General features: G+C 39.4%; 1 protein-coding gene across 2 annotated transcripts; it reads left to right on the forward strand.

Annotated features, from left to right (window-relative positions):
• Positions 1-22,863: 22,863 nt before the first annotated feature.
• Positions 22,864-99,794, forward strand: PRKG2 (protein kinase cGMP-dependent 2). 2 transcript variants are annotated; one of them, XM_008143629.3, is made up of 18 exons: positions 22,864-23,324; positions 39,269-39,435; positions 43,613-43,726; positions 45,108-45,213; positions 48,664-48,727; positions 57,939-58,016; positions 59,552-59,646; positions 62,490-62,558; positions 64,171-64,269; positions 65,614-65,767; positions 67,626-67,762; positions 70,146-70,235; positions 72,707-72,848; positions 85,397-85,560; positions 88,788-88,910; positions 92,182-92,244; positions 97,812-97,878; positions 99,699-99,794. In XM_008143629.3, exons 1-18 carry the CDS (start codon positions 22,864-22,866, stop codon positions 99,792-99,794), a joined length of 2,289 nt encoding a protein of 762 aa, XP_008141851.1. The 2 variants fall into 2 exon arrangements, with proteins under 2 accessions (XP_008141851.1, XP_054579360.1); XM_054723385.1 differs by having other exon boundaries at positions 65,614-65,680.
• Positions 99,795-102,002: the final 2,208 nt, after the last annotated feature.

The following is a 102,002-nucleotide window of genomic DNA, read 5'->3' on the forward strand; positions in this document are numbered from 1 at the left end:
GGAGCAAGTGATAAAAGATCATATAAAAAGTCAAAAGTTTTTTAAATCTCTGTTAATCACAGATTAAATTCAGCTCATATAGATTTATAATGGGGATTACAAGTTTATTTCAAGATCAAGAAAAAACATGAAAATTGGGCAACAGTTTATTCTTTCTTCATTTATTTATTCATTCATTTACTCACTTATACTTGGGAATTGAGAAAGCACCCCAGAGCTGAGTAATTTACAGCCTTTTTTTGTTTTTTTCAATGGATGGAAGCCTGAGTTTGGAGAAGCCAATTGGACCATTGAGCTGAATCCCCAAAACAGCCACTGCGGTAGATGCCTTTGGGACCATAGTATGGGACTCATACATTAGAACAATGGTTCTCGAAGTGGGTTTAGGAACCCATGGAAGTCCCCAAAGTCTTCTCAGGGAGTCACAGATCAGAACAATTCTTATATACTGAGACCTTATTTGTATTTTTAACTCTCAGTCAGTGGAGTGTCCTAGGCATTCTGTGATATGTGATATAATAACAGGTTAAAGGCAGAAGTCATGCAAATCCAGCTACTAAGGCAAACATTAAAAAATTTGTAAAAACATAAAACAAATCTTTCTCTTCACTATTTTTTTTGGAAATAGTTATTTTTAAATAAAATTATGTCATGTTCATATGTAATAGTTTTATAGTAGTTATTTTAAAATAAATAAATACTTATAAATGTTTCTGTTTTAATTTTGAATATGACAAATATTGATAGATAAAACCCACATGAAGAAAAGTATGTTGGGGCCCTCATTAATTTTAAGATTGTAAAAGTCTTCTGAGACCAAAAATGTGAGAACCACTGAGACAACAAACATGAACTCACAAGTAGCTCCCAAAGCCTCTGCCCCTTGAGGAAGTATTGCCTAGAGAGTGCTTCCTTCTAGCTGGTGTGTAGGTTGGGTATAGAAGCAGCAGGTGAATCACTACACAGTTTAGGACACCCCCTCCCCTTTTCTAGCATAGTCCTCTGAACATAGCCCCTCCACAAGGGTGACATTAATTCTGCTTCCCCGAAAATCTATAGCGTGAACTGGATATTAATTTCTGGCCTGAGGCCAAACTCTGGCCTCCATTCCTTCTACTGCAAATCCCTTACAGCCTTCTGCCGGCACCATGAAGCCTCAGCTCCTACATAAAATCTGTTCAAGGGCGAGTCATTACAATCAGCTACTGAAGAGCGTGCTCGTTATGTAGTTTCTGAAATGTCTTCTCAATAAAGGAGCCATTCAGTAATGGGGAAAGGTAAAATGACTCTTAATCACAGTTGCAGGAATTTCTAATAAAACTCTATAATTAAAAATATTGATCTGCAAATATTTTCCCATTTATTTAATTGCCAAAAACCAAAGTGCTGTTCACCTCTGGTCTGACAGGCAAGTAGCCTAACAACATTTATACATCCATTCAATAAATATTTATTGACTGCCCACTCAGTGTTAGGTGTACTCTGTGAATGTTTGTAAAATACCCAGCCTAGAAATTGTTGTGTATCCTGTAGCCAGTTCCTGATAAATAGTCACTGAACCTTGGCCTTTATAAAATTAAATAATGAGAGACCAGAACAAACTATGCATAACATTTTTATTGTGCTTCATTAATGAAATAACCTGTTTTAACTGGATCACACTAACAATTAAATTGATAGCTTACTCCAATTAAGGTCCCCAAAGGGAAGCTAAATGTGTACATTGCAAAGTCAGTAACAAACTGGTCAGAGAAATGGAGAGTGTCCAGTAGTGTAGGTTAACCCATGGTTATGCCCATTGGCAAGATCAGGAAATGGAAATAAACAGTGACATCTGACAAAGTGCTAAGATGGAAGACTATGTACTTGTATTTTACTGGCTTCTTCATGCAACATGCTGGCTATACACAAGCCTGGAGATGATTTATTATTTGCTGTCTTTGAGCAGATGGGTCTGCCTGGCATTGTGGCCTCAAATGAGCTCACTTAGTGGTACACTGTTTATATAAACTGAGCAAAATCTGAAAAACAATTTGACCTATTGAAGTACTGAAACTGAACAGGATTCTCAATTACCCTTATTTAAGGGAAATATTATAGCTGACTGATTAAATAAAATCTCTGATGTCTGGAGGAATTACTGTGAGGAAGAATCCATTATAGACAGTCTGGGTTTGGGAAATAAGAAATTTTAGTCTCCAGTGAGGTTCTAATGGTTTTAGTTTCTCTTGAACGGGTACATTAAATGTTAAATGTGATATAGTTCAGGGCAGGTTTCTATTGATTAAATGCCAGGATGGACACACAATAGCCCATATGTACTTGGTATAATATTCTAAAAGAGCCAAGTTTAAAAAACTGGCATTACTTTGCAGGTAAAGTTGTCACTACTTCTAATTACATATTAGTATTGTAACAGTCACATAAACAACGAGCAAAACAAACCAACAAGCAAAACCCAGCCAGTATTAACAATCAGCTTACATTATCCTAGCTATTGCTAGGTAGGCATGGTTGCTCTTTTAAAATTTATAGCTAAGGCTGCACTTATAGAGCTGTTGCCATGTGCTGTTTCCGTTGTTGGGTACATGGCCTCTAAGTGCCAAAACAGCGAACCCATCTCTAGTTACTGTACACAAGCTTGTCCTGTGAAATGGAATTATTTCCCAGTATTCCAGAACAATGTTCCCCTTTGGCTGGAAGTTATACTTAAGTAGGTATTTAATGTCATTCTTTTATTAATTGAATTATTAACACAAGCTCATCTTGGCCACATAGGCATTTAGAGATTAATTCTCAACAGGCACATGAACATACAATTATAAAACAGCTTCATAGAAGCTGTAATACAGGCAAAATTCTCAGCCAGATTCTAACATCAGGGACACAGGCCTGGGGGAAGCCCAAGGTCGGGTGAGTGGCTGTCCAGAGTGCAAGGTCATAGAAAGGGAAGTGTACCTGTTTGCTCTTCCTTCTCTCCTGCCCTGTGCACTCAGCTCCAGCACTGCATATAGGAGATCATCACGGTCTCTCACCTTCTAATCCTCAAAACCATATTCTTCTCCATGAAGATTTCCCATTAGGCTACAAGCATCCCCTAGCCCTGGAACCCCCAAGCCAATTTAGACCCTGTGGAGCTCTGAGCGTTACTGGAGTGGCCAGCAGGAGAGGCATGGCTGCTCTCTGAGGTCTTGCCGCTCTAAGTGTGATTTGTGGGCCAGCGGCAGCTGTATCACCTGGGAGCTTGTGAAAAATGCAGTGCAGCATCTCAGCTTCTTCCCAGGCCCATTTAATCAGAACCTGTGGCACATTCTCCCATGCTCTCATGTTCCAGCCGTAATGGTCTTCTTCTGCCCCCGAAACTCACCAAGCACTTCTGGTCGCCTGGCCATTTGTGGTTCCCTCTGCCTCTGCAGGGCATGTTTCTCCCCTAAGTCATCCAATGGTGGGTTTTGCTTCGTCATTTAGGCTTCACTCAAATGCTCCCTCTTCAGAGAGGTCTTATCTGACCCCTTCTCAGAAGTAGTCCTCCACACAACCGACTAAGTTTTATAGTCTCTATAATGCTTGTCAATAATGGAAAATGTCTCTCTTAGTTATTTACTTATTTCTTTTCTGTTTCTCCTTCCCCAGAGTTTTTCCTTTATTCAAAAAATCCACTCCCATTCTCCTTCTCCCACAGAGGTAAACATTCCAATGTGCTAATTTTGTGTCTTTTTATTTGTGTTTTTACAGAATGTATATTCTTGTAATTTATACATATTTTACTTTATGCAAAAGCTATTGTGTTATATATACTAGTACATATCACATGACATTTCTTCCATTTTCTACTAGATACTATATTTTTAAGGTATATAATTTTGCTTTGTGACTATCAAATCTGTTGTTTCTAAGTTTTGTGTAATTTTCTATGGCATATATCCATCCTTTTAGAGATGGACAACCAAATACCTTCTAGCCCCTAATTATAACAACACAAAAGAAGCTTCAAAAAATATCTTTGAATATTCACACCTGTATAGATTTGTGTGAGAATTTATCTGGGACATATAGTATACTCAGAAATTGGGCTGTACATATCTTTCATTAGAGTAAATCACACATGATGGCTCTCTAGAATGGCTTCACAGTCTAATCTCTACCATTGACCCAGAATTTAAGTTCCATGAGAATAGGGCCTGTATTTATTTTGCTCCATTAGAACTCACTGTTCAAATATAAGAAAGAAAAGGTGAGCCCTGGCCAGTGTGGCTCAGTTATTTGAGGGTCGTCTTGTGCACCAAAAGGTTGCTGATTTGATTCCTGATCAGGGCACATACCCACGTTGTGGATTTGATCATCAGTCGGGGTGTGTTAGTGGGCTTCTACCATGATGGGAACTGTATCTAACCATTGCATGATACTATGTTGGGTAGCAAGAGTGTAAAATAACGCACTTCATACTTTCTTTTTATTATACATAGATATAGATGCAGATATATACTGGATAAAAAATGTAATTCGATTGAATTTTTAATTTTTTGTTTTATATCTCCCATCTCCCATCTCTGGCAACCACTAATAATCTATTCTCTGTATCTATAAGCTACCCCCCTTCCTAGCCCCAGATTCCATATATAAAGACATAGTATGATATGATTTGTCTTTCTCTGTCTGACTTATTTTACTTAACATAACATAATGCCCTCAAGTTCCATTCATTTTGTGGCAAATGGCGAGATTTCACTTTTTATGACTGAATAATATTCAAATATTACACACACACACACACACACACACACACACACACACACGCACGCACGCACACACTAGAGGCCCGGTGCACAAAATTCATGCACAGGCAGGGTCCCTAGGCCTGGCCGGCAATCAGGGCTGATCAGGTTCCCCGCCTCTTGGCCTCCCTGTCTCCTCCTTCCCTCGCTCCCTCAGTGCCCCACCATGTTCCGCACCATCCCCTGGTGGTCAGCGCACATCATAGTGAGCGACCGAACTCCTGGTCTCCTGGTCAAACTCCTGAGGGGACAATTTGCATATTAGCCTTTTATTATATAGGATACTACTGGGTCATATGGTAATTCTGTTTTTAATTTTTTTAGGAACCTTCATATTGTTTTCCATATTGGCTGCACCAATTTACAATACCATCAGCAATGCACAGAGTTCCCTTCTCTCCACATTCTCACCAATGCTAGTTAATTCTGTTGTTTGTTTTTTAGTTTAAAAAATTATTTTATTTTATTGTGTTTTTATTAATTTGAGAGAAAGAGAGAGAGAGAGCACTGACCTGTTGTTCTACCTATCCACTTATTCATTGGTAGACTCCTGTGTGGTTCCTGACCAGGGAGCAAACCTGCAGCCTTGGTATATCAGGACAATGTTCCAACCAACTGAGCTACCCGGTCAGGGCTTTGCCTTTTTTATAATAGCCCTTCTCACAGTGAGGTGATATCTCATCGTGGTTTTGACTTTCATTTCCCTGATGATAATAATGTTGAGCATCTTTCATACACCTGTTGGCCATCTGTCTTCTATGGAAAAATGTCTACGCAGATCCACCCATTTGGATAGTTTGTTTTTTTGCTATTGAGTTTTATGAGTTCTTTATATATTTTGAATAATAGCCCCTTATCAGATATATAATTTGCAAATATGTTCTCCCATTCAGTAGGTTGCCTTTCATTTTGTTGATGGTTTCTTTGGCTGTACAGAAGCATTTTAATGTGCTGTAGTCCCACTTACTTATTTTTTAAAAACTATGTTTTTATTGATTTCAGAGAGGAAGGGAGAGATAGAAACATCAATGATAAAAGAAAATCATTGATTGGCTCCCTCCTGCTTGTCCCACACCAGGAACGGAGCCTGCAACCCAGACATGTACCCTGACCGGGAATCAAACTGTGACCTGCTGGTTCATAGGTTGATACTCAACCACTGTGACACACCAGTCAGGCTCTGCTTATTTATTTTCCTTTTAGTTTCTTTTGGTTTTTGTGTTAGATGACTTTCCCCTGGATTTTCCCTGGGCAAGGCCTTTTATATTGTTTTATTTAAAAGAGGGCAGGTTCGTCTGGCCAGCGTGGCTGAACCAGGAGGTCACAGTACGATTCCTGGTCAAGGCACATGCCCAGGTTGTGGGCTCAGTCCCTAGTGTGGGGTGTGCAGCAGGCAGCCAATCGATGATTCTCTCTCATCATTGATGCTTCTCTCTCTCTTCTTCTTCTTCCTTCCTATCTGAAATCAATAAAAATATGTTAAAAAAATAAAGAAGGCAGGTTTTGCACTTTTATACTGGTGTCACCAATGTTTGTATTTCTTGGGATCTCAGGAAGATTCATTTTCTTTACAGCTGATAGAGAACAGGCTGGAGCTGCTGCTAAGCCAGCCTCAGATTTCTCCAGTTAATTTCATGCATCAATTTGTGTAACAATTTCATTCATGTTGGTCTCTCATTCCCCCGATCACCATTTCTGCAAGAATATTGTGAACCTTGTCTACACGAAAAATTAAATCCAGTTCACAGAGATTTTCAAAACACTTGACTAATGTTTCCACATATACTTGAATTAGATCTAAAATGCCAAGTTTACTCTGAAGAATCCACACAGAAGACAAAATATAATATTGCATAATGTCTACAAATCAGTTTGTTGTCAGATCCTCCGATTAATAATCCTCCTTCTTAATTAGGTGATGTTATCCTAAGGAAGCAGGAGTGAGGGGGGAAAGGGAAGTGAGGGAGAGAAGGAGAAAAAGCAGATTCAAGGTGGTGCATTACCAATGTGTCCACAGCTTCTCTAGAAAACAAAGATGGTTGCTGAGTCATGCTAAAGCAGCTGAAGTACAGAACCGCTCCATCTTTGAATAGCTCTTAGGTGAGTAGGAAAGCTGAGCAATTATCTGCTGATTCCTGGCTCCCATTTCTCAATGGGCAGTCGGCTCCAAGAACATTAATTCCACGGTATTTCTGGGGGGTATTTGGGGCCCCTCCAAACAGCAGCTGGGGAAGCCAGAGCTTCTGTGAGTCCAGTCAAGTCAGACCTGGGAGCTTGAACTACTGAGGCTCCCTCTGTGGTGGGTGTTATGCTGGTGTGATCTTCACTCCAGGGAAGGCTGAGGGTGGTGACAGCATTTGTCTGGGTTTCACAACCATGAGGCACTGCTGTGACCATAGTGCCTGAGAAGCATGCAGGGCTCAGCTGATCTGGGTGCATACACACTGTCCAAATGAGTGATTTTAGAAGAGATGGCAGTTGTGACTGTGGGAGTTGATGGCTGAAACTGAGTGGAGATGAAGGCAATTGGATATGAGGTCTAAGGAGTTCAGAGGTCTAAGTATTACATGGATGGTCCACGGTGACTTTGAAATAGTACAGAATGGTGGGATGCCAGACACTGTCTAATGCATGGTTAGCGTGCACCACTGGCTATATTATTTAATGAGCACACATAACCAGAAAAAAAAAATGACTGTTTAGAAAAGTTAATGCAGATAAAAGTAGAAAATTGTATTTATATATTGGTCCTTTATAGTAAAATTTACTATTACTTGATTAATTAGACAGATTCTTAATTTCTGAATTGTGTCATTATTCCAAATAATTGTCTTTATTCCAGAAGGAAAAGCAAGAATATATTTTAATTTTCTCCTATATAATTTCAGAAACATAAATACAGTCCTTCTAGGAAATAAGGCATGGCTCTCTCTATCCCTAGGATTTGGATTGCAGTAGATGCTGTGAGAAATAACAGCAAAGATAAATCAGTGAACCATGCCCTCCAGATGTTTACAGTCAAGCAAGGATGATAAGAAATCTGGATAGATAACAATAATACAAAGTAGAAAGTGGTAAATACCATAAGAGGATTGAGATAAAGTCTAGTTTTATGGGAGTTCTGAAGAAAAGGTGTACACCTAGAAGTAATGATAGAAACTAGAGGGGAAAGAAAGAGGGAAGGAAGGAGGAAAGGAAGGAAGGAAAGAAAGAAAGAAAAAAAGGGAAAGGAAGGAAGGGAGGGAGAAAATCCTAGGAAAATTTAGAATGAGTAAGAGTGGGGGTAGAGGAAGGAGGACACTCAAGGAGAGCATGGGCAAGAGACTGGTGAATTCAAAATGGGGACACATGCAGGCTCTGGGTACTACCTGGAGGGGCTATGAAAATCCCCCACATGTGTTGTGAGTCAATGCCCATGGCTCATCCTCCATCCCACCAGGGATCAACATGTAGAGATTTGGCAAATGAGAGGCCATTATCCCCTTAGAGAGACAGGAAAATAGAAAATGATGCTCCCAGAGCTAGGCCTGAAGAATTGTGTGATGTTAGTAATGAACTCCCTTAAGAGGAAGTAGAGACATTGAGTATAGGGTTCTCTATCAAGTTTCTAGTATTTCGGTAAATAGGATTTTTGTTTTGTTTTATTTTAAAGAAAATAGAGACAGTAGATTGAAGAGCAGAATTTTTTTGGTTATTTGTTTTTTGAAGAGTTGAGCTATGTATGTTCTGAAGATATAAGAATTAGTACAAAGTCCCTGCTCTGAAGTGCAATAAGGGAGATAGAGAATTTAATAAGCATTTGTGACGTGGAGTGGCACACTGCTGTGGGATCACAGAGGAGAACCACTGTCCTGCAGAATCAGCGAGACTTCATGAAAGAAATAAGTGGTTTTGAGGTGAATAAAAGGATTGTTGGCTTCAATGAGGTTAGATAGCAGAATAACTGTGGTGGAATCAATTGGCCCAGTTTCATAGCCATAACGAGTGATGCCAGCAGCTGGAGGGCAGGAACACCAAAGGCAAATGCTGGTATTTATCCTGGGTTAGGGTTATGGCAAAATAATGTATATGAAAGAAGGGCAGAGTGACCTAAGGTTCTAGCCCTAGCAATTGAAATGGCTGCCCACGGGGTCAGTGTGGTACGATAAGCAAGTCAGAAGACAAATGAAAGAAGAAAGGAGGGAAGGAAGCAAAAACAGAGTTTGGTGAGAAATTGGAGTGAGAACCACCAGTGGGTGGTTTTGTCCCTTTCATGGCCTCAGAAATCTTCTGGTGACACATGGGGGAGAGCTCATCTTATCCCTTAGAAAACTCTGATCTGGGGTTCAAGTGTGAGCACAAAGCCAGGTGTGAGGAGGTGGCTGAACAGAAGTCTGTGTGTGAGGGCAGTCCTCTGTGAGAGAATTCATCCCAAGCAAACAGAATTCATGCTGGATGAACTTGAACTAGAACTTAGTCATCCAGGGGCTTGAGAGTCTGAATTCAGCATGGAAGCATAACTGTAACCTGCTCAATCCCTTGGATGTGGGTCCATGCAAGAAAGAGAAAGTAGGAAAAGCTGAGTGATATCTATAGAACACTGAGGTTGCCTGGGGAGTTGTCTGTGCAGCATGAAGATGGGCATTTTACTCTCCCCTTTTCCACAAGCTATGTCTGAGCTTGGATATCCTAAGAACCCTAGTGCTCTAATGACAGTGCTTGGCAGAGACCCTGGCACCCGGTGGAGCTGAGGCGCATCCAGAGGGCGTTCGTTCATGTACACAGGTTCAAACTTACCCGTGGGCCAAGAGAAACCTTGTAAAGTGGGCCTGGAGGAAGGCTGGTTCCTCAGTCAATGGCCAGGAAAGACCAGTGGATTCTGGGCTCCTCACTGTCTCTGTAGAGGCAGGTCAAAATTTTCAGCTCTAGAATGATGTAGATTGGATTTGTCATGTATTAGCTCTGTGAACTTGATCAGGTTGTTTAACTCTTTGAGCTTGCTTCCAGTGGTAACTTTACCACCTCAGGTCCACAGAGTAGATGAGAAATTGAATGTATGTCTTTAGCATATGGCAGAGTCAGACCACACACACACACACACACACACACACCATTCCATTTCTGCCTGAAGGTGCTTCCTTGTCACTCCTTGCTGAATCTTACTCATCTTAAATCTAAATGTCATATTTCAGGAGAAGCCATCCTTTAGCCTCCATAACAAACTCTGGATTGCCTACCCAACATCCATTCCCACCGTCTCCTTTTGTTTGGGTATCAGCTCCTCAAGAAACTCTTGAAGACTTCAGGGATAAATGCTGAAGAACTTAAGGCAATTATAGTAATCCTCCGTCCATTCCTAGCATTTAGGCCTGGGCATGGGACTTGGTTTGGACTAATGGCAGGTGAGAAGACATCTACTGGGAGCATATGAGATAGATTTCCTCACTCTTGAAAAGAGACACACTCTGCTACCATTGGGCATTGGCAGGACTGGCTGTCATAAGGGGGGGCTGTTCCAGCCATCCTGGGAACCTGGGAGATGGGAGGGGGGAAACGGAAACAGCCTGGGCCTTCCCTGACATCACTGAGTTGCTGAGTTCACCAGCTAAAGCCTCTCGACCTTGGAACTTCTAGTTATATGAAACTATAAATGTCCTTATCATTCAAGAAACTTTAAATCGGGTTAATTATTAATTGCAGCCTCCCACCTCTAAATTATGACCACATATTTCTAACTCTCATATTTTCCTTCATAGCATTTATCACATACACAGTTTCTTTTGTATTTATTTGCTTGATGTCTCTTCCCCCCACTGGACTGTAGGTTCTAAACTGCAGAGACCACAGGTTGATTTTGTCCACCATTACATCCCCACATTTAGCACCAGACCTGAGGCCTACGAGCTGCTCAGGCACATCTTTCTCCTCCTCCTCCCCTGAGACCTCCTCCTTGTTCTCCACAATTCAGTGCGGTGGTGCTGACCCAGCACAGGATTGGTGGGAAAGAAGCTATGTTCCCTCTCAAACGCTAACTAGTTGGGTGGCCCTGGGCAGCAGCGTGCCCTACATCAATGGCTTTCAAGTTTTTACCTTAAGGAACAGTAAGAAAAATACATATTACATGGCTGACCCAGTACATACATATTTAACTGAAATGAAAGATTTATAGAGCATGCTCTTACTATGTGAAATGTACTCTGGTATTTTTATTTTATTTTATTTCATTAAAAAAAGGATAGAAGCTTTGACCCAATACATCAAATTTTGGGACCCATTAATTAGCAACCCACAGTTCTTTCTAACTCCTCCTCTCCAAAGAAACTGGACTAAATGAAATGGATGGGCTTTGAAAATCTCTTGATTTTATCTTCTTTGCTGTTAAATTGTACATAAACATCTAGTTCGCTGACTTAAAAAGTCCATTGTTACAGTGACTTAACAATGACTTAACTACTTTCCCGTTTCCTGTGGAATTCTTCCCCATGCCCATCTGTTCTGGTTGGGCTATTTTGAAGGCCTATATAAAATGGCACATGTTTATGAAAAGTACCTTGTATTTTTTTTGTATTTTTTTTCCAGTTAGCACAAAAACAAACAGGACTACATTCTTCCTCCTCTGAAATTTAATGGCCCCATTCGACATGTTTACGTGGGCCTCCTTTCTATATGTTTTTGTATATACCAGTGCCAACTGGTGTTACATTAGCCCCACTGCTACCACGTGGCTTAAAACCCAAGAGAGTTGGGTTCTAACATTCTGGAGAATAGACCCTCACTGTACTTCCCATTCCTCAACACTAAACTGCCCTTGTCCTCCTGGATTTGCCCGTGAAATTCCTCGGGGGGCAAGAGGAAAGGGAGAAAGCCACACGAAGGTCTCACAGCTCCAGAGCACAGCAAATAATGCGGTGGAGTATACATATATTTAGAAAACCGTAGTGCAAGCCTCAGGAAAAAAACATGTAATCAAAAGGCGACGGGGAGAGCTTGGGTGATCAAGAAAACTCCCTGCCAAAAAAACCCTTCAGATTCAGAAGGAAGGTATAATTTCATCACGTGAATTGGCGAACTGGATCAAGTTATGGCTTCAGAGTCAGGGAAGAGCGCGTCGCCAAGCTGCTCCGGGGTCACATTATCTCCCAGAAGGGCACTGGTGTGACAGCGGAGGGCACACCCGGGATGGGATGTGTGCGCCTGTTTGCGCTCTGGGAGGGAAGGCGAGGTGGGAGAGCGCCTGCAGGGAAAACAGACTGGAAGGGTGGGGTGAAAGGGAGGGGGCGGAAAGAGGTACACCTCCCAGAACTTTCCTCTCCCCTGGTCCCACACACTTGAAATAGAAATAACAACAACATGGGGAAAAATGCTTACAACCACGATGTTATCTCTGTACTTAAGTTGCCTCGCTCTGGAAGGTATAGGGTATAAAGTGCAGATTGCGGCTATCGCAGCCGGCTGGGCTCCGGAGTAAAGGTTCAAGCTGGTGTGGGTACGCGTGCGAGTGACCCCACTATTAGGGAGGCGGGCTCCCCGCTCTTCCACGCCAAAGCCCGGGCTGACCCCTGCCCCCTCCTTTTTCTCCACTCCTCCCTCTTTCCCTCCCCTCCCTCCTGGAGCGCGACTCCTCTGCACCGGCCCCCGCGGAGGCGCCTGGCGGCAGCACCGACGCCGCCGCAGCTCCTGCCCGCAGCGCGCTCGCCCGCCCGCGCTGCCCCGGCTCCGAGTAGCCCTAGCGGCGGTGCCCGCAGCCCCGGGCCCGCGCGGCGCGTCCTGCGCACGGCCCGGGCGGGCTGAGCCGACCTGCCCTCGGATCGGGCGCTGGAGGCTGCTGGGGAGGGCGGCGTGGGAGAGGACGCCGAGACGCAGGGGCGGCCGCTCGGGGTGACCAGCTGCGCACCTGGAAAGTTACCCGGCTGCCCGGTGAGGTTCGCGGGCCGGGGGTTCGGGCGCCGGGGAGCGCCGGGAGGGACGGGGTCGGGGACGCGCGCGTGTGCCTGCTGTGCGCGCCTTGCACGCCCTGCGCCTCCGTTCCACACCCAGCCGGTCTCGTGCCTGTGCTGTGTGCGTGTGGACGCGTGCCGGCGTTGCGTTCGCTTGGTGTGGCAGCCTTTGGTGAGCTTCGGGAGGCAGGGAAGGCACTTCATGTCGGCTAGGGGCGGGAGGGGGGAGCTCAGCCCCCGTGGGGCTTTCTCAGGTTTCTAGCCGTTAGCCCGGAGCAGCCCTGGCGTCTGGCTGTGGGCTGGGGGCTTGCGCTGCTGTCAAGGCGTGCGCTCCGGGCTCCGCTTCTTGGGGGCTCTGCTGCTTGGGGCTCTGGGTAGCTGCTAGAAGGCAGCACTGGGGCAAGGACTTCAGGAGTCCTTGTAAACTTGTGTGGGTGTCCTGGGGCACTCCCAGCACCGTGAGGCGCTTTCACATTTCTTGCTCTGTATTTCCAGGTGATGAAGAAACAAGAGCAAACACATAAAGACAATAAATCAGCCACTTGGGAATGAGAGAGAAAACAGCAAGGGGTTCGATTTTGAGAAAACAAACAAACAAACCCAAAAAACTAGGGTACATTTGAGAATAGAAACAACGCAGGCAGAATTAACAGGTAGAAAGGTCTGACAAATTCCTTGGTTTCCTTATTTTCATCTTGTCCCTGAAGTTCCCGGAGATTTTTTTTTTTTTTTAAGAGAGCAACATACGCGCCTGCCCCTCCCCCACAGTCCCTTAGAAATTATTGTCTCTTTTTTGCAAGTTTCTTCTTTGCAAGGTGATCATCCCACATACATACAGCATCTGTTGCCTAATTTTCTACAGGAGGAGCTAACATAACTGGAGAGTTCTCTTTGGGGAACTGGAGGCCATCATCTCCATTGGAACATTGTGCACCTAAGAGAAAAAGACATAAAAAAGATAGTGCAAAGAGATCTTTCTCTTTTATGGGCAATACTCCACTTCAGAGTTCTGAAGTCCTTACAAGTGAAGCTAATTCACCTCAGAGTGAAGGCATTTGCTGCCTGATTATTGCCCAACTCTTTTGATCCTTATTGTCTTGCTTCCTTAGGCCAGTTATTTTCAACCCCTGTGCCGCGAGGATATTTAAAAACATGCAATATTTTTTTTAAACGGTGTGTTTAGTCAGGGGCACTTACCTCTTTCCCCTTAGATTGTAAAATTCAAAAAAAAAATGACAACAGCCAACACAACAATAGCCATTCTGTGTGAATGAATCACAATTATACTTATTTTTTTTGTCAGATCACTAAAATATATAATATGATTTTGGGTGTGCTGAAGAATTTTAGTGATTAGTTTATGTATTCCTTGAGATGAAAAAGGTTGAGAATTGCTGATCTAGACCATTTTCCTATTAATTATCCCCTTTCCCCCTATGTTTTCATTTTCTCTATCTTCACTGGTTCATTATTGTGGCCTTACAAAGAACTCTCGTTTCCACTATCCGAAAAATCCCTACCCATGGTCCTTTGTCCTAACTCTTTCATGAAGGCTAAATTCAGTGTTTTCCCTCTCTTATCTCAATTTTTTTTTTTAATATGTCTATGGGGTATGAATTGCAGCCTGCTCACCTCTTGAAAATGTTATCTTCATTGCCTCCATGATACTTCTTCCTAGATCTCTTAATTGTACAACTATACATTCTCCATCTTTGTTGTTTCTCCTCATTGTCCTATTTATCTATAGATAACTGTCTAAGTATATGTACATAACGATAGAAGTGTTCCTTCTCTCCCTGAGTCATCTCATTTTTGAATGGGACTTCAGTTCTTACCTCTGTGAAGAGATCTCTTGCCTTGACCTTTCTTCTTGGTTACTATCTGCTAGACATTTTCACCTTCATGACTCAGAGACACTCAAACTCAACATAGGAAGATTCATTACTTTTCATAAATCATGCTCATTCCCTGGACTTTGGTCCATGTCACAGTACCTAGCTCATACATTGTACTCTATTCATGTTTTTTAATGAATGAATGAGTTCGTAGTACTACCTTCCTCCGAGCCTTGTTAGATCAAAACATTGGAATCATTTTTCACTCCCCATTGAATTACCACATTTAGAGATTCTGCCCCTGCAGTATTCCCCCCACCATTTTCATTCTTTCCTATTAATCCCTCCAGGTCCTCTCTCACTTTTACCAAAATAATAGCTTCTTTTTGCCCCATCTGTAGTTTCTCTTTCAGACTTCATATAGACCTAGACGCACTTCCTCTCCTCATTGCCAATCTCCTGGGCACTTTCATCTACTTCTTCAGTCTCTACTTCTGTCTCAATGGTTGCTGCATATTTTCACTTCCCCTCTTCTCATTTTCTAGTCCTTAATTTCTTACTGCCTACTGAACTCCTCAATCCTAAAGTTTCCACAGGTCCTTCAAACTGAGGGTGTCCAAAATTAAACGTATCCTTTAAAGTCTGCCCCTCATTTGAGTTAATGACAACACCTCTTACCCATTTGCCACGATGGAAACTTCCAAGTCTTTATGGTTTCTTCTTATCACTACTCAGATTCTATAAGCTACAATCTCCTGACCTACATCTATGAAATTACACTTCTCCGTGTTTGCCTGTTTATCTGATACTGTATCACCGAAAAGTAGGTGAATAGAATGCCACCAAATTTGGCAGTGTGAGAATATAGGATATGTGGCCGTTCTAAAATCCACTGTGAACATTCTGCTGGGGAAAGGGGCACTTCAAAAAGATAGTCAACCTCTGGAGTAGCTGGAACTGGTTCCATGAGAAGCTTGTATGACTGCCTAACAAGAGAAAATTACTCTCCAAATTAGATGCTGTGGACAGAGAAAACACGCAGTAGATTCTAACCTGAGTCCCAGGTCAGTGGTCACACGATCAGATAGACAGGTGTTTTCATTGTGGCAGTGATAATGGAATTGCATTATTTCACATAAGGAAAACTGTGGTTTGCTTCAGGGAGGAGAATTAGGAGTTTATATATTCAATGATAGTTAATTATTTTCTAAAAGAACTCTGGTGAAACCAAGTTAAGGATAACACCAAATGTATGTTTCATATATTCTTAGGACACTGTCTATAAAAGCCTGTATAATCACTCCTCTCCTTCCAGGCTACAATGCCCATATCATGAAAAAGAATCTATTCTACTTTTCATGATTTAGTGAAGGGAAGGAAATTTCAAAGTTATCTATAGCCGTAGCATTTTACCAATTTCTTATGATAATGTTTTTCTCTTCTGGCTACCATGGATGATTCATTTTTTCTTTAGTTCAAAAAGTTCCAGGCATTAGAATAAGATTGGAACTCTGGCCATAATCCGGTCCCATCACATCCTACTTAGATTGATGCAATAGCCTTTTACATTTTCTTCCTCTAAACTCTTTTCACTTGATTCCATATTTGTTGCCAAGAAAGTTATTTTTCTAAAGGCCATATCTGACCATATCACTTGAAATAAACTTGACCTACACAAAAATTCTCATACCATAACAAGGGATATGATGAAGTTTTTCAGTATCTTTTTCAGCTTCATTTCTCTTCTCTCTCTACGCCTCATGTATTTCCGCCTTTTCCTGACTATGCTATTAACTTCCTTGCATTCACTCCTTAGTATATGTTTGTGTGTGTGTGTGTTTAATAATAGCCTTTAATTTTTATAGCAGTTTTAAATTTATAGAAAAATTAGGTAAAAAGTACAGAGTTCTCATATACTCCCTGTGTGCCACCCTTTCCCCTATTCTTAACATCTTGTGTTACTGTGGTACATTTGTTATAATCGATGAACCAATATTGATATATTATTATTAACTAAAGTACATATTTTACGGTAGGATTCATTCTTTGTGCTGTATGTTCTATGGGTTTGGACAAATGTACGAAGACATATATCCACCATTACCATATCCAACAGAATAGCGGCACTGCCCTGCAATTGCCCTGTGCTCACCTACTCATTCCTTCCTCCTTCTCCCCAAGTTCTTGGCAACCGCTGCTCTTTTTACTGTCTCCAAGAATTTTCATTTCCAGCATGTCATATAGTTGTAATCAAATAGTATGTAGGTTTCTCAGGTTGACTTCTTTCACTTAGTAATAATCATGTAAAGTTCCTCCATGTTTTTTTATGGCTTGATAGTTATTGCTTTGCATACTGAATAGTATTTACTTGTCTGGATCTACCAGTTTGCTTATCCATCTATCCATTTGAAGGACATCTTGGTTGCTTCTAAGTTGTGGCAATGATGAAAAAGCTGCTATAAACATCCATGTACAGATTTTGGTGTGTTTTCATATCAGTTGCATAAATACCAAAGAACATGATTGCTGGATTGTATGATTATTTAACTTGGTGAGGAACTGCCAACTGTTTTCCCAAGTGGCTGTGTCATTTCACATTCCCACTAGCAATGAATGAGAATTCCTGCTGCTCCACATCCTCTCAATTGTTAGGTGCTGCAGTGTTCCTAATAGGTGTGTAGTGGTATCTCACTGTTGTTTTAATTTGAGATTACCTAACTACATATGATGTTGAGTATCTTTTCATATCCTTATTTACCACATGTGTATCTTCTATGGTGAGGTGTCTGTTTCTATTTTTGCCCATTATTCAGCAGTTATTTGTTTCCTATGGGATTGGACAAATGTATAAAGAAAGACATGTATTCACCATGTTGAGTGTTAAGAGTTCTGTGTATATTGTGGATACCAGTCCTTTATTTGATATATCTTTTGCAAATACTTTCTTCAGTCTATGACTGTTGTTCCATTCTCTGAATAGTCTTTTGCAGAGGAGACATTTTTAATTTTAATTAAGTCCAACCTATCCATTTTTCATGGTCTGTGCCTTTGGTGTTTTATCTAAAAACATCATTAGCTCTAGCTGGTTTGGTTCAGTAGGTAAAGCGTAGGCCTGTGGACTGTAGGGTCTGGGGTTCGATTCCCGTCAAGGGCATATGCCTGGTTGCAGGCTCGATCCCCAGTAGGGGGCGTGCAGGAGGCAGCCAATCACTGATTCTCTCTCATAATTGATGTTTCTATCTCTCTCTCATTCTCCCTTCCTCTCTGAATCAATAAAAATATTTTTTAAATAAATAAATAAATAAATAAAAATAAAAACATCATTAAACCCAAGATCACTTAGATTTTCTTCTGCATTTTATAGTCTTGTATTTTATATTTAGGTCTTTGATCCATTTTGAGCTAATTTTTGTGAGAGATTTAAGGTCTGTGTCTAGACTCATCTTTTTTTTTTTTTTTTTCCATGTAGGATGTCTAGTTGTTCCAAAACAACTTGTTAAAGGAACCATCTTTTCTCCATTGAATTGCCTTTGTTCCTTTGTCAAAGGTCAGTTGACTGCATTTGTTTGGGACCATTTTCAGGGTTCTCTATTTTGTTCCATTGTTCTATTTGTCTATTATTTCACCAATACCACTGTCTTGATTATTGCAGCTTTATAATAAGTCATGAAATCTGGTAGTACCAGCACTCTGACTTTGTTCTTTTATAATATTGCCTTGGCTTAGTACATATTTTTGAGCAATATGATTTTCTACTAAGATGAATTATTTTGTTGGATAAATAATGTTACAATAATAATAGTTATATTTAATATTTATTAAACACATACTATATGTCAGGCACTGTGCTAAATTCTTATCATGGCTTATCTAATTTAACTCTCTAACAGCTCTAAATAATACACTGAGTGGACAGATTATTATGATCTCTGAACGCATAATAATCTGGCCACTCAGTGTGTGTGTGTGTGTGTGTGTGTGTGTGTGTGTGTGTATTTGAGGCCCGGTGCATGAATCCGTGCATGGGTGGGTTCTGGCCAGCCTGGCTAGGGGGAGGGGACATGGGCGGTTGGCTAGCCTGCCTGCTGGTCGAACTCCTGGTCGAGGGGACAATTTGCATATTAGCCTTTTATTATATAGGATATACACTGAGTGGCCAGATTATTATGCATTCAGAGATCATAATAATCTGGCCACTCAGTGTATGCAATAATATTTTATCTGTCTGCCTATTGATCAATCTATGTGTTTATCTCTCTCTTCTATTATTGACACTCAACCCCAAAATCATGCCCAAGGTCATATAAATATTAAGTGCAAGTGCTTGGATTGGGACTCTGGCTCTGTAACCTTAGCAAGCACTATACCATGTCTCATATTTACAGATATGCAAAAATGTGTGTGTGTGTGTGTGTGTGTGTGTGTGTGTGTGTGTGTGTGTATTTTTATATCAGACTCCAGATGGGTAGAGCGAGAAATAGATATTTTCTAGATCAAAGCCAAGATGTTGGTTTCTAGCTACTTTAGGACGGGAGGAAAAACAGACAACAAATCCTGATTCCTCCCACATTGGCTGCCAGGTGTCAATCTGCCTGCAGGAACCGCACAAGAAAGTGTTGCTTTTCCTGAGTCTTTTCTAGTTACCTTTTATGCATGACATTTCCTAAATAGTAAAGTAATGTAATAATAATGGATAATTTTGTATAGTTTTCCTCTCTTCTTGCTTAATGCCACTTCTCATTCTGTTCCTCTCTCCTGTCCCAGACTGCAGAATGCTGCTTTCACAGTGAACCATGTCTTTTTATGTTGCCTTCAAAGATAATTAGGTGGTTCCTTTTGGAATAAGGAGTATGTGTAAATAGATAGAGGCCCCGTGAGGGCATTGCAAAGGAGGAGTCTCCGCGGTCCTGCAACCTGAGCTAGGCCGTTCCTGAAGCTTTCTGGTCTCCATCTTTTGGTGGGCTTCCCTTAACAGAGAAGGTTTCTCAGGCTGTTTGTTTCAGAATGACTTATTTTTCCTTTTTTAGAGAATTTTATTTGGAGTGAAAATGTAGAGCCCATCCCAATGATCTCTTTTCTTAATGGAAGTTATAATTCAGGCAGAGTAAGATCCTCTCAAGAGAATAATTTGCATTTTTAAAGACCCCCTGTCTGGAAGACCTCTAGTTTACTAAGCTATTGTCCCACCCAGTAATGATCCCCTCTGGGCATTTCCTCAAAGGAGACACTGGGTGCCTTGTCTCTTCACTTAGCGGAAGAGCTGCCTGGTGCTTATTACATGTCAGATATTACTCCTGATGCCTTACTAACATACTCTTCATAGTAACCCATACGAGATGGATATAACTATATTTATTTTCTAGATTAGAAAACCAATAATTCTATCTAAGTAATTCATAGAAGGTTGCATAGCTGGGGAAGGCAAATTGTTTTTCTACCCTGGATAGCCACTCTTCATTGCTCATCTTAAATCCTGGTCTTTATCTCCAAGCTCATTTCTTATTACTTTATGTGCTGCCTTCTGATTAGAAGAATGATTCTAATAACCTATAGTTGCTAGATTGATGGAGCAACATCCTGTGGTTCATTTCTCTTGGTGGCTAGCAATACATATTTGAGAAGTAGCTTATCTGTCTTAGTGACTGATACAGGAAACAGAGTGAATCCAATTAGGCTTTATGAAGCCAGACACCCGAAGCTTTGGCTTGAGGGACAAAAAAATTGAAATGGGTGAACTCACTAAGAAATCAGACATAGTATGGAGCCATTTGGTAACTTACATATCCTAAATTTGTGACTTGAAAGATGAGTTGCTCTCATTTCACCCCTCTTTGTAATTCTAAATAACTTGAAAGATTTATACAGCTTTCAAACTTATTCCATTAAGACCAGATAATAGTTGATGTTTTGGGAGAATTTAACATCTTCTACTTAATCCTACTTCAGGTTTGTAAAATTATTGTTGGATTGGACAGAATGCTTTGAATGCCATTAGCAAAAATGATTCTAAGTCTTTTCATATTTAGAATTCTAGAACTGTTTTCTGTGTCAGATTTGAAGGCAAATTCATGGAACTATGCCCCTGATATAGTACATGACAGGTCTTAGTTAACAAAAGATTAGTTGTTAGTTTACTGTTAGATTTAAAAGTTTTTGTGTTCACTTTTGTTTTCTTTTTATAGGGCAATTCCTTTCCCCCCAACTCCCTTCCTCCCATCCTGCCTTGGTTTAGTAATGCTTGTCCATGTACCAAAAATGTGCACATCGAAGATGGCTCATAGCTGCATGCTGAAAACGTGCACACATTAATTTTGGATGCCTTTGGGAGCACCCTTCTCATGCCTGTCATTCAGGATCTCATTCAAGGTTATTCTTAGGTCCCAGTCTGATGTCTTTTGAATTGCTTCTTCAGGAGACAAGGGTATCCAGGGCTACTTCTTTGAATTCTAGTAGTATCCTCTTTGAATTCTAGCCTCCTCAACCTTTTTATGTATTCTGAATTACTAAGAACAGAAAATGCTGCCAAGTCAACAGATATTTAAAGGTTGCAACATATATAGGCAATTCTCTGGAGACTAATATTCATTAATGACTGCTTGGAACTTGACTTCTATGAAGGATATCTAAGTACTGCAAGATTACTTTTATAAGTACTTTTATTTTCTGTCTGTACCATCCATCGTAGGCAACCTACATTGGCCATTTGGCTGCATCTGTTTAAAACTTAGAGGCTGTTTTACATCTTTGTGTGTCTCTGACTTTATATTGTTGTGGAGGTCATGATTATTCTAGTAAAGCCAGGGAAATCAGTGTAAGAATATTTCATTTCTCTCTGAATTTGAAATTTGGAGGGAGAGAGGGGCAAGAATGTGTGGGTTATATAACTTCAAAATTTCATCTATTCTGATTAGATAATGAGAGGAAATCAAACTTAGTTTACAAGTGTTATAATGCTGCTTTGGTTATGGCTATCAAAAACTGCACCAGCAAAAGTGTGAAGTTTAAATAGGAGCCTAAAATGACTTAAACGTATCCTAATTAATCAAAGCAGTATTTTCCCAGTTTCACCCTTTAGAGTTCTTTTTGAGTTTGCTCACTTGTGCTTATTATCTGCAGATGATTTATTTTCTGTTTTCACTGAATTGACTCAATAAGCCTGTTACCCAGTTTAGCCTCCACTGAAGCAATAATATCAATGAGATCCCAACTTTGTGGTGCCCATCATCTGTATTTCTAATCATGTTAAAGTAAATGCATAGCTATTGAACTACAAAATACTTCTGAACCAACTAAAATCATTCCTCATACTTCTGATCTGCTTTTCACTCACTGGATATGGGGCCACTTTGGGGCCTACACTGAGGATATTCTTAACAGGAAAAAAAAGGAGCCTTGTACCATAGGTCGTCATTTATGGACAACCTTGGCTTCAGGATAAAAAGTAAAGGATGTAGAAGAATCTTCGTACCTCTCTTTTACCTTCTAGTAATCACAATCCAGAAGATTTTGTTTCTCCTCCTCCTCCTCCTCCTCCTCCTCTTACTCCTCCTCCTTCTCCTCTTCTTCCTCCTCCTTCTCCTCCTCCTCTTCCTCCTCCTCTTCCTCTTTCTCCTCCTCCTCCTCCTCCTTCTCCTCTTCCTCCTCCTCCTCCTCCTCCTTCTCCTCTTCCTCTTTCTCCTCTTCCTCCTCTTCCTCCTCCTCCTCCTTCTCTTCTTCCTCCTCCTCCTCTTCCTCCTCCTGCTCTTCCTCCCCCACTCCTATTTTTCTTCTTCTTCATGCAAAACTTAACAGGTACCCAGGGCAGGAGAAAAGTGCTAATAAAGCCACACCAGCTCTGCCTCTTCCTGCCCTGGAATTCAGATGTGCTATCTTCTAAATGCAGGGAGGGTTCCTTAGTGTAGCCTCGCAGGGAGCTGTGAGACTTGTGACATTCCCCAGCCTCCGCTGCTGTAGCTGCTCCTGAGTGTTTTATCTCTGCTGTGCTTACATCCAAATCGCAGCTCTGTTGCGATGCTTTTGACAGCTGTCCGGAGAGAATGACCAAAGAGAACACAGGCCTTTTGTGCAAAAGGCTCAGGTGTGATACTTGTGCCAGCAAACGGACAGGGTACAATGAAACCAAATGTCCACTCCTCCTCCTGGAGGGATAAAAGGAATGGATCAATGACTTTCCTTCTGGAAGCATGAGGGAATTTAGTATTTATCAAACAATGATGACATCTATGCTTCTATTTATGAAACAGATGGGAATAAGAGGAGTGGTGAGGGGGCTGTTAGGACGTGAAACTCCACTGGGTAATTCCCAATTCTGTGCCCTCTCTCAGGTCCTTGAGCAAAATGGGAAATGGTTCGGTGAAACCCAAACATCCCAAGCATCCAGATAGCCACTCCGGGAACCTCACCTACAATGCCCTGCGGAGCAAGGTGACAGAGCTGGAGAGAGAGCTGAGGAGGAAGGATGCCGAGATCCAGGAGCGGGAGTACCATTTGAAGGAACTGCGGGAGCAGCTGTCGAAGCAGACCGTGGCCATTGCGGAGCTCACGGAGGAGCTGCAGAACAAGTGCATCCAGCTGAACAAGCTGCAGGATGTGGTGCACATCCAGGGGGGCAGCCTGCTTCAGGCCTCTCCAGACAGGGTGCCTCTGGAGGTGCACCGGAAGACCTCGGGGCTGGTCTCTCTCCACAGCAGGAGGGGAGCAAAGGCTGGGGTGTCTGCCGAGCCAACAACCCGAACCTATGACCTCCACAAACCCCCTGAATTTTCCTTTGAGAAAGCAAGAGTCAGAAAGGACTCCAGGTAAGAAGTTCCCACGCTCCTGTGACTCGGATAGCCTTAATATCATGAAACACTAGAGTGATATTCGTTAAGCCTTGTCAGTGGTAAAGAGCATTATTACCCTTTCAGATTTGGGGATAAAGAGACTTCTAAAATGGTCTTGCTTTGCAATAGGGTCTCTCTTTAAGGAGAACTTTTCTTAAAGAATGAATTGTGCTTGGACGTCGATTCGTGATATGTACAACTGAAAAACTGAGTTTACGAAACTCATTTCCATTATCTTGACAACCCTATGGGAGTGAGAAGGTAGTTTTAGGACATCTACCCTTCTCTCTTTCTATAGGAGTGGACTTAAAAGTGTACACAAATTACAGTGAATTATGAATATGTATAGCAAAACCACTAACTAGCACTTAGTATGCAAATGTTATGAAAATGGAATAAGCTGGAGCTTCAGAACTGGATGAAGTCATTCATTCACCCGTAGTTCAGATTGAGCACTATGCTACTTTCATCCAGCCACTGTTAGATGCTAAATAGACATCAGTGAACAAATAGACATAGAGCCTTTCTCAGCAAGAGATAGTATACATGGAAACAAGTAAACATTGTCTAATGATTAATTGGGATAAATGATATGATGGGTATAGTTGGTGGTATCTGGGGTTAGGGGAAGAGAAGGGTAAAGGGGCAACAGAATTGGGATTTCCCTGTTGGCCTGGCTGAGGAGGTGACCTTTAACTGAGACCCAAAGGAGAAAAAGAAACATAATCAAGGTGGAAAGGACGTTTCAGGCAGAGGGAACAATTAAAAGCTAGAATTAATTTTAAAGATAAGGATTTTTTAAAGGAACATGTAACTATGTACCACATCATTATTATATGTGTATTTTGTATGTGTATAGGTGTGTGTGTGTGTGTGTGTGTGTGTGTGTGTGTATACATTTCTTTTCTGGTTCAAGTTTGAGTTTCCTAACCAGGAAAGATTGACTAGAAACATCATGAGTTAGGGTCTTCTTTCTGAATTATTTTTAAGTGAGTATTTATTAGTTGAAATTAGATCTTTTGCCTTGATAATGTCTTGGCTGAGCCTGGATCTCTCTTGAAAAATGCAAGATTTGTGATATTAAAACAAATTTTAATTTATTCACTGACACAAGTAATATAAATCAAGATAAAACATCTGACTTAAATGAATAAATGATTAATTTTGACAACAGATATAAAGGCAGGTTAAATTCATCAATTTGTTGACTCTACTTGACACATAGTGAATGATTGTTACATATTTGCTAATGAAACAAATCATGCTGGATTATTAGTTATATTTTTCTAAGGCTGAAAGAAATCTGATAGTTCAGCAGTGTTTTTAAGCCAAGATTTTTAATTATAGTTAGTTTAGAAAGGTCTTATTTATTCCCTTTAATAATTACTTAATTTTAATGGTGCAAATTCAGAAATTATAAATTTTACAAACTTATGCTTGTTTTGCAAAAATCGAATATCATCCAGTATTCTCTTCTGATATGTCAGAGATATATGCACATTTGGCAATATTAAATATTATGTATTATTACTATTACTATATATATATACTAGTACATAAGCACAATATATTATTTACCCACACACAAAGAAATCTTTCAGATAGCAATGAGCTTGTATATCTGGGAGAAGTGTGGGAGAATTTGAAGTAATTCGTCTTCTTTCACCCTCTCCCTACATATTCCACCAGATTTCTTCTCTTGAACAAAGATTATGTTCAATTATTTTGTTCCAAAGACTTATGTCCTTCTTGAAGCAAAACACCATTCTCCTGGTGTTAGGCAACTGAACAATTCGGGATAAATATATTTCTTTGTAATTCTTTGTTATAACCAGGCAAAGAAAATCAGCAGTTATGCACAGTCTATTTCTGGGCCGAACCACCTGTCTATATAGTGAGTGGGACACAGAAGAGCGAAGACATTATACCTCTTTAATAAGGTTTAGCCATGATTCTCCTCATCATCAAAGCAAGCCAGATGGGTATAAATCTGTGTTGAGGTCATGATGAAGAAACAGGCTCATTGATTATTTAATGATTAAGTCCTCAGGAAACCAAACTAGATCATTCATGCATTAATATTCCCCATGTGCTTTTATAGAGCCTTGTGGTTCTAAATTGGAAGTTAATTAGAATATGGGAGCCACTCTTTTTTTGTTGACTGATTTGTATCTCATGTGTGAAGTTTGTGCCTCAGTTTTTCTTACAAAATATCTCTCTATCTCTGGAATAACTGACTAAACACAGGTGACATAATCAAATTTTCCATTTTTTTTAAAGTGCTTAATATTGAAATTCATTTTCCATTTTCAAACAGTTTCAGTTTTAGAGTAAACTTTGGATATTTTTATATATCTTTTATACAGCCTATGAACAATTGTGTAAGAAACAATTTTCTAGAAGTTAGATCATTTAAAAAGATGGGCGCATCATTCACTGATAAAGGGATGATGTCAGTATCCATTGGTTTGGCTACGTGTCCCAGCAGTGCTGTTAGATAATAGAGTATTTAAGATATCCATCAAAATTGTTCCTTCAGTTATTGTTAGGTTCACATGCTTTATTTGTTCAACTTTTATAAACTTTCCTGGCTGAATTTATGACAAAATTCATTTTTACTAATATGTGTCCACTACATTTTAAAACTATATATATTTTTATTGATTTCAGAGAGGAAGGGAGAGGGAGAGAGAGATAGAAACATCAGTGATGAGAGAGAATCATTGATCGGCTGCCTCCTGCACGCCCCACACTGGAGATCCAGCCCGCATGCGCCCTGACTTATGTCCTTCTTGAAGGGACAACCATGTCTTCCTAGTTCATAATTCGATGCTCAATCTCTGAGCCACGGCTCCCTGAACTCCACTACGTTTTGGATAAAGTCTCTCCTCCCCTCTGCATCTGAAAGCTAGAGAGGCTTTCTAGTCTTTTTCTCTAAAAGGATGTCTCTGATGAATACTTAACAGTGAGCAAGAAAGAGAGGGGAGACTCAGCTCTCCTGCAACCCACAAGAGTAGGGAGATAGGAAGTACTGACAGAAACCAGAGAATAACCTTTGGGGAAATGGTAGACTTGCAATTTGAGGATTCAGATTCAGTAATTCACCAGAAATCCTACAACCCATGCCACGGCTGAGCCCCTGCTCAAATGTATTATAAATGGCCAGTCAATCTCACCAACTGCCAGGCAGCCTGCTCACGCCAGCTGTGTTGTCCTCTACCCATCCAGTGTACTTGTAGGTCCCGAAGGGGTCGCTCAAACTGTATACATAGTTACTTCTCCTTGCTTTCGTTATATGGAGGAATTTGTGTCCTCTACTGCCATTAGGCAACCCTTGAAATCTGTCTCTTGCAAAATTCAACGGTCAACTTTTTAAGAGCAGGTTCTAGAATTACTCAGTGTTGTCCAGTAGAACTTTGGAAGTGCTGGAAATGTTCTGTAACCTATATTGTCCAGTATGGAAGCCAATGGCAAAATGTGGCTGTTGAGCACTGGAAGTATGTGGCCAGGGTCACTGAGGAATCCAATTTTTAATTTTAATTAATTTAAAGATTACCAGTAAATAGCCACATGTGTCTAATGGCTACTGTATTGGATATTGCACTTTTATATTATGTGTGTTTTTTGTTGTTGTTGGTGGTTTTTGTTTATTTTTTATTTTTTACCATAACCACTATTCCCTGAGATGAAAACAATGACCTAGTGAAGTTTGGGAAAACTCTATAGACAAAATAAGACCTGTGTTTGGTTTTAGGACAAAGCCACAGAAAATGAGTGCGTGCCTGTCAGACCGAGGTGGGCACAAGGTGGAATCACTCTTAAGCTGCATTAAACCTTCAGTGTGATAGGAGTTTGTAGTGCTTTGGCTTTGTTCCCACTGACCATGGCAGATCTTCAAAAGGGTGCAACTATGTGGGCATGAGGCCCATTTCTATGACAGGCACTCCGCCTTCCCGAAGTATCATAACCCATGATGAGTCAGAGCACTACAATTTACCAGTGTGATCTCTGACTGAAATTTATTGTGGTGAACATAGGGGACTTTAGAGCTAGAACCTTAGAGATTGTTTCAGGCTACCCCACTTACTGGAGAAGTGAGGAAGCAGGTGCAGGGGAATTGCAGAGCTAAGATTAGAATCCAAGATTCTTGACTTTGAAACCAGGTCTTCCCCTTTACAATCCCAATGTTCCTAGACTTCCCACAAAGCTCTAAGGCCTCAAGTCAGGCCACTCTGGGCACCAGTCTGCTTTATTTTGACATGCTCTATGGATTGGTAGGAAGGATGATCATGCTTCCTGGCTTCTTCCAAGCAGAGCTGAACAGAGCTTACCCTAACCCTAACCCTAACAGTGCATCAATGTTCACCGAGTGTTGGGTCCTCAAAGCTCAGAATGTTGTGAAAAGAACACAGAGAATGGGTTTGATCCATCGGATAGCACACACTGTGATACATATGGAGGGTCTGAGAACTGACCATCCATGGCAGAGGAAGGGGAGAAAGTTCAGATAGCATTTTTGTTCATGTCTGAGTCTGCCTTGAGGCCAAGACAACCATGTATCCAGAGGTCAGCCGTTTTACTGAAATGACATTTTCTGTTTATGTAGACATCGTTTAGCAAGCTTCACCACCAGCAGAGCAAAATTAGGAGCTTATGTTGACTGTCTGCTGGAACACAGGCAAATTAATCAGAGACATCTGGCAAGTTGCTGGTCTGCCTTTTCCCTGAGAACACTTGAATTATCATTTGAAACTATTGTTCTTTGGGAAAGGAAAGAAAATGAAGACTTGCCATCTGACTTCAGATGCTGACTCTGTTTCAGAAGGGCAATGCTTTTCCTTTGTCGCTCCCACCCCAGGAACAGAATAGGTAAGAGCAGAAAATGCCAGTGAGTCATCTTTTAAAATAAGTCACAGAAGCAGAGTGTGGAAGAGTGTGTTTGTTATTATTCGTGCTTCCTTTCTAAAGTGGTGCTGAGCATTTGAATGTGCATTATAGAAAGGTAGCTCCTTTATTGAACAGGAGTGTTATGGAAAATAGTAGTAGTTATAATAATAATATTTATTTATCACTAGTTCTGTGCCAGGCACCACTCTGAGCACTTCATAAATATTGGATCGTATCATCCTTACAACAAACCTATAAGGTAGATATTATTACCACCCCCATTTTATATGTGAGAAACTGAGGCATGCAGAATTGATTAACTTGCCTAAGGTGAGACTTTTATATTTTGATATTTTTAATGTTGGAACCAGAATTAAAACCTACTATCTAAAGTCTCTTCTAACAACTCCTGTATACCACTTTTCCAAGTTGAAAAGTAGAGAACTCTTCACATTTTAGCTGGAAAGACTTGGAAAAATTAAATATATAATTGGAAATAGATATATTTGTAATTTTTTTGATGTGATTACAAACATCTTCCTGCTGTTGTTATTTCTCCCTGAAAATTATGCTTCCAGAAAGTGTTGCCCTGGTATAAGTTTGCAATAGGGAAAACTTTTGCTGGGGGCAAGAGAGAAATAAACTTTTTTTTTCCTTCCATGCAATAGTGACTTAGATGTGGCTATCTGAGAGGTTCTAGATGTAGGTTTTACATAGATAGGTTAGTGAAAACTTTAAAAGTGCATAGACAAACACTTAATTATCAGTTGGACAGTTAAAAAATTCATACGTATGCTTATTGATACTATTGCCTTAACCTGAGTCTTCAGCAAAGCAAAGAAATAAAGATACATAAGGAAGGAAGAAGAGAAAAGTCCAATTGTGTGGTGATTCGATAGCCAGAAGCTGTGGGTGAAGGTAGCTGAGTGTCTGAGGGAAGTGGTCCGGGTGTTTGAAAATGGAAAGTTATGTTTCATAGCAATAATGTGCATGTAGACATCAAGGTCAGAACTAGCTAGCTACTGCGGCATGGGGTGAGAAAATCAAGTTCGGGGTTAACTGCTAGATGTCTGTTGTTTTCATTACATCATCTCATGGAGGCTGGGAACTGGCTCATTGTCTAATGAGGAGGGTGTTGCTTTTCTGTTGTACCAAAGGTGAAATGAGAGCTTAGAGTCAAACAGCTTGCTCACCGTCATGCTGTGGTAGTTTTTCTTTTTTAAAAATATATTTCTTTATTGATTTCAGAGAGGAAGGGAGAAGGAGAGAAAGATAGAAACATCAATGATGAGAGAGAATCATTGTTCGGCTGCCTCCTGCACACCCCCCACTGCAGATCGAGCCCGCAACCCAGGCATATGCCCTTGGCCAAAATCGAACCTGGGACCCTTCAGTCCGCAGGCTGACGCTCTATCCACTGAGCCAAGCCGGCTAGGGCTGTGGTAGTTTCTTGAACCACGTTTCCAATCTGAGTAGGCTGATGTCAAAGTGTGTTCTGTACCTCAGTGCACACAACTCATATGGGTGGTGCTGCCAACAGTGTGACTAGCTCCCCCTTGGAGTTGGGGGAGAGGTAGGGAGCAAGGAGAAGTTGAAGAACCTGCCTGAAATTTGGTGGCAGCTGCCTTGACATCTTGAAGTGAAATAGGCTTTGTGTAGACTTTCTGAGTCCTGGCACCCAGCCCCTCTCACTTCCTGCCCTGTCTTTTCTTCTTTCTCACTAGGACCCAAAGGCCCCTGGGCTCCCCTCATTCTGCGCCCTCACCCTAGCCCCCTCTCAACCTCTCAAATTACCTTCTGCTTGGTTTATAGCCACCCTTTGCTCCTCACTTTATCCTCAAATCTTCCAGCTCGCCAGTTGTCAGGTGTTAGGAAAATGTTTAATTATTAAGCCTCAGAAAACACTGGGGATGCGAAGACCTGTTGTTTTGAGTAGTCAACAGTCTACATGCTCACAAGCATTTCATGTCAGTTCCCTGCTAGATTCCAGGAAAGAGTGCCGTCGAAACAGTGTAGTTGGGAAGACAGTGGCCTTTTCCTCTTTGCTTGTCCAATCAGAAGGAAGCATTGTCACTGGCCTTTGCCTCCTAGTAAGTGGTGCAGTGTTTCCAGGGTTCTGGAAGCCTAGGCAGCTCAGCTCATGTCACCTGACTCTTCTAGGGTTTAACCTGCAATAAAATTCTCAAGAAGGGGGGAAAGATCTGAAGCCAGGAATAATGCTTTTCAGTTTTTAGACTCTGAAAGTACCTCCTATGTGAAAGATACATTTCTTGAAATTTTTATCCTTTGACCAAAGCTATTTCCTTTCTTTAAAGTCTCATCTATATAATAAAAGCCTAAGTGACTGTTATGGCAGAATGACCAGAATGACCGGTCACTATGATGCACACTGACCACCAGGGAGCAGACGCTCAACTCAGGAGCTGCCCCCTGGTGGTCAGTGTGCTCCCACAGGGACAGCGCTGCTCAGCCAGAAGCCTGGCTCACAGCTGGCGAGCACAGCGGCTGTGGTAGGAGCCTCTCCCACCTCTACGGCAGCGCTAAGGAGCAGCGAGCTGAGCAGTAAGGAGTAGGGAGCAGGTGGGCAGCAAGGAGTGAGGTATGTCTGACTGCTAGCTTAGGCCCGATTCTAATGGGGAGCGGGCCTAAGCCAGCAGGTGGACATCTCTCGAGGGGTCCCGGACTACGAGAAGGTGCAGGCCGAGCTGAGGGACCCCCCCCCACCACCCCAGTGCATGAATTTTGTGCACCAGGCCTGTAGTTTTAAAATAATTTGTTTCCTTTCCTTTATGCTGACTCCCCCTTAGAAGTATTTGTTGTAGAACTTTCAGCATAGTCTTACTTATCAGTTTTTTTGAGATCTACAGCTGGGAATTATACATCTTATATATAATTCATTCTAAAGTGCGAGTGATAAGGAACTCCCAAATTCCTTTTAATCCTTCTAGGAATATTTATTTGTCATGCCAAACTAATTTTAATTGGTAAATTTCAAGGATCAGTTTTGATGGTTTTTTGGGGGTTTATAGATCAAGCTCAGGGAAATAAGAAAAAAAGATCTGCATAGTTTCCAGTTATTTTTCTCCAGATGAGACGCAGGTTAAGGCAATAGTATTTACAGTTCTTTCTTAGGAATAGAAATTCAGAAAAACCCAAGCATATTAGTTTTCTATTGCTTCATAATAAGTTACTACAAATTTAGCAGCTTACAATGATACATATTTGTTATCTCAGCATTTCCATGGGTCCAGAGTCTAGGCATGTCTATTTAGGTCATCTGCTCAGGATTTCACAAGACTGCAGTGAAGGTGTTAATTAACTGTGTTCCTTTCTAGAGCTTTCTAGAAGAGATTGTTCTCTAAGCTCACATGATTGTTGGCAATATTCAGTTCCTTGTGGTTGTAGGACTAAGGTCACCAGTTTCTTGCTGATTGTCAGCTGGGGCTACCCTTGGCTCCTAGAGGCTGCTCAGTTTCCTACTCTGGTCCCTCTTGCAGGCCCTCTCACAATATGGTGCTTAATTTTTTACGGCCAGCTAGAGAATCGATTTACAGTTGGCTAAGATGAAGTCTTATGTAATACACTGAGTGAGCCTCCCAATATCATTTCTGTATTCTATTGATGAGAAGCAAGTCACAGATTCCATCCCCACTCAAGGGGAGGGAATGATAGAAGGGCATGACTACAGAGGGGCTTTCTGAGAATTCTGTACACCATGCCCTTTGGCTTCTCTGATGTGAGATTGCTGGCTAAGATTCTTTGTCATGCCATACATAAAAAGTCCAGAGTCTTAAACACACATGTTTATAGCAGCATCATTTACAATAACCAAAAGGTGAAAGAATGGATAAACAAAATACAGTATATACATACAGTGAGATATGATTTAGCCTTAAAAAGGAAGGAAATTCCTTCCTGTTTCATGCTACAACATTAATGAACTTTGAAGACATTATGCTAAGTGAAACAAGCCAGACTCAAAAAGACAAATATTGTATTTTTCCACTTAGATGAGGTACCCGGAACAGTCAAATTTATAGACGTGTGAAGTAGAATGGAGGTTTCCAGGGGCTGGGAGGCAGAGGGGAGCAGGGAGTTATCATTTAATGGGTATGGACATTTAGTTTGGGAAGATGAAGAAGTTCTGGAGATGGATGAGGGCAATAGTTGCAAAATGAGAATATACTCAATGCCACTGAACTGTGCACTTAAAAATGATTAAAATGATATAGTTTCTGGTATGTATATTTTACCACAATTAAAATAAAAGCCCAGAGTCCTGGGGCTGACTGGATAGCACACCCCCAAGTGCTAGGCTATTCATACAGGATGCTGGTAGGAGAGAGAGGACAGTAATATTTTTCTCTTTTCTGTATTTATTAGTAATCTTCAAAGAAGAGTGAGGTATGACAAAGTCTTGTGACAAACATTGATTATTGTTAATTAATCAGTTATTGCTAATTACTTAATAGTAGTTGATTTCTTGATGAGTCTTCAGTAGAGGTATGTTCCTTCCCAGTGCTGTAGAAATACGGAGGGAAAGGACAGCTTCAAACTCCCTCGTATTTTATTGTTTACAGCTGTAATTCTTTTAAAAATATATTTTATTGACTTTTTACAGAGAGGAAGGGAGAGAGATAGGGAGTTAGAAACATCAATCAGCTGTCTTCTACACACCCCCTACTGGGGGTGTGCCCGAAACCAAGGTATATGCCCTTGACTGGAATCGAACCTGGGACCCTTCAGTCCACAGGCCGATGCTCTATCCACTGAGCCAAACCAGTCAGGGCAACAGCTGTAATTCTTAACCTCAAGTGGACACTATGGGCACCTGACCAGTATTAAAAAAAATTCTGATTTTTGGGTCCAGCCCCCAGGGAGTCTGATTAATTTGGGTTGCGGTCAGGGCCCTGGACATCAGGATTTATAGAAGCCCTCATGATGAGTCTAATATGCAGCGACCATTGAGAAGCATTTTGTTAGAGGAACAGGTTTCCCTGCAGTTGAATCCAGAAATATCCAGTTTGAGGGTTGGAGAGCAATACTCCTTACAGGCATTTAAGGAAACTATTTGCCATTTCTGCCTAATTACCATACAGCACAATGATGGTTATGCATATCATTGTGTGTGTCAGATTAACTTCCTTGTATGTTTTGGTGGTTTTCAGCATTTTATTATTAAACTCTGCTCGTCGGTGCTCATGGGAATAGTATCATCTGCATACATTTATGAAAGGGGAAGAGAAATGTTTGTTGTAAGCACGAAGGAACAGTAAACATGATTAAATTACAACCACACTTAATTAATGGGCAATAGGGCAAGAGAGTTGACAGGAGAATGTCATGCTCATTTTCTGATTACCCAGGGAATGACCTCATCTTTCTCTGCTAGTTTCTCAAATTATAAACTTGTGCATTCATTAGGTGTGTGTTTTTCTTGTTTGTTTATCACTCAACACGTTTTTTGGGAAAAGGAAATAGATGCTTATCCTGCTTATTATCTGTGCCTTGTTTCCTAGGTGACCGACAGTCCCACCTCCACTCTTGTCTCTGTACCCATGATTTTTAAACTAGGAGAAAAAATTTGCAGGTCCTTTAGCATTAATTTTGTTGAGTTCCTACTACATGCCAGACAATTCTAGATTTTTGGTATTAAGAGGATGAAGAAAGCATGGTCACGCTCTTAAAGATCACAGTTTTTTTTGGGGGGAAATTAAAATTTATTGCAGTCTTGTGTGATGAATCTTCTAAGGTGTACAAAGGAAGGAGGGAGCATCCTTGGTTTAGTGGGATCAGAGAAACCTCCATCAAAGAGATGACCTTGAGCTGGGTTTTGAAGGAGGAATGGATGGCAGGGAGTCAAAGTAGCCTGGCACAGTTGTGGGCCTGGGGTACCTTGGGCATGGAGGGACGCTGGCCGGGCAGTGGGCTGGACTGGCAGGAGTTTTACCAACACTGTGAAGGAGTCTCCGTAAATAAAGGCAGGTGTCAAGAATAGGGTTTTTTTGTTTGTTTGTTTTTTGTTAATCCTCATCTAAGAATATTTTTCCACTGATTTTTAGCGAGAGTGGAAGAGAGAGGGTAAGTCAGAGAGAATCATCAATGCGAGAGAAACACACAGTTGCCTCCTGCACGAGCCCAGACCAGGGCCTGGCCCAGGGAGGAGCCTGCAACCAAGGTATGTGCCCCTGACTGGAATCGAACTCAGGACCCTTTGGTCCGCAGGCCAGCACTCTATCCACTGACCCAAACCGGCTAGGGCAAGAATAGAGTTTTTAGAGCTGTTCTAACTGGAAGTTTTTTTAAATTGCTGGTAACTTGCTGACCTAAACCAGAATAGCTGTCCTTTATGTAACATATTTTACATGCCAGGCGCCATTCTTAGTGCTTCATATTGTTAACTAATCTAATTCTCATAGAAATCCAGTGACTCATGGACTGTTATTATCATTTTACAGCTGAGAAAACTCAAGATTAAGTGACTTGCACGGGGTTCCACCATTAGTAATGGCAGAATTAGGAATCAGACCCTAGTAGTTCAGTTCCAGATGTTGTGCCCTTGACAGGTATGATTTACAATATGATTTCTGGGGCATATGTAATAAAGCTATGAAATGTCACCCAAGTCAAGTTACCTTGGCCTCTGTGCTCACAAGGAATCCCAGATAGATAAGAGGTGCTGGACCCTGCTTTGCACTAAGCCTTATGCAAAGAAGTCTGCAAGCTGCATGCCATGACCCAACAAAAACAAATAACGAGAACACAGGCCTCTAATACTCAGGGCCTGAGAAGGAAGATTGAGGGCCCAGCATAACGAGAACTGTCAGTGGACTTTGATAAATTAAACTTCCTGAAGCAATTTAGAGGACAAGCATTTATGGCTTCAAAGAATGTCGATTACGTACATCGGGGGTATAAAAGGATTGTAAAAGGATTACCTTTGCTGCCAGTAATGGGCACGCATTGGAGATCCAGTCCTATTGGAGGAACTTTGAACTGAGCAGAGGGGCTTGACAGTGCCTCTTTGTTTCTCCATGGTTTCAGAACTTTTCCCGTCCCACAGGAAATTATTACTACTTCCACCATCAACTATTATTATCGCTGCCATTTATTAATTACTTACTGGTACCTGACCTTAGTTAATGTGCATAATATTTCTATAATTATGATCACCATGCTCTATTCACGTAGGAGAAATCTGAGATTCAGAAAAGTTAAGTGAGCCCTAGCCGGTTTGGCTCAGTGGATAGAGCCAAAATGTTTAGCAATTTTAAATTAAGCTGAAGGGTCTCGGGTTTGATTTTATTCCAGTCAAGGGCACGTACCTCGGTGGCAGGCATGATCCCGGCCCCGGTCGGGATGCCAGTTCGCCAATCAATGTGTCTTTCTCACCTTGATGTTTCTCTCTCTCTGTCTCTTCCCCCTCCCATCCACTCTCTAAAAATCAAAGGAAAAATATCCTTTGGTAAGAATTAACAACAACAAAGAAAGGTTAAGTGACCTGACCAATATTATAGCTGGGAAGTGTGGGGCAGCCAGCTGGGTTTTAACCTGGGACTTTCTGACTCCAAAGTCATACACATATTTTATTTCTTAGTGAAATTTTTATTGAAGAACATAAATCATGGAGTGAATACACCCATGTAACCACCGACAGGTCAGGAAATAGAACATTGCCAGCTGTCAAAAGCCCCTTTTGCTCCCTCCCAACCCCTACCCATTATCTCCACAAGGCGAGTCACTATCTGTGCCAGTGTTACCAGAGATTAGCTTTTGCCTATTTTAGAATTCTATTTTAATGGAACTAGAAAGTATGTACTCTACAGAGTTTGGCTTCCGTTGTTTACGAGATTCACTTACATTTTGTCATAGCAGTGGTTCATTAATTATCTTCGTTATGTAGTGTGTGTTTCTTGACTATACCACAATTTATTAATTTGCTATTGATGGGCATTTGGTTGTTTGTCACGTTTAGCAATTTTGAATAAAGCTGCCATGACCATTTTTGCACAAGTCTTTTGGTACATTATTATGATTTGTGATGGATATATACCTAGGGTGGAAATGGTGGCTGGTACACTTTATCTGAGTTCACATTTAATATAAATTGGCAAATCGTTTTCCAAAATGGTCAAACAAATATATACTATCACCAGCAATGTATGAGTATTAAGTTACTCTACATTCTTGCTGGCATTTGGCATTGTCAGTCTTTCTCATTTTAGCCATTCTGGTGGGTATATTGTGGTATCTTATTTTGGCTTTGCTTTGCTTTTCCTTAATAATTAACAAGGGTGAGCACTTTTTAAAGTATGTATTTTACACTGATGTGCGCTTTTCCCCATATATATGTATATTTGTTTGAGTTTCTGAACTTTCTGTTCAGTTCCAAAAGTATTTTTATCCATCCTTATGCTAAGAGTATATCTCTTATTTTGATTAATAATTTTTGATATCTACTACTTTATATCTTCCAATTTTGTTATTGTTTTTAAAATCGTTATGCCTGTTCTTGGGCATCCTTATAACTGTAAGAATTCTAGAATCAGCTTGTCAATTTTTATAAATTAAAAAAATATTGATTAGGATATCATTGAGCCTGATTAATTGGAATAGATTTACATCATAAAAAATTTAGTCTTCTCATTCATAACTGGAGCAGATGTCTCCATTTAGTTAGGTTTTATTAATATGTTCTACTTTCCAGTATAGAGATCTTACATGTTTTGGTAGATATAATCTGATATAATTGATGTCTTTAATATTTTATAAAATGATAGCCATTTCTAAAATTTCATTTTGAATTGTTTGATGCTGGGATATAGAAGCACGATTGAATTTGCTTATTGACCTTGTATTTAGTGAGATGGTTAAAAATCACTTGAACGACACAGGGGTTAGGGGCACCGACTCCCCTGCATAGTAAAAAACCAGGATATAATGTGTGACTCCCCGAAAACTTAACTACTAGGAGGCTGCTGTTGATCGGAAGCCTTCCTGATAACAAAACATATTTGGCATATGCATTACATACTGTTTTATTGCTATAAAGTAAGCTAGAGAAAAGAAAATGTTATTAAGAAAAACTATAAGGAAGAGAAAATACTTACATTTATAATGTTTATGGGGGGAAATCTGCATGTAAGTGGACCCATACAGTTCAAACCCATGTTGTTCACAGGCCAACTATACTTCCATGGTATGTTAATGGAAGTTAAGCACCCCCTCCAAAAAAGAAAAGAAAGAAACATAAATAAAAAAGACACTGAGCTTTGGGAAACATTAAACAGACTTGTTTACTGCAAGATTTATTTGAACCTTTAAAGTCATGCATTATGAAATCCAAAAATTGTTTAAACTCAGCATACATTTGCTTATAAAGGACCAGTACTTCTTGGAACATATTTTGGAAAGTGGGATATGTTAGCATTGAGGAAACATTTGCTGGAATGGTACTCTGGCATGAAAGGCCCATGAAAGCTGGGGCTTTGGGGGTATTTTCTCAATGTTTATTAATTGAATGAGTTGTTGGTTTTAGTGGATGAAGGAAGAATTAGATCAGGGTGAAGTCAGTTTTTTGGCAGGATTAATCTGATATCATGGTATAAGATGGACTGTAGGGGAATGAGGCTAGGAATGAAATACCCAAACAGAAGCTGTTAAAGATTTTTTTTTTTTGTACTGTGGTGACATCCTTGAAAATAGAAGCAAAAATTGATAAAAGGGGTGTTTTAGAGAGAATTGACAAGATTTGCTGATAGATTCGATGAAGGAAGAAAGAAGTTCTCAAGGTACTCAAAGAGTTTGGATGGTTGAGGATGATGGAGTCACTGAGGGGAAGAAGCCATTTCTCTTGTGTTTCCTTCAGGCAGCCTGCTGAGCTGATGGATGTAGTCATGAAGGGAGTGTCTAATTCCATGACAGTTTACCTCATGTTTGAGAACTTTCTGTGTAGAAAATGATTGCAAGTTTTTAAACAGTAAAACTAGTGATGGGAGAGAGTTTGAATGAAAAATACTGGAAAAAAAAAAAACCCTCCCCTATTTACAAAAATCACACTGAGGTTGAGTGAGAACAAATGTTTTGTACAAAGATTCTGACTTAGTCCACAAGCCAACGTGTTTTTTTTTCTAGTTCATAAATTCTATGATATCTACATATACATATAACGTATGCTAATTAAAACATTTTAAATTTTGGTAATGACGGTTGGATAATTTATTTGTAGCTACTCTTTTCTAAAAGAAAGAGCATTCTAGGATTATCAACTAGTGGGCCTTGGATTTTGGATATGAAAAGGCTGTGAGATTTAAAACGTAGGTTGTCTAGTCTAGACATGCTAAGAGGCAAAACTTAGGCAAACCCAGACTACTACCACCACCTCTTTATGTCTGCTCAAACCTAACAAGTCCCAAGGGATCTGACTTCTCCAGCTCAGAAGAGGCAGTGGATGGAATGAAATCAGCACAGACTTCAGACCCACAGACTTAGATTTAAATCCTAGAGGGAATAAGTTGCTTCTTACCTCTTAGTCTACTTATTCATAAAATAGGAATAGTAATTATCTCACAGGATAGTGGTGAGGATTAAATAAGATGGAAAAGAACTAGTACCAGAGGCAGTATGCATACCTATGCACAGTTCATCAATGAATGAACTATGTTGTTGTATTTTAAATATACCACCTATCTACCAACCAGATTTGCTTTCCATCCCAAAAGTCATGTGTCCATTAGCAATGCATCTAGCGATCTTGAGAGGTGCTACATTTGTGATGAAGATAATTAGGAGTGATAATAAATTTGGTGTAATCATGATTACCAGAAAAATATTCAAAAAAATTTTAAAGATTTTACATGTAAAGAATAGCAGTTATAAGGGTCAAGTGTTGGTTGGGCTAGAAAACAAATTTGTCCTGCTGGAAAATTTGTAAGTACTTAGAGAGTTATATCCACATTCAAAATGAAATGAATCTAAACAGCAAAACATGGTTTTCCTTCATTGTAACTAACATCTCTTTTTATTTACACCAGTGAGAAGAAGCTCATTACAGATGCTCTCAATAAAAATCAGTTTTTGAAGAGACTGGATCCTCAGCAGATCAAAGACATGGTGGAATGCATGTATGGAAGAAACTACCAGCAGGGGAGTTACATTATTAAGCAAGGAGAACCAGGAAACCACATCTTTGTGTTGGCAGGTGGGTTTCACAGATTTTTCCAGTTATTGTATCACAAATATTTTGCCTATTGTCTTTTGATTTTTGCAAACATTTATAAAAATGCAAAAACAGTTTGCTGTGTTTGCAGAAAATGTAACAGATTGAGATCATGAAATAGTAACATTGTTGATCTATTGTGATGATGATAAGAGTATTTACTGAATGCTTTCTGTATGTCAATCATCCTGTTGAGCACTGAACAGAGAAATCTCATTCATCTTCTCATCAGTTCTGTTACTGGTTACTGATGTTGCCCGTATCTCCAGGTTACTAATGTTGACTCTGTCACAGAGAGGTTAAGTAACTTATCCAAGGCCACACAGCTCCTAAGTGGTGGAGGTAGGATGCAAACTTAGGTGATCTGATTCAAGTCCATATTTTAATCACAGTGTCACTCATTCAATTACTACAAAAAGCTGTTTCCATTAAAAATACTATTGTTGACATTTTTTTAGGTGTACCAGGAAAACACACAATTATTTTGTCAACGAATCAAATGGAATGCCTTGAAATTACAACTGGTAGTTTTAGAGCCATTTAATGGTTTCCTTCATATATGATTACTTGAACATTAAAGGATTCATTTCTCAAATGCATATTAAATGCGTGTCTTATAGTGGCATACACAAACTTTTTTTTAGATATAGAAGCAAGAAATTATTTGAGTAGGGTTTATGGATATTGAACACTCTGTCAAATTCTGAATTGCCCCAACTTTTTCAGTTTTAGGGAGGGAAGCTAAATTGGTTTATCCAGACAGAATGGTAACCTGGGATGTGCCGTGGCCTTCTATTTTTCATTACAGTTCATGGCAATCCAAGCAATGCTTTAAAATTTTTCTTATTTTTAAATTACTTTTATTATAAACTCACTTAAACTTATATGAACATAATATAAGGTTATACAAACACAATATAAGCACATTTAGACACATCTCAACAAAAATACCAGAATAAAGGTATAGGCTGGATATTAGCTAAAATTACAGATCAATAAAATTGGAGTTAATAGTAATGTGATGGATGATGTTTAGTTGACTAAGTCACTTTTCATAGTCTCTAAGTTTGGCATGTTCTAATGAACAAGTGATAACTCAGTGATCTTGCCACTTCTTCAGCTATGCTTTTATAATTCTTGTTTACTTGGGGTCTTAAGTGTGGGGCAGATGTTGCCTATACAAACAAATTAATAAACATGTATTATTCTATTTATAGTATGTGAAAGATTGGTTTCAAATACTTTGATTCTTTAAACAACCCAGTCTCATGACTATTGATTTATTATTTGCCATCTACAATTTTGTAGGTACCCTTAAAATTCTGCAGTCACTCTAAGTAATTATTTTACCTAAGAAGTAAATTATAGTCTTAATTTATTCAGCCTTCATGTTTTGGGGGACAGGTGATCCAGAGCAGTTTTTCCCTCTTTCCATTTTTTTTCTTGGCCATTTTGCTTCTACTTTAGCAACACTAAAATATTCTGGAGAGAAAAATTAGGTCATTAAGTCAGTAAGTATTTACGGAACCTGCTAGAAAAGGATGAGAAACTCATGTCTGCCCATCTTGTTCCTTGCCAGTAACTCTGATGAAAGGCTCAGGGAGAGAGGAGTTTGAACAGAACACAGCATCCATATAGCCATTCAAATCAGGGCTATAGCACACATGGAAATGAAAATGAAACAGTTTCTTATTTGAATTAATTACGTGTTATCTAAGGACTCAATTGTCTGATTCAATTGATTGAGCAAATTAATTTGTTAATTAAAAATCTGCCCTTTATAAGATACAGCATGAATAGCAAATAATAAATGATGTTTAGCTTTAACTTTTGATAGTCCATATATTGTCAGTATTGCTCAAGTCCAATGAGACATAACCTTAGTATAAAAATGAAATGTGTTAAAATCTATGGTACCAATTTGGCAGTACCATTAAGTGGTTTCAGTGGAATGGAATTTAGTTGTAATGAGAACTTATTAAATTTTTTATATCCAATTTGTAGGCTTTGGAGCCTAAGCAGAGTTTATTTGTTACTAGAATATAAGTTCTATCAGAATCAGTATCTTTTCTGTTTTGTCCACTCTGTTTCTGGCACCTGGACCAGTTCCTGGTAGTACATAAGTGCCAACATAGGATTTGTAGAATGAGTAGATGAACAGAGACCACCAGATCTCCTTAGTGATGAATTAGGAGAAGGGAATTCTTCAAGTAGAATAACCCCACTAAGAATATAGGTTCTTTTGCAAATTATTTTAGTTATGTTAGGTTTTATTTGCATTTCTTCAAAGGGAAAGGAGCGTAGAATTTCCAGGGTTAAAAAAAAATGGTGAGGAGGTACCTGAAGTACTGCCTCTCCCTTCCTCCAACCTTTGTCTAAATAAAGATCAGTTTCAAACACTTTTCTTCTACACTTTTTCTTTATAAGACATCATTTTTAGAGTCATTTTTGTTTTATAACAAAATTGAGAGGAGATATTTCCCATTTGTCCTCTGCCCCCACACATCCATAGCCTCCCCTATTATCCATATTACTAACCAGAGTGGTACATACTTTTAAAAATTATTTTTACTCTTTTCCCAAGAAGGGACCTATATTGACATATCTTAATCACCCAATTTCATAGTTTACCTTAAGATTCACTCTTTTTGTTGTTCATTCTATAGGTTTAGACAAATGTATAATGACATGTATTGTTCATTATAATATTTTAGAGAACATTTTCATTGCCCTAACGATCCTCTGTTCTCTGCTCATTCATTTCCCCTCACTTAGCCCTGACAACCACTGATCTTCTCATTTTCTCCATAGTTTTCCCTTTTCCAGAATGTGATACAGTTGGAATTGGTGGCTTTCACTTGGTAATATGCATTTAAGATTCCTCCATGTTTTTTCATGGCTTAATAGTTCATTTTGTTTTAGCACTGAATAACATGCTATTATCTGGATGCACCACAGTTCAGTTATTCATTCACCCATGGAAGGGTATCTGGGTTGCTTCCAAGTTTTGGCAATTAAGAATAAAGCTGCCATAAAAATCTGTGTGCAGGTTTTTGTGTGGTCATAAATTTTCAGTTCTTTTGGATAAAAATACCAAGGAGCATGATTGTTGGATTGCATGGTAAAAGTATATCTAGTTTTGTTAAGAAACCACCCAACTGTCTTCCGAAGGGGCTTAACCCTTTTGCATTCTCACCAACAATGAATGAGAGTTCCTGTTGCTCCACATCCTTGTCAGCATTTGATGTTGTCATTTTTTTTCTGGAATTTGGCCATTCTAATATGTATGTAGTGATACCTCATTGTCATTTTAATTTACATTTCCCTGATAACATTTGATGTGGATCAGCTGTTCATATGCTTGTGTGCAATCTATATATCTTCTTTGGTGAGTGTCAAGGTCTTTGGCCCATTTTACTTGTTTTCTTAATGCTGAATTTTAAGTTCTTTCATATTTTTTACAATAGTCCTTTATAAGATGTGTCTTTTGCAAAAATATTCTTTTTCCAGCTTGTGGTCTTTTTCAAGCACTCTTCTTAGTGACTTCCATTTATTAATTCATTTCACTGAGTGAGGGGCTAGACAACTACTGAGACATAGTAAAGTGACTTACTCAAGGACACAGCCAATGACTAGTCAGAGCCAGGTAGTCTGACTCTGAGGCCAGTGTACTTCTCAGTTATGATAGTGTGGACAGCTGTGGTGTGTTTCCAAGACATACAGTAATTTGTGTTTCTTGTACAAGAGAAATTGCTTCATAGATTAGAATGAATTTAAAGAAAACACTTGCCATCCACTGCTTCAGAGAAAGAACATTGTAACAATGATAATATTCACAATAGCTAACACTCATATGGCATTTACTATATGCTAGCCTACCTACATTAAGTTGTTTATATCTCAACAAGTGCATGAAGTAAATATTATTTTTCCCATTATGGACAAGGATCCTCAAAGAAAGAGGGTAACTCTCTCAAGGTGAACAGTTAATGGTATGTGGCAGAGCTGGTTTCAGTCTACATTCTTAACCACTTTATTAAAATGAGAATCATAGATATAATAACTGTGTGATTTATGTACTTTATTTTTTTAAATTTTGGAATCCAGGCAGATTTTTATTATTTGTGGTTTTTGTTTTTGTTTTAATTCTACTTGATAGAGGGCCGAGTAGAGGTGTTTCAAGGGGAGAAATTGATATCATGCATCCCCATGTGGACCACGTTCGGGGAACTAGCCATTCTATACAACTGTACAAGGACCGCCTCCGTGAAAGGTAATAGTAGTTGAAATGCTGTGGTTTTGAATTGTTATACAATGTTAAAGGTAATCTGGTTGAGTCACTATTGCATCTGGTTTAGTCTTTTGCCTTCCATTGTGACCCATATGCTCTTATTAATAGAAATGCTACGCTCTTAAGAACATTTATTTTGAAGCACTTGTCCAAATAACTCAAATTTAAAAGTACTTTCCCAGTAGATACCTGTATGTAAAATATGAACAAGGCTTTCAGCTGAATGATACAATATTTGCTTTATTTGCCACTTTACTTTTTTTGGCCATGAAGACATCTGCCTTTGGCTCCTCTAGAATGTTTACTTTCCATTCTCTATGAGATTCTGACCATATTTTAAACCATAAAATTTAATTAAACTAATGAAAATGTGTGTGTGTGTGTATCAAAAAGGATGTGAATTAATTAGACTTTTCATGAATGATTTGAGATTAGTTTAATTGCTTCTCTTTGAAATTCTTGTTTTGAATGTATTCAATTTTGAGTTTTCTTCTGAATTACTTGGATGTGGTGTTTCTCAGTGCTTGGGACTGGGTTACATGTCTCAGCATTGCTGCAGTATTTGATAAAAATACAGATTCAGGGCTTTGTTCCAAACTTGAATCAGAATCTCTGGCAATTCAGGTTTAGAATGTCAAGATGATTCTAAAGTTTAGTAAATCAGAGCTTTGGGTTTTGATCTATTTTGTAGACTCTCATTACTCCTTTAAAAAAAATCTCACAACCATAATTTCATATAGAATTTTTAGAGCTGGTACTTCTGTTCCTCTTCCTTTTTAGATTTTATTCTTGCTTTTAATGAATTTCCTGTAAAAAAAAGTCTCAAAAATTATCTTCCATAATCTCTTTGAAAATTATTTGTATACATTTTATGTAATAGTAACCATAGCGATCCTTAAAATATATTGGCTCTCTTAACCAACAATGTCTGAACACCATAAAAAGACAAAAACACACTCCTACACCCAGAGATTTTAAACTTTCAATTAACTCATTGGAGTAGCTACAGACTAGCTGGCTTCTCTTCTATCACAGCACAAATCTGAAATACATCCTGATGATGCAGTGCTTAATTGGGAATTGCAAACTAATTTTAATATCATCCTAAGCAAAACATAATTAGAAAGGAAATCTTTTGCTACTCACTTCCAAACCTGGTTCACAGGAAAGCCAAAAATGATTTTATAAAATTGCCCACTATTTATATCCCTGCCGCCTTCCATTTGCATGTTGAAATAATGCATTTTCCAAGAAATACCATTTTATGAGAATATATAAAATATTTATGGATTAACATTTTGTAATGTTTCCTTAATATGGGGCTAAATAACTTTTTTATTACTTTCTTGATTTTTTTCTAAAGCTATTACCAATGTTAAAACTTGGGCACTAGATCGAGAGGTATTCCAGAATATAATGAGAAGGACAGCTCAAGCTAGAGATGAACAGTACAGAAACTTCCTCAGAAGGTAAGGCTAACAGGTGGAAAGAGCCAAAGATGGTGTAGCCATTTTGCGGGTCTGTTGGTTTTACCACAATAATTATTTCACTGTAGCTTCTCTTACTACTGTTTTCCACATGATGCAACCAGAAGTATTCCTGTGCAGTAAATGCCACTCTGTATATTTAATTCCCATTAGCCTCATGTGCTGACTTTTGATTTATTTCTCCTACTACTTTGCCCTTGTATATATAGAGCCATTGAATATTGTATAGAAAACTGTGCAGAAAAATCCTAAAATACTCACCTGGGTTGCTCAGTTGACTTTGAAAGGTATTCTATAATTTAGAAGAAGATAACAAAAGATAATCTTTCTAATAATGGCTTTGCTTAGAATAATCTTGAAATTAATGTATTTTACTATTCTTACTTGATTTACTAGAGACATTTAAAAATAAATTTTTTTAATTTATTTCAGAGAGGAAGGGAGAGGGAGAGAGAGATAGAAACATCAATGATGAGAGAGAATCACTGATCAGTTGCCTCCTACACGCCCCTACTGGGGATCAAGCCGGCAACCCTGGCCTGTGCCCTGACCAAGAATCGAACCGTGACCTCCTGGTTCATAGGTCGACACTCAACCACTGAGCCATGCTGGCTAGGCTACTAGAGACATTTTTTATCATTTGCATAGCCACACCATCTTCCAGATTACTATATTTGTAGCAAATTAGCATGCCAAAATGTTACAATGCTTGCCATGATGGCATGGATCCTTGAAACATACTCATTTTGTGAGCTGTTCTACATGCCAAACCATTTGGGTAGGTAAACTTATAGAGAAAGAACTACTTCTGAGTCAGAAAAAGTCAGTAATACATTAAAAAATGTTTTTGAAAGTGTAAGTTCCTCATTTAAACTATTTTTGTGTCTTTTGTGGGAGTTTTGACAGCCTCTGAATCTGCAATGCATACTGTAATGAATTGTTACCTGTGATAATTGGTCATTATAATAAAATGTCTAGTAGTTTCCAATAAAAGAAATACTGAGTTCTTTTTAAGTATGGTGCTTTTGTCTTACATAACTGGCCTGCAGAATCAATGATTTTAGGGCTCTCCAGTGCCTCAAGTATAGTGAGGACTCAGTAAATATTGAATGAATGCATTGCTGATCAGTAGAACATTGCAGGCATTAAGGTTTCTTGTATAGAATCTTGCTGATTTTACTCTCCCAGAGTCAATAATGACCCCTGGAAGAGAGCTGCAATAATGACAAGTAGGTGCTTTATGCCAACCAATGCCTTAGTGTAGGTGACCTCAAAATTCAACAACTGACCAACACAGGTTAGCACTTGAAGGTAATGAACCACACTTATGCAAGGGCAAAAAAGGGGGGAATAAATAGATAAACCAGTGCTTGTGGGTTGCACTTGAATATCTAAGATAAAACCTGAACCACTAGGCATAGCAATTCATTCCCTTGGAGTCTAGCATGTTCTGGCCTAGTGAAAGGAGCTCATAGAATTTACTAGTACATATTCCTTCCTTTTCTATTTTTTCTTTCTTTCCTTCCTTCCTTTTGTTGTCTTATTCATGCATTCATTCAACAAATACTTATTGCTGAGCCCTAAACATGGTGGATTCAGTGGTGATCAAGGTAACCTGATCTTTGCCTTACAGATTTCCTCACCTCTCCCCAAAGGTATTGGTTTGCAGGAGAGAATTTTCACTAACGTTGTAGATCCCAGTGTGGAGCAGAAGTAGAACTTTCACGATGGGCATGTGTTAATTGATGACATGTTTTCGTTACCCTTTTACCTTTTCATCAATAAGGAGACATTAGAGAAATACATTTATTTCATAATACACAGCAAGCTCTTTCTTTTTTCATTTATATATTTTAATTATGAAGTATGGAATGTATATAAAAGATACATAATATATATGTAATTTATAAAAAATAACAAAATGAACACTCTCAAGCCACTGTCTGACCCAAGAAGTACAAAGTTAGTCATGTTGTTATTCTCATGTGTGCCACCATGTCATTTCCTAGCTTCCCACACCCCTCCTCTCCTTGGTGTAGTATGTGTTCTGAAGTTTAGTACTTATCATTCCCTTGGCAGTCTTTATTAGTTTTCCTATAGCTTGATTTAGCCTATTTTTGAACTTCATAAAAATTAAGTTATTTTTGCAACTCAATTTTTTACTCAATACTTTTTTAAGATATAATTTTATTAATTTCAGAGAGGAAGAGAAAGGGAGAGAGAGACAGAAACATCAATGATGAGAGAGAAACACTGATTATCTGCCTCCTGCATGCCCCCACTGGGTATTGAGCCCACAACCTGGGCATGTGACCTGACCGGGAATCCAACTGTGAATTTCTGGTTCATAGGTCAACGCTCAATCACTGAGCCATGCAGGCCAGGCTACTCAATACTTTTTTCTAAGATTCATCCATTTGATTAGTGCAATAATTTCTCCTATGGTAGAGTTCTGATATCTGACTCCACTGCAGTACACTGATCTCCTCTCCTATTGGGGGGTGTTCCAATGTTTGGCAATTACAAATGATTCTGATGCAAACATTCTTATATATGTCTCCTGGCCATGTGCCTCTCCCTGCACATGTGCAGGGTCAGTCTAGAGCTCTTTTTGAAAAAATCAGATCTAATCGTGTACTTTTGAGTAGCATCATTTTTTTCTTAGGCGTGTCAAATTTTATATGGGTAAGAAAGATATATTTATCTTGTAGAAATTTTATCAACAGTCCTGAGTAAAAATGGGTAAAGTAGAGGAGAAATTTCTCTAATAGAGCAATTTAATCATCTTGATTGGTTAATCACACTAGTGGAATTTCTTTTTTTTTTTCCAAATAAGTTTCTGTATTCTATTTCACTTTCTGTGTATTATTATTATTTGTAAAAATGTTTCTATTACATGCCTCTGGCTATCATGAATTTTAAGACAATATAATATAACTAATCAGAGATCATTTTCATGCTAATTCCTACGCCCCCCCTCCCTGCCCCCATATTTAGTCTTTACCTAATTGCAAGGATTTGGATGAAAATCTGATCCTCCTCTGGAAGCAGAGCTTCTCATGCATGCTAATAAAAGAGACTGAGATATGAAGAAAAACACATTTTTCAGAAGTGATTCACTTTGAAAACCAACAACACATGTAAAATGTTGGTTCCCCCCCCCCGCCACCCAACCAGACAAAATTTGATTTTTCCCTTGATGATATCTTATTTTTATTTGCCTGTGATAAATTTCTGTGATTATATGTATTTATGTCATTTTAAAATATTTGAAATTTAGTTGTTTATCTGTGACATATTTGGAGGTTTACTTTGGAAAAATTAAGGTGCATTTTTAGATGCATGTAAAGATTTTTGAATCTACATATAGGTGTAAATTTATAGTTTAATTTAGGAAGATGAAGAAATTAATGTCTCTTTTTAATTTTGAAGTGTATCCTTGCTGAAGAACTTACCTGAAGACAAGTTAACCAAGATCATTGACTGCTTGGAAGTGGTAAGAAACTTTAAAGCAAAAAATACATTTTATTAAGAGATTGTATAATGTAGTCCTTATTAGCACTATAAATGAATAAAAAGGAAAAGATGGTGGATTGGCAGTCTACAGTGACCAGTGGCCATTTTCTATTGTGAAAAACCATGAGGCCCATTCTCACTGAATTCTGGGGCTGGGATAGCTTTAGGTGACTCTTCTGAAATGTATAAAACATTGGACTTGCACGTGTAAAGTATATTTTCATCTTTTTAGTATATTTTATAAAACTAATCTGCATTACTCAACCAGTTAACTGCCACGTGTTCAAAATGGTGGCAAACCCAGAGATGTCACTAACAAGTCTGATTTTAAAATTGGGCCACCAGAGTTGATACGGGAGGTTTGTGGCTATAGACACGCGTGGCTTGTGGGAAGGTCCGCCGCTTGCAACTGTAGACGCTTATGGCGTACAAAGGGCCGAGAGGCATTTGATTTTCTGTAGTTCACTTCACAGCCCGTACAGAGTTTTCATGGTATAAAGGAATTGGTGTTGCAAATTAGGAAATAGTGCAGAGAAAGAGGGTACTGGGGTGTTTGGTGATTGCTCCTGAATCAGGCCACGAAACACTCCATGCTTGCACACTCTAGGCCAGAAAAATACTTTAGGAAAAAAACTGCACTTAAGAAGCACTTTATCTATTTTAACATCTAGGGGGGAAAACATGGCATGTTGGAATGGGTTCAAACACTCATATTAAGCCTCACCCATATGGTTGGTTCTCTAGACCAAGACTAGCCAAGTCTTCTTGTGACTAATGCTTTTGTGACACGTACCTTGGAATCTAATTATATGCATTATATGAAAACTTCAAAGCAAATAATCTCTCCTTAATGGGGGGGTGGGGGAAGTGGGGGTCAATTTCATTGAAACCAAAATGGTTTACCAGGAATTTAAAAGAAGGTAAGGAATAATTAAGGAGTTACACGCAGACTCTAAGCCAGTGGTTCTCAACCTTTCTAATGCCGCGACCCTTTAATACAGTTCCTCATGTTGTGGTGACCCCCAACCATAAAACTATTTTCGTTGCTACTTCATAACTGTAATTTTGCTACTGTTAATGAATCGTAATGTAAATACCTGTATTTACATTACGAATGAATCGTAATATAAATATCTGTATTTACATTACGATTAGCAGGGTCGCCTAAGACCATTGGAAAACACAGATATTAGAAAGGTTGAGAACCACTGCTCTAAGCGATTATAAAGCTGTTTTCAGTTGGAGACACAAACAAAACACAGCCCGCAAGCCTGATTGTTGACAGATTCATGCCTCTGTCAATCGCAATACACAATGTAAACTAATATCTGCCGAGAAGGGAGCGCTGATCATTGCATCCTTAAATGTAAGTGACACCAGTAATGTTTCCATTTACAATTCATGGACCCCATCCAGCAGTTTATCGAGGACAGGCCATGATGACACAGTGCCCGGCCTTGTGTCCTCAGGGTGTTCAGTTATGAAGTCATTTTCGAGAGGACGGCTTGCCCTGTATCTTTTGGGATTTTCCCAGTGTAACATAACCCAATCACAGATGTTACAAATTAATAATTCATCCTAATTTCTGAGAGTGTTGTTGTGGGGTTTTTTAAGCTAGGGAGGCCCTATATTTTTTTGTTAACCCAGGAAAATCTGGTTTTAATATAACACTAATAGAGTCGATTCACCAGAGGGGAATTCCATGCTGACAGCAAATATTAAAATTTAGTATCATTAAAAATAAATGGCAAATTAGACATATTTATAGCAGCCACAGGCAAGAGTACAGAAAATATAGATGAGGGGCTCAAATCCAGTCTTAATTAACACACAGTTCGAGTTTGAACGTCTCATCTTTTGAAACACCCTAGAAACGCTTTATTATATGTCAGCATTTGCAGACAGCAGCATAGTTTGTAAAGAGCTCTTTATTCATACCTGGCAAGCAAATGGGACCCTGTAGCGTGGGAAAATTCTCAAATGCGAAAAGTGATTAACAAGGGAGCAGTGGGATCTACGTAGCTCTAAGAAAAGTACAAGATTTACCAGCATAGCCAACAGAGACGACAGCCGATCACTAAGGCATCTTCATTATGACAGAGCGCCCGCCCACTGACCTCCAGGACCAGCTGTCCCACAAACTGTCCATAACCTTTGAGAAAGACTGGCTGAATTTGGCGTGCTGTTTAGGGGTTGATTTGGGAGTTTTTAAATTGTTGTGCAGGGACCAGGAAGGAGAATCAGGACTTCCCATCACCGAGCAGTTGATCTGATGTGTTTGTTCAGACTTGGTTGAACTCCTAAACCAAATGGCCCCTGTTGTGTAGTTCCAATAGAATCTCTTGCTTCAGCTTAAATCACCCAGAACATTCAGCCCCAGAGGTAGACATCACCTTTAAGCTTCCTGTCATGTTCTGATGGGAAAAGGAGAGTGGGAATAGTACCAATATACTCACTGGTGTGCTCTAAGCGTTAATTAACGAACATCATAAAACACGATACAGATTCAGTAAGCAGTGTAACTGTTAATGATAATAAAAATGATAATGTGACTTCTGTATCTGGCGGTTGTGCAGCACGGAAGACAAGAGTGGAAGGAGTTTCTGCTCCCACACATGGTGATCAATCCAGGGAGCATGGGACTTGACTGTGGTTGATGGAAAAGTCAGCTATCTCTTTGTTACAGACCTTTGGTATTTGACCCAGTGACCCTCTGCACTGTGACTCTGACATGCCATCTTTCAGGAAACTGGAGGTGTGGTGAGGGGTGGGGTGGGTTGGGGTATGAGGAATGTCCTAGTCCTTACTCAGATCACCCACGGCACTGCTTAAAAGACAGACTCCCAGGTACCACCTCACACTTAATGAATCAAAAATTCTGGCGGAGTAAGGGCCCAGAAATCCACATTTTAACTATGCAAGTCTTATGCTTGTTTACTAGTATTAAAGTTTGAGAAGCACTAGCTTAGAATTATGAATAGAATACACGTATTTAGACTTTGCCACAATGTGCCTCTTCATTCAGGATTTTCCTTTTTATTTTCTAATCATTTTTAAAAAAGTCTCATCTTCCTTATAGTTCCCGTTAACACATGTATAAGCCAGAAGTTTTTCTCACTTTAATGATTACACCCAGAGCCATAAAAAAAGTTGAGAAACTGGATTTTGCCACAGTTTATGATCCAGTTGGTTAGGGGTGGGGCAGCTAGGTGTTGTAGAAAGCTTACTAGTCCAAGGTCCTGAGATTAGGGTTTGTCACTAGCAGCTGTCAGTTCATCGTGGGGGGCATTAGGGTCTTCTCATCTACAAAAGTAAGGTGGTGGGGGGCCACAAATCTACAGGCTCTGTCAATCTTTTAATTATAGAATTCTATTTAGTTGGCTTACCCAAGTCAGAGGGATTTCTGTTGGTTTTCATTTTTTAGGCTCTGTTCCCCTGGAATTAAGCAATCAGCTACTAAATTAGGATTGGTAGGGTCCACTGATCCTGGTGGATTTGCTTTAAAATATCTCAGGTGTTTTAACTAGTGTCCTTGTGCAAACAAGAAATTGCTGCTAACAACCCAAATAACTGTATACAGTTTCTTAAGCAACCGACTTGGGTGCATAGTCACATGGTGCATGGAGGGTATGTGTGTGTGTGTCCTACATTTGATTGTATATCAATTCTACATCCTAGTTTCTAGCCACACCCTAAAGATTCTAAGGAAATCATAGGCTTGCTTTTTTTGTCGTTGTCCTTTATCACCTTGGATTTTTCTTCTGGATTTATTTATTTACTAGTAGCCCATTTGCAGGAAGAATCCTGCAAGTGGCCGCTGCCGACCGCCCTTGCGGCCACTGTGCCTGCACCCACATGCCGCTGCCCCGCCCCGCCCCGCCCCGCCCCACCAGGGCTTTCCCTCTGGCAGCCATCATGCTTTCCGCTTTTCCTCCCTCTTCCTTCTAAGTTGTCTTCAGTCTTCACTCCTCCCTCTCTCAGCGTATGCAAATTAATCACCATCTTTGTTGGGTAATTTGCATACTCACCCTGATTGGCTGATGGGCGTGGCTTTGGCTGGTGGGCGTGGTTTGGGCATAGTGAAGGTGCGGTCAATTTGCATATTAATATTTTATTAGGTAGGATTTATTTATTTATTTATTTATTTATTTTTACAGGAGCTTATGCATTTTGCTAGACTATCATGAATGAGCATTTTTTTACAGTGAAAATATATTTTTATCTTTTGCTGTTGCTGTTTGTATAGTTTTCTTCTGACTTTGACCTCTCAGTCTGCCCTTGAATTATTTCATATTTTTTCTCTTGTCATACACTCAATAGATACTCTCTGGATTTCTAGCACCTTCTTTAAAAACATCTTTTTTCAGACTATGGGACACAGTAGGTCATAAACCAATTTAGAGGATCATGTTTTATATCAGAGTAATGAGTATAAATGCTGTTTTGAATAATATGTTTCAACTTCATACAAATGTGTGTGTGTGTGTGTGTGTGTGTGTGTGTGTGTGTGTGTATTTGGGTGTGTGCATATAATGTATTTCTTACTGTAGGTCAGAGTGAAAAATGTTTGAAAACCATTGGTGCATCGGACAAGATCTATGGCTTCTTGGTCCTCTATGGACCCCTTTCCAACATAACCACAGGACAGTAACCACACTGTTTGCATTTCTCTTTTGGGTCTTGGTGACCACCCTGGCTAGACTGGCTGCTCTCCCCACTTGACAAACACTGGCCAGTCTGGCATCATAGCCAGTACTTACTACTATACTAGTATATTTTTGGTCTGACCTACATCCACAACCTTTTCTGATCTATGAAGTTACTGTCAACACACTGGGAGGTATTATTTATCTTCCTCCCATGGTTTTGGGTGACAAAGAACCAACCCTGGGGAAAATACCACGAGGAAGGTTGCCCCTTAAGGAACAACAACGCTGTTTCTCAGTGATTCCTTTCAAGCTGCTCCCTTTTAACTAATGAGGCTGAGAGGAATTAAGTTGTGGATCCTCACACACCCAAAAGTCTTATAATAATTGAAGAACAGCCCAACAGCACTTCAGAGATTCTCCAAGGTCCTCTGCTCCGTGTGGGTAATGGCGAGGCTGAAAAGCCCGGCACATCGACCATGACCCCAGTAGGTTTAGGAAAGATCACTGAGCATCAGCTGTGTAATGAAGGTGCCGAGCAGCAGTGCTGGGTCCCTCCCTTAACCGCCAAGGGTCATAATCCTCTCAACTGTGAAATCTAGCTCGAACGTAGCAAAGGCTTGTTTTGAAGCTATAATGAGAAAGATTAAAGAATTGGAGTAAGCAAACTGTGATGCCAAAAACTCAAAATATTATTTTCCAACTAAACTAGAAGTTTGTTACTTGCGTACATAGCAGCCCAAGGATGATGATCTCTGTTGGATCCAAAGAGGTATTCAGGAACCCAAGCTGGTCTCTGCCAAGCTCTCGCTGGGCTATGCCATTACGATTGAGGGAAAGGATGAAGACACATGCCTGGAATGGTTTGCGGGCTTTAGAGAGGAGGCACAGTCACTTCTGTGAGGATGCTTTTAGCCAGGGGTTAATCACATGGCCACACCTGGGGAGTACAGTTTACTGTGAAAGATTTTGAGGACCAGCTCACGGCCTCTTTCACAGGAATTAATAGTCATCAGGTGCCTGGCATGTACCCAATGTGCCACCAGGTGCTTTAGATACAACATCTCACCTAGTTCTCAGACAGCATTAAATGTGGTAAGTAATGAAATCTTAATTTTACAGAAAAGGAAGCAGATCCAGAAGAATTAAGTTACAGCTCAGCAAACCATTATCTTCCTCCTAAATATGGCAAACATTGCGTTTTCACTACTCAATTTCACTACTGAAGTTTCAGATGCTTTTAACACTTCAAAATAAAAACATTGTCTTTAATTGGCTTATTGTAGTAGACAGGATGTGCCCCAAACATGTCCAGACCTAGATCCTTGGAACCTGGGAACATGTTATGTTTCATGGTGAAAGGGACTTTGCTGATATAATTAAGGTTCTGGACCTTTAAATAGGAAGATTACCCTGGATTATCTAGATGGGCCAGATATCATTCCATGAGCCCTTAAAAGCCGAGAACTTTCTCTGGCCAGAGTCAGAGAGGTGCAGCAGAAGTGGAAGTCAGGTTGCAGGTGGAAGAATCCCACGTGCTGTTGCTGGCTCTGAATTGTAGGGGTTTTGTGCAAGGACTGGATAGAGAGAGGCCTCTGGGATGGCAGCCAGCATGGATGTGGGGACCTTATCCTGCAACCACAAGAAACTGAATTCTGCCAACAACCTGATTAAGCTTGAAAGCAGACTTTCCCCCGGAGCCTCTAGAATGGAATACAGCCCTCCTGACACCATGGTTCAGTCCTTTAAAAAAAAATGTATTTTTATTGTTGAAAGTATTACCTGTGGTTCGTGGGCCATGGATGGAGGAGGTACGCATCACTTCTGCGCAGATGCTTTTAGCCAGGGATTAATCACATGACCACAACCAGGAGGCTGAGAAGCACAGCTTACTGTGGAAGACTTAACCCCCCTCCTCCCCACTCCCAACCCCTCCCCAGGCCTTCACCCCACTATTATCTGTGTCCATTGGTTATGCGTATATGCATGTAAGTTCTTTGATTGATCTCTTCCTGCCACCCTTTACCCTCTGAGGATCCTCAGTCTATTACATGCTTCCATGTCACTGGATCTATTTTGTTTGTCAGTTTATTTTTGTTCATTAGATTTCACATATAAGTGAGATCATGTGAAAAGCTTCTGCACAGCAAAAGAAATTAACAACAAAATGAAAAGGGAACCCACTGTATGGGAGAACACATTTGCCAATGATGTATCTGATAAGGGGTTAATATCCAAAATACATACAGTACTCATACAACTCAAAAAAAGGAAGATAACCCAATAAAAAAAATGGGCAGAATACCTAAAAAGACACTTCTCCAAAGAGGGCATACAAATGGCCAAGAGACATATAGAAAAATGTTCAACTTCACTAATCATCAAAGAAATGCAAATTAAAACAACAATGAGGTACCACCTCATATCTGCCAGGATGGCTACCATCAACAAATCAACAAAGGACAATTGCTGGTGAGGATGTGGAGAAAAAGGAACCCTCATGCACTGCTGGTAGGAATGCAGACTGATGCAGCCACTGTGGAAAACAGTGTGGAGTTTCCTCAAAAAATTAAAAATGGAACTGCCTTTTGACCCACTTCTAGGAATATATCCTTAGAAGCCTGAAACACCAATCAGAAAGAGTATATGCACCCTATGTTCATAGCAGCGTTTATTTACAATAGCTAAACAGCCCAAGAGCCCTTCAGTAGATGAGTGGATAAAAAAGCTGTGGTACATTTATACCATGGAATAATATGCAGCAGTAAAAAGAAGAATCTTTTGTCCTTTGAGACAGCATGGAGGGACCTGGAGAGTATCATGCTAAGTGGAATAAGTCAGTTGAGTTCAGTCTTGAGAGACACAATGCAGAGAAACCCGATTGAGCCACACTGTACCTGAATCCTCTGACACGGAGATACAATAAATGAGTGTTTTTTGGTTATTTCAGCAGCGATAGAAAACTAAGGTGTTTCTCTTTTCTAAATATTTGAAGGTAAATGTTCTTATTTGAACTTTATGGATTGATGGAAGTGAAATGCACAGCAGAACTGGGATTTGAATCTAGCTGTTAGACTTCAAATACTGTCCCCCCTAAGATGTTATTCTTCCTTCTATGAGAGGTTGAACTATATTGTAAAATGTACATCTACACTAATAAAAGAGAAAGATGCAAATTGACCATACCTTCATGATGTCCACCAACCAATCAGGAGTGAGTATGCAAATTAACCCAACAAAGATGGTGGGTTAATTTGCATATGCAGGCACCAAGTGGCTGGGGGGTAGGGCAGGACGCTTGCATAGTCGCCATGGCGATGACGTAGGTGTTCCACACCGCCCCAGCAGCCCTGGGCCTCTGGGCAGCATGGGAAGGTGGAAAGGTGGCTCCGGGCCGGAGCGAAGGCAGAAAGATGGCTCCTGCCAGAGTGAAGGCGGTGCCAGCAGCCAGGGGAAGGAAGGCCCATTCTTGCATGAATCTTCATGCATCGGGCCTCTAGTAGTAAATAAAAAGGAATGTTTATGGGTATTAGGAGTGATATTGATTCTGTAACTGTAAATAGGTTTTAATAGTAAATGACCAAAAAAGATATTGAAATACAGTAGATACAATAGTTTTGTTTGAATTTTAAATGAGATACAGCTCTTATGTGGTTAATTATGCCTTTTTAAAAAATTAAACAAACCCATTTATGCATGTATAAATGATTAAGTGATCCATTTTAGTTCTCTGACTTTGAAACAAATCATATTAAAGCAAATAATGGGTGGACAGTTTAATCCATCTTTAATCTTCTCTAAGAGACCAAATTGCTCTTTTTGTCTGGCAGGTGAATGAATTACTTTTCCCTGCCCAAGAACTCTTTGATTTTATGCACATATAGGAGGGAAACAAAGACATAAGTGACAGTTTGAGATTTCATGAGGATAACTTTCTTTGGAGAACAGAATTTACATGTAAAAGATTCTAATGTTGGTCTTTTATAATGATAAATCTGTGGAAAGAATTCATATGAAAGAGCTACTTAATGTGCATATAGAGTTTTACCAGCCTTTCCTCTTCAAGGAATTAGAAATGGAGACTGATAGTCCTAATATCCATTGGGGATAATATTTTCAATTTATTAGATAATCATTTGTTCTTTTTCTAAACGCTAGACCTAGTTTCAGACTATTGCAGATCACTAAACAGTTTATATTTAGATGACTTGGGTGAAAGCCACCTGTGTATCAGTGATTATTGTTCTGCTCTCATTTATCTCCTAGTCTGCAGGCTCCATGCCTGAAATACAGTCCTCCCGGTGATTGTTTTCTGTGAAAGATAAACATACTTGCAGATAATAAAGCAAAAATCTCCTTACTTCTCCACAGTTTATGACTGCAATCTTTTAAAAAACATTTAGTTACAATAGCAAAAAAAAAAAAAAAGAAAAGAACCAGGTGTGGAATGCTCATTCTAAAGACACTAGGAATTCTATTTCATTTATGTCTTCATTGATACATCTCCCCTGGATCTAACCTGTTCTTTTCGTCTCGTCCCAACAGGAATACTATGACAAAGGAGATCACATTATTCGAGAAGGCGAGGAAGGAAGTACCTTTTTCATTTTAGCCAAAGGAACGGTAAATATTAATTATAGCTTACTTAAAGTAAATGAAAAAAGTCTCTTTAAATCAGTTTGCCACAAATGCAGCTCTGCCCTGCATTGCAATATAAGAAGCCCTCTGCTTTGAATGGGTAAAGGTGTTTTTCTGCTTAGAGTCCTGGGGGGCTCCACCCGAGCACTGGGTTGGGGGCACAGGAATTTGTGATGTGTTCCAGCTGAGACAGTAACTATCTGGTGACCTTGGCACGTCACTTGATATTTTTGGACCTCATTTCGTTGTGTATAAAATGACTGGAATATTTCTAATGTTCCTTCCAGCTATGGATGTGTGATTGTCCATCAGCTGGAGGGGCCAAGATCAGGGCTGGAACAGTTTCCCTGATAATCAGCAGGTAGTGAACTTGGCAATTAAGGACAGTTATGGTCAGACCTCAACCTATAGAACAGTTTGGCTCAGGACTTCAATTCATACACAATAGTTTCAGTTCAATTTAGATGCTGATGAAAATTAGATAGTAATATATACATATATAAGAGATCTTTTTCTTTACCTAGATATTGAGTGGCTAACATATTGTCAGTTGCTCTTATGTTGACTCTTTACAATGGTCCTCACAGATAAAAATCGTTTGTCAGATACGGAAGGAAAGAGGAAAATCTTGACCTGTTTCTATAAACTGTTGGATTTTTACAAATGCTCTTTCTTTCATGGGAAAGGTTCATCATTAGATTCAGGCACTGCCCTTTGTAAATTGGTTTGTGATTGAACTTTGAACTGGGCCCCCGTGGAAAAAAAAATTAACAAAATAGTTTTAAACCTCAGAAACTCTTCAACACTTAGAACCACTTTTGTCATTTCTCCCCAACCTGGACCCCATGCTTGGAAAGAATTCTGGCTAATAAACAAATTTAATTTTTTAAAACAAAAGTTTTTTAATTCGTGGTGATTTAGATAAATGCTCATTTGAATTTCTAATCAACCCTAATTACCATCTTGAATTGGAATAATTCTAACCACAACCAAAGCATATTGTTTTGTTAGGCTCTGCCATGGGGGTTCTTAAACTTGCCCGGGGCTGTAGAACACAATGACCCATCAAGTTTGTGGACTCTTCTCCACATCACATTTGTTGTCCAGTTTTGGAGGGTTCACAGGATTCAGCCAGTCTATTATAAATACCTGGTTAAGAACTCCTGATTCTCAGCTTTATTCTTGAGTAAATTGTCAACTGTATTTGGCATTTTGAAACAAAGTTCCCATGGGACCATTATTATTTGCTTTGATATCTCTAGGAAGGAGTCACTAGATTCACATAAAAGTCTTTTCACTTTGGGAGGTGGCGTTTGAATGGAGACTCTTGCTCTAACAGGGGGTGGAGGAGTGTGATCATGTTAAATCATGGGATTTCTCAGTCCATGGGATTGTCATAACTGCTGCAAGATTATTCCTTGTTCAGTCAAGTTTATACAGAGCTGGATGGTCTGGTTGAGTAGATATGTGTTCAGATTCTCCTTTCTTCTCTCTCTTTTTCATTGTTTGACATAATTTAGGTAAAAGTCACCCAGAGTACAGAGGGCCACGATCAGCCACAAGTGATAAAAACACTGCAGAAAGGAGAATACTTTGGAGAAAAAGCTCTTATCAGGTGAATGCATGAATTTGTATACCATACTATAATATTTCTTTGATTGTTTTGTATGTGCAACTACATGTCAAATTGACCTACCAAAATAATGGCAGCCAAAGTCCAGGAATAAAAATTATAAAATACTTTTTTGCCCAGGAAATAGGTTAGAAAGTTATGTTTGCTAGTGAAAACAAGGCTTTCCATTAGAATTTTTAATTTAAAAAGGAGTCAGAGAAAGAGATTAAAGAAGACAATATTATAATTTTCTCTTAAGAACAAGTTTTTATATTTCCTGGGTTTGAAATATTGCTGTTTCCCCCTTTTTTTAAAAAAAATTAGAAAATGACTTTACATATTTTGTGTACTTTTTTTTCTTTATTGATTAAGGTATTACATATATGTCCTTATCCCCACTTTGACCCTCTTCCCTGTTTTGTGTGCTTTTTAATCATCATGACAAAAGTTCTATATTTGTAAGAATTTTTATCGGCTCATTTTGCAAGTTTTAGAAACAACATCAAATAGTGTATTTGGAATTGCTACCTAAACCTCAGGCCTTTGAAGTATGAATTCATTGGGTTGATCTAATTTATGGAAGAACTATTTGTAAAGGTTAATCAAGTAGCTCAGGGGATACTTTGTACCTCCTGGAACCCAGAAAACAACCTCAAGTCTGAAGAATTGCATTTGTGTAAATGTAAATCCCATATAATAAAAGCCCAGAGACTGAATTGCGGAACAACCAGAATGACCAGTCAACCAGTCGCTATGACGAGCACTGACCACCAGGAGGCAGACACTCAATGCAGGAGCTTCCCCCCTGGTGGTCAGTGCACTCTCACAGTGGGAGCGCTGCTTGGCTGACTGGGATGAGTAGCTGCTCCTGCAAAGCAGCAGCTCAGAGGGTGGGTCCACAACCGCTCGGCTGACCAGGATGAGCAGTGCTCCCACAGCGGGCGATCCCCACGGGCCATGCCCCCCACCAGTGCATGAATCCCATGCACCAGGCCTCTAGTGTTTCAATAATAGGGAAATAGTTCATTTTGCATTCGTTTATTTGTGACAGAATAGGCTGTACTCATGTAATATAATTATGTAATGTCATAATCCAAGACTTCAATCTATTTGTTCTTAAGATTCTTATTCTTCTCATACCTCAAACCAGAACAACTATAGTTTGAAAATGCAGAGAACTTCATAAATGTACTAGAGTCAAAACAGCTTTTGAAAGGAAAAAGCTGTCTTGTTTTGCTGGACCTGAAATAATTTATGCTGTATGTTGCTGCTAGCCAATTACAGTGTTTTTCCATGAGAAACATGTGACTTTATATTTAATATAAACACCCAACTCCCCAACGCATTTGAAACCGTAAAGCTAAAATCAGCGAGGAGAGTTGGATACAAATTTTTTTTGCATTTTTGTGCATTTTTATGCTGTCGCTTCTTAGGGCCACTGACTGTGACACAACATTCCTTACATTCTGTGTATTTCCGTGACTTGACACTAAATACCCCTAGGAGGTCTTTCAGAATTTTATGTGCAAAAGTTAATCCACAGCACTTACACAGTTACTGTGAGAGAATCGTGTATTTACAGACATCTGATACTTGTAAAGAGTTTGCAGGGAGTTTCTAGTCAAAACGATGACACTGACAAGTGAAAAGGATGCCATACCTCTTCTCTTCTTTGAACTCACAAATCAAGTAGTTGGCCCACATCCAAGATCTACATATCTACAGATATGTAAATGCAAGTTGAGTACAAACTCCCCAGCTCCCAATTCAAAAGCTAACTGAGCCGCTTTCACTGATGTCTTCTAGCAAGGACCCTGTAAACTTGGAAGGGACTGTGGGTCATGTCAGAAAATCTCTTGATGGCAGCTATCCAGGTAGTGGACTTCTTTGGAATGTATGGTAGAAATGGGATGCCAAGCTTCTGTCCCACCATTAAAGGAAGATGAAAGAACTATACTTCGTGTGATGCCCCTTTTAATGAAGTCGCTTAGAGCAGTCTCAGTATACTTGCTACTCCAGGCTACTTCAGTGATTTGCAGAGCACTGGGTACCCTATGGGTGTGCCTTTTCTTCACTGTCTTTAGCTTATAACGAATAGAGGGAGGAAACTAATCAAATAAAAGTCTCTAAATACGTTACCCAGTGCTTGACCCATTGATCTTCATTAGGTAACTAAATTTACCCTCATTAGATTACATGCCGGTAATTCATTGTATTTAAGCTATCAATTATAAGATGCACCAATATATATTATACACTTCTGAGAAAGAAAGACCTTGCTGTTAATTACAGTATGACTCATCATTAATTGTAAGACATACTCTGATTTTAGAGATATTAATGGAAGGTGTACATAATAGATTCCATAAAATGAAAAAGTGTTTGGTATTATTTAATTCATTGGGCAATTGCATTAAAACACTTCCTTTGGGTTTTATTATTGATTGGTTTGTTTATGTTAATTACTTAAATGTTTTTCCAATACATTTCTGCAATCAGTCAATTTTGGTTTTGCCTGCTTATTTGCAGCAGTTCCCATCTGATCAGAGAAGAGCTGTTTATTTGGCAGACACGAGAGCAGAATGATATTCTATACCTAGTTGTTGTCACTGATTCCTCTGTGCACCCCCTGTGGTTATCGTCTTGTCGCCTGAATTTCTTGTATACGTAACCTTTACTGGAATATATTTCTAATCTTTTTTAAAAGTATAGAGTATAGCTGATGATGTTAAAAAAAAAGCATAGTCTTTGGAAGGTTTAAGTAATGGTGTTTTATACAAAGTGACAGATTCTCTAATAAAAATAGGCGTTTAATTTCTAACTGCCTTTCCTGTTTTTGTCTGCAGTGAAGATGTCAGATCAGCGAACATTGTTGCTGAGGAAAATGATGTCGCATGCCTGGTTATAGATCGAGAGTGAGTATACTGGTTGGAGAAGGCAGGCTACTGTCACCTTTGAAGACGTGGCCTTCTGTTACTCCAAGGGCCCATCTGTCTTCTCATTCATCATCCCTTGGAATTGCTGGCCAATCTTCAGCTGCAAGTACATTCTATTAAAATTCATGGGAAGGAATGTGCCTTCTGATCTGAATCTGTCTGTGGCAGTGGCAGATGCTGGCAGACTCAATATTTTGTGTGCAAAGTTTGTACATAAATATCAGCAATAGATTTAAATTCTGCATCTTCCAGAGAAATAAGCTTATTAGTGTTCATGGAATTTTCCCCACATCATATAGTAAACAACTTCATAATTTATTTCTAAAATGCTCTAAAGAGTTAAAAATATTTTAAGCAAAATGTATCTCAGACAAAATATAAAATATTCATTAGCTATATATATATTTCCAGATAACTTTCTTTAACAATTGCAGTAATTTGCAAGTGATGTGTGTCAATATTAATCTCTAAATGTCTTAGGTTATTTTTCAGAAGAAGTCTCATTTTATGTCCTTAACTTCCTTCAAATCATATTTGAATCTGGCCCCTTGTGTCTCATTAATCAGTTGAATGTTTATTATTTAGTTATAATAAAGGAAATTCAAACATACCAAAGCTAGGTCATTCTCTAAGAAAAGTCACAGTGTAGTCAAAGAAATAGGAAATACTCATGTGAAATATCAACAAAAAATAGTAAAATAACAAGAGGTATCACAGGGGAATATGTTGTAATTGATTGCTAATCGAATACAACATTTATTGAACATAAAATGATAGAGATTTAGAGCTGGAAAGAACTTTAGGACATTTTAAAAAACAGACAAAATGGTATTATGAACCTCATAATACAAGTTCAACAATTATTTATTAATGCCCTATTTATACCACTTCACCATCCCTCCCTGCTTTCTCCACACTATTTTCAAGCAAATTACACACATACTGTTATTTCACCTGTAAATTTAGTAGCATCTCTAAGAACTAAGTATTATTTATAACGCATGACTACAATAACATTAGTATGCCTAAAAAGTTAACAATACTAATTTTTATTATTTTTAATTGATATATCATTGACATATTAAGATTACATTAGTTTCAGATATACAACATAACTTTTCAATATATGTCTATATTGCAAAATGACATATACTGCAATATAGACATATATTAACATCCACATATAGAACAGTCTCACCCTTACAGATAAGATAAGTGAGTCCAAGATCAGTTGAAGAATTGCCCCAACAGTGCCATCTGTGATGGAGTTGGGACTCCTGCCCACATCTCCCCATTTCTCTCAGCCTTCTTTGCACCATGCCGAAAACTACACAAGGCAGAAAACTGCAGACATTTTCTCTTCTCACTGATAAGTTCTTTGCTTCCTAAACTCAAAGGATCCACTATACAACTTCTAATAACTATTCTACATATTATGGTGACACTAACCTACATTAATTACTGAAAAACAATTTACAAAGCCTTGAATAACCACAGAAACAGTCTTTTACGAGCTTAAGAAGAATGTCAAGTTGCAATGGTAACTAGCAACACAGAGGTTTTAATTTAATTTAATTTAATTTTCATTTAGAACATTCAACCAAACAGTTGGGACTTTTGAAGAACTCCAAAAGTACCTTGAAGGGTATGTGGCAAACCTGAACCGTGATGATGAAAAAAGACATGCGAAGTAAGTGGAGGAATATTTTCCCAAGCTGGATATGGTTATAGCATTTGACGAAGGGGACAAAGGGTGTGTTTGCTATTGTAGTGACTTTTAGTGTGCCTTCACTAGAAAATTTGGGGGGATTCTTTTAAGTTGTCTTCCACAAAGAGGATACCACTTACCACTGGTATGATTATTTTAATCTATAAGTAGCCAGCTCCTTATTTGGGATGATGAGTAGTGATGATAGGGAGAAATTTCCTGATAGGGGGCCTTGGAAAAGGGATTCTTTACATTATCTGGTGACTTAACTCAAAAGTCCTTAATTCAGAATCAATGCCTCTGTTGCCCATTGAAATGAAGCAGGAATGCCAAAGCAATCAGCCCTTTGTGATTTCAGGTTAAAAACTAGCAGTATAGTCAGAATTAGTTCAAAATACAAGGGAGCTATTGCCTCGGGGTGTGTGTGTGTGTGTGTGTGTGTGTGTGTGTGTGTGTGTATAGGAAGGAATAGGGTAGGGCTCTAAATGTAATAATACTGGTGGGGAATTTTCTGTTTAATAGGAAAATCTACTTTGTAAAACTACATTTATTTGAAAATCCTTTGCTAAAACATTTTGTGGAATGAATACTTAAGCACATATTCATCGGATAGTACAATTGAAGCAGAAAGGTCAACAGTCGCAGAAAACTGACATTTTAGTTAAATCAGAGCATTCAGTCAGGACCTCATAAGGTTTTTTATTTTTTTCAAGAGATGTATTTGCAACTTTTATGCTAAAGGCCTTTTATAGTAACAATAATTTACGAATATTTAATCCAGAGCAGTAAACCTTAAATAAAAGAAAAAAAAAAGAGTATTCCCAAGTCAAAATAGTCAGATATAAAGTAGGAAATAGATTTTTTATGTTTCACAAAGTAGTTATTCTTGTTCAGTCATAGAAAGCTTTGAGATCTGACAAAAATAGCAAAACATGCCGTGATTCTCAGTGTGACATTCTCTGGTATGTATGTAACAAAGAAAATGGCTCTTGGGTTTTATTTCCTCTGACTCTTCTCTTTTTAACAGCTTTATTGACATACATTTTAAATACCACACAATTCACTCATTTTTACCTCTCATTGGTCCAATTTGACGGTTGTCTATTTTTTATTGTGTGTGTCAGTTTTTTGTTTGCATATTCTATTGTCTCCCCCCATTCTACCCCCCGTGATAGAATCTGATCCTATAGAAGTTGGAATAGCCTTTGTGGCACCTGTAGGCAGGAATGACTCAGACATGAGACTGCTGTGGGAGTGAAAGTTCAGTGTGGCAGGACCCCTGCTGGCCCAAGGCGGTGTGTGTAACATGTCACTTCTCTTGAGCAGGAGATCCATGTCTCACCGGAACCTGTCCAAAACGCTCTCTCTGGAGATGATTCAGCTGAAGGAGAAGGTGGCCAGATTTTCCTCATCGTCCCCATTCCAGAACCTTGAGATTATCGCAACACTGGGCGTTGGTGGGTTCGGAAGAGTTGAGCTTGTAAGGGGTTTACGTTTCAAGCATCTGAGAGAAAAGCCTTTGACTTTTTGTTCTGTTTTATATTCCAGTGTATCTTGGAGGAATGAATAAATTGTTACTGCTCTTTTAAATGTTGCTTTGAATTGAGAAAGTACACTTTTCAGTCTGTATGTTGTATAGTAGCAGGTCCATGCTAGTAAGTAACTTAAAAGCTGCTATTTCAAGCTTCTTACATCACATCCTTTTGTGAATTTTTTTGATGATGGTAGTCATTGGAGAATGTACCAAGTAAGCATTCCCAAAGATTATAAAACCTTAAAAAGTGTATTTCCTAACAGGAAAATGTGTGTGTATGTACACTCATGATACATGTACTGTCTATATATTAAAGAAAAGAAGAATGTCTCCTGAGCAAGTGCCAAGAAACAAATTCATGGTTATAGTTCTGTCCCTTAAACAACTTCACTGCCATATCTGTCTTTGGCCTTTATTACTTTATTTTTGGTTTGCTCAAACTTTTCTATCAGAAAAAAAAGAAAAGAAGATGAATGCAAGGGGGTGCTTGAAGAGCAGCCTTCTGTAGTGTTGATCAGGATGGTTGGGAACCTATGACCTGATTTTGGCTGCATCTTCCACATCACCACCTCTCCAAGCTTCCAAGCAGTAGCAGAGTGGTACTGTCACGTCAAGTGCCCTGAGGAAACTGTAGAATGGAGATCTGAGGCCTTATTAGATGCATATGGCTCTGAACTCTTGGCAATTACCAAGCCCTTCTCTGCCCAGCAGATTTTTTACCATTCTCTGTACATTAGCCTCCGGGAACTATGCTGACACATCCGTCTGCTGGATAGCCCTGGGCACGAGCAGATCTGCAATGCTGCCAGGAGACTGGATAGCACACTTCACACCCAGTCAGTACTTCATCTCTGATGGGTGAGGAGGGAGAAACAATCTCCTAATAGGCCAAAGAATATTTGTAGCGTTCCTCTGCCATATGGAGCGAGGAGGGCCATGCCCATCGGCAGTGATACTGTTCGCCAAAGACCTTGGCAAAGGGATTGCATTAACAATGCTGAGGTCTGTCTTTTCTATAGTTAGATAATTATAATTGAAACAATAATTTCACTATTAATTTAAAATCATAGGCAGTACTAATGGCAAATGTGAGAACAATATGGGAGGCAACCATTTCTTTACAATTTTATTACATGTCAAATAGAGTCTGTTTATGGAGTTTTAAGCTCATCTAAAAAAATACCTATTAATTTTTTTATTTCCTTTTAAGGGAAAATGCTATTTGTCCATGTAGAACAGTGCTCTGCACTAGAGCTTTGTGTGCTGATGGAGATGTTCTGTATCTGGGCTGCCCCATAGGGCAGCCACTAGCTACGGTGGCTGCTGAGCTTTTGCAATGGGCTAGTGCAACTGAGGAACTGAATTTTGATTTTTAATGAATTAACCTCATGTTACTAGGGGCTGTTAAATTGGATAGTGCAGATGTAGATCTTGATTTAGTATGTTTTGTTTTGAAAATCAAAGAACAATTCTCATTAAAGATTTTCATGAAAAGACTTCTAAACATTAAAAATTCAAAATTGAATAGATTTCTAAACATTAAATCTAACTACAGTTTTTCTTTTCTTGTTTCAATACAAACATTTTAGAGCCATGTTCCAGCTATGTGGACTCTTTTGGAAATTACAATGAAGGGGAAGTGTGTACCCCTGAATAAAACTCAGTTCCCAGAGGGCTAAGTGGTTACAACTTCCATACTGTTTTTACATAGACAGAATTTTAACTCTCCTTACTGAACATGTTTTATATAGATGTCGTCAATCTTTCCTCATAAGTGTTGAGGGATCTTTCTCTTCTTACATAGGTTAAAGTAAAGAATGAGGATGTTGCTTTTGCTATGAAGTGCATAAGGAAGAAGCACATAGTGGATACTAAGCAACAGGAGCATGTCTACTCAGAGAAGAGGATCCTGGAGGAGCTGTGCTCTCCCTTCGTTGTGAAGTAAGTTGGCATTCGGCTCCCAGAACTGAGGGTGTGAGGCCCTTTTCATGAGTGTCTCTATGCAGGAGGGTGGACAGAGGAGGAAGCGGAGGTCCCACTCTGAATTCTCCATCCCGGTCTCAATAGCAATACATAAAATGTGTCAAGTTTGAGATCTGGAGTCAAACACTCGGGTCCTTTTATTCTTGAGTAAATGTCAGGAAAATGTGTGTGTGTGTGTGTGTGTGTGTGTGTGTGTGTGTAAAATTAAGTGAAATAATTTGAATTAATTATTTAGTCCAGACCTACTTCAGAATTTGGGAAGAATTCATTGCTTCCCTCAGGGAGCGTGCTGCTGTTGAATTTCTGCTAGAAGTGGCATTTGGGCACATCTAGGCTGCCAAGGAGCAACAGACCGTGGCTCTCACGATGCCTAGATGCCGAAAGCTCCACCTCCTGATAGTTACTGGTCTATCTAGCTATCACCAGAGCTTGAAAGAGAAATGTGTTATTCCCAGTGGTCGGCAAACTGCGGCTCGCAAGCCACATGCGGCTCGCGAGCCACGGTTTGCCGCTCTGTTGACTAATGAGTTTGCCGACCACTGTTCTAGGCCACGGCCGTCTTTACTTGTGAAATCATGGGTTAATGGTGTAAGCTAGTTAGTCTTTTCATATATGGCTTTAGTGTAGCTTTGGTGATTTCTGAGTGATATAAAGTGCCCCTTCAAGAATAGAATTTATACTTTTTGATCAAATGCCTTGTAAGAATCTTCCTGCCAATCCATATTCCCCCCTTTTATTTTAGTATTAAAAAAGAAACATGAAACCAGGCAATGCTGGTAATAGGGTCATCCAATTATCTTTATATTAACTATATTTCCAAAATGCATCCCCCTCTTTTTTTTCTTAACCAATAATTCATTAACAAACTATGATGAACAGCTTTATTGCATAGATTAGGTTTTATTATTTACTCATTTCCAGCTCTTTACAAAGTTCTTGGCATACAATAGGATAGTAATGATATTAAGAATAAATATTAATGACATTGAAAATTAACATATGTCAGGCACTCTTCTAAGCAATATATATTTAATATACATATAAAATGAAACATTTAAAAAGTTATATTTTTATATACAATATATAGACATAAATATATATTGAATTAATATGTAATCAATAATATCTAATCAATTAGAAGAATGAGATACATGTTAGAAGAAGAATGAGATACATGTTATGATTGAGATACATGTTATGATAGAAGAATGAGATACATGTTATGATTGAGATACATAATAGAAGAATGAGATACATATTATGATTGAGATACATGTTATGATTATATAGAAGAATGAGATACATAATAGAAGAATGATTGAGATACATGTTATGATTGTCCTCATTGAAGAAGAACAATAAGGAAAGTGAGATTGCATAGCTAGTAAATGGCTGATTAGGGATTCAAGCCTAGGCAGCTGGTTCCAGAGCCCACACTGAACCACTGTACCAGATTGTTTTTGCTGTCTGTGCATGATATGGCTGCTCTACTATCTGCTGTAGCCTGGGCATGGTGCTAGGGAGAAAAGGGGGTCTTTTGATTAAGACCCAGAAACTACTTTCACTAATGTGGAAATACAGTTCCCTGGTCAGGCCTCACATCAGGATTGAGGCTGTCATTCCCACACATTCTGAGGACTGTGACTCAGCCCCTCTCTGGCCATTGCTCTAGGCAAAGAAAACCCTCTTGCCCACGATCATACTCTCTCTCCAGGTACAGCCTGCATCTGTGACGGCAGATCTCCTTGAAGCTAGGGCTTTTTTTGAAACTAGATGATAGCCCAACTCTAGTTGATTAGGGATTCAAAATCTGTTTCTCCAAATCTGTTTCTCCCTCCCTGAAGGTACTGTTCCCAAGTATACACCCACTAAAGTTCTTGCAAACCTCTATCTCAGAGACTATTTCCTGAGACCAACTAGAGGATGTAAGACATGAGTATGAATGAGTCTTATGCAAGACAGATCTTAAAGGAGGTATATGCAGAGGTCTCTGGGTGTGGGGAAGAAGAAGAAGCCATATTTGGTAGGTGGGATAATGAGCTGCTTTATCAGGAAGATGGCCTTTGAGCTTGGTCTTGAGGAATGGATAATACTTTTACAGTGAAATTGAGATTAAGAAGTCTGTGTGTAGAGGGAGGACAGTCTATGTAAAGGGGCCAACATGAGAAAAAGCAAGGCAGCAGAAAAGACTAGAATGCTCAAGTAGAAAGCCAGTGTAGCTGTAGGACGTTTGGAAGGAGAAGAGGACCATTGTTCAAACTGTTACTGATGATACTCTTAAGCAACTTGAGAAAGGTCTTAAAACCAGACTTCTAATAACCATGTTTTTATGTTTTCACAGATTGTATCGTACTTTCAAGGACAATAAGTATGTATACATGCTTCTGGAAGCCTGCTTAGGTGGCGAGCTATGGAGTATATTAAGGGACAGGTAATGAACAAATATTTTATAGATAACTTTTGTTTACTCACAAATGGTCTAAAGAATATTATATTCATGATCATTTAAAGAGACACGAAGAGAGTAGTTAATATGTGATTCTAAGAAAATATTATCACTTGTTAAAATAAGGTCCTAATAGTGATATTTTCTCAGTCAATATTATAATCGTGTCATAGGAACCCTGTAAAGTTGGTATTGTCATTCCCACATTGGGGATGAAATTATCCCAGGCTTGGGGACAGTGTGAACTATATCCCCAGTGACATGTTTAGTACGAGACAGAGTAGATACAAGCCCAGAGGCTTCTGACTGCGAGTCTCTAGAATGGAGGTGAAAGAAGGATGAAGCAGTGGTGAAGCCTTTCCTGAAAAACAGAGTCAGATATCTGCAAAGATTCAGCTTTATAAAAGGGATGGTTTTCATACAATCAAAACCACCATTTTTTTCTGAGCCTCACCCGATTTTCTAGACAATGCAGTCTTTTCTAACCAAAAGAATAGAAAGTATAAACTTTGCCTCCAATGAGTTCTGCGTTTATTGGGGAAAATAGTATATAAAATTAAAAAAACATTTCGTTGCGTGTAAAAACTAAATATGATAAAGAAATTGGCAGTTTCTAATTGAAGGCAAGTTCAGTATGGTAGACAGTAAGCTTAGAGAAGAGGAGAGAGAGAAAAACGTGATGGTAAAAGAAGGACTTGAACCAAACTCTGAAGATGACCAAATGTGGAAAGGCAGAGAGGAAAGGAAATTAATGTAAGATACAGCAGGGGCATTGGGATAGGATTGGGTCTCTTTCTGGATGATGAACAGCAGATTTTGAGTAAAAAACAAGGGCAGCAGCAGAGGAGATGGGGGGTAGGTTTTCACTATGTTGGGTTTGAGAGGGGAGGGTTTAATGCCAGGCATTTTGAGAATTACCTGGCCAGTGGTTCTCAACCCTGACTACACATTACAGTCACATGGAGATCGTTTACAGAGTAAAATGCTGGGCCCTAACACCAAAGATTAGGATTCAGTTCATATGGGATAAGGTCCAGTAAGGCTGAGCATCACACCTAGGCAATAAGAGACCATTTGAGCATCTGAGTAGAAGATGAACATGTTGTGTTAGGAATGTATTGTTGGATGGATCTGAATGGGGAGAACATGGAAGTATGAGGAGGCTTGCAAAACACCTGCAAAAGCATTTGCATCTTCCATCCTTGCTTCAGCAGGCAAATCGATTTAGAAAATCTAAATCTATTTAAAAAAGGGAGTTTGTACCTCCTGTTAGGCACTGCACCTGATCCTCAAAACAACACTGTTAAGTAAGTAGTAAACCCGTTTTATAGATAGGGATCTGAGGCTCAGAACAGCTAAACAACTTGCACAAGGACGCAGTGAGTGGAAACAGCAGGAGTCAAAGACAGTCTCCTCCTTCTATTATGCCATGCAGCAAATCACCACCACATTTTAACAATTCAGTATGTAGACATACACACATAGTGCTGGCAGTGGGCAACTCAAATATCATCAAGGTGCCCCAAATAGGAAGAAGTTGTGGTTACATGCTTCACAAACAGGAAATGAACATGATCACCTGAGTCATTTTTTAGTCAAGCAATCAATTACAGACATCTGGTTCAAGCTTGACAGTTGCATTTTCTCCAGTGTTGCATTTCTCCATAAATGTCTAAAAAAACTTTTTAAAATTTTTCAGTTTTATATGTTCATATGTAATTACCAGAAACAATTGTTTGGATGTGGATGTTTTGATTTTAGTGAAGTAGTTCTTATTTGCATCTCGTATCACCCTACATTTCTTTATGATCAGCAGTTTAATTTATTGGCAGTGAAAGTACTTTTTTAAAATATATTTTATTGATTTTTTACAGAGAGGAATGGAGAGGGATAGAGAGTTAGAAACATCAATGAGAGAGAACCATCAATCAGCTGCCTCCTGCACATTCCCTACTGGGGATGTGCCCACAACCAAGATACATGCCCTTGGCTGGGGCCCTTCAGTCCAAAGGCTGGTGCTCTATCCATTAAGCCAAACAAGTTAGGGCGTGAAAGTACTTTTTTCTGTTTTGTTTTGTTAATCCTCGCCCGAGGGTATTTTTCCATGGATTCTTAGAGGGAGTGGAAAGGAGGGGGAGAGATAGAGAGAGAAACATTGATGTGAGAGAGACACATCAATTGGTTGCCTCCCACATGTGCCCCAACCAGGGCCGGGGATGGAGCCTGCAACCAAGGTATGTGCCCTTGACCAGAATGGAACCCGGGACCCTTCAGTCTACAGGCCAACGCTCTATCCACTGATCCAAACCAGCTAGGGTAGTGTAAAGTACTTTTTAGTCTTGCTGTCCTACAAAGCATTAATGTTGCATCAACTTACCAAAACTGAAATCGACACCTAGAACAGACAACAGAGATGTATTTCGAGATCATTAAGAAAGAACATGATTTCATTGCAGAGGCAGCTTTGATGAACCCACCTCCAAGTTCTGTGTGGCTTGTGTGACTGAAGCATTTGATTACCTGCATCGACTAGGTATTATCTACAGAGACCTGAAGCCAGAAAACTTAATTCTGGATGCTGAGGGCTATCTGAAATTGGTAAGACAAATTCTCTGACTTACAGTATCATGCGAGATATTTCCAAACACAGAGTTGTGTGATAGTTGCAATTTCCCTTTAATGTTGATACACCTGTTGTTTCCACTTTGGTGTATTGGGCCTTTGAAATCCTGGGAGCAGTGTTATAAGCATACTCTTTTTGGCCTAGGAATTAATGTTTCAACCATATATATATATTTTTTAATTTTTTCTTTATTGATTAAGGTATTACATATGTGTCCTTATCCCCCCATGGCCTCCCCCACCCCCCACTCATGTCCTCACCCCCCTGGTGCCTGTGTCCATTGGTTAGGCTTATATGCATGCATACAAGTCCTTTGGTTGATTGGATTTTGTTAGTATTTTTTAAAAATAATTATAACTAAGTTTTAATAGATTCTTGCTGTATATACAGGGAGTGGCTATAAGAGATAAGGAAAGAAAATAGAATGAATCCTGCCCTAGGATATCCACTGTCTGTATAGGGAGAAAAGATACATGTATGAATCTGGGTAGGCTTTTTTTTTTTTTAATCTTTCTAGATGATTCTAAAGTACACCCAGGGTTGAGGATCACAGCATTAGATGATGGCTCCTTGGGGACAGAGACTTTTCTTGCTACCCATCTTTGTAATCCTCTAATGCCTACCATAAATCCCCTTGCCTGTCACACTAAAGAAAAAATGTTGCAGTCACAAAAACTGTTTGCAGTAAGAAACTATATTAGAACTGGGCAATCATCATTTAAGAGAAGTTAAGGCACTTGGTGCCTTAGGAGGTGACCCTGTCAGGATGAGGGACCCAGGCTGTTTTCCTGAGTCCATTTTGTCAGTACCACAAGGACATGAAACCATTTCTGAACTTAGCATTTACAGAGATATTAAAGGTTTCTCACATCAGAACTCTTACATATGGGCACTATTATTTAATGAGTAGTTGACTATCTGTAAAGCTACTGTGTGCTATACATTTTGCAATTAATATATTTAACACTTGATGACATAGGTTTTCTCATCTACATATTGCAGTGTATAATTTAGTCTTAGGAATTACATTTGTTATCTGTAATTGCTAAGCAATTTCTCTCCCTAGTAAAGGAGTAAAATAAAAGTCTTTTCATGTGAAATCTGGCTACCTTCCAAGAAACATTTTGATCCATTCAAGGTTTATCTTATCCATGAAAGACAGCTTTGAGAATTGGTGAGGTTCTAACACAAGGCCTCAATCAGTCCTCTTCTTCACAATCCCTTCATTGGCTATGTCTCTCACAGCTCTTTAGGGTAATCCTTTGGAATATTCTAGAAGTAAAACTACCATGAGGGATGCAGATATCATTTTTTTCATAGCTCTTTTTATTTTATTTATTTATTTTTTTGGGGGGGTTTATATACTTCTTTATTGATTTCAGAGAGGAAGGGAGAAGGAGAAAGAGATAGAAACATCAATGATGAGAGAGAATCGTTGATCGGCTGCCTCCTGCACACCCCCTACTGGGGATCAAGCCCGCAACCCAGGCATGTGCCTTTGGCCAGAATCAAATCTGGGACCCTTCAGTCTGCAGGCTGATGCTCTATCCACTGAGCCAAGCCAGCTAGGGCCATAGCTCTTTTTAAAATATTAGATAGCAGAGTCAGTATTTGCAGTCATAAAGGTCAATAAATATCTCTCCTGGTGGCCATTGTTATCCATTCTGCTAACTCATTTGCCAACTAGCTAAATGAAAATTAATAACTAAAGCCTTTAGAGATTAAAAAGTATATGTTGGACATTTCCATTTCTAGCTATATATCAAACTAGATATCCTGAAATCCTCTCACCACAAGATGTCTAAGATTACTGGATGAAACATGAAAAGCAGTACTGCATGCATGGCTGTTTATGAGACAGCACTGGGGTTCTCCTGAGGCTGGGAGCCAAGCTTGAGCAGTGGCATAAGATGGAGCTCAAACATTGAAGCTGCTATCTTGTGGGCTCCCAGCAATCCTAGGTGGCCTGGAGGTTTGATTTTATTAGTTTCACCCTCTGGGAACAGGAGACCAAGTTTTGTACCTGGGCAGTGTGGGAAGTTGAAACAGAACATTGCACAGAGTCAAGAATCACACAGATTACACCCTCAGGGAAATAGAAAACAAGAAAAAAAAATCTGATGTATACAGACAGAGTAAATGTAAGAAAACATGCTTTTCTAGTTATTGGGCCTTTGGTAGAGGAATAGAAGAATCTTTTCTAAGAAATCTTGGCCACATGGAGGTTGGGTGCCTAGTCTTCAAGGATGGAAAAACCCAAGCAAGAATAAGTGAAAATTGATCCATGTTGGTAGCATGCCCAACTTTCCAAGAATCAATGTATATTCTTTCTGGAAGAATATACTGTCAAACTCAGGACACAAAGAACTTTCAGAGATAAATTTCTAGAGAACATGTGTTCACATCTACACTAATAAAAGAGAAACATGCAAATTAACCATCACTCCACTACACACACCCACCAGCCAATCAGGAGTGAGTATTCAAATTAATCCAACCAAGATGGCTGCCGGCCACAGAGCTGGAACAAGCTGGAGGCTTGGATTGCCCCAGCAATGGAGGAAGCCAAGCTTCCCTCCTGCCCTGGTTGGCCTTGGCCTCCACTCAAGGCTACAAAGTTTCAATTATAGAAGATAAACAAATCCCAACAAAATGGTGATGGCCACGGAGCTGGAGCTGAGCAGGAGGCTTGGGTTGCCCCAGCAATGGAGGAAGCCAAGCTTCCTACCCGCCCTGGCCTCCGCTCAAGGCTACAGAGTTTCAATTATAGAAGATAAATCCTAGATACTTGCTTCCAGCTGGTCCTGGCCTCTGCTCAAGGAGGTGCTGAAAAAAAAATGAAAAATGAAAAAAGGAGGGGCTGGGACCTTGGGTTGTCGGGGGGTGATCAGGCCAGGATGGGAGGCAGGGGCCATTGGGGGTAAGCAGACCAACAGGGGGGCCAGTTGGGGGTGAGCAGGCTGTCAGTGGGGGTCAGTTGGAGGTGATCAGGACAGCGGGGGGGGGGGCGGAGTTTGGAGTGACCAGGCCAGCAGGGGGGGCAGTTGGGAGTGAGCAGGCTGGCACAGGGGGCAGTTGGGGGTGATCTGGCTGGTGGGGGGGCATTTGGGGGCGAGCAGGTCGGCAGGCAGAATGGTTAGGGGCAATCAGGCAGGCAGGCAGGCAGGTGAGTGGTTAGGAGTTAGCAGTCCCAGATTGCGAGAGTGACGTCCGACTGCTGGTTTAGGCCTGATCCCTGTAAACTGGCAGTAGGACATCCTTCGAGGGGTCCAAGATTGGAGAGGGTGCAGGCCGGACTGAGGAACACTACCCGCTGCCCCCCCCACCCCTGTGCACGAATTTCGTGCACCGGGCCACTAGTTTAAAAATAAAATTGAATTAATCCTAATATATAAAAACCCAGGGTTCATAACGACGGAGGCTAGACAGAATGCCAGGCTAGGGAGCTGAGGGAGCGGGAGCTGAGTAATCAGTGGCAGTGGTGACTGGCGAGCAGCTGAAAGGCAGACCTCTTGGTCCCTCCTCCCGGCCCTCAGACTCCAATCAATCGGTGGCGGAGGCAGGGCGGAACTGGGGACTGGCTCCCTTAGTAGTCCTCTAGGTTCAATCTCAAGAGGACAGGCCAAGCACCAATGGGCTAGAGCTGCCGGCATGATCCCGACAGTGCTGCTGGCCTCCTGGAACTTGGCCTCATGCACTGCGGCCACTTCCCCTGCCTAGATGCTCCACAAGGTCACTCGAGCCCGCCCTGCTCCAGAGAAGTGTGATCACTGCACACAGAAGAAATGTAGTAAAAAAATGAAAACCAACGACCAAGGGCCCGCATTCACGAGCTCATGGGAGCCTCCAAGCACTGGACACCCTAGCTATTTTAGGGGCTTCAGGTGAGTGGGGGACGCAGAGGGCTCAGGAAACCTCCCTGGAGGCTGGGCCATAGATCTGATTGCGGATCCATCCCTCCTGCTGTCTGCCAACAGCCACCTCTGTGGAGAATGGGAGAACAAAGGGAGGGGGCGGTTCTGCAAACCCCAGAGGAGGGAATCCAGGGTCCCAGGTACTCTGCCCCACCCGCTGACACTGCGGCTTTGAGGGCACTGCGGCAGCCAACCAGCCTGATCCACCCCCCTCTCCCACCCCCCACCCCCCACCTGCTGGTCGCAGACACAGGGAGCAGCCCTTCTGAGGGGAGACACCCACCAGGTATACAGAAGGTATACAGAAGGCGCTCAGCGAGGAATCCCCACGGGTTGTGTTTGCACCTTCATACTGTCCGGCCCCCCGCAATGCTGAAGGAAGCCTGATTCAGGAACACCCCATGTTAACCACCCACACGGAAAACAGCGTGTGATAAACATCAGGTCCCCCAGATGCCTGAATCCGCCTCAAAAGGAAGACACTACAGACCCTACAGGCCCAGAGCGGAAAGATGGGGACTGAGACAGAAGGTCTGGGAAGAGCAGGGCTGCCCGACCCTGCTCCCCGTCCCCCTCCGTGTGTGAAACGCCTGCATCGCCGCCCTTGGACGGAGGCCTGTGAAGGAGGGAAGAACTGCGGCTGTGCCTGTGGCTGCACCCCGCCTCCTGCCCTCGTGGACAAGCAGGAAACATATTTACGTGCCAGAATCTGAAACCCTCTTTATCGGTAATAGAGCAAATAATGCAAGACCCACACGTGTTTCTAAACAGGACTCTGTGTGGCTGCGTGGGAACCCAGATCGAAGGCCTGCTCTCCACCCAGGAGGCTGCAAAGGCTGCTCCTCTCTCGAACCAACGCAACCTGGAGAGGTTTAAAGGGAAAAGGAGATAAAAATAAAACACAATAGCAACAAGCTCTGAAGCCACTACCGTCAAATCCTCCGTGCGGTGGTGACGTCAGAGCCTGTCTCCCCGCGCCTGGGGCTCAGACGGCCCAGCCGCTGACACCTGCCAGGTCGGCTGGCACCGGCCTCATCTACCCACGGCCACTTTCCACCTCCCGCCGGCTCCTGGAGGCAGGTGGGCTGGGGATGGAGGTTTCCATGTTAGAGCAACCCTGTTGGTGTAGCACAGACACCTGTGGGCTTTCTGATGAGAACCCATAACATCCCTTCATGAACGTGTTTTTAACTGTCCTCAGATCACGCTCCCAGCCTTGGCGACTCTCCAATAGGCCTCAGTGATTCCACTTGCCCGATGCAAAGACTGACCTGGGTTTCATGGAGACTGAGCCCTCGGCCTGGAGCAGACATGTCCTTTCAAAAGGAAGGTCACCCTGACTGCAGGTCCTTGCGCTTTGTCACTTTGAATATTTCTTGCCACGCCCTTCTCTACCCAGCAAAGCTCATTTGGAATTGAAAGCCAGATAAAGAGCTTCACAGACAAGAGAAAGGTAAAGGAGTTCATCACCCTGATTGGGGGTCAGCTGGTGGCCAACCGCCTGCAGCCCCTCCCCCGGCTGATGGGACTCTCTGGCCAGACCCCACCCATGCACAAATTCATGCACCAGGCCTCTAGTAAAATATAAATTAAAAGGGATATGGAAGCAAGGTTGGTGTTTTAAAAAAATTAATAAAATTTAAAAATCTGTGGAAATTCCAATCAAAAGTAAAAGAGAAGAGGTACAGATATATGCTATCATAAGTGAACATCATAACAGTTAAAGCAGAGATTTATGTGGAGTAGAGAGTATTTGGGCATCTTTACACTCTTATTCTGTGAGGCTAATGTAAACTTGATTTTCCAAAGAAAACTCCTTAGAAAAGGCAAATAAATATTACTCATGAATTTAATCCAAAAATCATAAGCCAAATATTAGCAAACTGAATACTACAAAGAACATGATAATCCAAATTGTGATGATCCAGTATAACATAGTTGGATATATCTCAGGAATGCAAGCAATTAACATTAAAGATTCCATTAAAACAATTCACTGTCTTAATAGATTAAAAAATAAAAACATTATATAATCACCTCAATATCTGCAGGGGAATTTTTCATAAATGTTTACATTTAGTTATGATAAAAATCACTTAGTGAACTAAGAATATATATATTTTTCCTTTGGGACTGGGTTATATTATCACTCGCTTCACTAGCAGCAGTATGTTTGAGTTTCCATTGTTCTAAATCCTCACCTTCATTTAGTGATATTAACTTTTACTTTTTCCCTTCTGTAAGTATAAAATCATTATGGTTTTAATTTACATCCCTGCTCATTAGTAATTAGTTTAAGCCTATCCTATATAATAAAAAGGCTAATATGCAAATCGACAGAATGGCAGAACGACCGTTCACTATGACGTGCACTGACCACCAGGGGGCAGACGCTCAATGCAGGAGCTGTCCTCTGATGGTCAGTACACTCCCACAGGGGAGCGCCACTCAGCCAGAAGCCAGGCTCATGGCTGGCGAGCACAGCAGTAGTGGCGGCAACGCTAAGGATGTCCAGCTGCTGACTTAAGCCTGCTCCCCATGGGCCTAAGCAGGCAGTCGGACATCCCCCGAGGGCTCCCGGACTGTGAGAGGGCACAGGCCAGGATGAGAGCCCTCCACCAAGTGTACAATTTTCGTGCACCGGGCCTCTAGTGGCATTATAATTAGCTGTGATATCTGAGAGAGTGTCCTCCCAACCTCTTCTTCTTGTCTTCAGAGATGTCTTGGCTATTCTTGGCTCTTGGTTAATCTACATAAATGTTAGAGTCAGCTTTCCAGGCTTCATGAAAAGCTCTCTTTAAACTCTACCTCTACATTAATTTTCTTCTTCCTCACATAATGGGTTTTCCTGAGCAGCAGGGAGCTCTTCTCCAAATAGTGGTTCAGGGAACCCAGGCTCCTTACATCTTATGTCTCTGCCAACTTCAAATCTGCTTTGTTGACCACAGGCATGGAGATCAGCTGCATAGATCATTATCGGCCCAGGTCTGAGGGAGGTGCACAAAAGTGGGCTCACATTTCACTAGGTAGAAGTGAGCCACGTGGTCACAAGCAGCACAAAGAAGGCTGGGGTATGTTGTTTAGCTCTGTGCCCAGAAGAAAGGAAAATGAGCCTATTTATTTACATTATTTTTAATGCCTTTCTATAAATTTGTATAAGTTTCTCAAAGCTCTTACATTTTTGTTAGGTTTATTTCTAGACATTGTAGAGTATTTGACAATATCTAATAAAATTGAAGATACCACATCTTTGACCCAGCAATTTCACTGTCTTACACATGTCCACTAGGTAACATGGAAAATGATGTTAATAGAAGCATTTTTGTAGTAGTACATAATTAGACATAATCCAAATGTCTAACAATAGCATGATAGACAAGCGTAATCATGCTGTGTCAATTCAACGGTGTATGATACAGAGTAAAAATAAATGTACTATAACATTTATTTTATTAAATTCACAGATATAATTTTAAGTGAAAAGAGGCAATTTGACCAAGAATAGATATAAGGTTTATCTAAAAATTTTAAATATGAGAACTGTGAATTATCTAAGGATGTTAGCTATGTGGTAAAGTCAGAAATGAATGCAAGCAAATGATAAATACAAAACTCAGGGTAATGGTGACCTCTTGGCAATGGGCAGGAAGACACTGTGGGAGGAGCACATAGGGTTTCCACACTGGTTCTGCTCTAATTATTAAACTGGTAGAGGGTACCGAGTGTTTTTATTCTTATGCTTTATAATTTACATACATGTCCCAGTATTTTATATGTAGCAAGGATTTCCTTACTTAAAAATAAAAGTAGTCATAGACTCCATCTATATTATTTTCCCAGGCCATTATAAGCTGTTCTTATCCTATATAATAAAAGCCTAATATGCAAATCGGCTGAATGGTGGAACGACTGGTCACTATGATGTGCACTGACCACCAGAGGGCAGATGCTTAATACAGGAGCTGCCCCCAGTCCAAAGGCCCCAGGCCAGCCGAGGCGGGTGCCAGTGGGGGTCATCAATTGTCCTGCTGTTTGCTCCACAGATCATCCCTGATTGCCAGCCAGGCCTAGGGACCCTACCCGCACACGGATTTCATGCACCGGGCCTCTAGTTCAATGATAAAAGCTTATTAAATCAAGCTTTTCCCACCAAAGTGTTTAACATATGTTCGTTCTTTCCCCTTAAGTATCTTCTACTTCATCATCAATTCATTATTATGGGAATGTTCCCTTTGAAACCTGTTCCGATGTCACCTCAGATACCCATGACCTTCCTAAATTTTAATTTTCCCACCTTTAATATTAGGATAATAGTTCCTAGCTCACAAAATTGTAACACTGTTTTTAAAGAGTATAAATATATTATCGAAACTGATGTTAATAGCAATCTTTTTATTCATATTTTCTTCACCAAACATGTGTTGAACATCTGCTGTGTTAAATACTCTGTAGGGGGTACAAAACGAGTAAGATATAATGCCTCTTCTCAAGGAAGGAGCTGGTCACGCAACTGGAGGATGCTGCCCTAAGGGTGTGATTGTGGAATATAAACAGTGTTAAAGAACCTCATGGGAGAAAGAAATTGGTTCTATAAATCTTGCTCAAAGAGGTGGTGGTATATCAGATGAGCCTTCAATATTTTTTTCCCAGTTTGTTCATGTGCATGCCAAGTTTCTCTTCATCTTGCCCACATTCTACTAAACACTCCAAGTATTTCAGATGAGTCACCATGCCCCCACACCGATTCCTGAAGGACTCACCCATCCCATCCCTTAGCCTCCCTCGCTCTCACTTCCATCCAGGGGAAGCCATCCACTGTTGCCTGTTGGCGGGCGGGATGAACAGATTCCATTTTACCCTTGTCTAGACTTGGGCAAAGTAAGTGCCCTCAAAATGCCACATAAATATATTTTTTTGGAATGTTATGTCTCCATGAATCAAATATATTTTTTTGGAATGTTATGTCTCCATGAATCATCGGGCTGCATTAGACTGGTCATTTTGATTCCATTTTTTAAGTGACCAGGAGAACCAATATCTGACAAATTTACTGACCCAGAGAGAAACTTCTGGGAAAAAGCTAATACTGGACACCAGCTCCAGGAAGCCACATGCTAATTTTTCTATTTCGGAAGGATGCAGTCATCACTGCAGATTTAGAAACATCTTAAAACCTCCTAGTTTCTTAAAATCTTTGGCGACTTCATGTTTTTCCAGCATAATATAAACTATCTTTAATAATGGGGATTTAATAGAGACAAGAAAAAACACCCGTGTGCAGCTTCTCCAGACATTCTTCTTGAGAGCTCAGTTTTGCTAGTAGAATTTTTCAAAGGGGTATGGTTTTTCTTGTCTTCTGGAATGATCCCTTTAAAACATTAGCCCTGCCTTTCATACCCCTTCTCTTAATACTGTAATGGCCTCCTAGGGAAAATAATCTAAAGCTCTTCCTGTGGCTTACCAGTTTACTACGTATGGCCCAGACACACTGGTCTTGTCTGTCCTTGAACTTGCCATGGGTATTCCCAAAGGCTAGGGGCTATGCGCTAGCTCTTCCTCTGACAGAATCACTCTTGCTCAGATTTTCACTGAGCTCTTTCCTAGTTCTCTCATATTTCTGCTCAGATCTACTCAAATGCTACCTCCTCAGAGAAGTATTTCCTGATCGCCCTATTTAAAGTACAGGTCAGATTGCGTTCTGTAGCTAACACTGCTATAGGTTTCATCATAGCATATGTCACTACTATCTGACATTATTATGTATGGTGTTACATTTTTATGTTTGTTCTCTTTCTCTTCAATGTATGCTCAAGGAGGACTGGGGCCTTGTGTATATCCTGACGCTTGCTACATAGTGGTATTCAATAAATGTGTGTTGAATGAATAAAGTAGAGATCGTACATTTCTGTTGCCCAGAAGAGGGAGTTTTAAAAAAAAGACTGAAGCTTTGTGGTGGTATCCATGGTTGTACAAGACAGAGGTAGTGTGAATTTTTGTAGAAACTATACAGAACTGGACATCAGAAGATCTGGGCATATTAGGCAAATCTAATATAAATAGGTCTGCATGTCAGTTTCCTCTGACTAAATATATTAAAGTTGATAAGCTCAAAGGATATAAAAAAAGAGGTAACTTTTCATAAATCTTTAAATCTTCTTTAAAATAGATTTTTATTGATTTCAGAGAGGAAGGGAGAGGGGGAGAGAGAGAGAGAAACATCAAAGATGAGAGAGAATCATTGATCGGCTGCCTCCTGCACATCCCACACTGGGGATCGAGCCTGCAACCCAGGAATGTGCCTTGACCAGGAGTCGAACCATGACCTCCTGATTCTTAGGTTGACACTCAACCACTGAGCCACACTGGCCGGGCAAGTCTTTAAATCTTTATTTAAAAAAACATTTTTATTTATTTCAGAGAGGAAAGGAGAGAGATAGAAACATCAATGATGAGAGAGAATCATTGATTGGCTCTTGCACGCCCCCTATTGGGGGTCAAGCCCGCAACCTGGGCATGTGCCCTTGACCGGAATCAAACCTGGGACCCTTCAGTCCGCAAGCCGACGTTCTATCCATTGAGCGAAACCAGCTAGGGCAAGTCTTTAAATCTTAATGGAACTATTGCCATCTCTTTGGGCCAACATGCAGATATTACAAAAGCAAAACTAGCTATTCAAATTAAAATCTACAACTTTTAGAGCTAGAAAAATTCTCCTAAATATCTAATAAACTTCCAATCTCCATAAAAGGGAAAAATAGCAATGAGGAAATGAGTTGAAAAGCTGTTATAAAACAAGAAAATATATTTCCACATATGCATACATTAAAAATGCAATTACTTTCTTGGCTCTTAAAGTTGAGTCTTTATAAAATTACCTAGGATTTTCATAATGGCTCTTTCTCTGAGGAATAAGTAGATATGCTAATCTCAGCTGGTTACAAATTTTAATTTCATAATATCCCCAGCCATCTCTTACAATCCTGTGAATCACTCTATGTAGCTGAAGAAAACAGCAAAAGCCCACTTCTAATTAGGTTGTTTAAATTCCCTTTTTCTAATAAGGAAATCCTTGCTATTGTGTGATAAATACTAAAAAGTGTTAGTAGAAAGGTAAATTTCTAAGATTTATGTAAGGTAAACATGAAGATTTTGAACGTTACTATTTGGATGAATAAATGAGGGCTGAGTTTTATAGTTCACTGACTCAGACTTTGCTAAGTGAGGACCTATTTTGATATGCTGACCTTATTTATTTAGGTTCTTAGCCAAGGTTATTGCCATATTATTGAGATAGTGTGGGTAATGAAGCTATTAAAATGTGCATGTTGAAGCCCAGGTATAATTTGTGTGTCTGTTTACTTGAGGGAGGTGGAGGGCAGTTTTATTAAAATAATATCTGTACGTATTGGAGATGAAAAGTGTGTGCTAAATAACCCCTGTGGAAGGAAACCGACTGTTTGCTTTGCAGGGCAGGGTGTCAGTCGTGGACACTGCCCTGATTCAGTGAGTGGGACTTCTGTCGCCCCAGCCTCCTTTCCTGTCTCTATTCTGTGCACCAAGTCCATTGAATAGAGTCTCAGAGAAGTGGAGGGGCTATTCTGAAAAGGCAGAGGAGGGTAGCAGCCATTCATTAGCCTGGGAAAGTTCCTAATCATCAGTCAGGGCCAAGCTCCGGTGCCACCTCCTGGCATCTTCCCCAACCTTCTGCCTCATGATCCAGATATATATTCTCTTAGCCTTCTTGTGTTTGCATAATCTTCTACTGTGTCATGTAGTACATGGTATAATATTAATCACATATAGGTAAGTATTCCCAACACACTGAGCTTCTCCTAGTCAACTCTGTATCTGTATGCCTATCCCAGAGTCTGGTCTATAGTGGGTGCTGGCTGGATTAATATTATATTCAGAATAAATAAGTTAATGCAGGTGCTACTCACCACCACCACCACCACCCTGAGAAGGGCTGAAAGGGTACAGAATCCAGCCAAGGGTCAGATGGGATGATCCTTGCTTTTTCTTTGGATTGTCAAAATTGAGAGGGTGCAGACATTGTGCATAATGGTTTTTAAAGACTGTCAAGAATTTTGAAAAAAAAAAAAAGAATTTTGAACCCCCTTCTTTTCAACAGTGGTCCTTTCCCAAACTCTCAATTCTGCTATTATTTTTTCCTCTATGATGGACTTTCAAGTCCGTTGCTTCCCCCTTCTCGCCTCTTCCCAATGAATGCCACCATTGATTTGAAAATGACTTTAGTCCTGCTTGCTCTGAGCTGTACATGTGTTGTTCTGATCTCCCCTTGCTAAAGCTTTCCTCTAGGGACTATGAGTGCAGAGGTGTGTTCATGAAACGCACTCCAGTGTAATTAGATTTACACTTGGCCCTACAACAGAATAAACAGCAGGGTCAGTGTGTGTGTGTGTGTGTGTGTGTGTGTGTGTGTAGGGAAGGATGAGTGTGTGTGTGTGTGTGTGTGTGTGTGTGTGTGTGTGTGTGTGTGTGTGTGTAGGGAAGGATGAGAGTGTAGAAGATTGGGGAATTTAAGGGGAGTCTTAAAGAGGAATGTGAGTTTTATGGTCTCTGAAAATTTCCTTGACATTCTTTTCCAGGTTGACTTTGGATTTGCTAAGAAAATAGGATCTGGACAGAAAACATGGACATTCTGTGGGACCCCAGAGTATGTAGCCCCTGAAGTCATTCTCAACAAAGGCCACGACTTCAGTGTGGATTTCTGGTCCCTGGGAATTCTAGTGTATGAGCTCCTGACTGGCAAGTAAGTCCTTTCAAGTGTGGTCTGCCTCTTCTTCGGAGAATTGCCAAAATAACTAATGATTTAAGAGCTTAACATTTTGGAATGTGATGCCTTTTCGTCTCTACATTATTTCACACATAGTATGCTTGCTAGTTTATAATATAGAGAAAAGATGCAGGAAGGTAAAAGAAAGGAGCACAGAATGCTATGGTTTATCTAGAATGGCAAGCCCTGTTAGTATAGATAACATTAAGTGTGTGAAGGTTTTGATAATTCAGCATAAGAATAAGAAAAATAATTGAAATTGCAGGCTATGTTATTGTTTCATTTTGTATATTTTTATAATTGATAAAATAGTAATCATGTTTCAATTGAATTAATTGATCAATTAAACTAAATTTGGCCATGTTCTTCTATCTTACCAATAAATCATTAACCAGAAATGCTAAGAGAAAGCAACATTGCTGGAATTAAATTTCATTCCCCTTGTCATCTGCTTTCTAGAGGTGCTAATTAACAGAGATATGACACAGCAGGGGTCTTAGCAGTTAAAATTGAATTGTCATTCCCAAAGAGATTAAGGGGGTATATTAATGAATCCAAGATTCCAAATATTCAACATACGCACACATTTATATCCACACGTGCGCACCCACATACATATATATAGGCTATATGTAATATCAACTCATATTTGCAAAATAATTTAGTTTACAGAGCACTTACCTGAGTGAAAACTTGCATGGAAGCTAAAGCAGCAATCTTTATCACCTTTTTACAATTTAAATTTTGATTATTTTGTGATTTAGATATTATAGATTAGAATACCAGGGCAGTGAGCTATCTGCCTAAGATTGGGGATTTCATCCCAGATCTTCTGACTAAATGTGATGCATTTTTCATTACATACATGACATGTAGCATAGTGCATGGACATACCCACCAGATTCGGATCAGTTATCTTTCCAATTCTTTACCTCCACTTTTCATTTACTGATTTGATCATCCTTATAAACCTTTATAACCAAACATTCTCAGTCTTAATTTCAGGGAGGATTTGCATGTGGAATGGCATAAGAAAATACCAGAATGAGCCCATTGATGGGAATTCAAGTCTCAACACATATTTTACAAAAAGAATTTTACAGAATCTTCTTGAACTTTTTACACTACAAATTTTAATGTTCAGTTACCTGTGACTATATTCCATGTCCTTGTCAACATGCATTGAGCAAACAGATATGAAAGATTATATTATCTGTAATAAATTTTGAAGGAAAGGAGGGAAGAATATCCAGTCATTCAGAGAGAAAGTTGCTTAAGGTCTTGAAACACAAGGAATTCTATTTCATGAATTTGTTTTCTCATCCCTGAAAAATTTGTTAGCTGCATTTCTAAGAGACACATGATATTTCCCTTACGTCACTAAAGAATAAACATTTCAATCTTCACAAACTGGGATAAATTGTTAAAGGTGAAGGAAAATCAAATGAAGGAATAAAGAAGGGGGGAGGAAACCCCAGTAATGTGGAGTTGCTAAAGTGGTTTGAGCTATCATAAAAAAAAAAAAGTTGGTAAAGGTTTTCAGGGTAGAGCACAAGAAAAATTAATTTTTTATGCCCTGAACTCTAAAGTCAGGAGGTAAATGAAAATGAGAAAATAACTAAAAAACAAAATGCAATATAGTTGTAAATATATAAACAAGTTGAAAATATTATAGCCATGTTTTTGTTTCCTACCTCATTTTCTTTATGAGTGCAGCAGATTGTTGAAAGTTAGCACACTGACCTTATTACCAGTTTATTATCCAGACTGGGGACTCTCAACGTCAAAAAATTCTCAAGCATGACTGAGAAATAGCAAGCAGTTCATGAAAGTCATCTTTATTTTTCAAATATTAAAGGGCACAGTAGAATAGATTATGAAGTGTTTTTAAAGGCGAAGTGTATGCATTAAAATGGTATTCAAATTCAATTCCAGTTCTTTCTTTCTCATCTTAGCAGCTCTTTCCTTGAAGTACTCTCTTCACAGGACCTCTCTCTCTCCCATTTCTTTTCCCATACTGGTGGCTCCATCTCAGTCTCCATTACTGGGTCCCCTTCATCATCCTGACTTCTAAGTATTGGGCCACTTCTGGTCTTGATCTCTCTTCCATCTACTCACGGCCTGGGTGATCATCAAGCTCCACAATCCTAAATACTGCCTGGTGACTTCTCAGAATCATACCTCCAGCTCTAACCTCTTCCATGAATGTCAGACTCAGAAATTCAGCTGCCTGCTTAGCATCTCTATTTTATGTCGAAACATAACTCTTCATGCCTCATAATCTGCTCTGCACCCCTGCACCCACCCCCCATCCCAGTCATTCTTTTCTGAGTCAATGTCACTTCATTCAGTAGGTCAAAACACTTGGCCATCATTCTCGAATTCTTTCTACCTTACACCATATTCACCTATCAGCCAATCCTGTTTGCTTTGCTGTCTAAATAAATCCAGAATCCAGCCACATCTCATCACCTTCTCCACTACCATCCTAGTCCAGGCTGCCAGGCCTGCCTTCCTCCACCACTATCACAGTCACAGTTTATGCTCCACATACTAAATAAAAATTTAAAAAAAGCTTACCATGGCTGCTATAAATTAGATCATTTGACTCACAACATATCCCAGGTTCTTACCATAGCCCAATAGATCTATAGAACATTGTGACAGTTTCCTGTATCCCTTTCTCCTGCTTACTCTCTCCACTGGCAGCACTGCCCTCCTCACTGCTCCAAGAACAACCCATACCCATCCTGACTCATGGCCTTTGTATTGCTGTCTTAGAATCCTCTGACCACCGCTAAAGGTGTGGTTCATTCACTCCTTCTCTTCATTCATACCTCTGCTCCACTGTCAACTTATGAGAGAAGTTTCTTGTATCTACTCTGTCTAAAAAAAAAATATAAAAAAATCACACCTCTCTGTCATTTTCTGTCAACCCCCCCCCCCCCCCACTTAATTTTTCTTTTTAGCGATTATCAATACCTGAGCAATTACTTGTATGGGTTTATGTGTAATTTGTTAAGTGATGTGAAATTGATGAAATTATTTTCTACCATTTCTCCAGACTTGTCATAGGGCAACTAATGCAAGAGAGAGGAGGAGGGAGGGAGGGAGGAAATAATGAAGGGTGGGAGGGAAGAAAGTCTTAGTTGTACATGTATCTCAGAACCTGGTTCTAGTGTCCTATTTTGTCTTTTCTCTAGCCCACCCTTCTCTGGGACTGACCAAATGATGACCTACAATTTGATTCTCAAAGGAATTGAAAAAATGGATTTTCCCAGAAAAATAACAAGAAAACCTGAGGATTTGATTAGGAGGCTTTGCAGGTGAGAATGACACTTACTAGTAGAAACCTCTTGTTCCTGGGGAAAGTGTGAAGGTTTCTTATTTCTGTCTCTGCACATTTTAAGTTAGGTATATATTTACTTTCTGTACTTTTCTCTGTAGTTAAATTATAATTAAAGATAATCCTTTTCTGTGTTGCAGTCTATACTGGGAGTTTAAGTTTACCTTATGTTAAAGAATCACAGAGATTTAAAATTTTCAGGTTACTTCAGGAGTCATCCTTATCTGTTAGAGCAAAATGGAACCACTAACCTTAGCATAATAAAGGAGTAATTAATTTATAATATTGTTATTTTGAGAGAAAACCAATGGTGATTTTTAAGGGTTACTATATGCCCTCTTTCTATTTTCATTTTTTTAAAAAGCACTCTTCTAGACTTATTTTATTTTATTACTAGAGGCCCAGTGCACAAAATTCGTGCACTTGTGTGTGTGTGGGGGTGGTCCCTCAGCCTGGCCTGTGCCCTCTCACAGTACCAGAACCCTCAGAGGATGTCCAACTGACAGCTTAGGCCCACTCCCCATGGAGGTGGGAGAGGCTCCTGCCACTGCCACTGCCACTGCGCTTGCCAGCCATGAGCCCAGCACTGACCACCAGGGGGAAGCTCCTACGTTGAGTGTCTGCCCTCTGGTGGTCAGTGCACATCATGGCGACTGATTGTGCTGCCATTCAATTGATTTGCATATTAGCCTTTTATTATGTAGGATTTTTTTTATTGAGGTATAATGGGCATATAATATTATATTGGTTTTGCATGTACAATGCAATGATTTGATATTTGTAAACACTGCAGAATGATTACCACAATAAGTTTAGTTACCATCTGTCACCATACAGTTATAAAAAATTTTTTCTTTCTTGTAATGAGAACTTTTAAGATTTACTCTCTTGTCAACTTTTAAATATTCGCTACAATATTATTAACTATAATCACCATGCTGTAAATTACATCACCATGACTTACTTATTTTATAACTGGAAGTTTGGACCTTTTGATCTCATTCACCCATTTTGTCACCCCCCCCCCCTTGCTGGCAACCACTATTTGTTCTCTAAATCTATGAATTTTGTTTTGTTGGTTTGTTTTATTTTTAGATTCCACATATTAGTTACATCCTACAGTACTTATTTCACTTAGCATAATAACTTCAAGGTCCATCCATGTTGTAAATGGCACAATTTCATTTTTTGTGCCTAAGTAGTCTTCCATTACATATATCTTCTTTATCCATTCATCCACTGATGGACACTTAGGTTGATTTTATAGCTTGGTTATTATCTATAATGTATAAAAGGTTAAGTGACTGTCCTTCCATCCACCCAACCAACCAACCGACTGGTACATATGATGTGCACTAGCAATTTAAAAATAAATGTTGACTCGTGCATGTGTGGTGCATATAAAGCTCTCACTGGTGCCAATCGCACGTGTGTTTTAATTTTATAATACTATATTATATATACTATTTTGACATGTAATTTTTTGCAGTAATGTAATTTCTGCACAAATTTTTCTTCTAATTAATTTCCTTTCAATGTGCTTGAATCTATGCACCAGGCCACTAGTAAATAATATTGCAGTGAACATAGGGTGAATCTGTGATTTTGAATGAGTGTTTTTATTTTCTTCGGATACATACCTAGAACTAGAGTTGCTGGATCATATTGACATTCTATTTTTAATTTTTGAGGAACCACCATACTGTTTCCATTGTGGTTACACCAATTTATATTTCTAACAACAATGTGCAAGGGTTCTCTTTTCTCTACATCCTTGCCAACACTTTATTTGTTCACTTTTTGAGAATAGGCATTCTAACAGGTGTAAAATGAAATTACGTTGTGGTTTTGATTTGCATATCTCTGATGGGTAATTATGTTGAACACCTTTTCATGTACCTGTTGGCCATCTGTAGGTCTTTTATATATCTATTAGGACTTTCTGGTCTAATATGTCCTTGGTGTGAACTGCTGGCTTTAGCAAGGTGGTGGGAGAGGGTGGGGTTAGAGGGCACCTGCTGGCTTCTGAGAAACTGCAGAGAGCTCTGGGGTGGGGTGTGCTTGCTGACACAGCCCAGGTACAAGGAAAGGGCAAAAATGGTACAGCACCTCCATCCCTGAGAGAGTCTTAGCTGGTCCTTCCCTCTCTAACAGACACTTCAAGATTAACAATGACTCTCCTTTACATATATTCTACACACTTTTCAAACTAATACTTTTGTGCTGGTTTCTGGGACAAATGAGTCTGTGTTTCAGCCCTAGCTAAGTATCTCAGTTCCCTGCAGACCTGTAAGTCTCCTAAATGTGAGCCTTTTTGGTTTTCAAAGGTAGACATTTTAGGGGCTCATCTCCCCAGTAAGGGTCCAAAGGATTGGGGTGACTGATGTGGACCATGAACCCCTTGCTCCTCAGGGAGAAGATTCAGATTTGTGAAATCCCTTCTGATTGGTGGAGTTTTTGGCGAGACTGTCTCTTCCTCTCCTACCTGCTTTCATGGGGCACATTTACAATTTATTGTGAGGGAACTGTTCCCCTAGCTTTTAGGTCTTTTTCAGGGAGAATTGTTCCATATGTAGTTGTAGATTCGGTGTGTTCATGGGAAGAGTTGAGTTTAGGTTCTTCCTGCACCACCAACTTGGACCACGGCCCTGGCCTTATTTTCAGTTACTCCCAAATTTCTATCTACCATTCAAAATAAATTATTGGGGAACAGAAGAGTTATATAATTTTGTTTGAATTTTACTTTTTTGCTATTCCCCCCCCACACACACACAGTTGAACTTTTTAAAAACCATGAAAATTAATAAATACAGAACATGAAACCTAGCTGTGGGTTGCCAACAGAAATTTCTGCATGCTTCCAGCTGAGGTGTAAATGATTCTCTAAAGCTTTATCTGATTTTCTCAGCAGAGTTTGTAAAATAGCCCCCTCCTGTTCTTTTACATATTCATTTCTAGTGCATTTAAAGCACTAGTAGATCTATAGATATAGATAGAAATATAGATATGTACATAAAGATATGAGTATAGATATATATTTATGTATATATATTATAGATATAGATGTAGATATATTCCTAACTCTAATTTGACAGTAGCTCCCCTAGAGCATGTGTCTTTTATCCCCCTCTACCCAGATGCCTGTCTATGAATATTGTTGAATAATTAATGAAAGAATAAAGAAATGTTAAATTTTAAAATTTACTCAATCATAATTTTTATAAACTGTCTTTTAACAATTATTATTTTAGGCAAAATCCAACAGAAAGGCTGGGAAATCTGAAGAATGGAATCAATGACATTAAGAAACACAGGTACATAGTTACTTCTTTGCTCAGAAAAATATAGAAATTTATAGAAAACTGTGCTAATCTTGAAGCTTCTCTCAGTAAGGGTTCCTTTACAGACTCTCAGTTTTTCTTTTTTGGCACTTTAATTTGTGTTTTACCAGATGTAGTCACAATAATCACTCTCAAAATGATTTCTCTAATGCTGGAAATTCATATCATAAGCTTAAAACAAGTTATAAAATCACATCCTCAAGTTATAGCAACTTAGTTTTTTATCCACTGCAATCTTTATTTTAATTTTAAAATATCAGCTTGGATTCTGCAAATGAATTGTTCTAATTTTCACATTTGATTTGTAATTAAAATAGAATATAGTTATTGTCGATATTCAAGAGAATGGGTCAGCTAAATTAACCATTAAGCAGTACTGCATTTCAGTTTTTATTTATATTATACATTTATTTTAAATGTCATTTTCCTTTGACTATCTCTCCAAATTCTGAAGCCTCATGTTGTGTTTTACTTTTTGGGTAAAGTACATTGATTTCCCAAAAACAATGTTTTGCCTTATGTAGTAATCTCACACGGACCTTTTCAGTTTTGTGAATTTCTAAATCTATCCTTTAGAACCCTAGAGAACTTCAGTGAGATAGCCTTTCTTAACTGATTACATATGTGGAAGTTGAAGCCTTTAAGATTTTCTTTTCAAATCCATGCCTTGCTAAATTCTCTAGTCCTCAAGATGTTTTAATTTTGCTTATGATTTACAGATATAATACATCACCTATTGCTAGTACAAAAAATAAATTTGAGAATTTCATTATTGAAAACCTTTGAACACACTGATGTGTTCACTTTCAGAAACGAAAACACCTCTCAATATTACATTCCTCTCTGGATATTTTTACTGAAGAATTAAGGGCACATCAACACTGTGTGAAAATAAAGGGAGAAATGCTGCTGGATAAAAACACTATTCATTTTTCTTAACATTGGTGATGCAGCTGCCAACCCTGCTCTATCTATTCATGAACTTTCTTGAAATAATGCCATGTATTCAACATTGTAAGAAGGGAGGGAAGAAGGGAGAGAGGGAGGGGAGGATGGAAGGAGGGAGGGAGGGACATCTGTGGATTTTATAGACATTAAAATGTTTAGAGTATTTTGTTGTTCTTTGTCATCCTTTGGATTACCTTCAGTGTAAAGTTTATTACTTGTATTAGATTCCAATGTACCTTTTCATACAAGCTATTATCACAACTTTCTATCTCATTATAACATGACACATGGAACACACCATTCATATGGAACAAACAAGTGTTCTGCCAATTAAAGTTATCCTTTCAATATATTATCCCTCATTATTTGATTAGAAAAGCATCTTCATGTTTTTCTTTGGGATAATTGGGGAATAGAGTGATAGAATTGTTAATAGGCTCCAGTTTTTTTTTTTTTTTTTTTTTTTACCTGAGGCTCATTTAAATGTAGCTGTCAAATTGTGATTGAACACACATGCAAATTGATGCCAGAGCATTTTCTCACCTTAGAGTAGTAATGAAGGGTTTTGAATTTTTTTCATTGTAGGGATTAATTTGCTCTCTTTTTAGCAGGCAGGATGTTTTTCTGCCACATATCTGTAGAGTCAGAGTACAATATGTAGGGTAGAGTTCACTAGTAAGATGTGTCAGATTTACACAGTGCCTTATGGTAAGCCCAGAGGGGCAAAAAAACTCACAAAACACCACACACACACTCCACCTTATTTTATTCTACTTTCATAGTGTTTTTTTTTTCTCTTAAGATATAAAGTTGGGGGAGGGAGGCCTGAAAAATAGATCTCTCTTTGCCTTCAAATAGGAGTAGTAGTCTAAAATCTTCCACAAGTCCCCAAAGTATATAGCTTCTCTACCCAGTTTATTCTCAATATTAAAAAAAAATCTTTCTAAAATTTGCCATCAGATTTTCTCATTCTCCAAAGTAAAACTTTTATTGTTTTCTTAGAGAACTATTCATTTTCACTTTGTATTTAAAAACAATACAGTATGTTTGCCCATTGTCTTTAATCATCTTCCCTAAAAATAGAGTTCCTCCCTTCCCTGTTTATGAGCTAACTTATTAAACTAGGCACCAATTATGTCTCCCAACACTTCTCTGAGAAAAGAGATAATATACTTGTAGGGTACAATTAAATCTTTCCTGATGGTAGAGGAATAATTTGTTTCGAGTGTCTTCTCATTACCTTTATTATTTCTAGTCTTTAAAATTACTCTCAAGAATAGCTTCAACAAGTCTCCTAAAAATGAAGAAGCAATTTATGTGCTGTTGCTGCTAATATTTCTTTGGTGAATATTTTTCACACATGAGTACATGCTGGCACGTGCACTACTTAAAATTTGGTTAGTGTCAAAAGGCCAAGTGTTAAGTGAATAGCCACTCATGTCAAGTAAATATTGCCATAAGTCAAATTGTAACAAGTACTCAGCAAGAAATGCATAGGCTCTTTGATTCAGTAGAGTTAACAGTAATGATTTTTGTTAATATTTATCGAGTAGCTTCTGGGAAGAGAGCATTGTAAAATATGTTAAAAGGAATTGTGGCAGTGTTTAGTGTCAAATGGAAAGAATCTACAGAACTGGGAGCCTGGAAATCCCTAAAATGGACCATCAGTCTGTGCAAAGAAGCTGATGGGTGGATCAAGAAGAGGACTTCTGTGGTTTGGTAGCGAGAACAAGGGAAGCCGTACAGCTGGGATTGCTGTCTGACTCCCACCCTTTGACTAGTGTCTCAGTAGCTTATGCCAAAATGGCACTTTGGGGTAAGAATGGCACCTGAAATGGAATGTTCTAGGACCTGTCCTCTCTGGTATTTTTTTGTACTTTTTCTCTTCCTAAGTTTAGACTTGGAATGGGAAATCCAGTCAAGGATTGAACCAAAACCCACGCCAGGGATGAGAGAGACTGAGAAGGGTAAAAGAGTATAATTTCTGGTGTGGCCAATAGACAGAGAAATGTGACAGCCTCCTTAAGCCTCCCACCCCCACAACCCCAGTCCCATGCTCTCCCCTGTGGCCACTCTCCACATAGTGGCCAGAATTATTTTTTGAAAATACATCTAGATTGTATAATTTACTTAGAACTTTCTATTGGCTTCCTGTTATGCATAAAACTCTAGTTCCTTACTGTTCCTACAAGGCCTTACATGATTTGGCCTCTAGCCATTTTTCAGACATCATTTTTTTCCTAGTTTTCCCTGAATTCACCACACTGAAGCTCATTCCATCTACTTCGAAGACTCTTGCCACAGATCTTCCTATGGCTTCCCTCTTCTTTTCATTCTGGCCTTATTTCAAATATCCTTTCTTCAAACACCACTCTCACTAAAACAGCCTCCTCTAACCCATCCCTATCCCCATCATTATCTATCACTTTTTTCTCTTTAATTTTCCTAGTATTATTAGTATCTAAAATTCACTCAAGTATTTATATTGTTTTCGTGTGTGTGTGTGTGTGTCTGTGTGTGTGTGTGTGTGTGTGTGTGTGTGTTTCTGTCACCTTCCACCAAAATCAAAACATCTTAAAAGCAGGGCCTTTGTTTTTCTTTGTTTGTTTGTTTGTTTGATGTCTGGGAGAAAACTGACTTTTCATAACATTTTGTTTCATAACTGATGCCTGACCTGACATCAGTGTCCCAATAGAAAAGATCAGTGGATCTAGAACAGTATTATTCCATGTTCCTTATAAGATTCCAAGAGACTGAGTACATTGTGTCCGAGTGCTGTGTTTCCAGCCCACCATGCTTTACATGTATCCTGAAAAGTCAATCAGCCTTTTTAGATTAGTGATGTGGAGGCAATAAATTAAAAAAAACTTCATCTGGCTGTCAGCTTGATTCCATTACAGATTACTGTAAAGTACTTTCCAATCTTGGAGCCTCTTAGATCCATGTGACTAGGAGCATTGCCACCACAGTGTGACATCACAAGACACTGTAGTAAGAGGTCCTGTGTAAGTGTGTCCTCTTGCAGAGTGATTCAGTTACTCAGAAGACATATATTGAGGCCCTGTTCTGTGTCAGTTGTTAGGGACACAGAGGAAAAGAAACAGGCAAAAACCACTGCCTCCTGGAGCTTTATTCTAGTGAGAAAGACAGAAAATGAACAATATGATTAAACTAGAGGCCCGGTGCACGAAATTAGTGCACTAGAGGGGTCCCTCAGCCTGGCCTATGCCCTCTTGCAGTCCGGGAGCCCTTGGGGGATGTCCAACTGATGGCCTAAGCCCGGCTTCTGGCTGAAGCACACTGACCACCAGAGGACAGCTCCTGTGTTGAGTGGGATTGGGCCAAAACTGGCTCTCTGACATCCCCCAAGGGGTCTCGAATTGCGAGAGGGTGCAGGCCAGGCCGAGGGACCCCACCGGTGCATGATCCAGGCCAGAGAGGGACACAGGAGGTTTGCCAGTTGGGGTGGGACCGAGGGAGGACTCCAGGGCATGTCTGGCGCATCTCGCTCAGTCCTGATTGGCCAGACCCCCAGCAGCAAGCTCTCCTACCAGTTGGAGCGTCTGCCCCCTGGTGGTCAGTGCACATCATAGCAACTGGCGACCAGTCGACTGTCTTCCCCCTGGTGGTCAGTGCACATCATAGTGAGCAGTTGAGTGGCCTTAGCATATCATTAGCATATTAGGCTTTGATTGGTTGAATGGATGACTGGATGACCAGACACTTAGCATATTAGGCTTTTATTATATAGGATAGTGTATAGCGGATCATTAGATAGCAGTAAGTGCTACAGAGGAGGAATAAAGCAGAGAAGGGGGATAGAAAGTATGTGGAGGTTGGGATAGGAAAAGGCTTGCAATATTACACTTATGGCTAAAAAAGATCTCGCTAAGAAGATGATCTCTGAGAAAAGACCTGAAGGTGTTGAGGGAACAAACCATGTGGAAATTTGGGGAAAAAGGCAATCTAGCTAGAGGGTCTTCAGTGCAAAGGTTAAAGTAGGAGCATCCTTAGCTTATTGGAACAATGGTGAGGAAATAAATGAGCAAGGAAGAGAGAAGAGAAACACAGGACAGTGGTAAGGTGAGAGACAGGTGGTGGTTGAAAGGGTGGTTTTGTAAGGACTTATGGCTTATAGCAAAGGCATTGTAAAGACTTGGCCTTTCACGCTAGACTGATTATGAGGCAGCATTAACTGCTCTTTGGGGTTAGTGGGCATGGATTTAATGCAGGGGTAGGGAACCTTTTTCTTCCATGGCCGTTTGGATATTTATAACATCATTCACTTACTATAATTTCCTTAATATAAATTTATGTTGCTATGAAAAAAGCTCCTAGGTTAATTGAATTTTGAGTTCTGCCTGTGGTTGCCTTGGCAAGCTCAGACCAGATGATTTTGCAGGACAATATGGCCCAAGGGTGGGATGTTCCCCACCCCGATTTAATGTGAGACCAGACAACCAGCACGGTCCAGTGTTTTCCTCTGACCACATTGCTGGCAGGGAGCAGACACTGAAATGGCTTGATAGATAACTGACATGCTGATAGTTTTCAGGCAAGTAATATTTCTCTGTACTTTTCTCATTTCTCAGGTGGTTAAGTGGTTTTAATTGGGAGGGACTAAAAGCACGGAACCTTCCTTCACCTTTACGAAGAGAGGTATGGTATCCACTGTATTGCTCTCATAATTTTTTTGTAGGCATTTGATTTTGTAAACAGATGTTAGGTGCATGTGTGTAACAGATTTTAGATTTTTTAAATAGTTTTTTTAAAATTTAAGTTAAAATGTCATAACTGTTGTGATTATAGGGACTAGATAGTATTACCTATTTGATGAGCATTAGCTCAGCTCTCAGGAATCAATTGCATGTAAATCTAAGACCCAAGTTGTCCGTGTTAGACTGACAGATGGCTCTAGAAATAGAGTATGAATCATATAAGTAATTTGAAATTTTTGAATAGCCACATTAAAAGAGGTAAAAATAAATAAGTGAAATTAATTTTAATTAATATTCAAATTATTATCACTTCAATATGTAATCAACATAAAATATCAATGAGATGTTAGTTATTTTTTTTTTTTATACCAAGTTTTTGTAATCCCAAGTGGATTTTATACTTTCAACACATGTCAGTTCGGACCGGCTACATTTCAAGTGCTCAGTCACTACAGGTGTCTGATTGGACAGCTTCGCTCTAGAAAAAGCAGGACATTTACTAACTTAGGGGAAACAATGACTCAGAAATGACCTGGATCAGCACCCTACAAACTGTGTTCTCTCTGAGGAATTTTGAAGATCTACGTCTCCTCTTGTATATTTTTAGATTGACATCTGAATTTTGTATTGTATATTTAAATTGTTATGGAGAATATAATTTTTAGTATGTTGAAAACATTGACATTTTAAAATACAGCTCTACTGTTACTGTATCCCTTTAAATAGATCTGCTATATCATTGAGATTTGATACCAGCCATTACAAAATACAGACAGAAATATTATTCTCTCTGAATTCATATTTCCACATTTCCATTTAATTTTCCCTTCAAAATTTCATTCTAATGTAAAATAGTTTTATGCTTGGCAACCTTTAATCAATCATTCTTTCAATGCCTTTCCATTATAGTTTTATAAATTTTAAAATTCCTGTGACCACCAAAATTTCTGTAACAACAGATATTTCTTCTGGATTCAGTTATTAATACATTTTATAGCATGCAGTATCAAACAACATAAATATATTATAAAAATAAAATAATTATTAAACTATTTTGATAAAGAAAATATTTAATGTGCCTATGTATACATTTTATTTATTTAAAAAATGGACTCAGACTCCACATCAATTTTATTCCTTTTTAAAATTATGTAGATGCAAGTGCTAAGAGTTGTGTTCCCATAAATTAATACATGACACCCTCCCCAAAACATGTTATGCTCTATTATAAATAGTATTCTTAATGATCTATAAGCTGATAATTCAATTAGGTACTTACATTTGTTAGAAAGCAAAGAATTGGAAACCACCTAATTTGCAAAAAAGCCATTTCACTCTTTCAACGGGATCAATAATATTTTGAATTGTTTCTTTGTTTGGCATTCTGGAAATGTTTTATGGCCAGTAAACCATATAAAAATTCAAAGTTGATGAGAATCTTTAAAAAGTAGAAAGATTTTGATTTTTTAAAGTTTCTGATTTTAAGATATATTTTTTATTTTGGAAAAAAAATAGACATAATTTCTGTCACTTTTTCTGTTAGAAATAACTCATAAGGACAGTTAGCTTCCATTGTATGTGTAATCCAGTGAGCAGATTCATTTGATGCAAAGGGGAGATCTCATGAGGCTGAGATCTTACATGTAACTTACCAGTAGTTGCAGTTTAAAATCTGTGTTCAGGTATGAAAGCATTACCCATATGTAAATGCATACTTAGTCAACATCACCCTCATCTTTGCTCTAATCCTTTCTCTATTAGCTCAGTGGACCCACAGATCACAGCTACTTTGACAAGTATCCACCTGAAAAGGGAGTGCCTCCAGATGAGCTGTCAGGCTGGGATAAAGACTTCTGAAAGAAAAACGAAAAACAGATGATTACTGCCTATCTACTAAGAGGAGAACTATGAGCACCAATAATCCAATACTGATTATTTTTCTCTTTGGTGTATTATGATATCTTTTGGAAGACCATTGGGGAAAAGAAATCCCTGCCCACACAGGGATTGTGGGTGGATGCTAGTGGGTATGGAGGTGGTTCTGAATTATAATGTCTTATTTAGATGCTGTGAATTATTCATGTATTCTATTCTTTGCTTTTCTCAAATGTTGAAGACTATCTTATTCTCTCCACAGTCAGAACCATTTTTGTTGAAGGGGCATAGTGTTCTCTGCAATCTATTGCTCCATCCTGATCCATACTCATCTCCTTTGAGTCCTAATAAGGTTTAAAAAGAGTCTTGCTTTTGAGCAACTAAGTTCTCCAAATAGCATCAAGAACAAGGGTGAATTTTGGAAGATTTACCCTGCTCTCAACAACTCCATGTAAGCATTATGGCATCTTGAAGTGGCGGTTTGCAGGAATCTTGGTAGTCAAAAAAGGCTCTTGACTTTTACTTGTGTTCAACCTAGAAATGTATTAAGGTGCTTCTGATATTAGTCTAGGGAAAGGCAAGTTTGAGTATTTAGTCAGTGGTACCACTCCCTAAAATAAATGAGTTAATTATTCCAACAAGGTAATTATATTTCATTGGGGAAACTTAGAAAAATAAACAAAGCCAAAAATATTTTCCATTCTCCTGTGACCAGCTGTGATACCTCAGAGACTTTCCAAAACCTTGTTAAAGGTGGTTTTAATGTGCAGTTAAGTGATGGGCTTTTGGAAAGGTTTTTATCTTACAGACTAAGTTGTTTTATAATCAAAGTAGAAATCATGCAGGAACAAAATTGTGAAGGCTTTTCCTTCCCATTAAATATGGAGGAGAATAAAGTCAGATAGGTAAGGTTGCTGACTCTTTGAAACTCTGAGATATTTTGGGCAGTTCTGTGATTGTTGCTATTAATAAACCAAGAGTATAGACTAACCAGAGTTAATTTTTAATGAAGATGCCATTAGTAATAGTTGATGCACTGTAATCATTGCTGCGTTAACTCTTTGTAAAGACGTTTGAGTCATGATGTGTTTATAATTTTAGATTATTAAGGCAGACAAGCTGCTGAGGAAGTGATGGGACTGTAAAAGCGGGAGCGTAATCTAGCTTCTGCCCTCCTCTTGCCTCCTCCATGCAGTCTTCCAAATAGTGAAGAGAGTAGTTTCAATAGCATTGGACGCCAGTCCCTAAGTTCTTTACTAGAAAAGTGTCTATGTATCAACCATGATCACTTCCTCGCCCTCCTTCCAAAATGGATAGGAAGCAGACTGTCTCTGTGTCTTTTTGATCTGGCAGAGCAAAAGTACGGGCTAAGTTATTGCATTATTCAAGCTTCTGATTATATTTTTATATGCAAATGTCCTAAGGGAAAAGAAGCCTCTACCCACACCCCACCCATATTTTCTTCATTCAAAGAAAGTCAGCTACGTGCTTCCTGAATAAATAAACCAGAGGAGAGAGGTCCAATCCACGAAGGTGCATTCTTAACAAATTGAATTTCCACATTTAGAATCCTTTTGCTGAACCAAAGAAGTTTTGTTTCCTGGAATAGTATTTTTAAAAACTATGTATTGTACATAGAAAAACCATTTTTAATAGGATTGACATAACCTGCTTAAATGAATTTCTAAGATTTTTAAAAGATTTTTATTTGCATTTGGTTTGTAAGCACTGTATGTTTTACCGTGTATATATTTTTAAATTACCCACCTAAAATGTAGGTAATTTATGTATTGGGTGGATATTAAAATTGTACAGTTATAATAGCAATGATATTCTCAAAGGAGATAAAGAGTTGTAATTCAAGAAAGACCTACATATATACAAATAAAAACCGACTTAGACTACTACAGGTATTTTGCCTGTGACTGGCCATATCAATATGTAATATTCATATGTGATTTTATTGTGTTTTAGAAAGATGAAGAAATGAGAGATTGAATCATCATATAATCCCCATTCCACTATTTCCTAGCTGGGCATCCTTGGGGGGAAATGACTTCATTTCTTTGAGTACTAGCTTTCTAACCTGTAGAAAAAGGCACAGTAAAGGAATACCTACACTAGAGGCTTGTTTGGGGGGTTAAATAACATATCTAGAGAGTGCTTTGCTGATACCTGTGAAATAATCAA

The sequence above is a fragment of the Eptesicus fuscus genome, chromosome 2, assembly GCF_027574615.1.
Source record: "Eptesicus fuscus isolate TK198812 chromosome 2, DD_ASM_mEF_20220401, whole genome shotgun sequence".
NCBI classification, from domain to species: Eukaryota; Metazoa; Chordata; class Mammalia; order Chiroptera; family Vespertilionidae; genus Eptesicus; species Eptesicus fuscus.

Coding starts and splice junctions, on each gene's coding strand:
- PRKG2 (XM_008143629.3), top strand. CDS start 22,864: ATGGGAAATGGTTCGGTGAAACCCAAACATCCCAAGCATCCAGATAGC. Junction 64,270..65,613: donor GATGAAAAAAGACATGCGAA/GTAAGTGGAGGA, acceptor TCTCTTGAGCAG/GAGATCCATGTCTCACCGGA. Junction 85,561..88,787: donor TATGAGCTCCTGACTGGCAA/GTAAGTCCTTTC, acceptor TCTTTTCTCTAG/CCCACCCTTCTCTGGGACTG.